Source organism: Chiloscyllium punctatum, chromosome 9, assembly GCF_047496795.1.
Source record: "Chiloscyllium punctatum isolate Juve2018m chromosome 9, sChiPun1.3, whole genome shotgun sequence".
In the NCBI taxonomy this organism is placed as follows: Eukaryota; Metazoa; Chordata; class Chondrichthyes; order Orectolobiformes; family Hemiscylliidae; genus Chiloscyllium; species Chiloscyllium punctatum.
This window is the reverse complement of record NC_092747.1, coordinates 117,022,404-117,166,582: the sequence shown is the minus strand read 5'-3', so window position 1 is coordinate 117,166,582 and position 144,179 is coordinate 117,022,404. Positions and strand designations below refer to the sequence as shown.

The 144,179-nt window shown below is 41.1% G+C and overlaps 3 protein-coding genes across 5 annotated transcripts; 2 read left to right on the top strand and 1 right to left on the bottom strand.

The window, feature by feature from the left end:
• Positions 1-35,314: 35,314 nt before the first annotated feature.
• lig4 (ligase IV, DNA, ATP-dependent) lies at positions 35,315-43,128 on the bottom strand. 3 transcript variants are annotated; one of them, XM_072578155.1, is made up of 2 exons: positions 43,007-43,128; positions 35,315-39,967 (listed from the first exon to the last, which is right to left on the bottom strand). In XM_072578155.1, the coding sequence occupies exon 2, from the start codon at positions 39,932-39,934 to the stop codon at positions 37,196-37,198; it is 2,739 nt and encodes a 912-aa protein (XP_072434256.1). In that variant the 5' UTR covers positions 39,935-39,967; positions 43,007-43,128; the 3' UTR covers positions 35,315-37,195. The 3 variants fall into 3 exon arrangements, with proteins under 3 accessions (XP_072434256.1, XP_072434258.1, XP_072434255.1); XM_072578157.1 differs by lacking the exon at positions 43,007-43,128 and adding an exon at positions 42,602-42,803; XM_072578154.1 differs by lacking the exon at positions 43,007-43,128 and adding an exon at positions 41,382-41,460.
• Positions 43,129-43,213: 85 nt separating this feature from the next.
• On the top strand, positions 43,214-82,606 carry abhd13 (abhydrolase domain containing 13). Its single transcript, XM_072578158.1, has 2 exons — positions 43,214-43,681; positions 79,247-82,606. The coding sequence occupies exon 2, from the start codon at positions 79,290-79,292 to the stop codon at positions 80,298-80,300; it is 1,011 nt and encodes a 336-aa protein (XP_072434259.1). The 5' UTR covers positions 43,214-43,681; positions 79,247-79,289; the 3' UTR covers positions 80,301-82,606.
• Positions 82,607-83,825: 1,219 nt separating this feature from the next.
• Positions 83,826-142,267, top strand: LOC140481701 (uncharacterized). Its single transcript, XM_072578274.1, has 8 exons — positions 83,826-83,885; positions 91,579-91,830; positions 91,941-92,034; positions 134,672-134,728; positions 134,876-134,962; positions 141,729-141,838; positions 141,912-142,059; positions 142,152-142,267. The coding sequence occupies exons 1-8, from the start codon at positions 83,826-83,828 to the stop codon at positions 142,265-142,267; spliced, it is 924 nt and encodes a 307-aa protein (XP_072434375.1).
• Positions 142,268-144,179: the final 1,912 nt, after the last annotated feature.

Sequence of the window (144,179 nt, the reverse complement as noted above, 5' to 3'; positions counted from 1 at the left end):
CAGATTTATTTTACGGATGTGCTAGTAATGTAGAATGTCACATTACTGATGATGATGACTCTGTATTTGATGTATTTCAGGAAGTCTCATCACATGACCTCCCAATTTCAACTGCCCCAACCTGCAATGGCACTGCTGATTACCTGACACACCCATTCTTCATGGGCATCACTGTCCTGTGTCAATTGAACAGACTTTAACCAAATGGATGATTTAGGTTTTGATTAGATTCCCTACAATGTGGAAACAGGCCCTTCAGCCCAACCAGTCCTCCAAAGAGCAACCCACCCAGACCCATTTGCCTCTGACTAATGCACCTAGCACGATGGACAATTTAGCATGGCCAATTCACCTGACCTGCACATCTCTGGACTGTGGGAGGAAACCAGAGCAAACCCACGCAGACGCGGGGAGAATGTGCAAACTCCATACAGACAGTCGCCTGAGGCTGGAATCGAACCTGGGACCCTGGTGCTGTGAGGCAGCAGTGCTAACTACTGAGCCACCGTGTCACCTATAAAAATGTTTAATTCCCCAGAACATTACTTGGTTCGCTGGATTAACAGTCCAGCAGTAATACCACTAAGCCATTTACTGACTGTCAGTCAAACAGTATTTGTCCCGTCATTGGGAAAAGGTAAGGACTGCAGATGCTGGAGATCAGAGTCAAAAGTGTGGCACAGGAAAAGCACAATAGCATCCAAGGAACAGGAGAGTCAATGTTTCAGGCATAAGCTGTTCATCAGGAATGTCCTATCTTTTGTAATTAATAAACAAAAGTTTCCAAAAGCTCTGTTGCTCTGATTATTCTTCTAAACTTTAGTTTTTGGAAAATGTCTGAATGAATCTGGCATGTTGGGAAGCCCTAATTGTTAGATTACCTGCAGTAATAGTCAATGTCGTTACAGGTGTGTAAATTAAGGTGTGCACTCCAGTTCCTTTATGTTTTCCGTTCCTCTCACCACATTTCATCCGGGGAAATTCCACCCCTATCAGTAAACCCAAGCCCAGGGTTCTGATGAAGAGGATATTAAGGGGATTCTAAGAAATTGAACCTCTAATCATATGCAATTGATGAGATAACAATCTTGACAGTTTCAGTGGGCACCCGGTCTTCAGCAGTTTCGACAGGCCCCCAGTCCTCAACAGTTTCAACAGGCCCTCAATCCTTGCCAGTTATAACAGGGCGCCAGTCCTCAGCAGTTTCAAAAGGCCCCAAAATCCTCAGCAGTTTCAACAAGCCCCCAGTCCTCAGCCATTTCAAAAGGCCCCAAAATCCTCAGCAGTTTCAACAGGCCCCCAGTCCTTGGCAGTTTCCCAAGCCCTGGTCATTGGCTGTTTCAAATGGCCCCCAGTCCTTAGAAGTTGGACAGGCCCCAGTCCTCAGGATTTCATGAAACCAAATGAACATGTTCATGGAATGAACAGAAATATGATATTTGTCTTAACTTTGTCTCATTTTTTAATATATAATTTTTTATTATACATTAAATAGTGTTGTTTTGTGGTGATTTATACATATTTTGCTGTATTTTCACAAATGCAAGAAACAATAAATGTCTACCTATCTATCCTTTCATCTCTGGAAATCTTATTTTTAAAAAATGTAGCAATTATGGAACAATATGTGAAAAGAATCATATTTTTAATAGCATTTTGCAAGGTTTGTGAAGGTTTGTAGCTCAGGTTGCGATTTAGGGTGTAGGATTGCTCGCTGAGCTGTAGGTTTGATATCCCAGACGTTTCATTACCTGGCCAGGTAACATCATCAGTGGCGACCTCCAAGTGAAGCGAAGTTCACTTCACTTGGAAGTCGCCACTGATGATGTTACCTAGCCAGGTAATGAAACGTCTGGGATATCAAACCTACAGCTCAGCGAGCAAACCTACACCCCTTTTAATAGCATGATGGAGGCAAATTCCACAAGACTAGAAGAAGCATCAATGATGCCCTTTTCGTTTTGGGACAAGTGATAAACACTGGAAGGCCAATGCAACACAAAGACCTTATTCATTAATCTTGAAAAACTTATCACTGGATGCTTACGAGAGAGGTCTGGAGATGTAGTACAATTTTGTGGAGTCCCTGGGAAGTGTGTACAACAATGGAAACAACAATAAAAACTGAGAAGAGACTAAAATATTGTTGTGGAAAGTGAAAGGACATGCAGTGAGATACATGGTGGAGATGGGACATCCATTAAAAAAGAGAAGAGGAATGTCAAATGTCAGGTGGAAGGATGCAATGGTGACAGACTTAAACGCAGGTGGATTCGAAGAGAAATAGGTGAAAGGAAGAAATGGTGAGCATTATGGTGAGCGAAAGTAAAAAGGGAGAAGCTGAGAGAAGAAGATAGAGATTCAAAGTTTGTGAGAAGATTTGTAGCCCGGGTGCTTGTTGTTGTGGTTCTGTTCGCCGAGCTGGGAATTTGTGTTGCAGACGTTTCGTCCCCTGTCTAGGTGACATCCTCAGTGCTTGGGAGCTTCCTGTGAAGCGCTTCTATGAACTTTCCCCTGGCATTTGTAGTGGTTTGAATCTGCCGCTTCCGGTTGTCAGTTCCAGCTGTCCATTGCAGTGGTCGGTATATTGGGTCCAGGTCGATGTTCTTATAGATTGAATCTGTGGATGAGTGCCATGCCTCTAGGAATTCCCTGGCTGTTCTCTGTTTGGCTTGTCCTATAATAGTAGGACTCATGACAGCACACAAACCAACAGCCTCTCTCAGACAACAACTCACCAGAACAAAGGACCCAATACCCAGCATGAGCAAAACTCATGTAGTGTACAAAATCCCATGCAAGGACTGCACAAAACACTACATAGGACAAACAGGAAGACAGCAAACGATCCGTATCTATGAACACCAACTAGCCACGAAACGACACGACCAGCTATCCTTAGCAGCCACACACTCAGATGACAAGCAACATGAGTTCGACTGGGACAACACTACTATTATAGGACGAGCCAAACAGAGAACAGCCAGGGAATTCCTAGAGGCATGGCATTCATCCACAGATTCAATCAATAAACACGTTGACCTGGACCCAATATACCGACCACTGCAACAGACAGCTGGAACTGACAACCGGAAGCGACAGATGCAAATCACTATAAATGCCAGAGGAAACATCACAGAAGTGCTTTACAGGAGGCTCCCAAGCACTGAGGATGTCACCTAGACAGGGGACGAAATGTCTGCAACACAAATTCCCAGCTCGGCGAACAGAACCACAACACGAAGATAGAGAAGGAGGAGAAGACAAAATTCACATGCTGTTTAAATACTGTTGCATTACTTCTTTTGAAACATGCTATCCCTGAATGATGATTTTTTTGTTCAACCCTGATATGACCATTCAAACTGAATATGAAATATGGTAACTACTCAAAAAGTATATTCATACTCTGAAAGCTTAGCACAATTCTGAAAGCATACCCTTTGCTCAGTGATTATTAATGTCCTCTAACTACAAATGATCTTTTATGAAGTTCAGATAAATAGTAGCATTAAGTGGAATATTATGGGGACTGAGCAAGGGTGCTCTGGTGGATTTTGAGGCAGTGTCACACTCTAAGTCAAGAGCAGCTCCGTTACCCATCCAGTGAGTTGGAAATAGTCAGACAGCTAGTCGTCGTGATCAGAGTTAGTGTGCTCTCTGCAAAATGCATGAGGAGCTGAATATTAGACTGCCCAGCACCCACCTTGAGTCTTTTTGCCCTACTAAGGGTTGATTACCTCCTGGAACGAGAGAGAGCAGTTGTTAAGGGAGATGAGGGAGCCACAAGGGCATTATTCACCTGTACAAGACACTGGTAAGGACACACGTGCAGTATTGCATGGAGTTCTGCACACTGCATTATAGGATATGGAAGCTTTGGAAAGAGTTCAGAGCTGATTTGTTAGGATATTGCCTGGAGAAGGAAGGTCGTACAAGGAAAGGCTGAGGGAACTGAGACTGTTTTCGTTGGAGAGAAAAAGGTCGAGAGGTGTCTTAATCAAGATGTATAAGATAATCAGAGGGTTAAGTAGTGTGGACAGTGAGAGCCTTTTTCCTTGGATGGTGAAGGCTAACATGAGGGGACATAGCTTTAAATTGAGGGGTGATAGATATAGGACAGATGTCAGAGGTAGTTTCTTCACTAAGGTAGGGGCGTGGAACGGCCTGCCTGCAACAGCAGTAGACTCTCTGAATTTAAGGGCATTTAAATGGGCATTGGACATACATATGGCTAACAATGGAACAGTGTAGGTTAGATGGGCATCAGATAAATTTTGCAGATCGGCGCAACATTGAGGGCCAAAGGACCTGTACTGTGCTGTAACGTTCTATGTTCTATGTTCTATGAAAGTGTGCGGTACAGCTGTTACGCATGAGGTGTCCCAAGTGAACAAAGAGATAGAACAGAAGACACGCCATGGTAGTGCTGTCAGGGATTGGAGTGGTGACAGTGCGGGAGGAAAGGTGTTGCATGTATTTGTGAGAATGGTAAGGCATAAGCCTTATTGGGATGTGGATACAGTAGCAAAGGTTGAATAAGTGTGAGATGTGGAGGGAAGAAGGTGAAACTTCCGCGGATACTGATGGAGGAAGTCATTGATCTTCTTCCCAGGGTGCTGGGCATTCCACTAGACACATGAGACTGCATTGACCTGGTCTGTTGTTGTAGGGTCCACTGCTGGTCCTTGAAGTGGGGATGGGGGTTGGGGGGGGTGGGGATGTCCTACTTATTGCCATCCCATCCAGCAGGCTTCCAGGTCTCTTCCCAGAGGACAGTGGATTTCCCTTGTCTGCGATTTTTGAGGCAAACGTCAGACAACATACAGGGCATTGCAACATATAGGACATATCCCAACATCCCTGGACTGATTTGTCCCAGATTCACAATGGCCTTTTAAAGATTCCACGTGTGCAAGAGATACCGATGAATTCCAGGATATCCGCTGTGTCGTGTTCTGGGAATGGGGAAGTGGAAAAAGTGGGCTAGAATTGTATGTGAAGGTGCCATAGAGGTGGGTTAGGGAGTTAATAAGGTAAAGTTGGTGAACTGACCAAGCCTCACAGAAGAGCTCCCTCCAAAAACTCTGACACAGTTAGGACTTAGCCAATAAGTAAGATTCATTCCATGAAAGGGATGACTTTAAGTGACATTCCAGATGTACAAGGAATAAGCCTTATTACTCTATGTGGAGAAATAGAAACCCTACACTTCAATTACCATTGAAGCTACCAATGGATAAATCAAGGAGAATTATCTGTCAAAAATTAATAATCTGATTTAATGGGTTTAAGGCTGAAAAAGGTCAACTACAAAGGGCTCTGGAGTTAGATTTTAAAATAGACCAAAAAGATCCAGTAAATCAAGCTACACTGTTTACAATAGTGTACAGGCTATAGAAATGACTCCATAAATAAGATGTTAATCACTCCACCTCAGCGAGCCTCAAACTAAATTCAGCAAATTTCACAAAAGATTCAGTGAAGCTGCAAGCTTATGGAAGCTCTGAGTTTACAATTAAAAGGTTCACTAAAATCCTTCACTAATGTGACTTGTAGTAATGCACTTACTTCACCTGACACCCAGCCCAAACCAGTTACAATCGGCTTACAATGCAATTTTAAGTGTTCTGTATACAAAAGCTTATTAACATCTCAGGAGATTAAGGACGCACCACAAATATACCCACACCATTGTCAGGCACAACTCAAGAAGCAAGATTTAAAAACAAGAACATCCTTCCATTGCTGCTGAAAGAAATTGCTTCCCAAAAATTGATTTATGTTTCAGTGGAATAATTCCATTCAAATGCAAGTCCATATTAGAATCAAAGTTTATCTGTTAAGACTAAGTATTCTTTTAGAAAACCTCAGTCATTTGCTATAGAGTATATTGGAGATGCCAAAGGGGGCTGAGGTAGTGAACAGGTCAGATCAGAATAAAAATGTTATGAATCCAGAATCCTTATTCTCCAGAATGTTGGAAAGAGTAGCTAACTGGGAGATGCTAACTTGTGCAAAATCCTGGTTAACAGAACTTTCTTTACTGATCCCATAATCGTTTGGAATGATTTTTAAACTAGAAAATGCTCAGACAGCACCTGCCAGCACTCAAAAAAAGTTTATTTCTCAAGTACATGTTTTAATAAACGTTTGGAGATTTTAACCCTGCATCTAACATTTTCTGAACTTCTGTATACAATGAGTAATTGTGGCTTTTCACACACTAGTAGTTGTGCCCAGACCTGGAACACATTGCCAAGACAGGTGCACATTTCAAAATGGCTTCCTTGAGGTGCTCCAGCCACTAGATGTACACATATATATGTCAAGAGCTGTTGCTTAAACTCTCCCTTTTTGTTGGCATGTAAAGCTATAAAATTATAATGCATACAGTCAGAGAGGAAAGGAGAGAGCTTTTGTGGGTTCTAAGTACCACTTAGTCCAGTATTTGTTCCACACCTGTCTCAAAAAGACTGACCTTGAAAAGGAAATTCCATGTTAAGGGTGATCTTTTGCTCTATGTCTATTGACCATAACCTTCAAAGTTCCATTAGGTTGAACCTATTAATTCTCCACCCAGTCCCCACAAAGTATTCTGTTACCATTAAGCAGCATGACACATCCAAGCAGATAAAATTTTCAACACAACTTCCCATGTTAGCTTGTAATTGCATGTTTGAGACAGCTGATAATGAGGTGATTGACATTCAAACTCTGTAAGAATGCAGGGGTCAGAACATCAACCGTCGTTCAAACGAAATACATCAATATATTTATTTCACTCCCAATGCTCCCTTTTTGTTACAGACCAAATGGTTTCACTTCAAGGTTACACTGACATATTTTTGTAAGTAATTTCTGTCAGCGTGGGCTTTTGGTCAGTTTATAGCTACAGTATCACTTGCGTGATATTGTTTATAAGTAGAAGATAGTCACTATTGAGGAAAAAGCAATTGCTTTGGAGGATAACAATATACGAACATTTTAAGTTCAAGCTTCACTTTGGATACAAGAGTCGATTTCCGCACATATTGCACTCAGTGTTACATTTGCTTTGAAAGGTGTTCGTAAATTTCCAGTTATATTTGTATATTATTCAAAGCAAAATTGCAATGACCCAGGATCATTGGATCAACACGGCTCTTTTTTAAAATTGCTTTGAAAAGTTTACTTCATTTTTTTTGGAAGAAGCTGACTGAAGGAAGATGGACTAAAGTAGGTCAAAACAGGATTATCACAAAAACAGATTTTAATCAATGCCAGCCAACTCTTTTCAAAATTAGATATGCACTACTTTAAAGTTATAAGTCACATGACACCCGGATGTAGTCCAACAGGTTTATTTGAAATCAGAGGTTTTCAGGTGAATGTCTGATGAAGGAGCAGCATTCTGAAAGTTCGTGATTTCAAATAAACCTGTTGGATATAACCTGATATTGTGCGACTCCTGACTTTGTTCACCCCAGTCCAATACTGGCACCTCCATATCACGTTTTAAAGTTGTATTAGAGTAAACTCCTCTTCAACAGATGTCGAAAGCGAAGTCTTTGACTCTTTTGAATGCAGGATAATTGATTCACAATAAGTAGATAGGTGCGAGTAGGTGGAAAGGTGCAGTAATCAGATCAACGATGATCCAATCGAAGCATCAAACAATCAGAAGGAACCGAGTGTTCCACTTTTGCTGCTAACTCGCATATTTATATGTAACTGGATAGAGTCACAGAAGTATGCAATGTTTATGATTAAAAAGCCCAAGCAAATTTTTGACTGTCACATCCAGACCCAAATATACAGGCATTACGAACAGAGAATGGTGTTCAGCACAAAGAACAAACATAACGATGACGAGTTGAATGGAATGGAAGAAGATAATGAGCTAAATAATAAGATAAAGATAATAATTAACTTCTTCCATTCCATTCAACTTGTCATCGCTTGGTTAAATTGAACCCTACTCTCGCGGAGAATTTACCTGCATTGCAGAACACAGTTGAGACCTTGTTCCAAGAGGGTTTTGTATGGCTGGCCACTTTTGTAACAAATTCATCCATTTAGCATGCAAAACAAAATTTGTTGGGAGTTGTCTCATAATCAACCATCAGCAGTGAAATCTGGTGACCCAACCTGCTGTACAGTAGTGCGAGGTTGTGATCCGAGTTGTTATGGAAAATGGTTTTGACAATATATCCTATGGATGCTGAAGTATTCCTGAAAAGAAGAGGGCCAATAAAAATTGTTTTAACTTTTGAGGACCAAGACTACACATGCTGAAAATGTGTTGCTGGAAAAGTTCAGCAGGTCAGGCAGCATCCAAGGAGCAGGAGAATCGACGTTTCAGGCATGAGCCCTTCTGCCCGATTCTCCTGCTCCTTGGAAGCTGCCTGACCTGCTGAACTTTTCCAGCAACACATTTTCAGTTCTGATCTCCAGCACCTGCAGTCCTCACTTTCTCCTCCAAGACTACACATGGACAACTCTGCCACGATGGTTGCATAATTCTTGTAGCAATTTTTATAAGGGAATATGTGTGGTGGTCAGTAATTTGTGTCCACATTGTTTGTTATAATATGATCTGCAAGGAGACTTGCAATGAACAAATACAACTGCTTCATGAACTGCTCAGAGCAGCCCATACAAGGTAGGTGCTGGAGGTGTGGAAGTGGCCAACAAGCATGGAGAGAGGTGTTCAGACTCTGAAATTGCTAAACTCAATGTTGAGCCCTGAGGACTGTAGGATACCATGGTGGAAGATGAGGTATTGCTCCTACAACCTGCATACCCCCAGGTCCTGTTCTGTTATGGGTAGGACCCAGCACAGCCAAACTATTCTCAACAATTCACCGATTCTGTTATTCAGCTTTCTCAGCTTTCTCTCACTCTCTCTCTCTCTCTCTCTCTCTCTCTGGGCACCATCTCCATCCATTCATCTCACTCCCTTTCCCATCTCCAATCCTCCTCTTCAGCATAAGTATCCCCATTTCCTAACTGCTGTCAGTTCAGATGAGAAGTCCTGGACTTGAAACATTAACTTTATTTTTCCTTCCACGGATTCTACCAGACTAGCTGAGTTTCTCCAGTTTTCGTTACACTTCTTTATTCACTTTCTTACAGAGATAATCATTTTAAAGATGGAATTTGTAACCCAACCATCATAATGATAGTTGCTCATCCCATAGAAGTATCTTTAGTAAGGCCAATGTTTGAGGACTTCCAAGGTTTTGATCCACAGACAGTAAAAGGGACACCAGCAACTGTGATTCTTTGTTTTATTTGAGTGTTCTCTTCATATATTGGTTACAGAAAGAGAGTTTATGGACCAGACCAAACTACCTTCAAATATATCAAGGAGATATCGATGTTTCGAACATTAAGCCCTTCACCAGGAACGAGGCGTGTGGGCCGGGGAGGCTGAGAGATAAATGGGAGGGGGTTGGGGGGAAGATAACTGAGAATACAATTGGTAGTTGAAGGTGAGGGAGAAGTGATAGGCTGGAGAGGAGGGTGGAGTGAATAGATGGGAAAGGTGATGGACAGGTCAGGAGGATGGTGTTGAGTTGGAGGCTTAGGACTCTGATAATATGGGGGGAGGGGAAATGAGGAAAGTTTTGAAATCCACATTTATCCCGTGTGGTTGCAGGGTCCCAAGGCAAAATATGAGGCGCTCTTCCTCCAGGCGTCGGGTGGTAACGGTTTGGCGATGGAGGAGGCCCAGGACCTGCATGTCCTTGACGGAGTGGGAGAGGGAGTTGAAGTGTTCAGTCACGGAGCGGTGGCGTTGGTTGATGTGGGTGTCCCAGAGATGTTCTTTGAAATGATCCGTGAGTAGGTTTCCTGCCTCCCCAATGTTGAGGAGACCACATTAGATGCAAAGGATACAGTAGATGATATTGGTGGAGGTACAGGTAAACAAGGACAGAACCACCTGGTCCTCACCTTCCACCCCACCAACCTCCACATATATCACATCATCCTCCGCCACTTCCACCACCTAATAACAGACCCTACTGCCAGAGATATATTTCCCTCCCCACCCCTGTCAGTGTTCCGGAGAGACTATTCCCTCCACAACTCCGTCGTCAGATCCACGCCCCCAACAGCTCACACCCCACTCATAGCACATTCCCCTGCCACCTGTGCCCATACCACCCCACAACTCCCACCTCCATTCAAGGCCCCAAAGGATCCCAAAGGATCTGACAGAAATTTACCTGTACCTCCACCAATGTCATCTACTGTATCTGTTGCACCTGATGCAGTCTCCTTTACATCAGGGAGACAGGACACCTTCTTGCGGATCGTTTCAGAGAACATCTCTGGGAGACCCTCACCCACCAATGCCACCGCCTCATGGCTAACCAATTCAACTCGCCCTCCTTCTCCGCCAAGGACATGCAGGTCCTGGGCCTCCTCCATTGTCAAATTGTTACCATCTGATGCCTGGAGGAAGAACACCACATATTTCGCCTTGGGACTTGTGCAACCACACGGCACTGCCCTCCTGACCTGTCCATCATCTTTCCCATCTATCCACTCTACCCACTCTCTGACCTATCACCTTTATCTACATATTGCATTCCCAGCTACCTTCCCCCCAACCCCACCCCCACCCTCCCCTGCACCCCCACCCCAGCCCACAGGTCTCATTCCTGAAATGTTGATTCCCCTGCTCCTTGGATGCTGCCTGACCTGCTGTGCTATTCCAGCACCACACACTCAACTGTGATTTCCAGCATCTGCAGTCTTCACTTTCTCCTATATCAAGAAGATAGCCTAAACCCTAACTTTTTCTCATTTAAAGGCAAGTGTCAGGTACTGTGTTCCAGATGTAATCCAATTGGTTAAAATACTTGGTTTTAAACAAAATACACTCTAGTCTTACTTGTCAGCTAAAATAAAACAAAAGAAAGAAGAATTGGTCTAACTTTAACTATATTGGAAAACTTAACAGAAGGATAGATTATTTAAATTCTAAACAGTAACTGCTGCAATATTAAAGAACTTAAAGAAAGCTAACTTTGATGGCATGAGGCATGCATTGGCTCGGATAAGCAGGCCAAGGATACTTGAGGAGTTGATGGTGGATATGCAATGGCGGACATTTAAAGAGCACGTGGATGACCTTCAATAATTGTACATCTCTGTCTGGCATAAGAGTAAAACAGGAAAGGTGGTTCAACCAATGGCTAACATGGGAAATCAGGGACCGTGTTAAAGCCAAAGAGGAGGCATATAAATTGGCCAGGAAAAAGCAGCAACCCTGAGGATTGGGAGAAATTTAAATTCAGCAGAGGATGACAAAGGGTTTAATTTAGGACGGGAATATGGAATAAGAAAGTAAGCTTATGGAAAATTTAAGAACTGACTGCAAAAGCTTCTACAGGTATGTTAAGAGAAAAAGACTGGTGAAGATAAATGGAAGTCCCTTGTAGTTAAAATCAGGTGAATTCACAACAGACAGCACAGAGATGGCAGGACAAATACTTTGGATCAGTTTTCACTGAGGAGGACACAAATAACCTTCAAGAAATGCTCCAGGACAGAGGGTTAAGCATGAAAGAGGAACTGAAGGAAATCCTTATTAGTCAGGAAATGGTATTGAGGAAATTAATGGGATTAAAAGCTGATAAGTCCCCAGGGCCTGATGCTCTGCATCCCAGTGTACTTAAGGAAGTGGTCCTAGAAATAGCAGATGCGTTGGTGATCATTTTCTAGCATTCTGTAGACTTTGGAAGAATTCCAATGGACTGGAGAGTAGCTAATGTAACATCCCACTTTAAAAACAGAGGGAGAGAGAAAATGGGACTTTATATGTCAGTTAACCTCACATCAGTGGTAGGGAAAATGCTAGGGTCAATCATTAAGGATATAGTAACTGAGCATTTGAAAAGTAGTGACAGAATCAGTCTTAGTCAGCGTGGGTTCACGAAGGGAAATCATGCTTGACAAGTCTTCTGGAATATTTTGAGGATGTGACCAGGAGAGTGGACAAGGGTGAATTAGTAAATGTTGTGTCTCTGTACTTTCAAAAGGCTTTTAACAAGGTTCCACACAAGAGACTAGTAAAGAAAATTAAAGCTTATGGTGTCAGAGGTAATGTATTGACACGGACAGAGAACGTTGGTAGACAGGAAGCAGGGATCTGGAATGTACGGGTCCTTTTCAGAGTGCAGTGATGAGTGGGGTACTGCAGAGTTCAGTACTGGGACCTCAGCTGTTCATAATATACATTCACGATTTACCATAAGAAATGTAATAACCTCCTGAGGGTGTTCCACACCAGCACATTCACATGGCATGTCCATGCCAGCAAGGCTTCAATCTCTCAAACTGCTCAATATGCTGCACATCACCACATACCCATAATCATGCCAAACACTCCAGCTCACCCAAATACACCTACCAACTCTGCCAGCCTCTACACACACACACACACACACACACCTTACCATCACCAAATGCCTGCAAGCTGTTTGCCTATGACCGGCACATTGCCTATGCAATTAATTACACTCTGCCCTCTATCTTCCAGGACAAGATTACACACAATACAGGGGACACAGTAAAGTTAGAAGGGGGAGAGAATGCCTGCATCTTCTGAACCCAGGAAGGAGATGGTCCTCAGCAATATAGAGAGGGACAACAGAGCCCATAGAATTTAATTTTATTCCTATCTGGATAGTTTACTGATTGTTTGACAATGCCACAAACTCACCCTCACATGTGCATAAATTTTACTCTGCTCCAGCTTCAATTCTGACAAAGGGTCACTGAACTCCCAAATATTAACTCTGTTTTCCCTGTACAGGTGCTGCCAGACGGGCTGTGTTTCTCCAGTATTCTCTGTTGTTTTCTTATTAATCACTGCTGCAAATGAAGCCACATGTTCATGATTTTACTGATCAAAGAATACAGTTCAAAAGATTTGGAAATCAAAAAAATCAGATTAAGAAGTACTTTGATAAAAACAGATTAGAACTCTTAAATATTGGCCTAGATCTTTCTATTTCAAGATATATCACCAAAGGTGTGTGTCAGGACCCTTCAGAATTCCTGATGTACTGACTGCATAGTTTATGGACAATTCCTCAGCTGCCCTGGAACTTGGGCAAAATATTTCCAACTGTGAGTTAGAATTGCAAACTTGGGAGAGACCTAACTAACCTAGTATAGAAACATAGAAAATAGGAGCAGGAAGAGGTCATTCAACCCATTGAGATTGCTCCATCAGTCAATATGACCATGGCTGATCATCTGAATTAGTCCCCTGTTCCTGCGTTCTCTTCATATCCTAAAATTCTAAGAACTATATTTATCTCCTTCTTGAAAATATTGAATGCTTTTGGCTTTAACAGCTTTCTGTGGCAGAGCATTCCACAGGATCACCACATTTCTCTCCATACCAGTCCTAAATGGCTGGCCCCATGTCTTTAGACTGTGGTTCATTGTTCTGGCTCACTGGTCATTGGGACTGTCCTTCTTGTATTTATACTGTCTAGTCCTGTTAGAATTTAATATGCTTCTATAAGTACCCCATTCATTCTACTATACCCCAGTGAACATAGTCCAAAGCAATCCAGTCTCTCTTCACCACACCTGCATACTTGCTTTCTGAAACATGTGTATAAGGACACACAGGTTTCATTGCATCTCCCCATTCTATTACCATTCAGATAATAATCTGCCTTCTTGTTTTTATTACCAAAGTGGATAAGCTCATGTTTACTCATATTTGCCCACTCACTCAACTTATCCAAGTCATGCTGAGGCATCTCTGCATCCTCCTCATAGCTCACCTTCCCACCCAGCTTTGTGTTATCTGCAAACTTGGAGATATTGCATGAAGTTCCCTCATCGAGATGATTAATCTATATTATGAATAGCTGGAGTCGAAGCACAATAAATGCAGTACCCAAAATGTCATTATCTGCCACTCAGGAAAGGCTACATTTATGACTCTTTGTTTCCTGTCTGCTAACTGGATCTCTCTCTTAGACAGCTCTGTTACCCAGAGAGTTACACATTAAAACTATGTCGAATGCATGAGAAATAATTCCCGATACAAACTGACTACTACTGACACACCCTCAAAGTCTCTGCACCAACACTCCCCACCTCTCTATTATCTGGACCAAATGAAATTGATTTCAGAATTATAGCATTGCCTGAGGGCTGTGCAATAACATTTGTATGGACTGGGCCTAATGCTTAGGATGAGGGTTCTCCAAACATACTGACAAAAGACATTGGGAGACAGAGAGAGAGAGAGAGAGAGTGCAAGGCACAGTCTGACCAAAGAAGTTTGCAGCAGGACAATCTGCTGCTGAGGCTTGTTAGAAGAGATGTGATATCGAAAACCAATGTTAAGATCATGACAAATTAGAAGGTTTCAAGTCTGGTAAGAACAATGAAAATATTATACTTGATGAACCATAAGTAATAAGTCACAGGTCTCTGCCCAAGGCCTATTATTATGTCAGCCTCACACCCAACCTCTCTGTTCAGCTACAGCCTTATCCAGAAGGCTTCCTGCCAAGCCTCATAGTACACTTTGGGCAATACAGACTTGATGGGCCGAAGGACCTCTTCCTTACTGTATGATCTTACGATTTTATGAATCAGACTGCCAGGGAAAAGGGGAGAAAAACAAATGTATCTTTTCAATTAAAAACTGCAGGATATTCAGAAAAAAACATTGTTCTGGGTATACAACTTCTAAACAGCATGTATAAATGTCTGGGCTCAAATTCAAGACATTGTACGTGTCTGGACTCGTTTAAACATAATAAAGAGATTTGCTGTTGCATATTTGGTGTCAGATTCAAACCATTTACATGGTGTGCAACCACAAAAAAAATGATTATTCTGTAAAGTTTCCATGGTGATGTTACGATGGTTTCATCCTACAGCAGTCCTAGCTCACTTGACGTCTTCAGATCTCCAGACAGATTTAAGTTGTAGCTACTAGGAGATTTACACTTCAAACTTAATAGATGGCATCCATCAGAAACCCAACTAATAAAGCACAACAGCACAACAGGAAATGTTCTGTAACCACCACATGCATGATTGAACAAGCTACCAGAATAGTGGAAGGAGCAGGAGGAAGATGAGGAAGACAAAATACTACCATTGCTCACAGTACAGTTCAAAAACACCCTGAATGGAATTGAAATGAATTTATTGTCATGTGTACCGAGGCACAGTGAAAAGCTTTGTCTTGCGAGCAATACATGCAGATCACAGAGTTAAATAGCATTGATAAGTAAATAATAGGTAAACAACAGCAAAAACCAAAACACAGGTACAGGCGAATGCTAAGGGTTTGTGAGTCACTTCAGTATTCTAACAACAGTAGGGTAGTAACTGTTTTGAAACTGGCTGGTTCGTGTGTTCAGGCTTCTGTACCTTCTCCCCGATGGTAGACATTTTAGAAAGGCAATGCCAGGGTTGGATGGATCTTTGAGAATGCTGTCGCCCTTTCCTCGACAGTGGGCCTGGTAGATGGTTTCTATAGGTGGGAGGTTGGCCTTTGTGATTGTCCGGGGCCGAGTTCGCCTCTCTCTGTAACCATCTCCGATCTTGAATGGTACAGTTGCCATACCAGGTAGTGATACTTCCAGACAGAATGCTCTCGATGGCGCAGCTATAAAAGTTGACAAGCGTATTCACCATCATGCCAAATTTTCTCAGTTGCTTGAGGAAGAAGGGATGTTGTTGGGCCTTTGTAACCAGTGCATCCGCATGAAGAGTCCAAGAAGGCTTCTTGCTGATGACCACTTCCAGGAGCTTGACACTCTCCACTTGTTCCACCTCCGTGCTGTTAATTTGCGGGGGGATTAAGTAACATTCTGCTGAAAGTCAATAATGAGTTCCTTGGTTTTGCTGGCATTGAGAGCTTGGTTGTTCTCAGTGCACCATTTTTCAAGGTCTTCCACCTCCCGTTGGTAGTCTGTTTCCTTGCCATCTGAGATTTGACCGACTATAGTGAACTTGTTAATGACATGAGTCTGGTATTTGGCGACGCAGTCATGGGTATACAGCGAGTACACAAGGGGGCTGAGTACGCACCCTGGGGTGCTTCAGTGCTGACTGTTAGTGAAATATTGTCCCCAATCTTCACTAATTGTGGCCTATGAGTCAGGAAACTGAGGATCCAGTTGCAGATAGTGGGGCTTAGTTTGAGATCACTAAGTTTAGTAATCAGTCTTGAGGGGATAATAGTGTTAAGGAAGAACTGTTTTAGGGAGGAGAGAAGGGCAAATGATATGGCATCTGATGAGGAACTGTTGGTCCGATAGGCAAATTGGAGTGGATCAAGAGAAGTGGGGAGGTTGGAGTTAATTAATTCCATGACCAACCTTTCAAAGCACTTCATGGCCACTGAAGTTAGGGTCACTGGGCGGTAGTCATTGAGACATGCTGCATGAGCCTTGTTAGGCACAGTGATGATGATGGCCCTCTTGAAACAGGCAGGGACAGTGGCCTGCTGCAAGAAGAGGTTGAAGATGTCCAAGAAGACCTTTGTCAGTTGATCTGCTCATGCTCTGAGTGCATGGCCTGGTATTCTGTCTGGTCCTATTGCTTTCCTTGGATTCATATAATGAAAAACTGATCTGACCTCTGATGCAGTGATTGTTGGGATAAATTCGTCAGGACTTGTCAAAATAGGTGGTATCTCTCCACCAAAATTCTGCTCAAAGCTAGCTTAGAAGGCGTTAAGACGATCTGGGAGAGACGTGTCATCGTCTGCTATCTTGCACTGTCTATTTTTAGAATCTGTGATATCCTTCAATCCTTGCTGTAGTTGCAGGGTGTCTGTGTGGGTCTCTAGTTTGGATCGGTATTGGTCCTTGGCTGTCTTAATGGCTCTGTGAAGGTCATACTTGGATTCCTTATATTTGAGTGGGTCTCCTGATCTGAAGGCCTCATGCCTGGTTTTTAGCAGGTTTTGCATGTCCTGATTCATCTAGAGTTTCCTGTTGGGGAACACCCGGATTGACTTCCTCAGTATGCAGTCCTCCACACACTTGCTGACAAAGTCTGTGACAGTGGTGGCGTAGTAGTCCAAGGTACCTGTGGACTGTTTGAACACGGCTCAATCAGCCAAGTCCAGACAGTACCGGAGTTGATCCTCTGCCTCCTCTGACCAGCACTGGGCCTATATCCATGAGGGGGTCTCCTGCTTGAGCTTTTGTCTGTAAACTGGGAGAAGAAACATGGCATTTCCCAAAATGACAGCGGGAGATAGAGCTGAATAGTGTAAGATTCTCTCATGCTGCTCAATTGGACCAATGTCAGAACAGAATTAGAAACAAAGCACTTTTGGTTTTTAATTCACTTCATCACACATGACCCCAGCATGATGACGATTGGCTCCTGAACATTGAGGTGTTTTCAATATTTCAGAAAAATAGGAAGCTCAGTAAAGGTGGAAGGATAACACTAGTAATCTAGAATGCCATTTGCACAATAATTAGAAAGATGATCTTGGGACAGGAAATCAGGGCATAGAATCAGGTACAGATGAAGAAGTGTAGGAGAAAGATCTAGTGGGAGTGCTCTTCTGTGCCCCTCACAGTAACGACAATGTGGGATTATTGTATAGAAAACTGACAGAACCATGAATGCTGGAAATCTGAAACAAAAACAGAAATAGCTGGAAAATGTCAGCAGGTTTGGCAGAGTCTGCAGAGAGAAATCAGAGTTAATGTTTTGGGTTCAGTGACCTTTCTTCAGAACGTTCTGAAGAAGGGTCATTGGGCCTGAAAAATTAACTCTGATTTCTCTCCCCGGATTCTGCCAAACCTGCTGAGATTTTCCAGCTATTTCTGTTTTTGTGCAGGATTAGGTATATTAGTGATGGGCAATATAAACTGGTCCAGCCAATGACATCCATGATCCATGAATGAATTAAAAAAAACCTGGAAGATATGTTGAGTGACTGTGATCAAGGCACGGTGATAATCATGGGTGACTTTAATATGCAAATAAACTGGAAAAAACATCACATTGACAGTTGTATTCTGCGTAAGAAGCTGACAGAACACTTCTGCAATAGCTACTAGAGTAGCATGTTTTGGAATTGACCAGAGAGCAAGCTATATTAGACTTGATGTTGTATAATGTTCTAGGATTAATCAATGACCTCAGAGACAGGTCATTTTTAGGTAGCAATGGCCACAAGATGACTGAATTTTACATCCAGTTGAAAGTGAGAAGATTGGGGTTATGACTTGTACTTAAAGCTTAAATAAGTCTGACTATGTGGACAAGAAAGCTGAGCTAGTTGAAGTGAATCAGTAGGCTACAGAATAGTTTAATAGAGACATAGTGGAAGACACTTAAGGGAATATTTCATAATAATCAAATTCAGTCCGTTTCTACCGAGCAAGGAAAATATTTAAAGAGAGAACTTGCTAGCCATGGTTAATGATCAAAGTTAAGGAAAGCATCAACTTTATGAAAAAGCATATAGCTCCTCAAATCTAAGTGTCAGATGACCAGTCAGAATATAAAGAATGACAGAGAAGGACTAAAAGATTCATCAGGATTGGAATACGGTATAATTTGGCTAGGAATGTACTAATACCAAAAGTTTTGGGGTATTTAAAAAGGAAAAATTAAGTAAAGTGAGTTAGAGAGTGAGAATATGGAGCTAGTAGACAATAAGGAAATGGCAAACAGAATGAATAAAATTTTGCTTCTGTTTTCACCATAGAGGATTTGAAAAACATTTACATAACATTTGTAAATCAGGAGGTGGAAGGGAGAGAGGAGCTTAGTGAAATTCAGACAACAAGGAAGTGTACTAAGCAAACAGATGGAGTTGTAGACTGATAAGTCTCTAGGTACAGATGGATTTCATTTTATGGTCTTAAAATAAGTTGTTAATGCAGTTATGTTGGTGTTAATTTTCTAAAATTCACTAGATTGCAGAAAAGCTCCATCAACTAGAAAGTCACAGGTATAATCCCAATATCCAAGAAGGAATGGGAGATGAAAACTAGGCCAGTCAGCTTGATGTCTGTCATGGACAAGATGTTAGAATTAATCATTCAGGATTTATATTGACAGACATCAAAAAATTAAGTGTAACTGAGAAGAGACTCTATGTTAAAGAAAAATAATGCTGAACCAATTTATTGGTGTACTTTGAAGCAATGGCGCATGTTGGGTATAGAGTGGAGTCTGCAAACATATTTGACTGGGATCTCCAGGAGGCATTTGATAAGATAGAGGTGGATAGATTCTTGTTCAGCAAGGTTATCAGGGTGGATGGGTATTCAAAACACAATGCTTATTGTTGAAAATAAACATTCATTGTATGGGGGTAACACATCACCATTGGCTACAAGGTTCGATTGGCTGGCAGGAAATGGAGACAATACATACGTGGGTTTTTGACTGATTGGCAGGATTTGATGAGTTGAGTCTTGCAGGGGTCTATGTTAGGCTTAAGTATTTTACAATTTACATCAATGACTTAGATAAGGGGAACCAAGGAATGGTAGCTAAAGTTTCAGACCTAGTTAGATCAGAAAGTGTGCTGTAAAGCTGGCAAAAGGATGTTACAGGTGGATATATGTAGGAGAAAGTGAGGACTGCAGATGTTGGAGATCAGAGTCGAGAGTGTAGTGCTGGAAAAGCTGCATTGGAGGAGCAGTAGAACTGACGTTTTGGACATAATACCTTCATCAGGAATGATGATCAGGATATAGATAGGTCGAGTGAGAGGAAAAGGTCTTGCAGCTGGTGTACAATTTGGGAAATTGGAAAGTTGTTCAGTTTGACAGGAAATAGAAATAAAAATAGTATTAAACAAACAGAGGACAATAACAGAAATATGAGATGCAGAAGAATGTTCTGGTACATGAGTTAGCATACAGGTACAGCATGTAAGAATAATAGGATGCTATCATTTGTTACAAGAGGAACTGAACATAACAGTAAGGATGTTATGCTCAGTCAGAGAGGGACTTGAATACTGCATGGTTTTCTGCTCTTCTGATTTAAGGAACGATGTAAGTGCACTGGATTCAGAGGAGATTCATTAGCTTGATGTCTTGAATAAGTGAGTTGTATTATGAAAATAGATTTGACAGGCTGGGCTTTTTCCCAATGGAGTTTCAAAGAGTAAGAGATGACTTGATTGAAGTTTATATGATCTTGATAAGGTAGATGTGGAAGGAATGTTTCTTTTTGTGCGTCAGCCCAGAATTAGGAGGCTCTGTTTTAAAACTAGGGGTCATCCTTCCAAGACAGAGGTAACTGTTTTTTTTTTCCTCAGAGGGTTGTGTGATATTGGAGCTCTGTCTCAAGAGAAGGTGGGAGTAGGTCATTGGATATTTTTAAGACAGAGGTGAATAGATTCTCATTCAACAAAGTAATTTAGAATTATCAGGGTAGATAGGAAAGTGGAACTGGAAACACAAGAGATCAACCATTATTGAATGATGGAATAGGCTCAAAGGGCTGAATGGCCTACTTCTATTCCTATTTTGTATGTCACTATGTTCACAGGTATATCAACACATGAGGATAAACATACAGTCTTCTTAAGTTACTCTCAGATCCAGAGGCGTTACATAGGAAATTTCACAAAATCTGAGTCAATATTTGTACCAAGGTTTTTAAATGAAGCTTAAATGAAACAACTTCATATGTGTAACTGGTTTAAATTTTCTCATATTGTCCAAGTCACACACAGTGGAAAGATGAGACACTTTTTGAACCCACTGAGTACCAACCACAGCTCAGATGGTTACTTTCTGGTCCTGAGTTACAGGTTTCTGCATTCATGTCCCTTATCCAGGCCTTAAAAGAAAAATGGACGTTGATAGTCCAGTATGGAGGGAGTGCTGTTGGAGATCCCATCCCTCAGATAAGACATTAACAAAGGTCTCATCAACCTGCTTATCCAACATGTGATTTCCAGAGGCTTTGAAAATTCAAGTGTTAAATAGAGGCAGAAATAGCTGGAATGAGTTTCCTGTAGTAGAAGGGAATTCAATGACTTCGATGACTTTATAGCAGAAGGTGCAATCTGCAGCAGAAACTTGATTCATGTTTGGAACTGACTTGGTGACTGGAGTCTCTGTAATGCCTGTGTGAGGCTAAGAGATACGTGGATAGCACGTACAAATAAGTTGTCACAGCACAGGTTAGGGGAATTGAGGCAGAAAGGAGATGGATGACCACCAGAATGTCCTATAGAAGCAACCAGGTAATGCAGGAGTTCCCCTGAAGTTCCATTTACATGGTTTTTCTTTTTTTGGATACTGGTGAGGGCATTGGTTCATTAGAAAAGTGTTGTGAAGTCAATTTTATGGCACCACAAACAGCTCAGCTATACAGGAGGAGATAGTGGATTAATCAGCTAGGAGAATAGACAGGTCGACATGATTCCAAGTTACCTCTCTGGAACCAGGATCAAGGATGTTACAGAATGGCTGAGTGACATTCTTCTGGGTAAGAGTAAATGGCCAGAGGTCCAATAGTACTACTGCCTTATGTAGGAAGTGTGTGTGTGTGTGTGTGAGTGTGTGTGTGTGATTGAGTGTGTGTGTGATTGAGTGTGTGTGTGTGTGTGTCTGTGTGTGTGTGTGTGTGTGAGATTTAGATGATTGGTTTAAATGGAACTAAGAAACAGCAAGTGGAAAAAATAGGTGGGGTTTACCCTTGGCAAAAGTGAGGACTGCAGATGCTGGAAACCAGTGTTTAGATTAGAGTGGTGCTGGAAAAGCACAGAGGGTCAGGCAGCATCCGAGGAGTAGGAAAATCGACATTTCGTCAAAAGCCCTTCCTGATGAAGGGCTTTTGCCCAAAACATTGATTTTCCTGCTCCTCGGATGCTGCCTGACCCGCTGGGGTTTATTCTTGGACCATTTAACCGTAGTGGGAATGCCATCACTATTATGTGTAAGACAAGATAAAAATTAATTTGCACACAGCAAATTCCTACAAAGACCATTGACAAGTTATTCTGTTATATTCTGTGATATTGTTTGCAAAAGAACACAGGCCATTGCACTGGAGAGCTGCCAATAATTTTTCAAACAGTGCCTTGGGTTTTTATGTTTCATCTTAAAACACCTGCAGTAAATCCTTAATGCTACACCGAAGAGTTAATCTCGGTTACATGATCAAGCCCTGAAGGAGGGTTTGAACACTTAACCTTTTGAATTTGAGGCAAGAATTTTAATCAACTGATCAAAGAAGAGAGTTACAACATGATTTTTTAAAACTTTATTCCAGCAGACAATTTCCCTAAATACTGACCTGTAAGCCACATTTCAAAAGGTAAGAAAATAAATTATGGTGACACAGTGGATAGCACTGCTGCCTCACAGCGCCAGAGACCTGGTTCAATTCCCGCCTCAGGCAACTGATTGTGTGAAGTTTGCACATTCTCCCCGTGTCTGTGTGGGTTTCCTCCGGGTGCTCCAGTTTCCTCCCACATTCCAAAAATGTGCAGGTTAGGTGAATTGGTCATGATAAATTGCCTGTAGTGTTAGGTGAAGGGGTAAATATAGGGGAATGGGTCTGTGTGGGTTGCTCTTCGGAGGGTTGGTGTGGACTTGTTGGGCCAAAGGAACTGTTTTCACACTGTAAGTAATCTAATCTAATCTTAATAGTGTCCCCAATACCAACTTATATTTGCAAAGTAACCTCTTTTTATCCACACTCCTACAATAGAGGACAGCACAAAACATTCTTCAATAACTTACAACATGTCTAGATTCTGAGATACAGAATATTACAGTTCAGTTTGAACTGTTTTTCCACTTTGAAGCTTCCTTAACATCTTCAGGTGTGACAATCCAGGGTTTCTCTCCACACAGCCACTGTTTATTGCAGTCATTATTAGGCTGTGTCTCCTCCCTTGAAAAAAAAATGTTGTGCTACAATTTAAAATTCAATATGTCCATAGGTGATCCAAGATGGTCAGGACCAGGATCAAATTCAAAAGTTAGTTGCGACATTACAAAGGTGGAAATACAAAGCCTGTATTAAGAAAAACATTGTGGGGTCACCTAACAGTGCTAGAAATCCGATTAATCCCCAAACAATTACTAGCCAGTGTGTTGAAGTCAGTGGTTTTAGAAAACAATGGTTTTAGTCTCCCTATGATTATTTGGAGAAAACTTCTTTTTATCCAATCTCAAATGTCAGATAAACACGCTGATAACTGAGTAACAATCAGAAAAGATGTGAGTTGAAGTGGACTTGAACGTCATCAAACCAATATATTAGATTTTGTCATTGAAGAATCATCATTTGATGAGAAATGGAAGGAATCTGGATAGTTCCTCAGGACAACATAGGAGTGGGAAGAAATGCAATTGCAAATAATACTTTGGCAATGACTAGATAGATATGAATGACACAAGGTGAAAGCAGTCTCATCCATCAAGAGGCTCGTGGAGAGACATCTGAAGTGGATGATGTGATTAGCTATATCAAAATCTGCTGACACGTTGAGATGGATGAGAAGGGAATGTTTACAGAATGTGACTTAGAAACAAGCAACTTTGAGACTGTGACAGGTGCAGACTTGATTGGAGGAAGGGACTGTACCCTGAAAGGGGGAACCATTAACAGTCAAATGGGGACCAAAAGTGAAGTTAGCCAGTCATCAATTTAGTGTGAACAGAGTCAAGAGAAGAAGAGGTGGGTGTCATGGATATAATGAGTTCAGAGGTGGCATTCAGCAAATCAGGAGAGAAATTACCACAAGATATTGCATAGCAAGGCCAATATTTTATTTTTAGCTTGATAAAGTGCATTTGTATCATGCACAGAATAATTATGTGAAATTCAAACAAATAGTTTTAAGTGAATTAAGAAACCACACAAAATCAACATTTCTGAGAGTGTGGTTATGTGCGGTTATAAATAAATGTATGTCCAATGCATGTCCAGTTGAACATCATAACTGATTAAAATCATTGAACTTTTCCAATCATCTTTGTATTTTCTTTGATTTCTCTCAATACAGTGTAAGATCAGCTCAGTGTCATCAGTAACTGAAATTATCACATGGGTGTACATTTTGTTTCATAGGTGTGGATATTGTTGGCTGGTACAGATCTGGACATTGTTGGCTAGTACAGATTTGGACATTTGTTGCCCACCCCTAATTACCCTTGAGAAGATAGTGGAGTGTTACTTTATTCAAATGGTGCGTTTCATATGGTGCGTGGATACCGACAGTGCTGTTCCCTAGCAACAGTGAAGGGATAACAATGTAGCTTCAAATTATAATGGCTGTGGAATGGAGGGAAATTTGCAAGTGGTGGAATGCCCACTGCGTCTGCTGCCCTTGTTTCTCTCGGTGATTGACATTGAAGGACCCTTGCTGAGTTGCTTGGTGAAATCTCCCAGTTTATATCTCCCTGCTTAAAATGCATTTCCAGAAGGGCGTATTCCAAGGACCAGCATGGCACTTTGCAAGGACCAGGACTACAGGCTGAGGGATGCACTAAAGTTGGGGCAGCTGCTGCCAAGACACACTGGGAAAAACCTAATGTCTTTCTACAGAAATTAAATGGTGGTCTATACAGTTATCAGACCCTCCCTCGTGCCTCAACTGCATGTAAGTATAGTCTTGTATGAGTGATGTGTTTGGATTGTTTGTTGGATCGAGTCAAACTTCAATGTTGCAATTGTATAGAGTCATAGAGATGTCTGCATGGAAACAGACCCTTCGGTCCAACCCGTCCATGCCGACCAGATAGCCCAACCCAATCTAATCTCACCTGCCAGCATATTTGTTAGGAGAAAGTGAGGACTGCAGATGCTGGTGATCAGAGTCGAAAAGTGTGGTGCTGGTAAAGCACAGCAGGTCAGGCAGCATCTGAGGAGCAGGAGAATCAACGTTTTGAGCGTTAGCCTTTCGTCAGGAATGAGGACTTATGCCCGTAATATTGACTGTCCTGCTCCTCAGACGCTGCCTGACCTGCCTTGCTTTTCCAGCACCACACTTTTCGACTCCAATGCTTGTTTCCTCATATGCTACTGTACAGAACCTAACTGCTTTTGTAACCAAGTATGTATATAAAGATATTTATTATGAATAAAGTACATTTGTGAAGCAAGAAAAACACCAGCATGAGTATGGTAAGACTCTTTCAAAGTTTATTGCACCAGGTTTCTGTAACAGAAGTGCCGATGTAAATGATAAAAGTAGAATCTTCTGACATTGTCACTGCATAATCATGAGATAGGAGGTAGAACCCCATGTATACAACTTCAAGGGAATTTTCGCTTGTGAGACTTTGCAGTCAGGTTATCTCCATTTGAATGGCTTTAGAATGTAAGAGGTACAGTGATACGCTGGCATACCATCTGAGATGGCAGTGGGGTAACAGGGCTCTGTGTGGGCTCTTGCCTGGGGCTTATCCACTCCTATCTGCTTTCTTTCTTTCTCCTTTTTTACTTCTGCTCTTTTCCTTTCTTTTCGTTCCATCATTTTTCTTGACTTTGAAGGGTTAGTCGACAGGAACAACGTGACAGGGAGAGCCTGCCCTGTGCAGAGTGGGGGCAATCCTCCAAGTGATTGGAGGGAACAGCAGCTGCAAGGGCATACTCCCAGCATTTGGGGCCGGCGACATTGGTGGCAAAGCTCCTCCAGCAATTGGAGGCGGCAGGCTCTTCAAGATGGTGGCACCGGCAAGGTGCCATTTTAGAGGAGGGCATCTGAAACAGGACTTGTGATGAGGTGGTGAGTCTGGCCTGGCAGCGGAGTCAGGTACTCCTGGTCATAGCAGGCCTGGAGCGGGGGCTCCCAGTTAGCGACAAGGTGGAGGTGGTGGGGTCGCAAAGCTGGGGATTTCTGGTCGCTGGGCAAGAGTGCGTTCAGCATGGGACTCGGTGACGTCAGTGAGGTGGACCCAGCGGTGAAGCAATGGCATCTAAAGGGTGGCCACTCTTATGATGGTGGGTCCAGTGCAGACAGTGGTGAGGCAGTGGAAGAGGGGTAATAACACAAGAGTTGTATCAATGGATGTAGGTTTCCTCGCTGAGTTGAAAGGTTCATTTCCAGATGCTTCGTTATCTTACTAGGTAACATCTTCAGTGGACCTCAAGCGAAGCAATGCTGAAAGTTCCTGCTTTCTATGGGTTGGTGATGTCATTTCCTGTGGTGATGTTACTTCCTGTAGTGAAGTCACTTCCTGTTCCTTTTCTCAGGGGGTGGTAGATGGGGCCTAACTCGATGTGTTTGTTGATAGAGTTTGGGTTGGAATGCCATACTTCTAGGAATTCTCATGCATGTCTTTATTTGGCTTGTCCTAGGATGGATGTATTGTCCCAGTCGAAGTGGTGTCCTTCCTCACCGTATGTGAGGGTACTAGTGAGAGAGGGTCATGTCTTTTTGTGGCTCGTTGGTGTTCATGTATCCTGGTGGCAAGTTTTCTGCCTGTTTGTTCAATGCAATGTTTGTTACAATTCTTGCACGGTATTTTGTAAATGACGTTAGTTTTGCTCATTGTCTGTATAGGGTCTTTCAAGTTCATTAGCTTGAAAGTTCATTAGTTCAAGTTCACTGTTTTAGTGTGTTGGTAGGTTTGTGGGCTACCATGATACCAAGGGGTCTGAGTAGTCTGGCAGTCATTTCCAAGATGTCTTTGATGTAGGGGAGAGTGGCTAGGGTTTCTGGACGTGTTTTGTCTGCTTGTTTGGGTTTGTTGCTGAGAAATCGGTGGATGGTTACCCATTCTTTTTGAATACTGCCAGTCTACTCAGACCCCTTGGCATCATGGTAGTGACAACTTGTTTAGGTCTTAGGATTTGAAAAATGGGAAAGATTGATGACTATGTTTAGATTTTATAACGATTCCACAGAGACACGTAAGGGTAAATAAAATAAGGTTAGTATTTTTATGCTATATTCATCTGAGCTGATACATGTTCCAGAGCTCATGTTATCAGGGCTCAAAAAAAACAATTATTACACACTGATTATCACACACTGCATGATATGTTATCAAATGCCTTTGACTTTGAGTTCAGTTTATCTTCTTATCCTATCTTAAGCACTTGTCTTTGTTAAATGCAAATAAAGACACAACAGAAACCCGTTGATATCATAAAAAGAATCTGAACAGGTGTTAACAGTAAAGGTTTCCATTGTGGTGCTGTCAGATGTTGACATACTTCTTGTTTGTTTCTTTCTTCTCCTTTTTGCTGTTTGCATTTTTCTCTCATTTATCTGATTCCTGTGATATTCCTCAAAGATGTTCTGTTCGATGTGAACAACTGAGTGATCAAGATCAAATATGTCGCTGTAAAGCAAGAGCTTTTGCTTTGTGTTGGTTCATGTAGGAGCAGCTGCAAACAATAGATACTGTTGAAAAGTAGAATCTTGACTGGTATTTGCTCCATTTACTCGACTGAAAAAAAAACCTTTCGGGTGAGAAAAGTATGAGACATGAAATGTGACATTTTCTATTCGCAGGTAATGACCATGTCAACAGACAAGAGTCAACGCCATTTCTTTTTCAATAAAGACTCCAAAATTTACTTCCTAGGAATGTTCCTTCAGCACTGACAGTTTTCAACAAAATAAAATTCAGTGGACACGATTTTGCCTCTGGGATCAGAAAACACGGCATTGGGCCTTGGTCCCACCCCTGCTGAGAGCCTGAGAATTTTTTTAATGCATTTGTGGGGTATGGACATTGCTGGCTGGGCCAGCATTTATTGCCCAGCCCTAGTTACCCCTTGAGAAGGGGGTGGTGAGCTGCCTTCTTGAACTACGGCAGTCCACGTGCTGTGGGTTAACCCACAATGCTGTTAGGGAGGGAATTCCAAGATTTTGACCAAGTGACAGTGAAGGAACTGCGATATATTTCCAAGTCAGGATAGTGAGTGGCTTGGAGGGGAGCTTGCAAGTGGTGATGTTCCCATGTATCTGATGGAAGTGGTGGTGGATTTGGAAGGTGCTGTCTGAGGATCTTTGGCAAATTTCTTCAGTGCATCATGTAGTTAGCACACTTTGCTCCTACTGAGCTTTGATGGTGGAGGGAGTGGATGTTTGTAGATGTAGTGCCAATCAAGTGACTGCATCTATATTTCCATGTGCTGTCTGTGTAAAGGCTGGTTGGCAAATAATGGCCAATTGTTGGGAGGTGTAGGGTGGAGGTAGGAATTCTAAAACATAGGTCCAATTTAAAAGCTCCATAGCCATGACTAAGGCAGCCATTTGAAAGGAGAAATGCAAGACAGGCAGAGCCAGATGCTCAAATGTTGACCTCAAAGCCTCAGTGGGAGGCTTTGTGAATGAGGAGTAAAGTCCTTTATCCAGGTGTTAGAAGGAAGCCACCTTCCCAAACAAAGCAGGGGTGGTTGGAACAGCTAGCAACAGGAGAGCAGTGTAGAGGCTCAAGGGCAGTGCAGTAATGCACTCTGTGACCACTTTTCTTTGGGCAAGCAGAGAGCATGGTCAGACTTGGGTGACAGGCACACCATCTGAGGAGCCTGTGGGTACACACTGCTCCTGAATGTCAGTGTGGTGAGTACCCAGGATACTTACTGACCTCTCAGTGATGTTCAGAGCACTCAGCCTGTTGAGACTTAGTCAGCACAGATGCATGTAACTTATTTTATCAACTGCTCCCTGATAAGGCTAAGATAGACAAGCAGGGCATCATCTATCTCTATTTCTCTCCCATTGTTGCAGGACAAAGGACAAATAATGTAAAGGAGAAGGATATTCCTGCTGGGTCACCCAGCATAACTGTAATGGAGGAGGTGAATTGCAATTACTAACCATACCTCATGGTGGCGCACAGTTTGATATAAAAACAGCTCTGAAGAAAATAGGATCTCTTCTGGCAAATGTTCACTGTTTTAGTGTTTAGGATAGGGCAAGGTTTGTGCTTCAATATCACTCAATCCCCTCATAAACCTATTTTTCAGCATCGTTTGACTCAGCAAGCAATGGCTGCCATTCAGAAAGCTAATACAACAAAATCTTTCAAAGGTAAATTGATTTGATTTATTACTGAGATGCAGTAAGAAGTATTGTTTTGCGCGCTGACAAGACAAATTATACCCTACATGAGTACATCAGTGTGATAGAACAGAATGCAGAACATTGTGTCACAGCTACAGAGAAGATGCAGAAAAAGATCGACTCCAGCATATGAGACGTCTGTTCCATAAGTCTGATAACAGTGGGGATGAAGCTGTTCTTGAATCAATTGGTACATGTTTTCAAACTTTTGTATCTTGTGTCTGATGGAAGTAGGTGGAAGAGAGTATAACCTGGGTGAGAGGGGTCAATGGAAGGAAGGCTGGTTTGTGTGATGGATGGGCTGTGTTCATAATTCTCTGTACTTTCTTGTGGTCTTGGGCAGAGCAGTTGCCATACCAAGCTCGGATGCAGTTGGATGGGATGCTTTCTATGGTGCATCTATAAAAATTGATGAATTATTATGGACATGCCAAATTTTCTTATCCTTCTGAGGAACTAGAAGCAGTGATGTGATTACTTGGCTGTAGTGTTGACGTGGGTGGACCAGGACAGATTGTTGGTGAGATTTACTACTAGGAGCTTGAAGCTCTTGACTACCTTCACCTCAGCACCATCAGTATAGACAGGTCTGTCCTCCAGTCTGCTTCTTGAAGTCAATGATCAGCTCCTTCATTTTGCTGACATTGAGGGAGAGATTGTTGTCTTTACACAATACTACTAAGCTTCCTATTTCTTTCCCATACTCTGTCATGAGGTACGTCAGATGATGGTTCAGAGAGAGAGAGACAGAAAAAATATTGATGCAGGTCCTTGCTCTTAATTATACATGCTTGCCTGACCATTATGCAGGCTGTCAAAACAAAGAAGTCTTATTGGACCTCCTATTTAAAACAAACACTGTAAGAGCATACCCTTGAATAGGTGGCAATTTCTTCAAGCCCTTTGGAAATCAGCCCCATGGCGACGGAGGCAGGTTTATGATTCCTGGGATCTTTGAGTCACAACTTGACAGAAGGCAGCAGTTACTAATTTACCACTCTACTTCTAACTGAGGCAGAAAGACTAACCACTCTATTGAGTAAAAAGATGGTTTGGTGCTTTTGCTGTGCCTCAGTTGCCCTGTTCAGGATTAGTTCTGCTTCCATCACCATACTACCTGCAAGCTCCCTTCCCATCATCCTGACCTGGAAATTTGACGCTGTTCCTTCAGTGTCAAAATCCTGGAATTCCCTCACTTATAGCACTGTGGATCTTACCTAAAACACATGGATTGCAGCTGTTCAAGAAGGAAGTTCACACCATTTTCTCAAAGGCAACCAGGGACAAGCATTAAATGTTAGCCCAGCTGGTGAGATCGATGTTCCATGAGTGAAAAAAAAATAAAAGAACTAGGACAAAAAGTTTAGAAAACGTGCTCCAAAAATTGACACTAGAGTGTGGTGCAGTACAATTGAATGCAGTGTCATCAAGTGTACAATGGCCTGCTTTACTCTGGCAAAAGATAGAGCCACACAAGACTGATGCCAGGTCTCTGAATATTTAACGTTCACCAAACACATCAACTGATGACCACCGTGTGGAAGTGGCTGACACTGGAGACCACTGCATCAGGCAAGAACTGAGTGGTCCATAGCATGAAAGACAAAAAACCAACATAATTCCTACCTGGAGTCATAGAGATGTACAGCACGGAAACAGACCCATCAGTCCAATCTGTCCATGCCAACAAGATATCCCAAACCAATCTAGTCCCACCTGCCAGCACCCAGCCCATATCCCTCCAAACCCTTCCTATTCATATACCCATCCAAATGCCTTTTAAATGTTGCAATTGTACCAGCCTCCACCACTTCCTCTGGCAGCTCATTGCATATATGTACTACCCTCTGTGTGAAAAAGTTGCCCCTTAGGTCTCTCTTATATCTTTCCCCTCTCACTGTAAGCCTATGGCCTCTAGGTCTGGACTCCCCCCACCCCAGGGAAAAGACCTGGTCTACTTATCCTATCTATGCCCCTCATAATTTTGAAAACCTCTATAAGGTCACCCCTCCGCCTCCAACGCTCCACGGAAAACAGACCCAGCCTGTTCAGCCTCTCCCTAGAGCTCAAATCCTCCAACCCTGGCAACATCCTTGTAAACCCTTTCTGAACCCTTTCAAGTTTCAAGACATCTTTCCGATAGGAAGAAGCCCAGAACTGCACACAACAGTGGCCTAACCAATGTCTTGTACAGCCGCAACATGACCTCCCAACTCCTGTACTCAATACTCTGACCAATAAAGGAAAGCATACCAAACGCCTTCTTCACTATCCTATCTACCTGCGACTCCACTTTCAAGGAGCTATGAACTCCAAGGTCTCTTTATTCAGTAACACTTCCCAGGACCTTACCATTAAGTGTATAAGTCCTCCCTACCAATATATCATGAAGGACTGATATTTATGTGTTACAGAGACTTCATCTTCACTCTGGTTTTCTGTTTTCTTGCCTTCATAATGTAAATCAGGCAGACACATTGTTCAATACCATGTCTGGCTAAAATAATTTGCAATGTTGTAATATTCATCACTGCTAGCAAGCTTCTTTTCTTTGTGACTTGGTTCAATACTGATTTCATTCTCTCATCCATCTTCAAAATTTTTACATCTATTTCTATGTCTTCATCAGCACTGCTTGAGCACAGATTTCACTAAATTAGGAATGTGAGCATTGTACCAATAAATGGCAAGTCAAATGTAATCCGGCACTCTCAATATTCAGTACAGTACACTAAATCAGTTTCTGCTTCAGATTTTTCCTACTATCCTTGCCAAAGCCAAACTAGTTACTGGTCAGATGTGACAACTGATGTTTCATGGAGTGCCATATGTTGACCGGGAATGTTGATGGATGCAAGATTCAATCATCTGTCACTTGAAAGGCAACTATTTGACGCAACCATGGTTGACTGCAACAGAAACTGCACCACAGTCTTTCGCCCTTTCACATTGCGGAGGCTTTACAAATGTTAATATTGTACTGAAAACAAAATAAAGGTAGAGCAGATGTTGCAACTTTTCAGACCCCACTTTGGGGAGGTGGGCTAGTGCCAGTGTCCTGATTTTAAATCATTATTGTATATTACTGTTATTGAGAGTTGGTGGGGAATAGCTTTGGTGATGGATCAGAATTTGGTGGGATTGTTAGCGGGGTAACCAGAGATAGATTGTCAGGGGTGAGAGAGATAGAGGTGGTTGAATCTTAAGTACTTGGGCCAGCGGAATTGGAATTTGGAGACACTGATTAATTGGAGTGGATTGGTATTTAGGCTGGTGTTAGGTAGTTACGGAGTGGAGAATTGGGTGGGAAATGGAGACTAGTTATTAAGGTGCTAGATAGCTAGCGGGGTTGAGGGCACAGTTGGGGTGGTAGGGGTGTTAGAGTGCTTAGGATGAAGGCTTCCCCGTTGGCATTTGTTGCTGAAGACATGGAGCATACAAGTAGGGAAGTGTTGCTACAACTGTGGTCAGTATTTATAAGACAACAGGGGAAATACGACATAGAACCTTGGCGTCCTTACTCAAGGATGGATGTAATTGCATTGGAAGCAGTTCAGAGGAAGTTCACTGAATTGATTCCAAAGTTGAGGGAGTTTGTCTTGTGAAGAAAGATTAAAAGGTTTCGGCTTATACTCACTGGAATGTAGAAGAATGAGAGGACATGTAATTCAGGTATAAAAGATCATAAAGAGGGTTGACAAAGTATATGTAGAAAGGATGTTTACACATTTGAGACCATCTAGAACAAGAGGTCATAGTTTTAGGATAAGGAATAGCAGATTTGAAACAGACAAAGAGAAATTACATTTCCCAAAGTATTTTGAATCTCTGCAATTCACTACTCCAGAGTGCGGTGGACGCTGTGACATTGAGTAAACTGAAGGAGAAGATAGGCAAATTTTTAATTTGTAAAGGGTTGAAGGGTTATGAAAGGCAGGCAGGAAAGTTGAGGCTGAGATGGGGTGGATCATGATTAAAACAAATGGCAAAGCAGGCTCAAAGGGCTGAATTGCCTACTCCCGCTCTGGGTTCTTTGATAGTAACGCATAGTAATGTGACTGGACTAATAACCCTGTCTCTACAGAATTTGAATTCACTTAATAAGTTTGGAAAATTAAGGTTATATCAGGGAATGTAGCAGCTCAAAGCATTTTGAGTTCAAAGTTGTAGTTTATGGTGACACAGAGCTACCATTGATTGTTCCAGACTCTTCACGAGTGTTCGAAGTTAACAACTTCTGCTGGATTAGTCTAGGCATAACATTTAAGAGCAGGGCATTTATGCTAGAACTGTATATAATGTTGATGCGGACACCGCTGGAGTATCATATGCAGTCTGGAATCCACATTATAGGGGGCATATAGTCACACTGGAGAGCGTGCAGTGGAGACTTACCAGGATGTTGCTTGGGCTGGACAGTTTCAATTATGAAGAAAGATTAAACAGACTGGAGTTGCTTTCCTTAGAGCAGAGGAAATTGACGGAGGACATGATTGAGATGTATAAAATTATAAGGGACATAGGTATGGTAGACAGTAAGAAATGTTCCCTTGATGGATGGAACAATGACGAGAGTGTAAAGTTAAAGGGTAAAAGGTTTACAGGAAAAGTGAGGAAAAACATTTTCAGTCAGAGGGTAGTAGGTATCTGCAACTCACTGCCTCTAAGGGTGGTAGATGCAGAAATCCTCTTAATATTTAAGAATTATTTAGATGTGAACTTGCAATGTCAAGGCATACGAAAAAATGGGTCAAGTGCTGGAAAATAGGATGAGAATAGATAGATAATTGTTTCTGAGTGGCATGGACACGATGCATCAAAGGCCTTTTCTGTGCCGTACATCGAATGACTCTAAGTTTCTCCCAAAATCTGGCTCCACTTTAAGCCTCAATACAAACTACCAAACAGCCCCATCATCACAAATCTTACTGCTTTCAATTCCACATGCATTGTAGATATTATGGAAGAAGACTTATGTATTTGACAGACTTGGAATTAATTAATGCAGCCAAGTACTGCTTTCCTAAATGCAATCAAAGGCACTCATTTACTGTTGGATAGGTAGCACAGTGAGCTTCAGATGTTTTCTGCATTTTGTGCATATTTTTGCAAAGTCCAGTTACGTTGTGGTGAAACACCATTTCAACACCCAGGTTGAAAGCCAGAGCAGATGCCCACACAGAGCAGAGACAGCTTCATGCTTTAGAAATTAAACCTTCCCTGGGACAGGCTTGAGGTCAAAATAACAACATTCTGTACTTCTGGAAGAGTAGCAGCTCAAAGAGTTTTGAGGTCATACTTGTAGTTAAGGACACATTATAATTTGCACAAGATTCACCTCCTGTCTGCCTTTGGCTAACCCATTATTTGTGTCAAAAAGTGTGTTGCTGGAAAAGCACAGCTGATCAGGCAGCACCCAAACAGCAGGAGAGTTGACGTTTCGAGCTCTTCATCAGGTTGAAGAGCTTCTCCTCGAAACACTGACTCTCCTACTCCTCGGATGCTGACTGACCGGCTGTGCTTTTCCAGCGCCACACTTTTAGATTCTGATCTCCAGTATCTGCAGTCTTCGCTTTCTCCTAAGCCATTATTTGTAACAAATTAAGCTTGTAGCAAATGGTAAAACCAAATTTCTAACAGATAACGAAAAGTGACAATTTTAGTTAAAAATCATTGAAATTACCCAATCAGTTGCCTTTTCAAAATAATTTTCCAAAATACACCTGTCCTTTTTGTGAAGATATGGAGGCACCCAGGCAATGGATAACAAATTCCAGACTACATCAGTATTACTAGGAAGCAGTGAATAAAGCCACAGGCTTCAGTTCAAAACGAACTTACTCTGCATATGGAAACTGTAATGCAGTTGCAAGTACCAGAAAGATTTTCAGAGTTATATGATCGTAATACCGCATACCACATAAACCCACAAAGTTAAAGAAGAGCGACATGTAGAGTCTCATATTTCTAGGCGTGGATGATTTGAAAATATGGTTATGAGAGTTTGCATTGCTGTGGAATTATCTGTGACTTTCACACTGGTTGCAAGCTTCATCTAGTGCCCAGCTCTAGAACATCGGTCACCTGCCTCGAGGAGAGGAAACCGCCACTTGTTCATGATCTGGTTGTCTTCATTTTTAAAGAGTGGGTAATGTCTATTATTATGTAATCGTGGATATCAATGTAATGCACAAATAGCCAAAATGTTCCACATTTAAAGAGTTTATTTTTATTAAATAATTTTCCAAAGCACAACTTAATGATATTAAGATGGAGAAAAATATCAGCACATATAAACACCAGACTGAGTAAAAATGTAAAATTCTTTCAGAATAATATCATTTTATCATTGCTAAAGATACTCAAAATATACATTTTAATGTTGAATTACAATTTAGTTTTGGAGCAAAAACAGGGATGGAATGCTCCTTTCTTTAAAAAAAGTCTATTTTTTTCATTGACTTGTTTGTATCATCACTGATGAAAATCAGCAACTCATTGTTAGAAATTAATCTTTCACATTTAAAAGATAAAGTTACTTTAACATCCAAAAAGTTAACTTATAACATAGAAACAGCATGTGCAAGTCAGACAATTTTTATTCAGAGACATTTCCTTACTTCAACCCATTATTAACCGACTCCACTACTTGCCACATCATGTGGTCTACCATGGATTATTCTCAACTTATGCATCTTCCAACACAATAAGGAATATAATGTACTTCAAAAATGGAAATCAATATATAGACATTAATGAAGCATCTGGTGCAAAAAGCTGATGACCTGACATGTATGCATTTTACAGATAATGAAGCAAAACTAAGCAGCTCTCAGACAATGTACCAGTCCCCTGCAGTTTCAATAAGTCAAAGATTCTAATGGTATTTAACTGGGTAAACAAATAACTTTATGGTCTATGAAGATTAACGCATTCAGAGAATTCTGTATGTGTTGAAAGTACATATATAATCATTGTTAAAATCTCAGAAGCTCCCTTAAAGAGATGAATGAACATGCTTGAGAACACCCTCTAAAACATTAGCAAGTATTTGCAAAACCACATATCCTCCTCCACTGTCTCACAATTTATGTCACCACCTTCACCCTGATTAGTCATGGAATGTCTTAATTTCAGTTTGTTCCTTTTTCCTTTCAGTAAGGAAAGTTTACAACATTCAGTTTGTACTTTTGTCCATAATGTTGTTTAAAGCTTGTTCTTTGGTTTGCTTGGAATAGTGCAACGATTGGTTAGGAACTTGAGGTATACATCACGAACTTAAACCAATATTCTAGCTTCATTAAGTGTCACTTTCAATTCTTGAAACAGTTCCAGTTTGTAAGGTGACACAAAATGCCACTTGAAACAAACAGTCGTATTAGAGAAAATGGTAAATACAGAGGAACCTCGATTTTCTGACCAACACGGGTGGGCAGTATTTTGTTTGGATAATCAAAAATTCAGACAATAAATGCTGGATAACACAGTTTAGCCAAGCATCAGGACCTTACAATCTTGTACGGATAATCCGAAATTCGGATAATCGAATCCTGGATAATCACGGTTCTTCTATATTATTTTAATGGCAGACAAGGTAAATAATGACTGACTACACTATTCACTGTTAACTATGAAAGTTAGTAGCTGGTAAGATTCCTGTGTCTGATTTTTGACTGATGTTAAAAAGTTATCTGTAAAGGATGTACATTTTAATATGAGAATATTAGCTTCATGATGATTAGGTTCAACATTTTGATGTTACTTTCACCTCTAGTACTGACTTTTTTTTGCTGCTTTAACATTATTTCTGAAGCCTTCGTACCAATATTGAAATTTAAATATTGATGATTGCTTTTCCATTTCTGGAGTGATGCCAAACATTTTAGTTACCCAACTGAAATTTATGATAATCAGATACTAATATTATTGATGTATTTTTGCTTGTATTAAGAAACTCATCCTTTTTGGAGGACAAACTGAAAAGCGAAAATTAAAAAGTTCCATCTGGGTCATCTATTGCAATGTGTTCATGAGAAAAAAAAGTGCAACAAAAGAAGAAAACTGTAAGTTTTGAGTCGAGTTGTACAGCTTCAGATACACTGATCTTCAAGCAATTTTGCAGACAAAATCTACACTGCCCACATCTTGCTCATATTTCAGTGATTATTTCTTCTACAGTAGGTAATTCTTTTCATCTTGCACACTTCCTGCTTTTACTGAATCAGTTACCCATGATTCCAGTACAATTTTGAACTTCCTTTCAAATGTCATCCTGAGCAATTTTAGTTCGGAAAGACGTCGTGCATCACAACCAACGACGACATGAGAGACACCTTCGGTCAAATTAGTAACGCATTGTGCACCGTGAAATCGCAACTCCAAAACTCTCAAATCTAAGCTTGTGCCATGTACCTTTGCACTAGCATCACCAATTATAGTGTAAAGATCTACATAAACAATGCAGTGTCTGAACATACATAGAGGTGATGCATCCCAAAGGTAACGCTGTTCCAAGTCAGCAATAGCTTTAAAGGGTAAATGGTGTTCTGGTTTACTCATTCTTTTGAATATCTCCCGCAGATGGCTTTTATCAACATCAGCGTAATAACTGTCTCCATAGCAATCATATTCCTGGGCAAAATGTTTTTCTGTGCAAGGTGACATATGAATCATAAACTGGGGTTGCCATGGTATAAAACACTTCTTTTGCAAACAGTCCACCAACCAGTCAGCTTTGACCACATCAAGCTCATTAGCAGCAATAAGGTTTTTGACGCGGATATTAACTGTGCCAACAATAACGCAATAAGTGTCTGGCCCAGGGTTCTGCACGACCAACCCTCCACATTCAGCTATTCCCTTTTCTAGTTCTGCTTTAGGATGGTCTTCAAGACCGTTCAAGACACAAAATTCAACATCTTCAAAAATATTAGAAACTTTGTCAACACTGGACAGATCTTGGGCTTTAAACTGTTCCGCAATGCCAATCAACTTTTTGGACTTTGAAGGAATTTTACGCTTTTTTTTGTCCAGTTCCTCATCATCTAGGTCAACATGTCTTGATGCAAGTTTCCCGGATGCCTTATCATGCAATTGATCCAAATCATGTAACGTCATACAATCATGCCAATCCTTATCATCTCTGATCTTTTCAATTCGCGGAAAACGCAAGGTGCAACCAGTTTTATACATATCACTGCTCACAATCTCAGCTGCTTTAACTTGAAGAATAACGGAATTGCATGGCTCAATGTAGACCTCTGGTTTTTCTGTGCCACAGAGAATATTTGATGGAGGATCTCTTTTGCGGTAAGGTTTCCAGTGTACAGCCAGTTTCTGCCCAAGATCATACAATTCCTTCATGGTGTACCCAGATCCGACACGGCAAAGCGAGTGGAAGACTGATGGTTTCTCACCAGGTGAAGCAGGCTCTGCGACAGCACATAGGAAGTGAGATACCATTCCACCGCGATGTCCTTTACCAAAGTAACCACCAACAATTAAGATATCAAGCTCATCCATCAAGCCATCAACATACTCCGGCTTAATTTTTGACCAGCCTTCACCACGCTTGTCTGGTTTATACACAGACAAAGGATCTTTCACCATGATTCCTTCTTCCCTTTTATCTATTGCTTCATTTAGGGCATCAGCTACATCCTTTCTTGATTTTATCTCAGTTTTCTCCACAACCTGAATGCGCCCTGGCACTGATGTGAGGAGAGTTTGAAGAATTTCATGCCTTTTCCTGAGGGTTTCATTTGCCAGCTTCTGGTTATTTACCATTAACACATCAAAGACACAGAAACAAGTTTGCAATTCTGAGTCTTCCACCATTCTTTTGATGTCAAACTTGTTGCCCTTCTGCGTAAAGGTTTGGGTGATGGGGTTGTAGGCCATCATTTCTCCATCAAGTATGCAGTTCTGCAAATTGCTCTTGAAGGTATTATGAATAAATGGTGTGAGGGACCCTTGCAATGGAGAATCACCGAACTGCTGGGTGTAATCATATCCATTGCGCGAGAAATATTTGTAAACATCTCCGTCCTTGTGAAGCTGCATACGCTCTCCATCCAGCTTAGTTTCCAAATAGAAGCTCTGATTGTGCATTAACTTTTCAATGTGTTTTATGTTAGCAATGGCGGCAAGCATTGGCCGAAAAGGAGAGAACATCATGATAGAGACATCACTGAGGGACACTGTAGGATCATGAAGCTGTTTACAAACTTTCTCCAGATCTGTCGTTACACTGTGAAGCTCTGCTGCATCTGGGTGGAATAACTGGAATATAGTCTGCTGACTGATACCCAGTTTCATATCTTTCAAGATCATACGAATAAGCCACTTTTGTTCCAAAGCTGAACTCTGACAGATTAGCTGCAGCAGACTCTTTTTGATCAAATCTTTTTTCTTGGCAGCATTATTGAGTGCAATAGAATCCAAATGTTCATTTACATCCTGCACAAACAGCGTGCCTTTATTTGGACACCTCTGCTTCAAAACAAAATATGCAATCACAGCAAAATCACCAGCCTCTCCATGTGAACTGGTTGGAGCTCGATAGTTCAGAAGCTTAAGTGCATCTTTTCCATCTTTTGGTAGACCAAGAACATCAATGTAAAGTTTGGCAAGCATTGTCTCTTTTATTCCATATGCCATCCTCTCCCTTTCGAGCTGAGGAAGAATTAGACGCAGTGCTGGGTAGAAGGAATCAGTAGTGTTTAAATCATTCTTATGGAGTGTGTTATGAAAATTTCTCCATGAATCCAGAAAGTCCTTGAAATACTTATTTTTATCAGGTCTGGACCTACTCTTCTGGATTTTTTCCAGTGTTGAACACAAGTCAGAAAAAGGCACTTTACTGGCCACAGTCTTTATTAGCGAATTATTTGATGGAGATGCTGCAGACATGTTGAACTCGGGGTAATAATGCACAGATGTAACCTACCAATTCAAAAGACAGGGAGGAAACATTAGGACAGATCATCAAAAACTTGGTTAAAGAGAAGGGAAGCAATTGTCATTTTTGAAAAACCATTCATAGGATGAAGATGAATTAAATTGAAACAATTCAAGAAAATAGTTGACAAAGCACATGGTGCATACTCAATATTGTGGACACTACATAGAAATGCCATTGTTTTATAGTATGCACAACATTTAATGCTGAAATTAAGAGACTTCAGTGCCCAAGTGGGAGTTAACTGGTCTTTCCAGGATGAAGCTATAGGAAAGCTTGAGATTCAGGAAGAAAATGAAAAGTGGAATGGATATTTTTCTTTCGTATAAGTAACAATCTCATTGAAGAAAGTCCATAAAAGTAGACTTAGCTGTCACCTGATGAACAGACAAAAAAAAATGTGATTGATGTTGCAACTCTAAATGGAAAATGGAAATCAAGTGTGCAGACATGCAGTTCCTCAACTGCAGTATGAACTGTGACATTAAGTCAGTTCTGGAAGTGTAAAGCTGAAATGAGAAATAATGCTATAAAGCCTTTAGGGATTTGCACAAATAACAAGAATCTTACTTCAGAGGCAAGTTCAAATGTGTTGGAGAGGCTTTAGAGATACTACTTCACATCAGTAATGGTGTAAGGCAAGCCACCATGCCATTTGTGGTTGGTATCATCTGCACCACACTCCAGGTGAAGGTGAATACTGTAAATTTTGGAGATCAGAATCAAGATTAGATTGCTGCTGGAAAAGCACAGCAGGTCAGGCAGCATCCGAGGAGCAGAAAAATCAACATTTCTGGCAAAAGCCCTTCATCAGGAATGCTGACAACACCCTGATGAAGGAGCAGCAATCCGAAAGCTAGTGCTTCCAAATAAACCTGTTGGAATATAACCTGTTGTTGTTTGATTTTTAACTATGTACACCCCAGTCCAACACCAGCATCTCCAAATCATGGCTTTGCCTGAAACGTTGATTCTCCTGCTCCTTGGATGCTGCCTGACCTGCTGTGCTTTTCCAGCACCACTCTAATCTTGACTCTGCACCACACTCCAGTCAATCAGCAATCTGAGATAACCGAACACCTGTACAAAGCAAACAAATGCAAAGCTGGAAAAGCAAAGCAGGCCAAACAGCATCTGAGAAGCAGGAAAGTCAACATTTCAGGCTGAAACCCTTCGTCAGGACTGGGTGATGGGGAGAGAGACAGGGTGGAAAATAGTAGAGTTTAAATGATAAAAGGGATCATTGTAAAAGGCATAATGGGATGATAATGGGACAAAGAAAGACACAAAAGATAAAGCAAGAGGCATAAACGAGAAAAGAATCACCAATTGTAGCTGAAGGGTAGAAGGTTTAGAGGATTTAAGGAAAAATGTTTTCACCCCGAGGGTGATGGGTACCTGGAAATCAACGACTGAAAGGGTAGCAGAAGCAGGAGTCTTGTAACGCTTAAGAAGCATTTAGATGATCATTTGAAGCATCATTGGATGCAAGACCGCAGGCAAAGTGCTGCAAAATAAAACTAGAGTAGATAAGCATTTGATGACTGGCCTTCACACAATGGGCTGAAGTGCTTCTTTCAACACTGTAAAACTTTATGACTCTGTCCAGGAAGCATCATTTGAATGGGTATCAAATCTCAATCCTGTTATTGCCAGTAAATGGAACAATGAAGGAGATGTCAAACTTGGATTTGCTTCTGTTGCTTTTGGAAGATCAAGCAGCGTGCAGTAAGTTCAACAAAAACAGAAAGCACTGACAGCCACCAAAAAATGGCAGATGAACTTCAGTTTAGATAAACGTGAGATGTTGCATTTTGGCAAGGCAATCAAATACACTTAATGGCAATTAACAAAGAACCTTGCAGTGCAGGTTCATAGTTCCTTGAAAGTGGAGTTATATGTAGATAGGGTAATGAAGGTACGTTTGCCTTTATTTGCAGGGCATTGAGTATAGGAGTTGGGAGGTCATTTTGCAGCTGTACAGGACATTGGTTAGACCACTTTTGGAATAGTGCATTCAATTCTGGTCACCCTGCGGTAGGGAAGATGCTGATAAACTTGAAAGGATGCATAAAAGATTTACAAGGATGTTGCTGGGACGGGAGGGTTTGAGCTATAGGGAGAGGCTGAATATGCTGCAGTAATTTTCCCTGGAGCAGAGATTGAGCGATGACGTTATAGAAGTTTATAAAATTGCGGGGGGGTAGGGGGGAGTCCAAAACTAGAGGGCATAGATTTAAGGTGTGAGGAGAAAGGGGTCCTAAAAAGGTCCAAAGAGGCAGCTTTTTCATACAGAGGATGTTGCATGTATGGAATGAACTGCCAGAGGAAGCATCAACTCAGCACCACCCTCTTGAATTGTTCTCTGTCTGTTTACCTTCCCACCTACACCCTCCCCACTAACCTATCACTATCACACTCCCACCTCCATCTACCTATCACCATCCCCAGGCCCCTGTCCCCCACCATCTATTTAATCTCTCAGCCCCACTTCCCTGTCACATTCTTGATGAAGGACTTATGCTGGAAACCTCGACTCTCGGATGCTGCCTGACCGTCTGTGCTTTTCCAGCACCACGCTCTTTAACTCTTGACTGTCCAGCATCTGCAGTCCTCACCTCCTCCAGAGCACTGAAGATCTGATGGTTCAGGAATGGAAAAGGGCTGGGCTAACTCCCAACAGCCCTGTCCAGACAAACATGAAACAGGATGAGGAAGCACCAACTGTCAATAGTGGCTTGTCACAGGAACGGGAAGGGGGATGGAAGAGAGATAGAGATACAGCAGACAGAATAGTCGAGCCTGGTTCAGTTTGAAAAACACAGAAGGTGAAGGTGAATGGAGGTGCAGCTGCTGGGGCTGAATGGCCACAGTCTTCATGGGGGGGAGGGGCAACCGCCAATCCGGTAAACCCTCACTATCATCAGTATTACACAGCAGCCACTACCAACATCCAACAACCGTCGCCATTAACGATAATAAAGTATTGAGGAACGTTTCGCTCTGACTGAGGCTCAACTCACTGTTTCAGGTAAAAATCACCACAGCTCCCCGACCCCGGGGGTCAGCCGGGCTCCGCGCAGGCGCATTCACCAGTTGCCAGGACTGCACAGGCGCAGTGACGCACAAGCTGCCGGTACTGCACAGGCGCATTGACACACAGAAGCTGCCGGTACTGCACAGGCGCATTCTCAGACACCAGCAGCGTCGGAACTGCACAAGCGCAGACTGACCCACAGGAGCTGGCTGGTCCTGCATAGGCGCAGTGAAAACAATAAAAATGTTGGAAATCATAGCGGGTTAGGTAGAATGTGTGGTAAGAGAGCAAGCTAACGTTTCGAGTCTAGCTGACTCTTCATCAGAATTGTATAAGCACCGAAAGGAGCTGCCAGCGCTGCACAGGCGCACCCCGGGCCACAGGAGCTGCCGGCGCTGCACAGGCGCACCCTGGGTCCCAGGAGCTGCCGGCGCTGCACAGGCGCACCCTGGGTCCCAGGAGCTGCCGGCGCTGCACAGGCGCACCCTGGGTCCCAGGAGCTGCGAGGCCCTTGGCGCCATATTGTGAGAGCGGAAGCTGATGGAGGTGCCTGTCGTCATTTCCGGCCTGTTGTTTCCCCACCCCCCCATCCCAGTGTAAAGATGGAGTCTGTGTGTGAGGGAAGCAGTTGAATGCGGATTGTTCCCGAACAGTCATGAAGGTTTGTGTTTATGTTCAGGATTTTAAAGCGAGGCGCGGTTCGAGCATCGTGCTCCTTTACCTGGGGGACTCGCCCCATCCCCAACCCTCACTTCCCCACACCCCCACCCCCACCCCTTCACCCCCGCCATCCTCACCCCCTCATTCCCCCCCGCCCTCAACCCCCCCCCGTTGCCCGCGGCCCCCCCCCGCCTCCCACCCCCTCGGAGGGAGATTCCCCACCCCACCCCAGGTTGATTGCAGTGTCAGGTAAAATATTTTGAAGATAATCTAAAAGTGAGAGTGTTAGAATTAATATATTATCTTTTACATTATAGTATCGGAATTGTTATTGAGGCATTTTCTTTTATATGATCCCAGAAGAATCTTGCCTACTTGTACAAATCTGTGTTTCTGTCCCTTAAGTATAAGCTATTTCATCTCCTGTTTTAATGTTTCATGCATGGTGTCAATGGAGGTAGCTGTCATCATACCTTTAAGATATGTGTGACTCTTTATGTATAAATGTGTAAGATTGTGGTCTCTATTAAATAACAACTCATTGTTTTGGGGGGGGGGGGATATATAACAAGTTGTTTGAACTAGTTATATTGATGAATTTGACCCGATCGTGAAATTTTAAATGCAGGTTACATGCAAAATAACTTTTTGCATTTACCTGATCTTTGCTAGTTCACTTGAATTAAGTTCATAGTTATAATGACGAAATTCTGTTCATTGTGTTTGGTTGGAACATTCTTTGAATTAAGCTCATATTCTTAAAACAAGGGGTGCAAGTGGGCAGATTTTAAATGTTTCCCATGTTAAGTTCTAAATAACAAATCCACACGCATGAAGCTACTACATATTCATTATTATTTTATAATTCTTAGTCATTTGAAAGTAAGCAATTCATAGTTGACAGATCGGCTATCCTTCTTAAAAATGCTTTTATTCAATCATAAACATTTTTCACTGCAATAATTAAACTGTCAATTATTATTGATCACATCAAGGATTTTTCTATAATGGTAAGGAAAAAATTATGCCCAATTGCACTGTTGCCTTGCACATGCAAGATTTTCCATTTGTGATTATGCAGCAGACAGTTGCAACCTACTGTCCTGGATGTGATTACCTGGCTCTGCCCAAACTGGTCACTTGAATGCAAGGAGTCTGGTTAGAGTAATGTCTCTCTCTCAAATTTTAGTTCTGTATGTATAGCCCTAAAGTCTGGATTAGTGGTGCTGGAAGAGCACAGCAGTTCAGGCAGCATCCAAGGAGCTTCCTGAACTGCTGTGCTCTCCACCACCAATAATGCAGAATCTGGTTTCCAGCATCTGCAGTCATTATTTTTACCTAGCCCTAAAGTCTGTTGCAAACTCCTTCAGTTGAATGGCTTCAGAATTGAGAGGGTTTTAAAACTGATTGCCTTCTTTAAACTCCACTTACTATACCTACAATAAAATCAAATGAAAAACACTATTGGATTATTAATCATTGCCATTAGATTTGTGTATTTGCACAAACTGAAACTGTTGGAAATTCTGTATTAGTGGCTGTTGGTCAGAAAAAACATCAAAGACAAAATACTGCAGATGCAGTAATTTTAACAGTTTTGTTTCAGGATAAAGATACTTGTGGTGAACAAAAGCAAAGATTTATCATAGAGTGGAGAGGAGCAGACACTAAATAACAAACAGAATGATGCTGCAAAGTAAAAGATGTCAATGAGACAAGAAGGAAGCTAAATCTATCAAAGATATAATTGGGAAAAGCAGAATCATGGTCAGTAATTACTATCAAAGAATCAGAGGCAAAGTTTATGGTCTCTAATTGTTGAACCCAGTTCAGTCCCAGGAGATTAATAAAGTGTAAACTGGAATGATGCGGTACCATTCTTTGAGTTTATATTCAGCATTATTGGATCCGTTGGTGAATGAGGTTTGTGATGTTAGAATGAGAGAGGGATGAAAAATTTGGATGATGCATGACCAAGAGCTCAGTGTTACACCTACAAAACACTCGTGCACATACCCGTACTGTCTCTCAGACAATCATAACCACCCCCAAACATACACACACACCCACCCACCTGCACACATACACACATAGATTTGTGGAGTGAATTTGTACTTGCAGAATTACATTTTACTTTGCTGAAAACCTGCATGAATTCATGTAAGATTCTGAAAATCCACTTTTTTAGATTAGACTCAGTCTGACCATTGTGGCTCATGCAGGGCAGCTCACACCTTCAGTACATTATCTGGGCCAACAATGACACCAATTTTTAAAGTACACCTGGGAATGTAACTTTTAAAAAAAAGTTTTGCGATTTACGTATGAAAGAACTGAAACCAATATGTTCATTCTAAAAAATGAGAGACTTAAACAATCCAGGTCTTTTTCAATATATAATTTCAGTTACATCACACTGTAAACTTTTGCTATAAATTCTGTGTCTTATGATCTTCTACTCCACAACCAGCTGATGAAGGAGCTGTGCTCCGAAAGCTAGTGCTTCCAAATAAACCTGTTGGGCTATAACCTGGTGCTGTGTGATTTTTAACTTTGAGCAATCTACAACAAGAACTTGCAAATGTCCAGCCGCTGTACACCTACATTTTCCAGCATCCTGAGAGCTCTCCATTTCTTCCTTGACCAGAAGCCTAACCAATCATTATGCTTCACCGCCAACGGTCCCTTTAACTTTACTTGCTGCTGCATAGACCACCTGAGATCTGTGCATAGCAGCAGCTTTTGAAGTGGAAACCGTGCATGGTATGCCAAACAGCATGAACAGACTTTCCTGTAGCCACACAGCTTAGAGGGAACGTCGCCCACCATACTGCTCACAAGGCTGAATCACATTGATCAACTTCTCCTTTGACTCCAACTCACTTATACAGGAACTTACACTAGGGTGTTTAAATTGGGAACAGATGTTCTCAGGGAAATGTTTGACAGAAATGTGCAAGTTGTTTAGGGAGCAGTTGCTGATAACGCTGGATAGGTTTGTCCAGCAAGGAAGGAATGGTAGGATGAAGGAGCCTTGGATACCAAGGGATGTGGAACATCTAGTCAAGAGAAAGAAGGAAGCTCACTTAAGGTTGAGGAGACAAGGATCAGATAGCGCTCTAGAAAGTTACAAGGTAGCCAGGAAGCAACTGAAACATGGACTTAGGAGAGCAAGAGGCATGAAAAGGCTTTAGTGGGTAGGAATAAAGAAAATCCTAAGACATTTTATGAGGAACAAGAGGATGGCCAGAGTGAAGGTTGGACCGATTAGGGATAGTAGAGGGAACTTGCGTCTGGAGGCAGAGGAGGTCCTTAATGAGTACTTTGCCTCAGTATTCACTACTGAGAGGGACCGTGACATTTGTGAGGACACGTGAAACAGGCTGATATGTTCAAACAGGTTGATGTTAAGAAGGAGGATCTACTGAAAAGTTTGAAAAACGTAGGGATAGATAAGTCCCTGGGCCAGGTGGGATATACCCAAAGTTCATATGGGAAGCATGGGAAGAGATTGTAGCACCTTTGGCGATGATCTTTGCGTCCTCGTTGTCCACTAAAGTAGTGCTAGATAATTGGAGGGTGGCAAATGTTATTCCCTTGCTCAAGAACGGGAATAAGGATAATCCTGGGAATTACAGACCAGTCAGTTTTACATCAGTCATGGGCAAATTATTGAGAGGATTCTGAGAGACAGGATTTATGATTACTTGGAAAACCATAGTTTGATTAGAGATGGCTTTATGAGTGGCAGACCATGCCTCTCGAGCCTTTTTGAATTCTTTGCGGATGTGACAAAACTCATTAAAGTTAGAGCAGTGGATGTGGTGTACATGGATTTTAGCAAGGCATTTGATAAGGTACCCCATGGTAGGCTCATTGAGAAAGTAAGGAGGCATGGGATACAGGGAGATTTGGCTGTCTGGATTCGGAATTGGCTGGCCTATGCAAGACAGAGGGTGGTGGTACATGGAAAGTATTCAGCCTTGAGCTTGACCAGTGGTGTTCTGCAGGGATCTGTTCTGGGACCTCTGCATTTTGTGACTTTATAAGTGACTTGGATGAGGAAACAGATGAGTGGGTTAGTAAGTTTGTCGATGACACAAAGGTTGGTGGAGTGGTAGATAGTGTGGAGGCCTGTTGTAATTTGCAACAGGCCATTGACAGGATGCAGAACTGGGTTGATAAATGGCAGATGGAATTCCATCTAGAAAAATGTGAAGTGATTCATTTTGGAAGGTGAAATTTGAATGCAGAATACAGGGTTAAAGACAAGATTCTTGGCAGTGTGGAGGAACAAAAGGATCTTGGTGTCCATGTCCATAGATCCCTCAAAGTTGCCACCCAAGTCAATAGGGTTGTTGGTATATGGTGTATTGGCTTTCATTAGCAGGGGGATTGAGTTTAAGAGCTGCAAGGTAAGGCTGCAGAGCCCTGTGTTCAGCTTTGGTCGCCTCATTACAGGAAGGATGTAGAATCTTTACAGAGGATGCAGAAGAGATTTACCAGGATGCTGCCTGGACTGTAGGGCATGTCTTATGATGAAAGGTTGAGGGAGTCAAGGCTTTTCTGATTGGAATGAAGAAGAATGAGAGGTGATTTGATAGAGGTGTACAAGATGATGAGAGGCATAAATAGAGTGAATTGTCAGAGCCTTTTTTCCCTGGGCAGAAATGGCTGTCACAAGGGGGCATAATATGGTGATTAGAAGAAGGTTTAGGGGAGATGTCAGAGTTTGGTTCTTTACAGACAGAGTGGTGGGTGCATGGCATGCACTGCTAGAGGTGGTAGTAGAGTCAAATACATTAAGGACATTTAAATGATTCTTGGATATACACATGGATGATACTACAATGAAGGGTATATAGGTTAGTTTGATCTTAGAGGTTGGCACAACGTCGCGGGCCAAAGAGCCTGTATTGTGCTGTACTGTTCTACGTTTTATGACTTCACATAGGTCCTAATTATGTATAGCCCTTGCCTGTACAGTTCGCAAACAAAACTTTTCACTGTGCTTTGATACACGTGACAAATAAAATCAATCAATCAATCAATTTAATTAAATATGTAGTTGGTCTTTGTTCTGATCATACACAGGTCCATTCCTTCCACATTTGCTGTTACATTGATGACTAACAGCAGCAATTCCTGTCCTCTTCCCCAACTGGAAAATTTAATTACTTTTTAATCTGGTTTGCGTACTCCTTCACTTCTTAATTCCTGAGGACAGACTGATGTCCTCTGATTCCTAGATAGCCTGCATTGCACACAATTCCACTTTGTGGTTGACTGGACAGAACTTTAACTTATTAGGGGGTAATGTGTTTCCTGCTTGTCTTAATAGCCAGAACAGGAGGTGGCATTTAAACTTCATTCTGACCAAGGCACAATATAGTTCAATCATAATTTGTCAGTGTTGTAGGATATTTTATGCAGTTTTGTTTGCTACTTCTGCCAGATCCAGTGTGATGCCATGATCAAATATTCATACCAAAGGGACCATTCTTTCTGCAACACCCTGTCCCATTCTTCAGACGCTATATTCCCATTCCTGTAGCAGTATCTTGTGCATCAATAGGAGATGCCACACCCGTACTGTTATTTGCACCCTTCCAAAGTTTTAGAACCTCATTCCACAAAAATTAGTAATTTCCTTATACTAGTATAAATTATTATAATGTGATGACACTGATGGCAGCCTATTTTTGTTATATAAGGAGACCAGCGGCAAACTGGATAATTGCTCTTTGTGGCATTTCTAATTGGCCTACAAACGTCACCCAGGCCTTCTGGTCATCTATCACTTTATTTTCCCTGATAACTCCTGTAGCCTATCTATGCATGGCTTCGCAGAGTAACCTTGAAACACAGCATGTCACCTTTTGATTAGGTTCTTTAAAACCTTCTGCACTGAATAGTGAGCTCCAACATTTTCAAGTCAGAACCTCTGCCTTCATTTTGTTTTGCTTTTAGAAACCTGGAAAAGAGAAGCAAGAGTGGGCACTTTGGCCCTTCAAAATGCTCAACCATTGTGATCATGGTTGATCATCCAACTCAGTACCCTGTTCCCTCTTTTGCCCCTTACCTTTTGACCCCTTTTGCCTAAGTATGTTGGCCACAACTGCTTCCTGTGTCAGAGAATTTCACAGGCTCACCATTTAGTCAATGAAGAAATTTCTCTTGCCCTCGGTCCTAAATGGTCTACCCCATCTCCTGAAACTGTGACCCCTGGTTCTGTACTCACTGGTCATCAGGAACATCTTTTCTGCATTTATTCTGTCAAGTTCTCTTTGATTTTTACAGGTTTCTGAGAGCCTGCGCCCCTGCCCACCTCCAGCAGCTTATCCTTCTAAGCTACATTGAATGTAGTACTAAGTGATGCAGTGTCTGTTCATATGGCAGTTCTACCATCCCAGGAATCATTCTGATGGCAGTTCGTTGCACTCCCTCCATTGCCAGAAGTATCTTTCCTTAGATAAGGAGATCAAAACTGCACACAATATTCCAGGCGTGGTCTCACCAAGGCCCTGTCCACCTGTCGCATCCCATCCCTGCTCCTATGCTCTAATCCTCTCACTCTGAAAGCCAACATACTGTTTGCTTTCTTCTTCTGAAAGCCAACATATTGTTTGCTTTCTTCATTGCCTGCGGCACCTAAACGATCACATTTAGCAACTGCACAAGGATACCTGGGTCTTGTTGCACTACCTCCATTTCCAGTTTACTGCCATTCATATAATCAGAAAATAAACTAGCGCAGAGTCAAGTGTTTTCATGGAAGGTCCAAGGGTACAGGGGAATAGTTCCTCCATAGTTTTAAGGCATATCTCTGTTCCTATTTGGATGTGGTATTTAAACTTCTCCTCCCAGATTGTCAGAGTGGATGTCAAGGTGAGGGTGTTGACCTCCTTCCACCTATCGCATTTCCAACGTCCCTCCCCCAAGTCCCTCCTCCCTACCTTTTATCTTAGCCTGCTGGACACTTTCCTCATTCCTGAAGGGCTCATGCCCGAAACGTTGATTCTCCTGCTCCTTGGATGCTGCCTGACCTGCTGCGCTTTTCCAGCAACACATTATCAGCTCTGATCTACAGCATCTGCACCCAATTTCTTAACTATCCCTAAAGTTTATGCTGAATTCTTAGAGGGTATTAAACTAGCATTTTGGATTGCACAGTATTTCTTCAGATGTCTTTTGAAAGTGTAAGTGCAACATACATTTGTGGTTTTTTTTTAGTTCTCTTGGGTGGTTACTTGCTCACCTGATAACATATGTGATGACTTGACTTAATTATTTTCTTGTGCACTTCTATTTCATTCCTTCTCACATTCTGATCTTAGTTGTGCCTTGACTTGTTTCGACTGTTTAAATTAGTGCAGTCATCCCTTAAATAAGTGTTGTTCAATCAGACTGTTTGCTGCAATACAAACCCTGCCTTACACCTGTGGCACTATTTCAGATGTAATCATTGTGCATGTTAGGGCATCCTGAAGACATGAAAAATAGAAAATAAATGCAAGTTTGTCCTTTCTTTACATTGTACATCAATATTACTTTTAAGTAAATACATTTCTACTTATACTTTGTACCATTTTCCATTTAACATTTTATCTAATAGCTTTTATTTGATGCTGTCATCCGTTTAACTGCAATTTTGCAATTCCTTTCAAAAGTAAGAAAGCATTCAGGGGGGCAAAGTGAAAATGTATTCAGAAATTGTTGTACGATTCTGTTTCTAAATGTGTCGACCTTGCTTACTAATTTGGAGTACAAAATTAAAAATCACACAACACCAGGTTATAGTCCAACAGGTTTAATTGGAAGCACAGTAGCTTTCGGAGCGACGCTCCTTCATCAGGTGGTAGTGGAGGGCTCAATCCTAACACACAGAATTTATAGCAAAAATTTACAGTGTGATGTAACTGAAATTATACATTGAAAAATTGATTGTCTGTTAAGCCTTTCATCTGTTAGAATACAGTGATAGTTTCACTTCTTTCATGTGTAAATCACAAAACCTTTTTTTTAAAAGTTGCATTCTCGGGTTAGCTGTTAACAATGGTGATAGCTAGACAATATGTTGAAGGTGTTGGCCCCCTGTGTTCTCTGTCTATGCCATGATGTTTAAATTGATTCTAATCTAAAAAGTGAGATAATGGGAGTTTTACATAAATTCATGCAGTTTTTGAGCTCAGAGTTCTACATGAATGCATGTAGTTTTTGAGCAAAGTACAATGTAACTCTGCAAGTACAAATTCACCCCACAAAATGTGTGTGCATGTGGGTCTTTGTCTGTCTGTGTGTCTGGCTGTCTGGGTTGGGAGTTGAGAGTATGAGAAATGCAGGAAGTGTGTGTCTGTGTGGGTGTGTGTCTGTGTGTGTGTGTGTCTGTGTGGGGTAGTGCAATGGTGATCACCTGTAATGTGACATGAACCCAAGGTCCTGGTTGAGGCCCTCCCTTTGGGGACCGAACTTAGCTATCAGCCTCTGCTCGGCCACTTTCCTCTGCTACCTGTTCCGAAGTCCACCTTGGAGGATGGTCACCTGAAGGTCCGAGGCTGAATGTCCTGGGCCACTGAAGTGTTCCCCAACTGGGAGGGAACCCTCCTATCTGTTAATTGTTGTGCGGTGCCCATTCATCCGTTGTCATAGCCTTTGCTTTGTTTCCCCAATGTACCATGCCTCCGGGCTTCCTTGCCTGCAACGTATAAGATAGACAACGTTGGCTGAGTCACATGAGTACCTGCCATGTACAAGGTGGGAGGTGTCCCCACACATAAAGGTGGTATCTATGTCCACACTCTGACACGTCTTGCAGCGTCTACCATGACAGGGTTGTATGGAGTTGTCCTGAGAGCCGGGCAGCTTGCTACAAACAACAATCTGTTTAAGGTTTGGTGGTTGTTTAAAGGCAAGTAGTGGAAGTGTGGGGAAGCTTCCAAACTACAACTTTGTTTTAAAACGATGCTGTGATAGTTTCCAAGAGTCAGGTGACTTGTTCATTGATCATTGAGACTATCGGAAGCTTCCAGAAAGACTAGTCTGATCACCCTTTGAAATTGACATACCAAGCCGAATGTTCTGCTCAGAAGCTATGCTTGTCATTGTTTGAAGTCCACCTCAAACACTATATCAATAGCTCTTTGCTTCTATGTCTCCAAGATTGATGCTTCACAAGAGACATGGAAAGAGACCAGTTTTCTGTTGAGTGAAAGACCATTTTCTATCACCTTTTTGTGTATTGATATTTTAAAACTTAAATCATTGCAGATTACCTGGAGTCTTCCTGCATCACGACAAATGATCTCTGAAAGATCTCCCCTTTGTGCTCCTTTGGCTATGAACCCTCTCTCCGTTATCTATTTTTCCTGAGATTTCCTGCACTAAATGGCTGGTTGCAACCTTTCTCATACAGATCACTACTTAAGATGGCTTCTATCCCATTTGAGATATTGAGCTGCCTGGGCATATTCGTTGCCTGTTAGTTGAAATAGTCAACTTTTGATTCTTTTTTAATTGTTTTATTCTTTCATGTGGGAGTCCCTGGCTAGACCAGAATTTCTTGCCCCTCCCTTATTGTTTTTAAGAAGTTAGGGATAAGCTGTCTTCTTAAACCATTGCAGTTCTTTTGGGGGTTGTGGGGAGGGGGGGTAGGGCCTTAACATATTTACAGTGCAGTAGCGAAGGAGTTCCAAGATTATGACCCAGCCACAGTGAAGGAAATGATGAAGTCATTCCAAATCAGCATGAGATGTAGTTTGGACATACTTGAAGGAGTTGATGTTCCCATGAATCTACTACCCTTGTCCTTTTAGGTGGTAGAGATCTTGGGTTTGGAAGGTGATGTCATTGGAGTCTTGGTTAGTTAATGCACTGTATCTTATAGGTGGTGTACATTGCTAATATGCTGTGTGATGGTGACTTTAGTAAATGTTGAAGTTGGTTGATAGTGCCAGTTGAAGAGGTTGCTTTGTTCTGGATATTGGAACATCTTGTGTTGTTGAAGTTCAGGTTAGTGCAGAGTACTGTATTCGTCTCAACCCTGGCATGGAAATTGTATAGATTTGGCTTAAAAAAAAGATGAGTTATGCTCTGCAGAATTCGATACCCTGACCTACTCTTGTAGCCACAGTAACTAAAATGGATGGCCTGGTTCAGTTTCTGGTCAGTGGTAACCCCCGGGATGTTGATTCTCTCATGTTTGAGATGATCATTGTCTGGCACTTGTGTGGTTTTAATTTACTTGCCACTTCCAGGCTCAACCATGGATATTTTCTATGTTTTACTGAACATAACCATGTTGGTTCAGTATCTGATGAGGCTGAAATAATGCTGAAACTAATGAAGTTATTAGTGACCATCCAAATTGCTGACCTCATGATAGAAGGATGTCATTGATAAAACAACTGAAGATGGTTAGACCTAGGACACTATCCTGAGGAATTGTCGCAGTATGGTATAAGGTAAGGAACTAATGTCTGATTCCTTTTGATCCAGTTTTACTCAAATTCCTTGATGTCATATTGGCTTCCTTGCTGTTCCACCTCTCTTGACCCTATTTGAACTAAGGCTGTAATGTGGTCAGGAGGTGTGACCCTGGCAGACTCCAAACTGACTGTCAAATGAGCAAGATGTCAATGAACATATGCTGGTGTGCCAACATTGACCCATTCCACCATTTTCTTGATGATCTAGAATAAATGAAAGGGTGACAATTGGTGGCCAGGTTGGACTTTTTATCTGTTTTTTTTGCGGATAGAACACACCAAAGGCAATTTTTGGTGTTGCCATGTAGATACCAGTGTTATGTTTGTACTGGAAGAGCCTTGACTCCTGGTGTAGCTAGTTTTTGAAATGGGAGTCTTCAGTACTATTTCAAGGCCCATGTTCATTGCAGCGTGCAACCCCTTGAATTAATCCACTTGAGTGAAGACTGACAACAATCATTGAGGGTGTAGATATTTGTGCAGGTGCTTCCTATTCATTGTTGACCATTCAGAACTGGCTGTTTGGGTCTGTTCTGTTCATTGTGGGATCACGTAGCCCTGTCTACTGCATGCTGTGTCACTATTTGGCTTGTAATTAGTTCTGTGTCTTAGCTTCACCAGATTGACATTGCTCATTTTTTTAGGATTGAGTTATACTTGATGCCCTGGCTTGATGATAACAGATTATTCTTAGTCTGTCTCAGATCTGTTTACCAAAGATGAGCGACCATACTGTCGCACATGATGTACTCTGGCTTGCTAGAGTATAGTACCAGGGGTTCTCTGACCATTCAGTTTAATTTCTTGTCCTTAGCTGTTGGGAATTTAAAAGAAAAATACAGACTTAATAGTTCATAGGGATCAGTTTATGGGAGTCTCTGACGCTGAGTCCAAGGCAATTTCCCGTCTAAATGAATTTTTAAAGAAAATCTTACGACAATTAAAATTATGCCATTTGAAATAGATTACAGTGGTGTAATTGGAGACCAGTAAACTATTATGCACACCCACGTGCTTAATGTAAATGCACTTAGAAAGAAACAAGGCACTATGTTCAGTAACAATAATCTGCACAGTTGCAGTCCTTCATTTAACCAGTTGAGGGTGCTGAACACCCATGCTGTTTGATTAAAACTAAAAATAGTCATACAGCATGGAAATGCAGTAGACCCTTTGGTTTAACTAGTGTATGGCAATCATGTTCACAAGCTAAACTGATAGTGTAATATTACACTTGGGCATTGAGAACTTGATTATTACAGTATTTCATATTCACACGTTCCTTACAAGGTGACTGATGATCTCACTGTTTCTTTTAAGCTTGGATTCACTTTACATCTGGATGACAAAGTGAAAAATATGGGCCTCAGGATCTCCCAAAGCACTTTATAGGCAATTAATTACTTCACTCCATTTAACAGGCTGAGATGCTGCCCAGCAAAAATAGAGAATACGTGGGAGTAAAGACCTAGTCATTTGGTATGAAGAGGAACCTCTGAATGACATGGGCGGGGAGTATTTTATTTGGATAATCGAATGCTGGATAACAGTTTAGCCAAGTATCGAGACCTTGCGATCTAGTCTGGATAATCGGAAATTCAGATAGTCAACAGCCAGCTAATCGAGGTTCCTCTGTAATAGTTCAGGATTGTACATGGTAAATCTACCTGGGTCTTGATCACAATTGGTATGTTGGAGAAATGTGTATATGATTCCTGCTACCCACAGGAGATTTGGATCCCTTCAGTGTTAGCACTCTAAGCTCTTTCTTGGAAGGTTATGAGCTTGAGCCATATTCCAAGATTTGAAAACTTCCATCTCAACTGCCAGTCAGTGCAAAATATATGAAGTACTCAGCAATATGTAAAATGCTGGGTGAAATATTTTAGTATTACAGTTGTAACATTAACATTTATTCCAGTATCATACACTGGTGCATTGCATATTGTCCATTAAACAAGTCTAGTAATCTCAAACAAGAAATGCACTGACTCCCCGCCCCCGCTGCCTCCTTGGTCAAAGGCATGCACGTGTCAGTTTTGAAATATTTTATAGACAAGTCTAGAAGGAAGTTTTGGTTTTTTTATAGAAGACGGGGAAAAATTTTAAATGGACAGAAGAGGCAACTTTTCATGCAGAGGGTGGTGCGTGTATGGAATGAGCAGCCAGAGGAAGTGGTGGAGGCTGGTACAATTAGAAATTTAAAAGGCATCTGAATGGGTACATGAATAGGAAGTGTTTGGAGGGATATGCGCCAAATCCTGGCTAAATATGTGCAGGTCATGTGAATTGGTCATGTTAAATTGCCCATAGTGCTAGCTGCATTAGTCAGAAGGAAATGGGTCTGGGTGGGTTACTGTTCGGAGGGTCGGTGTAGACTGGTTGGATTGAAGGACTTGTTTCCATACTGTAGGAAATCTAATCGAATCAAATGGAACTAGATTAGGTGAGGATATCTGGTCAGCATGGATGAGGGTGGGAGGGGTCATTGACATGGCTGCCTTTTCGGGAAGTGTAGATGGAATCAGTTGGCTTGTGTGATGGCCTAGGCTGTGTTGACGACTTTCCATAGTTTCTTATAGCCCTGGGAAGAGCAGTTGCCATACCAAGCCGTGATGCTTTTGATTTATCATTTCAAACGGCACAGCAACTTCTGCAAATAAACAATTTCTGTTGAAAATAACTACTCATTATGTCTCCTTTCCTGTGTTTGTGTCTCTAACTTTTTAGTTCCAACTTGCTCAATTAACTCCACTTGTTTAGTATACCAGTTGTACCATTGCAGGAATACATAGTCACAGAAAAGTTCACAGTAGTTGTTTAATCCTTGCTGTGAAATTATGCAACCCTCTTTGTAAATCTGTTCTTTGCAGAGCACAATTTTTAAACACAAAAATAAAAATATATCATAGTTATATGGTGGGAGCTGCCGTCTTGAAGATCCATTCTAGCAATTGTTACAACTGAACAGTGTGATAGTACTGTGCCTTTAAGAAAGATGTCTTCGGTGTCAGAATATCTCTTTCAGACAGGCTGTTCGTAAACAGCTGAAAGTTATCCATAGGTGGTGGTTTTAATTCGATAAAAGACGCATGAGTGGGCAGAGTCAGAATTCACACTGAACCAAGAAACTTTGGGTTTTGCTTTCTGTTTGATCTTGAGTTAGTTGAAGATTGCATCAGGTTGCTGAAGTTTAAAAAAAAGTTTGAGTTCTCTGCCAATAGAGTCTTAGACAAGCGGCTTCCTCTTAGAAATAAGAAGAGGGAAACTGTTTCTTTTGGTATTTCATTTTTCTGGACTAAAGGGAGACAACATGAAAAAAATCATAGCTGTTCTGCTGAATTGCATTTTGCCAAAGGGTGTGCTGCCTACACTGGAGCAGTTGATGATTAGTGGTTAAATAATATATTATCTTGTTAAGTATTTTCAACAGAGTTAAACGTATGCCAGTTTTTTTTTGTATTTTAACTGTTGTACGAGTAAAGTCTGTTTTGATTAAAGCCTAGTGGTGGACCAATCGAATCACATTTGGAACACAACACTTTAACACTTGCCTTTAAATAAATATTAAAGTTAGGGTCTAAGCTATCTCTTTACTATATTTGGGGGATGATGGACTTGGTATCATCCATAACAATGGCTTACTAGGCTATTTCAGTGGAGAAGGGCTTATGCCTGAAACGTCAATTCTCCTGCTCCTTGGATGCTACCTGACCTGCTGCGCTTTTCCAGCAACACATTTTTCAATTCTGATCTCCAGCATCTGCAATCCTCACTTTCTCCTATTTCAGAGGACGGTCAACCACACTACTATGGGTCAGGAGTCACATGTAGGCCAGGTCAGGTAAGGGCAATAGTTTTACTTTCCATAAAAGAGAAGTGTCTCAGTTAGGTTTTTATGACAATCAATAGCGATTTCTTTCCCAGGGTGGAAATGTCAAATACTGGGGACATAGGTTTATAGTGAGAGGTAGAAAGTTTAAAGGAGATGTGCGAGGCAGGTATTTCATTTGTACAAAGGGGTGGTACAAAGGGCCTCGAATATGCTGCCAGGGGAGGAGGTAGCAATGGATGATAGAAACATTTAAAAGGTATTTAGACAGATACGTGAAAGGCAGGAAATAGATTTTGCCCCAATACCAATGACAGGATGTTGTGTGGCTTGGAGAAGAACTTTTGGGTGGTGGTATACCCATGCATCTACTGTCCGTATCCTTCGCGGTGGCAGAGGTCACAGGTTTAGAAGGTGCTGTTGAAGGAGGCTTGGTGAATTGCATCTTGTGGATGATACACTTTGCTGCCATTGCCTCAGTAGTAAAGGAATCAAATGTTGAAGGTAATAGGTGATATCTAGCTGCTTGAATGTTGTTGGATCTTCACCCATTCAGACAATTTGAACCTATTCCATCACATTTCTGACTTGTGCCTTGTACAGAGGAACCTCGATTATCTGAACGAGATGGGCAGGCACTATTTTGTTCGGATATTTGATTATTCGGTTAATTGATTTCCTCTGGGCTCGGAGTTTTCTGTGAAGTCTGCTCCCAGTGCAGGAGTCTAGGCAGCAGCACATTGTGCGCAAGACCCCAACCCCCAAACCGTCTGCTCCCACCCCCAAATCTGAAAAGTTGTAAATGTTGCAGAAAATTGTGTAATTGGAAATAAGCATCAGCACAGTGGCTCACTGGTTTGATTCCAGCCTTGGCCGACTGTCTGTGTGGAGTTTGCATATTCTCCCCATGTCTGCGTCGGTTTCCTCCGGGTGTACTGGTTTCCTCCCACCATTTAAAGATGTGCAGGTTCAATGAGTTGACCATGTTAAGTTGCCCATAGTGTTCAGGAATGTGTCGGTTAGGTGCATTATTCAGGGGAAATGTAAAAAATAGGGTTGGGGAATGGGTCTGGGTGGGATACTCTTAGGAGAGTCGATGTGGACTTGTTGGGCTAATGGCCTGTTTCCACACTGTAAGGATTCTGTTCTGTTGAGCATTAGATGGTGACCATGTGTACAGGGTATAAGCAGGGAAAGAGTTAAGTTTTGAGTTTATGAAACAAGAGCTGAGCATGACTTAGATCAAATAAGAACTTGCAGTTAACAATGGGGTGCTGAAGGCAAAGGTAATGGGTTAACAAAGTGGAAAAACATTCATGACGTAGAGACATTTAACAATATCAGAAGCATTCAGTATGTAAGGTCACTTTAACAAGGTGAAAAGTATTCATCATGTGAAGCTAGTTAAGGTTAAGCTGATTCATTGTGTAACAGCAAATGGCTTAATCTTAAATATTGACACTCACTGATTGTAAAGGTCACCCGATCAATATGCATGTTGCCTTATCTGTATGCTCGTCTCTGCAAAATGACTTTTTAATTCGTTAAGAAACTGATGTTCCAGAGAAGACCAAAAAACTCATGTCCCTGTGCACATGGACAATCGTTCTCTCTCCCTCCCTCCAGGGCCTGGAATAAAGATGGAGGTAAAACTATTCTGTGTCTGTGCTTTTTGCTTTGAGGGGGGAATGAAAATGATTGGGTCAGGGAAATCAATTTGATGAACTCTTGCCATGATATCCTGGCATAATTGACCTCCAACAACCACAGCTATCGTTATTTGTGCTAGATATATCTCTAACCATCAAAAAAAACTCTCCCAGCTCCCACTGACTTCAGCTTTACCAATACTCGTGGTATCTTATGCTGTCAAATGCTGCCTTGATGTCAAGGGCAACCATCCCATTACTCACCTCTGTCTTTATAATATGCAATGCCTTCAGCCGTTTATCCTTATCAAGGAGAAAATCAAGTTGATTAATGCTACGGATCACAGAAGAAAGTCAAGATTGATTATTCACTCAGTACTTCTGGCTGCAAATGCCTCAACCTTGTCTTTTATACTGATGTGCTGGAACCATTCAAATTGGGGAAGTTTGTGGAGCCATCTCTTCCTGTTGTTTAACTGTCTACCTCTAAATCACAACTGGATGTGACAGACCTGCAGCGCTTGGGTCAGTCCCCTATGGTTTTGCTTTAGCCTGTCAACTCACATGGTAAATAGAAACAGTATGCAGTTTGTACTTTCACCAGCTTTCTACCTTATTTCTGGGTGTGCCCAGTGCTGCTTCTGGCATGCTGTCCTGTGCATTTCATTGAATTGGAGTTGGCCCCTGATTGATGGTAATGGGAAGTGGGGACTATGCTCGGCCATGATTTGTAGGGTGTGGTTAAATGCAATTCTGCTTCTCCAATGGACCACAAAGCCCAATGGATATCAAGTTTTAATTAGCCAGATGTTGAAGTGTATCCCATTTAGCAAAGTGGTAGTTTCACAGAACTCTTAGGGTATTTTCAGTAGGTTAATAAGACTTGGTCTCCACAAAAACTGTGAAATTGTTAGTGCTACTAATATTGCCATGCACAGCTACTTCTGCAACAAATAGAATTGTTAATAATAAGATGAAGTAGGTTCCTTATCCACCTGTCACAGACTGGTCTAGCATTTAGGTCTTGGTTGGCTTGGTCAATAGTGACGCTACCAAGTTGTTCTTGATGAACTTTGAAGTACCCTGAGCACATTCTGTGCCCTCTGCACATGTTTCTCCTTTATCACCAGTAACCGTGATGGAGGAGTTCTGATTCATTGTTTACATGGAGAGCAGAAAATGGTTATTAGCAAAAGATTTCTAGGCCATATTTAGCCTGTGCCATGCCAATTCCACCCCCTCCAAGTTGAATGGAAACGAGCCAATTATCCAAAATCATCTTCAGTAAACTCCAACCTGAAAACAAAATCCAGTCTGTTCTTGCACACCACTCCATGGAGAAATCTGAATTCTTGGATGAGCGCAGTTAAATATGTAACAAAACTGACAAGACTTCCATCCTTGTGGAAAATCTGGGATTCAGAGTCATCATTAAGCACTCCCAGGGCAAGCCCTTACTGACTTTGTACCACTATGCCACTACCTTTTGTAGATCTATCTTGCTGATATGACAGGACATACGCCAAAATGGTGATGGTGGTGTCTGGGACAGTTTCGCTCTCAGAATCATATCTTGCAGATAGTAAAGCAACAGCCTGACTGTAGTCTGTAGGACAGTTCTCACAAGGCCCAAATGTTAGTCGGGAGGACTTTGAGTGTCAACCCAGCTAGATTTGCTATGTCATTTCCATTGCCTCAGTCAGTAGTGAAGGATCATCCCGATGTGTTCCTTTGCTTGGATGTTGCGGGGGTCTGATGTGACTGAGCAGTTTTTTGGCCATTTCAGAAAGCATTTTAAGAGTTATCTTCATTTCTGTGAGTCTGAAGTCGTATACAGGTCAAAATTGGTGGGGCTGGCAGATTTTCTTCCCTCGGGGACATCAGTGATCAAGTAAGTCTTCACAGTAATCAACAGTCTGATCCACTATCACCATTAGAATAGCTTTTTTTCTCATTTCAGATGAGTTAGTTGAATTCATGCTCATGTCCCCAGAGCATAAATCTGGGTAACTGGATTACTGGTCCAGCGATATTTGTCATGACAAACAAAGATAATGAATTGTAGGGCACTACGTTTTGTTACAATGATGTGATCAGTAAACTGTATAAGATAATACTGCAGAAGAAACTGCCAGAGAGCTTTTTAAAAAATATATTCACTCATGGGATGTGAGCAACACTTGCTTTTATTGTGTGTCCCTAGTTGCCCTTGAGAAGGTACTAGTGAGCTATTGAACAATGTACGCTATTTCTTGAATTTTGACAAAAGTCAAGTAGACTGTAATTATCTGTTGTGTTTTCTTGAGATTTTTACACACTTGATGCAACTGCAATATGCCGACTTCTGTGAACAACCAAAACTTTAGTAAGCAAGTGCAAGCTTTGGATGATCACTTAACATTCTTCACAATGCCTGTGAAGTGTGTCAAGAGAAGCTCTCTGAACAAAGGGACAGTCCTTCCTTTATACAAAATTACTTACAGATTACGTACAGTGTGGAAACAGGCCCTTCCGCCCAACAAGTCCCCACACCAACCCTCCAAAGAGTAACCCACCCAGACCCATTCCTTTACATTTACCCCTTCACCTAACACTATGGGCAACTTAGCATAGCCAATTCACCTAACCTGCACATTTTTGGACTGTGGGAGGAAACCGGAGCACCCAGAGGAAACCCAAGCAGATACAGGGAGAACGTGTAAACTCCACACAGGCAGTTGCCTGAGGTGGGAATTGAATCTGAGTCTCTGACGCTGTGAGGCAGCAGTGCTAACCACTATGCCACCGTGCTGCCCACAAAATCTTGACGTCACAGTCAGTAATGGCCAAAAGACAATCCCCAGCCATGCCCTCGCAGTCACACGCCACTCAAGACACCACAGTGACCTGATCTTCTCCAGAAACAATGTAATGTAAATCATTCCTTATTTGCTAGATCTGTTGTAAATTTTTTTTAAACTATGGGGTGCGGTCAGAATTCCAACTGCAATGTTCTTATTGATTCTGAATGGGGAAGATGACAATGTAAATTTATAGAACATAGAACAATACAGCACAGGCCCTTCGACCCTTGATGTTGCGCCAATCTGTAAACTAATCTAAGACCATCCCCCTACACTATCCCTTCATCATCCATGTGCTTATCCAAGGATTGTTTAAATCTCGCTAATGTTGCTGAGTTAACCACATTGACAGGCGGGGCATTCCATGCCCTTGGCATTCTAAATATAGAACCTGACTCTGACATCTGTCTTAAATCTATCACCCCTCAATTTGTAGCTATGACCCCTCGTACAAGCTGATGTCATCATCCTCAGAAAAAGACTAACTGTCTACCCATCTTGTATGTCTCTATTAAATACCCGCTTAGAGCTGAAAATGTGTTGCTGGAAGAGCACAGCAGGTCAGGCAGCATCCAAGGAGCAGGAGAATCGACGTTTCGGGCATGAGCCCTTCTTCAGGAAGGAGCCCTTCTTCCTGAAGAAGGGCTCATGCCTGAAACGTCGATTCTTCTGCTCCTTGAATGCTGTCTGACCTGCTGCACCTTTACAGCAACACATTTTCAGCTCTTATCTCCAGCATCTGCAGTCCTCACTTTCTCCTAAATACCCGCTTAGTCTCCTTCTCTCCAAGGAGAACAGACCCAAGTATCTCAGTCTTTCCTCATAAGACCATCCCTCCATAGCAGGCAACATCCTGGTAAATCTCTTCTGCACCTTTTCCAATGCTTTTACACCTTCCTGTAATGGGGCAACCAGAACTGTACACAATATTCAAAGTATGGCTGCAGTAGCATTTTGTGTAGTTGCAGCATGACATTATGGCTCTGCAACTCTATCCCTCTGCCAATAAAACCGAACACACCATATGCTTTCTTAACAGCGCTATCAACCTGGGTGGCAACTTTCAGGGATCTATGTACATGGACTCCAAGATCCCTCTGGACACCCACACTACCAAGAATCTTTCCATTGACCCAGTATTCTGCCTTCCCGTTGTTCTTCCCAAAGTGAATCACCTCACATTTATTTGCATTGAACTCCATTTGCCATCTCAGTTCAATTCTGCAGTTTATCCAAGACCCCCTGCAACCTGCAATATTCTTCCACACTGTCAACTTTTCCACTGACACTGTGTCCTCTGCAAACTTACTAATCCATCCACCTATGCCTGCATCCAAGTCATTTATAAAAATGACAAACAGCAGTGGTCCTAGAATAGATCCTCATGGCACACCACTAGTAATCGGACTCCAGGCTGAATATTTTCCATCAACCACCACTCGCTGCCTTCTTAGAGAAAACCAGAAATCCAAACTGCTAAATCACCCTCAATTTTGCCTCTGCATTTTCTCCAACAGCCAACCATGTGGAACCTGATCAAAGGCTTTACTGAAGTCCATGTACACCAAGTCAACTGCCCTACCCTCATCCACATGCTTGGTCACCTTCTCAAAAAAAAGAGGTTTGAGAGATATGATCTGCCCTTTACGAAACCATGTTGACTATCTGAAATCAAATTGTTGCTTGCTAGATGGTTTTAAATCCTATCTCACAATCCTTTCCAAAACTCTTCCTACAACAGGTGTAAGGCTTACTGGTCTATAATTACCTAGGTCATCTCTACTGCCCTTCTTGAACAAGAGCCCAACATTTGCATTCCTCCAGTCCTCTGGTACTAAACCTGTAGATAATGATGATTCAAAGATCAAGACCAAAAGCTCCAACATCATCTCCCTTCCCAGAGAATCCTCTGATAAATCTCATCTGGCCCAGGAGACTTGTCTCCTTTCACTCCTTCTAGAATTGATGACACCTCCTCCTTACTAACCTCAATCCTTTCTAGTCTAATATATCCCGTATCCCATTATTCTCCTCAACAATATTCTCCTTTGCTTAAGTGAAAACAGACGAGAAATATTTGTTTAGCATGTCTCTGATCTCCATGGGGTCCACACACAACTTCCCACTTCTGTCTTTGACTGGCCCTATTCCTACCCATGTATCCTTTTATTCCTCACATACCTACAGAAAGCTTTAGGGTTCTCCTTTATTCTACCTGCTAAAGACTGCTCTTCCTAACTCTGTCTTTAATTGCCATCTGTGACCATTCTGAAGTCAATGTAAATCTTTTACATTGTACCTGAAAGACAAAGACATACCATCCTACCTTGGGGCATCCAATTTCTTACAGGTCAGCAGAGCAAATTAAACCCTTAACATCTCATTCCCTCCTTTTATCATTCCATGATAACCATCTAATAGGCATTACTAACTTATTCATCAGAATTTGACAGCCAGTATTTAAGCAAGTTATTGACACACAATGTACAATTATTATAACAACAGAAATTACTAGTCCATGCAGTAGAGAGAATCCCCAGGAACCCCTCACATGGAAAAAAAAACAATTTTTCACCAGTCGAGTCCTTAAATCCAGGACTTAGTGTCAACTCCACCCCCTTTCAAGTTCAGTGAAACAAGCCAGTTATCCAAAATCATCATCAGTAAACTCCAACCTGAAAACAAAATCCAGTCTGTCCTTGCACACTACTCCATGGAGAAGTCTGAAGTCTTGGATAAGGGTAGTTAAGTACTTAACAAAACTGACAAGACTTCTATCCTTGTGGAGATGCTTCAGATGGAAGATACCAGCTCATTTGAGGGTGCAGTGTTCTTTCTGTTGACATTCTTAAACACTTGATGCAACTGCAATATGCCAACTTCTATGAACAACCAAAATTTTAGTAAGCAAGTGCAAGCTTTGGAGGATCACTTAACACTCTTCACAATGTCTGCGAAGCATGTCAAGAGAAGCTCTCTGAAAAAGGGAACAGTCCTTCCTTTATACAAAATCTTTACATCATAAAAATACCCACTAGACAACACCCCCCCCCCCCCCCCAGCCACGTCCTCTCATGCCACTCAAGACACAGTGCGGTGACCTTTCATCTCCAGAAACAATGTAATGTAAGTCATCCCTTAATGAGCAGATCTGTTATAGTCATTTTTTTTAACTATGGGGTGCGGTCAGAATTCCAACTGCAATGCTCTTATTGATTCTGAATGGGGGAGATGACAAATGCAAATTTACTTTTGACTAGTCAGAGATGGCAATGTAAATGTTTTACATTGTACCTGCAAGACAAAGACATACCCCGGGGCATCCAATTCCTTACAGGCCAGCAGAACAAGTTAACCCCTTAACATCTCATGTCCTTCCCAGTTCAGTGTCTTCCAGTGCAGGAATGCAATGCTGTTTAAGGAGTCGCAGATAACAATGACAGCATCTTTAGGGGGTATCTTTATATCAGTAATTTGTTTTGGAGTGCATAGTGCCAGATTGTGTAAGGCCTTTAGTGTTGGTATCAGTTTTGGCTATCATGCTTCTTAGCTTTCTAATGAAATTGGAGCTTTATTTATCACTTGAATCTGGCTGCCAGGATGCATCTTTAAGGTAGCTTGAAATTGAATTTGAATTAATTTGAAGTCCTTATGTGAAATGGTCAGAATTTATATTGTGTAATCCACAGCAGAGACTTTTAATTTTTCAAAAATTAAATTCTAACCTTCAGGGATTAATATAAACAAATTGTATTGCAAAATGTTACAATTTTAAACACAAACTAACTTGCATCTCTAGCTCAAGTGCTACTAATTTACCAATTTTCTTTTTAATTCCTACTACCCACCTCCCCAAGAGTGATGAAATGTTGAGGGGTCATTCACTTTTGCTGGGATGAACAAAAAGGCATGTTAGAATTTTCAAATTCTAGGTATTCTGAGATATAGACCTGGATGTAGGTTTGCTTGCTGAGCTGAAAGGTTCATTTCCAGATGTTTCATTACCTTACCAGGTAACATCTTCAGTGGACCTCACGCGAAACAATGCAGAAACTTCCTGCTTTATATTTATATGTTTTGGGTTGGCGATGTCATTTCCTGTGATGAAGTCACTTCCTGTTCCTTTTCTCAGGGGATGGTAGATGGGGTCTAACTCGATGTGTTTATTGATAGAGTTTCGGTTGGAATGCCATGCTCCTAGGAATTTTCGTGCATGTCTTTGTTTGGCTTGTCCTAGGAAAGAATGTATTGTCCCAGTCGAAGTGGTGTCCTTCCTCATGCGTATGTGAGAATATTAGTGAGAGAGGGTCATGTCGTTTTGTGGCTAGTTGGTGTTCATATATCCTGGTGGCTAGTTTTCTGCCTGTTTGTCCAATGTATTGTTTGTTACAGTTCTTGCACGGTATTTTGTAAATGATGTTAGTTTTGCTCGTTGTATAGGGTCTTTCAAGTTCATTAGCTGCTGTTTTAGTGTGATGGTGGGTTGTGGGCTACCATGATGCCAAAGGGTCTGAGTAATCTGGCAGTCATTTCCAAGATGTCTTTGATGTAGGGGAGAGTGGCTAGAGTTTCTGGACGTGTTTTGTCTGCTTGTTTGGGTTTGTTGCTGAGAAATCGGCGGACTGTGTTCATTGTGTACCCATTCTTTTTGAACACACGATATAGGTGATTTTCCTCTGCTCTGCATAATTCCTCTGTGCTGCAGTGTGTATTGGCTCGTTGAAATAATATTCTGATGCACATTCATTTGTGGGTGTTGGGGTAATTGTTTCTGTAGTTCAATATTTGGTCTGTATGTGTTGTTTTCCTATAGACGCTGAAGTTTCAAGTAATGAGGATCTTTCCATTTGGTTTTGACTAAATAATCTTCCAAATTTCCAATAAGGATCAGTTGAAGCACTGGTTTCACTGCTACCTTGCTCAGTGATTTAACCATCTATCTTGTACTCTGTCTCTCAAAATCCAATAATTGAATTGTTGTGAGTGTTGGTATTGCTGTCTCCTTTTTCCTGTTCCTCAGTGGTAAGTTTGCAGCTTTAGTTCCTGCCAAGCATGGTGTAAGTGCTATGGTGTTCAAAGGTTGCAGTTAATGAAAATTACAAGATTTTTTACTAATTTTGGAAAGATGGTTTCTCATTTTGGAATGCTACTTCAATTTTCTACCCAACACAAAGGAAAATTGCATGTCTGACACAGGTTCATTTTTTGATTTGAAGAACTCATTTTAAAAAAATCTAGAGTTATACCACCTTCTGTGTTTATAGAATGCTCACACTCTTATTGCAGATACTACCATAACTGGCACATTTCTGGGGGAAAAACTACAAGTAAGCAAATGCTTACAGCCTTCATTGCTGGAATTTCCATATTATGGTTTATAGACCATGCACAATTGACTTTCTTGAACCCTTTGCTGCTTTTGCCTGTTGGAATGTTTTAATGTTGGAGTTTTGGAAAGGATTTGGCAGAGTGAGCAGAGGGCGTGGGATTGCCTTATTGGTAAGAAATGAAATTAAATCAATAATAGGAAATGAAGTGGGGTCAGATCGTGTAGAATCCATGTGGGTAGAATTGAGGAACCGCAAAGATAAAAGAAACCATAGTTGGAATTAGCTCCAAACCGTAGTCAGGAGCGGGAACACGACATACACAAGGATATAGCAAAGATGTGTAGGAAATGCAAGATTACAGTGATCATGGAGATTTCAGTATGCAGGTGGACTGGGAAAATCGGGATTGCAAGAAAAGGAATTTGTGGAATGTCTATGAGATGGCTTTTTGGGGCAGCTTGTGGTGGAGCCCACTAGGGAACAGGCAATACTGGATTTAGTGTTGTGCAATGAAGCAGACTTGGTAAGGGAGCTTAAGCTGCAGGAACCCTTAGGAGGCAGTGATCATAATATGATTGAATTTACTCTGCAATTTGAGAGGGAGAAGGTAGAATCAGAGGTAACAAAATTACAACTGAATAAAGGCAACGACACAGGCATGAGCGAGGAGCTGGATACAGTTGACTGGCAGAGAAACCTAACAGGAAAAACAGTGGAACATTGGCAGAACATTGGTGGGTGGCACGGTGGCACATTGGTTAGCACTGCTGCCTCACAGCGCCAGAGACCTGGGTTCAATTCCCACCTCAGGCGACTGACTGTGTGGAGTTTGCACGTTCTCCCCGTGTCTGCGTGGGTTTCCTCCAGGTGCTCCGGTTTCCTCCCACAGTCCAAAGATGTGCAGATCAGGTGAATTGGCCATGCTAAATTGCCTGTAGTGTTCGGTAAGGTATAAATGTAGGGGTATGGGTGGGTTGCGCTTTGGCGGGTCGGTGTGGACTTGTTGGGCCGAAGGGCCTGTTTCCACACTGTAAGTAATCTAATAAAATAAAAGGGTTTCTAGGAATAATTCAGGAGACACAGCAGAGATTCATCCCTAGGAAAAAGAAGCATATCAAAGGCAAGATGAGGCACCATGGCTGACTAGGGAAGTCAGGGATAGCAAAAAAGCAAAAAAGAAAGCATATAATGTGGGGAAGGGCAATGGGAAGTCAGAGGATTAAGAAACTTACCAACTGAGAGCAACAAAAAAAAGAGGGAGAAGATTAAATATAACAATGACATAAAGGAAAACTGTAAGAGTTTCTTTAGATACATAAAGGAGATACATAAAAGAGAGGCAAAAGTGGACATTGGGCTACTGGAAAATGACACAGTGAGGAACAAAGAAATGGCTAAGGAACTGTATGATTATCTCGCACCAGTCTTCACGGTGGACAATGCAAGTAATATCCCAAAAATTCAAGAATGAGGGGGCAGAGTTGAGTATGGTGGCTGTCACCACAGAGAAGGTGCTAGAAAAACTGGTTGGCCTGAAGGTGGATAAATCACCTGGACCAGATGGACTACACCCCAGATTTCTAAGGGAGATAGCTTAAGAGATAGTGGAGGCATTAGTGGTGATCTTTCAGGAATCACTAGAGTCCGGGAGGGTTCCAGAGGACTGGAAAATCGTGAACGTGGCACCCCTGTTCACAAAGGGAGTAAGGCAAAAAATGGAAAATTACAGACCAATTAGCCTAACCTTGGTCGTGGGTAAGATTTCTAAATTCTTGGAAGCATATGGTAAAATAGGGCAAAGTCAGCATGATTTCATTCGGGGGAGGTCATGCCTGACAAATCTAGAATTTTTCGAGGAAGTAACGAGTAAGTTAAACCAAGGAGAGCCAATGGATGTTACCGTTCTGGACTTCTAGAACACCTTTGACAAGGTGCCAAACAGGAGATTGCTGAGTAGGATAAAGGCCCATGGTGTCATAACCAAGTTACTAGTATGGAGAGAAGGTTGGCTGTCTGGAAGAAAGCAGAGAATGGGGATAAAAGGCATTCTCAGAATGGCAGCCGGTGACAAGTGGTGTTCTGTAAAGTTCAGTGTTGGGATCACAACTTTTCGCTTCATACATTGATTTAGATGAAGGAACTGAGGGCATTCTGGCTAGTTTTGCCGATGATATAAAGAGAGATAGAGGGACAGGTAGCATTGAAGCAATGGGGACGCTGCAGAAGGATCTTTTGGGCAGGTTGTGGGGGTGGGGTGGGGCAAATAGGTGGCAGATGGATTAAATCATGGGGAAATGTGAAGTCACGCACTTAGGTAGAATAGAGGCATGGAGTATTTTCTAAATGGGGAGAGAATGCAGAAATCTGAGTGCAAAGAGACTTGGGAATTCTAGTCCACGATTCTTTTCAAGGTAAACTTCCAGGTTGAGTCAGTAGCTGGGAAGGCAAATGCAATTGTTACAACACGGGGCAAACCCTGCTGCTTAATTTAAAACCAGCAACACAGGAAAGATTTATCCCGTGCAGTAATCTGTAAAGATTTGAGTGGCCAAAAGCTATTTAAAGTAAAAATTAACAACTTTATTTTTTAAAGTATAACAGAGAATAATTAACCAACAACTATTTGCAATTCCTTATTCTCACCTATCTTTCACCTTCCCTTCTATAATACTAGTCTGATAAAAGACTCAATTAAGATTTAAGAAACAAGACTTCTTATCTCAAAACCAGGCAGCTTTTGGTTCTTCTATTTGAATTTTCCTGTGTTGTCATAAAGATTCTCCTTCACAGGTTACTGATCGAGAAAGGTACTTTTAAGAGAGCTATTTTTCAGGCAGTCTTTTACATGCTGGGGCTTGGCAGTTCTCCTCCAACTATTCAATATTTCCCCGGTCTTATACCCCAGAGCATCGGATTGTGTCGTTGGCTTTTAAGATTGTCAATATACTCAATTCAAACTTGATGGAATTTGGTATTTTTCAGGGTATAATTTAAACTGATTAGCTGATTTTGATTCTGTTCTTTGTTGTTTCCAGGCAACCAGCTCCTCCAGTAGCTGGAGCACATGTTATATTGTGTCTTATTGAGAACATTTGGTGCTGTCACTGCTAGGTATTAACACTCTTAAAAGGTATAGTTAACCCACAACTTCATAACACCTCTCCCTGAGGAAAAAAGTAACTATCATAATGAAAAGATAGCTTCATTTATTTCTCTACTTTTTAAAACACATTACCTTAACATACAGCACCAATCCTTGTGGTCACAGGCCTCCAGTCTGAAAAAGCAACCCTCTACCACTACTATCTATCTACTACCTTTGAGCCAGTTCTGTATCCAAATGGCTAGTTCTCCCTGTATTCCATGAGGTCTAACCTTGCTAATCAGTCTCCCATAGGGAACCTTGTCGAATGCCTTACTGAAGTCCACATAGATCACGTCTACCGCATTGACCTCTTCAATCCTCTTTGTTACTTCTTCAAAAAACTCAATCAAGTTTGAGACATGATTTCCCATGCACAAAGCCTTGTTGACTATTCCTAACCAGTCCTGTCTTTCCAAATACATGTACATCCTGTCCGTCAGGATTCCCTCCAAAAACTTGCCCACCACCGAGGTCAGGCTCACTGGTCTGTAGTTCCCTGGCTTGTCCTTGCCAATCTTCTTAAACAGTGGCACCATATTAGGCAATCTCTAGTCTTCTGGCACCTCACCTGTGACTATCTATGACACACATATCTCAACAAGGGGCTCAGCAATCACTTCCCCAGCTTCCCACAGGGTTCTAGGCTACACCTGTTCAGGTCCTGGGAATTTATCTACTTTTATGTGTTTTTAAGGCATCCAGCACTTCCTCCTCTGCGATATAGACATTTTTCAAGATGTCACCATCTATTTCCCTACATTCTATATCTCCCACGTCCTTTTCCACAGTAAACACTGATGCAAAACACTTGTTTAGTATCTTCCCCCATCTCCTGTGGTTCCACACAAAGGCCGCCTTGCTGATCTTTGAGGGGCCTTATTCTCTCCCGAGTTACTTTTTTGTCCTTAACGTATTTGGAAAAATCCTTTGGATTCCCTTTGACTCTATTTGCCAAAGCTATCTTATGTCCCCTTTTTGTCCTCCTGATTTCCCTCTTAATACTCTTCTAAGGATTCATTCGATTAACTTGTCTATGCCTCACATTTGCTTCTTTCTTTTTCTTAACCAAACCCTCAATTTCTTTAGTCATCCAGCATTCCTTACACCTATTAGCCTTTCCTTTCACCCTAACAGGAACATACTGTCTCTGGGCTCTAGTTATCTCATTTCTGAAAGCTTTCCATTTTCTAGCTGTCCCTTTTACCTGGGCACAACTGTTCCCAATCAGCTTTTGAAAGTTCTTGCCTAATACTGTCAAAATTGGCTTTTCTCCAATTTAGAACTTCAACTTTTAGAATTGGTCTATCCTTTTTCCATTACTATTTTAAAACTGATAGAATTATGGTCGCTGGCCCCAAAGTGCTCCCCCACTGACACCTCAGTCACCTGCCCAGCCTTATTTCCCAAGAGTAGGTCAAGTTTTGCACCTTCTCCCGTAGGAACATCCACATATTGAATCAGAAAACATACATGTACATGCTCAACAAATTCCCCTCCATCTAAAACTTAAGACCACGGCAGTTCCAGTTTATGTTTGGAAAGTTAAAATCCCCTACCATCGTTCAAAGAGCTCTGCCAACTGTACCATGTGATCTTTCCAGGACTTACTAAAAATCACTACATCATCGTGGCCGAGCGGTCTAAGGCGCTGGATTAAGGCTCCAGTCTTGACAGAGGCTTGGGTTCGAATCCCACCGCTGCCATTTCTGCTGAACAGCTCCAACGGCGCAGCTGGTTTAAATGCTGTTTCAATCCCTGCTGCATTTCTGTTTAAAACAGAAGAAAAATGGGTTTGTTTCCCAGGGAATTGACTGCGGTGTGGGAAAGTGCCGAATTTTCCAAAGTGTCTGTGCTGTCATGATTGTGTTCGCCTCCCGCGCGGAAAATCGCAAGCAGCTCTACTGTTATGGGCGGCACGGTGGCACAGTGGTTAGCACTGCTGCCTCACAGCGCCAGAGACCTGGGTTCAATTCCCGCCTCAGGCGACTGACTGTGTGGAGTTTGCACGTTCTCCCCGTGTCTGCGTGGGTTTCCTCCGGGTGCTCTGGTTTCCTCCCACAGTCCAAAGACGTGCAGGTCAGGTGAATTGGCCATGCTAAATTGCCCGTAGTGTTAGGTAAGGGGTAGATGTAGATGTAGGGGTATGGGTGGGTTACGCTTTGGCGGGGCGGTGTGGACTTGTTGGGCCGAAGGGCCTGTTTCCACACTGTAAGTAATCTAATCTAATCTAATCTAATCTAATCATCCATCCAAATAGACTGCACAGTTGATTCACTCAGCCACAACTCTCTTCATGAGTCTTTAGAATGAGGCAGGCGTGTTCTTCTTTCCAAAGGGCACCACTTTAACCTGATCTAGCCCATTTGGGGTTACGAATGCAGAAATTTCTTTCGCTGTCTCTGATAAAGCTACCTGCCGGCAACTATGCAGTAAGTCTAACCTGGTGATGTAACCGGCTTGTATGACTTTCTCAATACAGTCCTACAATCTAGGAATTGGCTATGAGTCTGATTTTGTAATGGCGTTAACCTTCTGGTAATCCACGCAGAATCGTTGAGTCCCGAACTAAGACGATCGGCGAACTCCACTCACTCTGGCTTGGTTTGATGATGTCCTCGTCGAGTATGGCTTCCAACTCCATCTGGACCTGTTCTGGCTTTGAAAGGATTAAGCCAGTAGGGGTGGTGTTTTATTGGAGCAGTATTTCCTTTGTCTATTTCATGTACAATAGCATTAGTCCTCCCTATCTGATTCTTACATATGTCCTGGTACTGCTGTAACAAATCTTTCAACTGTGTTCCATGCTCCTGAGACTTACCACCCTATCTCACTCCTCAAGGACGACTTCGATTTTTATTCTATTTTGAAGCACATCAAAATCCACGTCATCTGGATTTGATTCCTCACTCTGCTCGGCAGTAACTAACACCTGTTTCTCCAGTTCTTTCTCTCTAGTATAATATGGTTTCACCATGTTCACGTGACATACTTGTTCCTTTTTCTTCTATCTGGCATCTTTACGAAATAGTTCACCTGACTCAACTTTTTCTCAATTTGATAGGGACCACTAAACCTGGCTTTGAAGGGATCTCCAATCACTGGTAACAATACTAACACGTTATCTCCTTGGGAAAACCTCAGAGTCTCAGAGCTTTTATCTGCCACCTGCTTCATTCTATACTATGCCCTCCTTAGGTGCTGTTTAGTTAACTCACCTACTTGGTTTAATCTCTCCTTCACCTCCAATACATAATCAATGTATGAAATCTCCAACTTTCAAAGGGCCTCTCATTTCATGACTAAATATTAACTCAAAAGGAGTGAACTGAGTAGATTCATTTGGGGAATCTCTAATGGCGAACAGTATGAATGGGAAACCTTTATCCCAATCATTCGGGTAATCCTGACAGTATGCTCTCAACGTGATCTTCAAGGTCTGATGCCACCCTTCTCAAGCTCCCTGGGATTCAGGATGATACGCACTGGATATAAAGTGCTGTATACCTAAGCTATCCATAACCTCCTCAAACAGCCGAGCAGTAAAATTTGACCCTTGGTCCAACTGAATCTCTCTGGGTAACTCATACTCTGAGAAGAAAGCTCCTCGACCACCTTTTTGCCTTGATACTCTGTAATGGAATTGCCTCTGGAAATCTGGTAGACGCATCCATTATGGTTAACAAGTATTGGCTCCTACGTTTAGTCCTCAGGAGGGCACCTGCACAACGAAGTATAACCTGTGTGAAAGGTTCTTCAAATGTGGGAACTGGCAACAAAGGGGCTGGTTTTATTACCTTCTGTGGCTTACCTACCATTTGGCATGTATGACGCGTATGGCAAAAGTTGTGCATCCTTGTGCATTTCAGGCCAATAAAAATGTTTTTATACCTTAGCCTGAGTCTTTCCTACCCCTAGGTGACCACCTACAGGTAGTTCATGTGCTACACGTGACATCTCCTGTCTGTATGCTACCAGCAACACAATCTGGTGTACTTCGGCCCATTTCTCCTCTGCACTAACCTGCCATGGTCTCCATTTCCGTCTGAGGATAACCTCCGGAATATTCCCATCTCCTTTTTCGAGTATGCGTCCACGTATATATATTTTATTGTCTTGCTGTTGCAAGTCTCTTAGCCTTTACAGGACTAAACACTTCTGTCTGACCCTCTGCTTGTTCGCATCTTTCCTGCACCATTACTTCAAACAGAGTTTCCGCTAACTGAACCTCGACGCCTTCATTTTTCTTTACTTTTCACTTCGTGCTGTGACTTATGATAGTGGGATCTGATTGCCACACAGTCTGGGAAAATACCAGGATATTTCTGTTTTAACTCAGTTTCTTGGTCTTCCTTGGGCTTCTCCACAACAAGGGGTATCACTCCTACCTTGGATCCTGCTAAATCATTCCCAAAAATAAACGGAATTCCTGGAACTGACAGTCTGTTAACCACTCCCACTCTTAACTTCTCTGAATTAACTTGGAACTCAGACCTGATCTTACATAGGGGAATGCTAAATTTCTGTCCATCTGTCCCACAACTTACCACACTCTCGGCTAACAGATCAGAAAGAGTGCATATTCGCTCATCCCTTACTATCAGCGACTGGTTAGATCCTGTATCTCTCAAAATTATAACTTCTTGTCCTTGTCCCCCTTGCTCTTTGAGTAAACTTTACCCACAGAGGCAAATTCTTTGTAGAGATCAGGTACTAACTCCATACCCAGCCCCTGCTTACGTTGTGCACTCTCCTGCAGCTGCTCAGCTCTTGGGATCTTCCTTTACTACCTTGACTAATGTCACTGCCTCAGTTTCTTTTACCACATCTTTTCCCACTGCACCTTTCTTTAGCAACCAGCACTGTGTCTTTACATGTCCCACTTTACCACAGTGGAAACACCTGAGACCTTTCCCCACCTTTCCACCCTCTTGGGCTTCTGTTTTTTATCCTGAGTATTTTCTTACCAGTGCTCTCTATTCTTGATTTCATAGTGTAAGATCTCCCCTCCTCCCAACTTCTGTCCCTCACTGGAAGCAATTCTGACCAGAAGTTTATCTTATGCACCAGCATGTACTCATCTGCTAATTCTACTGCCCTTCTCACTTGCTGAACTTTCTGTTCCTCCACATGAATTCTTACCATCTCTGGAAGTGTGTTTTAAACTCCTCCAGCAGAATAATCTCTCTTCGAAGCTCAAAGGTCCAATCTATTTTCAAAGCACGCACCCATTATCAAAATGACTATGTTTCATTATTTCGAACTCAATATAAGTCTGACCTGGCTCCTCCTCTGTGTTTCTGAACCGCTGTCTATATGATTCTGGTACCAATTCATAAGCACTTAAAATAGCCTGTTTAACCTCTTCATAATCTCTTGACACCTCATCTGACAGCGCGGCAAATGCCTCGCTCGCTCTGCCTACCAGTTTAGTCTGAACTAGCATTACCCATAAATCCTTGGACCACTCCATCTGTCTAGCTGATTTTTCAAATGAAATAAAGAAGACTTCAACATTTTTCTCATCAAAATGCGGCAGTTTTCTCACCTATGCTTTGTTTAAAGATCTAGGGCTCTATTGCAAGTGTTTAAATCTACTGAGATTTTTCATATTTATACATATCACTACCTTCTGTTCTTATCTCCAACCTGTTAACTTGACTTTGCTGACTAAGTCACAACTTCTCAAATTCAAATTCTCTCTTTTTGTCTCTCCCTTTCTTTTCTCTCTCTCTCTCTCTCTCTCTGCTCAGCTAAGAATGTTCTTTCTCTTTTTACTCTTCCCCCTCCCCCTCACACTCTCTCTTCCCCACCCCCTCCATTTTCCTCTCTGTTTATCTTCTAAATCCATTTTCGTCTATTGTAATTTAAGTTTTTCCAGCTCTACTGCACTTATCTGGTTCTCTGATACACCTAAGTGTTTGAGTAACTTTTGTCCTTGGTTAAGCTCAAATCTAACTTATTTGCTAAATAGAAAATTATGGCCTTTTTCTTTCCTTCTAAACTTTCTTGGCAAATTTGAGAATCATCTTCAAATCCCAGAACCTCTTCAGCCATTTCAAGAGCCATTTCTCTCACTTATAATTATTCAACCCCAAGTCACCGAAACTAAACAAATTGTCTCATCTGCGCTTTGTTTAAAGATCTAGGGCTCTAACGTTCAAGTGTTTAAATCTGCTGGAATTTTTTGTACCCCCAAAACTGTCTGAACCAGTTCAAATCATGGACCCGAACCCCCAAACTGCTATGACACTGGGCAAACCCTCCTGCTTAATTTAAACCAGCAACACAGAAAAGATTTATCCCATGCAGTAATCTTTAAAAATTCGAGTGGCCAAGAACTATTTAAAGTAAAAATTAACAACTTTAATTTTGCTCTGCTACACTTTAAGAAATCGCTAACAACTATTTACAATTCCTTCTTCTAACCTATCTGTTACCTTCCTTTCTGTAATACTAGTCCGATAAAACTCTCAATTAAGATTTACAAGACAAGACTTCTTACTTCAAAACCAGGCAGCTTTCGGTTCTTCTATTTGGATCTTCCTGTGTCGTCTTTTCTTCTTAGAGATTCTCCTTCACAGGTTACTGATCGAGAAAGGTACTTTTAAGAGAGCTATTTTTCAGGCAGTCTTTTACATGCTGGGGCTTGGCAGTTCTCCTCCAACTATTCAATGTTTCCCTGGTCTCATACCCCAGACCATCGGATTGTGTCATTGGCTTTTAAAAATGTTAATATAATCAATTCAAGCTTGATTGGAATTTGGTATGTTTTGGGATATAATTTAAACTGATTGACCTAATTTGAATCTGTTCTTCGTCGTTTCCGGGCAACCAGCTACTCCAGTAGCTGGAGCACATGTTATATTGTGTCTTATTGAGAACATTTGGTGCTGTCACTGCTAGGTATTAACACTCTTAAAAGGTATAATTAACCCACAACTTCGTAACACAATGATGGCATTTATTTTGAGGGGGCTTGAATATAAAAGCAGGGACTTATTTGAGGCTCTATAAGGCTCTGGTCAGACCATATTTAGACTATTGTCTGCAGTTTTGGGGCCCTATATCTCAGGAAGGATGTACTGTCCTTGGAGCGTGTTCAGGGGAGGTTTTTGTGAATAGCCCCAGGAATGAAAAGCATTTGAAGACTGTAGGTCTATACTTGATGTAGTTGAAATGGATGAGGGTGCATCTAATTGAAACATACAGAATATCGAATGGCCTGGACAGAGTAGATGTTGGGAAGATGTTTCCATTGATAGGAGAGACTAGGACCCAAAGGCACAGCCTCAGTACAAAGGAAAGACCTTTTAGAATGGAGATAAGGAGAAACTTCAGTCAGAGAGTGGTGAATCTATGGAATTCATTGCTACAGAAAGCTGTGGAGCCCAGGCCATTGAAAATATTTAAGACTGAAGGTCAAGGGTTACAGGGAGAAAATGAGAGAAGGGAGTTGAGAAACATACCAGCTGTGATTGAATGGCACAGCAGACTCAATGGGCTGGATTTCTTATAGTTATATGGACTAAGTGGCATTGCCTCATTTGTGCAAAAATCCTGCAAAATATCGTGTTTTGTTAAATCCAGCCAATTAATACTTTGAAATTAAAGGCAATACCTGTGCTATGTATTTAAAAAAAACAAAAGTTTAAGCATGAGTAGAAATGGGAAGAAGTTGTTACATGGAACATATCGCACATGCTTTCTTCCTACTCTGTTCTTCATTGGGTCTAATTTAAACTTTCTCATGACATAAAGTTGTCAATATAGTGCATTTGCTGTTGAAACATTGGAGCACTGATGTAGCAATATGGAGTTGCCTTTGTTTTCAAGTCGATTTGCTAAATTTAGCCCTCGGAAGGTGTAACATTCTGGGTGGTGATACTTCGTGATTTACTAGCTAGATTTACTAGATTACTTTCAGTGTGGAAACAGGCCCTGATGTTATATCATTTATCTGATGCGTACTTACTTGAGTTTTCCTTTATTTTTCAGATTTGAAAATGTGTTTGTTCTTCATTTCAAGCTGGTAATCTATACAAGTTGATGTAACAGCAACATTTTTTTAAATAAACTCAAAGATTAATGATGTATGCTTGTTAATGAGCTTGGTGCTTTGGTTATTATTGAACAAAAAAATGTTTAGGCTTCATTTTGCAACATCCTCTGCTTTTTGAGTAGTATTGTCAAATTTTACCAGCTATCATTTCATTGTATCACGTTCTGATTCATTGGAAGGATAATTGTGTGAATTGTCTGATTCATCTTTTTTTTTATTTACAGAACCAATGTACATAAAAGGCGAGTGCCTCTGAAAGAAATCATAATGGAAAAAACGTGGAAGTCATGGACATATGTCAGGAGGTGGCTGCTTGCTTTGATCTCGTGGTCTTGGAGTTTATGCCGGATTTCTCTGCTAGCTTTGATTTTAACCTTCCACCTATATGGAGGGATCCTTTTGCTTGTCTTGATATTTGCATCAGTGGCAGGCATTTTGTACAAGTTCCAAGATGTACTCCTCTACTTCCCAGAGCAACCACCCTCCTCACGTTTGTACGTTCCCATACCTACTGGGATCCCACATGAGAACCTCTTTGTTAAAACCAAGGATGGAGTTCGACTCAATTTGATTCTGTTGAGGTACACTGGAGATAATGCATCACATTCACCAACCATAATTTATTTCCATGGAAATGCAGGTAATATTGGTCATAGGATCCAAAATGCTCTGTTGATGATGGTGAATCTGAAAGTTAATGTATTACTTGTAGATTATAGAGGATATGGCAGGAGTGATGGGGAACCGAGTGAAAATGGCCTTTACTTGGATTCAGAGGCTGTATTGGACTATGTCATGACACGACCGGATCTTGATAAAACAAAAATAATCTTATTTGGTCGCTCGTTGGGTGGAGCAGTGGCTATTCATCTAGCCTCAGAGAACCCACATCGTATTTTTGCCATAGTTGTTGAGAACACATTCCTCAGTATCCCACATATGGCCAGCACTTTGTTCTCCTTCTTTCCCATGAGATATCTACCACTCTGGTGCTACAAGAACAAATTTCTGTCCTATAACAAGATTGCACAGTGCAGAATGCCTTCTCTTTTAATTTCTGGATTGTCAGACCAGTTAATTCCACCAGTTATGATGAAGCAACTTTGTGAACTGTCTACATCACGGACTAAAAGATTAGTAATATTTCCAGATGGAACTCACAATGACACTTGGCAGTGCCAGGGCTACTTTGCTGCTCTTGAACAATTCATCAAAGAGTTATTAAAAAGCAGTTCACATGAGGAAATAAAAACCACATCTAATGTAACAATAATATAACTTCTGTATTCTTATGTAACTTTTAAATCTGTAAGCAAGTGAAAGACGAGCATTAACTTGCAAAGTCCTTATTTGCTATCTTATCACCAATTATTGAACATTTTTACCTGTTTTATTGCATGGGAAAAAAGTATACTATATTTCATAAAGAGCTTTGGTGATCTGATCAGCTGAGTTCAATATTGTAAAGCAAAATTTATTTCTTTTGTGTGTGCAGTGTATGTGATTAATTTAACAATATCTCCTCCTGAATCCACATTTTATTTAAATTTTCTATGTACGAGTTGAATGTTGCAATTAAGTCCCATTACATGCGACAGAATTGTCAGGATAGCACACACATTGTAGTTTTCAGTTTTCGAAAATAATTGCATGTAGACTACAAGCTGTAAACTTCAGGCCAGTTTATCTTGATCATTCATAGAATAACTTCATTTCAGGGCATTACTTTGATAAAATAAATTATGAATTATTATAAAATATTGAAAAATTATCAAATTCATTATGCGTTTTGAAATGTTATTTTTCATGAACTGTGTTGCTGATTTTGTTTTTCTTTATGATTGGCCTATGTTCCAGATCCTATGCTTTAGACCTCATTTAAAATCTGGCATTTGGAACTGTTGTTAAATTTAACAACCTAATGTGAATAGTTTGAAAAGTTAATTTCTCTAACTTTTGAGTAGGCTAAATTGGTATGGATTCTTCTGGAACTAAATTGACAGACAACTGATACAGTTTAAAAAAACATGATAGTGAGATACACAATGATGCATAAATTATAAGTTGATAGCAAAAAGCCATTTTCTGTGTACTTGTTATTATAAGATTTGTTCACTGTGTTAGACTTAGATGCAGACTCAGTTGATATGCTTTTAAGCCATGTGTTTGTTTTAGCTTTGGATTAGTTCTGACATTCACAATATTAAGTGTTATTTTTCCCCTTGTTTCTGATTCCACACATTTGCTGTTTTTTTTTATCAGCTACTCATTACCTTCACCAAGATCCTACAATGGCCACAAAGGGCTTCATTACACAGAACCAAAGTACTAAGTACTGTACTATTTTTATACACTTAAAGCTTCATTGAAACACTCAACCTTCTAAGAGATTAAATCCAGGAATTCTTGTTCAAAACTGCTATTCCACACAGCATCTGTGGAAAAAATAGTATTATACAGCCAAATTGTGTGTTTTTAAATATCTGGAAATTTACAAAAACAGGATGAAATCTATCTTCTATTTTGTGTACCAATTCCAGTGAAATGGCGTTCACTTGTGCAAAAATCTTGTAACGTGTAGAGTTTCTTGTCTTTAAAACAAAATGCAAGTGAGAATTTCAGTCACAGCTTTGATAACACATGAACATTTAATTGTCAAGTTTCTCTGTTTTAAAGGGTGAGCTTTTTGATGCTGCTGTTATCAAATAAAGACTTTGACCCTTACTTGTGTCCTACTCTGGGTAAAGTATGTCTAAGTCAAATGCATAATAAGCAAGCGTAAGTTGCGAAAAACTTTCCTGCTGACGAAAGACTTTTGGAATGTGCTTTTGGTGCTGTCTAGTGAGAAACAAGGCATGTCTTTGCATTCATTTCTATTGTGATAACTGTTTAAAATGTACATTGTCTGTTTTTACATCTATATCTGTGTAACTGATGGCCATCAACCTCTGAATTGATGTGAATTAGGAAACCTTATGAGATACATTTTTACTGTCGATCAGAAGTTTAACCTGCATCGTGCAATAATGTCCTTCAACTTCTGATCAGTTTAAAAAGTGTTATGATCAGTGAAGAAAAGTGATTTGAAGCCATTTCTCTGACTTGTAATGGCTATTTTCATTAAACACAATTCAAAAGATTTCAACGAATTTTTAGTCAGTTACTACTGTATTGCTAAACTTAAATAATTTATGATTAGTACATGCAATGCAGGATACAAAATACGACTTACTTTGAAAATTTCAGAATGGTTCTTCTAGTTCTGCAGAAGTATTTTTGTCCCAATAATAAATGTTTCTCAGCTGATGCTCATAACTGTTCTCAAGCTTTCAGCTGGCCTGGTTTTTTTCATTCATATTTCTTTATCTCAGTTCTGCCGAGACACATTTCTCTATAAAAGTGCACAAAAAGTTGTTGATCATGGCAATAACATATTTAGTGTAGTGTAGAACCAAAAGAAATTGATTATTTGTGAAGTTTAGCAAAGCTTGAAACCCATGCTTTTACCTGCCTAATTCTTGGCACAGTCTGTATTACAAAATTTTCTGATCCTGTACATTCATTAATAAACCTTTTTGTCTTTGCATTTTAGTCTTATATTATTGTGTTGCTTACAGCAGTTTTATGAGAACTGTTTTTGTTATTTCCCATCCTTAATTCCTCTTGAGGATAGTGATGTGCTGCCTTCATGAACTTATTGTGGCCATTGGATTGTAGGGGCACTCAGTGCTTTTTAGGAAGGGAATTCCTGGATTTTTGACCTCGTGCCAGCAAAAGAATATCAATATAATTCCAAGTCAGAATGGGGTGTGACTTGCTGGTGCTGCAGTTCCCGTACGTCAGCTGGCTCTGTGGTAAAGATTGTTGGTTTGGAAGATTCTGTCAAAGGAGCAGTGATGAATACAACTTTGCATCTTGTGGATGGCTATGGACTGATGCCAGCATCAATAGTGAGGGCAGTGCATGTTAAAGGCAATGGAGTTGAGTGGGCTGCCTGAGTAATTAGATTACCTAGTGTGGAAGCAGGCCCTTCAGCCCAACAAGTCATACCGACCCTCTGAAGAGTAACCCACCCAGACTCCTTTCCCTCTGACTACTGTACCTAATGCTATGAGCAGTTTAGCATGGCCAATTCACCTGACCTGCACATCTTTGGACTGTGGGAGGAAACCAGAGCACCCGGAGGAAACCCATGCAGGCATGGGGAGAATGTGCAAACTCCGCACAGACAGTTGCCTGAGGCTGGAATCAAACCAGAGTCCCTGGCGATGTGAGGCAGCAGTACTAACCACTGAGCCACCATCTCGCCCCGTGTTGTTGAGTGGGAATGTTCCACCATATGCTTTACTTGTCCCTTGCAGATATTGCACAGATACTGGGGAAAACAGGGCATCAATACTTGTCCCAGAATTCCTCATCTGAGATCAACTCTGTAGCTACAGCATTATCTTCATGTTGAGCTTTGCCATTGTGTGCTAATTAGGGCTGAAAGGTTTACTTTTGTATGAGAAGTGTGCTCGTGTATACTTAGACAAAGAGGATTTTAGAACTCAACAAACTTGCATTCATCCTTTTTCATAATGCTGTTAAAAGTACTTGCCTGAATATGTATGTTGTGGCTGTTTAAAAATCTTTCTTATGGTATGTTACCAGGATCAAAAAGTGTCCAAATCTTGTCTATGAAATCGTTGACCTAGCCTAATAACTAACTAACTTCACTGTGAAACAACCTCAAAACAATATTTCCTGTTAAATGTAAGAACTTTAATTGCAATTGAGTTCTGAAAGAGATAGCTGACGAGAATGGAGTGTCAGCAATCACTGGAGACAGGGCGCATGCCAAAGGATTGGAAAATGCCTAATGTAATTCCCCTGTTTTTAAGGAGGGGGGAGCAAAAGACAGGAAACTGTAGTTTGGTTAGCCTGTCGTTATTATGGTTTTACAGTCTGTTATTAAGAGTGAAATTACAGAGTACTTGGAAATGTGTGATAAAATAGGGCTGAGTCAAGGGGAGGTCATGCCTGATATCTGTTAGAGTTCTTTGAGAAGCCAACTAGCAGGTTAGGCAATTTATTTGAATTTCCAGAAAACTACTGACAAGGTGCAGCACAGGAAGCTGCTAAATAAGACAAGAGCCCATGTTGTAGGACAAGGTACTGGCATGGATAGAGGATTGGCAGAAAGCAGACTTTTTCAGGATGGCACCTAGTGTTTAGTAGTTCTGCAGAGTCCATGTTAAAACCACAACTACTCACGTTTTACCTTAATAATCTAGACAAAGGAACTGATGGCATTGATGCCAAGTTTGCAGACGATATAAGATAGGTGAGGGGGCAGGTAGTGTTGAGGAAGTAGGGAGGCTGCAGAAAGACTTGGGAAGGCTAAGAGAGTGGGACAATTTTCTAAATAGGGTAAGGTTTCAGAAATCTTTTGGGTGTAGGTTTGCTCGCTGCGCTGTTGGTTTGATATCCAGACGTTTCATTACCTGGCTAGGTAACATCGTCAGTGGCGACCTCCAAGTGAAGCGAAGCTGTTGGCTCCTGCTTTCTATTTATATGTTTGACCTGGATGGGGTTCCTGGGGTTTGTGGTGATGTCCATCAACCTGAGCTACAAACCTTTCAGAAATCTGAAGTACAAATGGAGTTGGGAGTCCTCGTTCAGGATTCTCAAGATTCTGCTGGCAGTTGGGAAGGCAAATGCAAGGTTAGCATTCATCTCAAGGGCTAGAAAACGAGAGCAGAGACATACTGGTGAAGCTGTGTAAGGTCCTGGTCAGACTGCATTTGGAATATAGAGTGGTTTTAGGCCCACCGTCAAAGGAAGGATGTGCTGTCCTTGGAAGAGGTCCAGAGGAGGGTTACAAGAATTATCCCAGGAAGAGCTTGTCATAGAAGGAGGGATTTAGGACTCTGGGACTGTACTCAATGGAATTTAGAAGGATGGGTTGAGGTGGGGGGAATCTAATTGAAACTTACAGAATATTAAGAGACCTGAATGGAGTGGACACTGAGAAAGTATTTCCACTGGAAGAGAGACTAGGATTCAAAGGCACAGTCTGAGTGAAGGGGTGACCCTTTAGAATTGAGATGAGGAGTAATGTCTTCAGTCAGAAGGTGGTGAATCTGTGGAACTCATTGCCACAGCAGTCTGTGGAGGCCAAGTCATTGAGTGTCTTTAAGACAGAGATAGCTTCTTGATTGGTAAAGGGGTCAAGGCTTATGCAAAAAAGGCAGGAGAATGGCATTGAGAAACGTATCAGTTGTAATTGAATGGTAGAGCAGACTCGATGGGCCAAATGGCCTAATTCTCCTATGGTCTAATAATTTTGATAAGTTTGTGCACAGCTGCAAGAAGCATCAATAAAAATAGTTATCCAATCAAGGAAGCAAAAGCTCCAAAATTAGGTGGTGTTTTTGTTATTGCAGTAGCTTACTGACTTTGACCTTGGAATTGGAATTAAGTTCGCGTGACCATGAAATTCACAGTGAAGAATCTGCTGTTTCTGAGCAGGATCTTCCCTTGCAAAACCAAAGCTGGTAAACAAAATTCTCACAGGGCATTGCAATAAAAGTTGTCTCACCCCTTTTTGGCATTAAGACAAGTATTAAAACAAAGCAGCTCAATAATAATTTTCAATTCCTTTACTTGCGAGTTAATTCCAAGTAATAGAATAGTTAAGACTTTGACATATTTCTATATTAATACTAATACTAACTCCTCATCTATTAATCAAGATTTATGATACAATAATGCCCAATCATCCATTGTTTTCAAGCGTTACAAATAATGACAATAATAGACATTTTTAAATAGGCTCCATTAGTATCTCAATCTTTCTTCCTGCTCTTACTGGATTTATTTTTTTGTTCCAAGCAAAGACCTCGGGGCTAAGTTTCTTTTGTCTCTGGGCTGATGCAACTTCTGCCCATCCAACATCACTAATTCCCACGTAATTTCCCTGGATCATGTTGTCAGATCCCACGCATTCTTACCTCACTGGCTTACCTTGCTCACCTTCATGTTATTTAGTAGAACCAAGGAGAGCTTTTTCTGTATGTTTCGGCCCTTTTAAAGTTCCATCCTGCCATGCCAGGAACACTGATGTTAGAAATGTCATTGAGCAAGTGGCAGGAAATGTGTTACATACAAATGTTTCCATAATTTGGATACATGTATGAATGGCATCCATACCATTTTCTTTTCCCATTCTATAATTCCATTGGAGAGCTGGTGTGCTCTAATTTAAACCACTTTCCGTAAACAATTGCGTGATCATCTTCAATCAGAGCACAAATGTATTTTTAGTATGAGTACGGGCAAGTTCCAAAATTGTCAGATTCTCAAAATTCGTGGGTGAGGTGAGAAGTCATAATTATGTACCAACATTACACACAAGGAGCACAAAGTAGGACTTATAAACCCCTCAAGCCTGCTGCGTGATGTCATAAGAATGTGGTTTATCTGACTGCCTGCAAAACCCTGTGCTGTCTCTTATCGCGATGGTAGTATTCCTACTTATGATCCAGGAGGCTTGAGTTCAAGACCCACGTGCTCTCGCGCTGTGTAATAACAGGCTACTTAGAAAATACCTCTGCCTTAAAAAATACTTAACTGTCTTTCCACTGCTTTTTCAGGAAGAGTTCCAAATCACGACTGCTTGAGGGAGGAAAAAAAATTATTTTGTTTTTCTTTAAATAGGTGTACCTGAGTTTTTAAACTGTGCCCCTAGTTCTAGATTCTCGACAAATATCCTGTCAAGCCCCCTCACAATCATATAGTTCAATCAAGATGTCTCTTACTCTGCTAAATTCCACTGGATACAAACCTAGCCTAATCAATCTTTGCTTTAAAAAGCTTGTTGCTTCAGAGTATTATCCTGATAAGCCTTCTCTTGGAACTGCCTCCAATGTATTTACATCTTACTTTAAAAGAGATAATAAGTATTCTGCACTCTTTAGACCTAGTCTCCCCAAGTGCCCTCTACAAACAAAATATAACTTTTATATTTGTGTCGATGTGAGTGGATCTAGGACCAGAGGGCATAATCCCAGTTTTGGGATGCTAATTAAGGCAGAAATGAGGAATTTCTTTTTCATTTATTCACTGCATGAGTGCGTTGCTAGCTAGGCTAACATCTAATTGCCTGCATGACAATTACGAGTCAACAGCTTGCTATAATTCTGAAATCACTGGTAGGCCTGACCAGATAAGGATGGCAATTTCCTTCCTCTGATTGAGTCCATACTGATCCTCTGAAGAGCATCTCACCCCAGCCTACCCTATCCTTATAACCCTGCATTTTCCATGGCTAATCCACCAAGCCTGCATATTCCTGGACACTATGCATAATTTAGCATGGCCAATCTATCCAACCTGCACTGTGGGTGGAAACTGAAGCACCTGGCAGAAATCCAGGCAGGCGCAGGAAGAACATGCAAACTTCACACAATCACCCGAGGGCAGTATTAAACCGGAGTCCCTGATGCTGCAATGATGGGCATGAGAAAACCAGATTCCACAGGTGCACACTTTTTTTTTACCCTGACAATTAGCAATGGATTCCTGGTCATCATTAGACTCTTAATTCCAGCCTTTTGTAAAAATAAGTCATCACATCATCAGCTTTGGTGGGATTCAAACCCAAGTCCCCAGAACATTACGTGGGTCTCTGGATTAAAACCCCAGTGATAATACCACTAGGCTGTTGCCTCCCCTTCTGTCATCCAGCAGTGAAGCTGTGGAGTTCTTTACCACACAGCCCCATGGAGGTGGGTTGTTAAATAGATTTAAAAGTTGAGATTGACAAATTTTTAATCAATAATCAAGGATTTTCAGAAAAAGGCAGGAAAGTGAAGATGAGGATTATCAGACCAGCCATGATCTTGTTGAATGGCAGAGCAGAGTTACTGGGCCAAATGACTTACTTCTGCTCCTACATGTTGAGATCATAATGGTATTTTGATTCCCTTGCAATAAATGATAACATTGCATTTCCTTTCCTAGTTACTTATGTGAGGGTGCAGAAATTCCTCTGTATCTCGGAGCTCTGCAATATCTCACCATTTCAATCATGTTTTTATTCTTCCCACTGAAATGGACTGTTTCACATTTTCCCACTGTAATGCATTTTCCAAGCTTTGTCCATTCACTTAATCTGCCTTGTAGTCTCATGTGTACTTCACAACTTATCTTCCTACCAATCTTTGTGTCATCAGTAAATTTGGCACCCATCTTTAATTACTTCATTCACATCATTGACATAAATTGAAAACAGTTGCGGCACCATATTACTTGTGACATGTTGACAACTTGTAAAAGGCCTGTTTCTGCCTACTCTCTGGCTGACTTAACAAGAAACACTTTTCTGTTCATGGGAATATGGTAACCCCTGCACCATATTTGTTTTTTCGCAATAATTTTCATATGACACTTAATAAATCCATTCTGGAAAATCAAGTGCTATACATCATCTAGTTTTGCTTTATCCAAAGCACACATCACTTGCTCATAGAGCTTCAACAGATTGGTTCAACATTATTTCCCTTTCACTAAATCATGCTGTTTCTGTATAAATGCTTATGTATATATCTTGAACCTGTATAAATGTTATAATTAATTTAATAATATCTTCTAATATTTTTCTGACATTTGAAGCTAGTTGACCAGTAGGGGTGACATGTTGCCTCACAGCATCAGGGACTCCGGTTTAATACCACCCTTGGGTGACTGTGTGAAGTTTGCATGTTCTTCCTGCGTCTGTCTGGGTTTCTGCCAGGTGCTTCAGTTTCCACCCACAGTCCAAAGATGTGCATGTTAGATGGATTGGCCATGCTAAATTGTGTATAGTGTCCAGCGATATGCAGGCCTGGTGGGTTAGCCATGGAAAATGCAGTGTTATAAGGATAGGGTAGGCTTGGGTGAGATGCTCTTCAGAGCATCAGTGTGGACTCAATGGCCTTTTTCCACACTGTAGGGATTCTGAGTTTTCTGCTCTCTATCTCCCTTTTTGAATGAAAAAGTTACATTTGCTATCTTCCAATGTAGTGGGACCATTGCTGAATCAAGGGAGTTTTTTTGAAAAATTGAAACAATACATCTCAGTTGTCACTTCTTTTAAGTCTCTAGGTGTAGTTCATCAGGAACTGGGTGTGTGTCAGTACATATCTCTCAAAATTCACTCCATACCACTTCTCTGGTGATTGTATATATTTTCTGAGTTCCTTCATTACTGCTATTTATAGCTGCTTCTGGAATGTCGTTTATATCCTTTTAAAGTGAATACTTATCCAAAATACCTGTTCAATTGATCTGGCCATCTCTTTTTAATTTCCATTATCAATTCTCCAGATTGATTTTCTGTTGGACCAATGCTTCAACTCTTTTTATAAATAAACAAACTTTTATTACCTGATTTTTATTTTTTGTGGCTGGCTTTCTCATACTTCAATTTTTCCTTCATTAAATTTTTAGTCATTCTTTGTTTATTAAGTGCTGTTCAGTCTTCTGACCTACCACCAGTCTTTGTACAATGTTATGCTTTTATTTAAGTTTCACACAATCTTTAATCTATTTAGTTAATTGTCAATATCTGGTAAAGCTGCAACCTTTCCAAATAACCTGAAGTACAAACTAAAACATCTCTGAAATTAAGTGATCCAGAATAACCTCCACAAACTTACTAGGATCAACTATCTACTAAGGCAAATTAGTAGAGTGAAAATGAGCCTATCACTTATCTGCTTCTAAACCCTGCTTTCCAAAAGCAAAATCGAGTTTTGCAAAGCACAAAATTGACCCAAAGAATGTTAATCCTTCTAGATCAAATTAGTGCTTGCTAACTATTGTATTGTTGTCCCCAACACCTTACTGTTATGGGCTTCACGGCTAGAAACAAGCAATTACCTTGCTGACCTCCCATAATTTCATTTCTCTGTGCAGATTGTTCAAGCAGCCATGCATTTAGAGTTAACTTTAAGGTACAGCAGTTTGATAAAACTGCAAGGTATGCTAGATGTCCACAATTGTAAAAGCTGTTCTTCCATAAACAAAACTTTGCACTGACAACTGTTTATTCATCACCTGGAATAAATGTAAAAACCTCTTCCCCATTTCAAGCCAGCCACTTGCAATGTCTCAAACAAAAAGCAAGAGCAAGGCATGCCCATATAATAACACATTGACACTTGTCATTTTCACCTCTAGAAATAGCATGAACTAATACTTTTCTCTGAAAACCCGCAGACTGGAAATGTTAATTCTCTTACTCCATAGAGACTGTCAGAGCTGCTGAGAATGTCCAGTTTTTAAAAAAAAATTATGCCAACACTTCTGGTGGGGAAACAGATTGGTTTTGGTGATAGGTTCAGGGAACATCAACATCATTTACTCCTATTGGTCATTTTTGAGGGGCAATAACTACTTTGACTGAATTCTCCATGAAAATAATGAGGCAGTGATGTCCATTTTGTTCGTCTTGATAACTGAATATGTTATAACAAATATAAGACTAAACCCATTATGTATAAGTGAAGCAGAGGAGAATGGAGTATCACTTTAGAGTCATAGAGGTGTACAACACTGAAAAAGATCCTTTGATCCAACTCATCCATGCCAACCAGATATTCTAAATTAATTTAGTCCTATTTGCAAGCATTGGGCCTATATCCACCTTAAACCCCTTCTTATTAATGTACCCATTCAGATGCATTTTAACTATTGTTATTGTACCAGCCTCCATCACCACCTCTGGTCGCTTCTTCCATGTACCCTCTGTGTGAAAAACTTGCCCCTTAGGGCCTTTTAAATCTTTCTCTCTCACTTTTTAAACCTATTGCCTCCACTTGAGGAAAATACCTTGACTATTCACTTTTGACATGCACTTAATAATTTTGCAAACCTCTATAAGGTCATCCCTCAGCCTCTGACGCTCCAGCAAAAATAGCCCCAGTCTATTCAGCCTCCGTGAAAAGCTCAAATCCTCCAACCCTGGCAACATCTTTATAAATCTTTTCTGAATCCTTTCAAGTTTCATACCATCTTTCCTCTAGCAAGGAGACCAGAATTGAATGCAGTTTTCCCAAATTGGCCTAACCAATGTCTTGATAAACAATTTGTCAATAAACCACCTCCGATATTTTCCTCTCAGGCTGAAGATTATCGAAAAGCAAGTTAAAAGCTCTCTGCTAGAGCATACTGAAATAATGAAAGAAAATGAGCTATCACTTGCTCAAGAAAGGTTAGTTTAAAAAAAGGGTTTAGAACATGTATGAGAAGGACTTATGGCAACCAGGGAATTTTCTTCTGGTGATATATATCTTAGTCGTGTTTGACGGGGAGGAGTACTTATTTTTTTCTCCACAGTGACCAATTATGCTTGCACAATATTCATTTTTAGTTTGAGTGTGATGTGCCATTTGCTCATCATGTGTGCCTCCATAGTTGGAAAAAGTCAGAAGTTGCAGCTCATGCAAACAGGAAAAGTAATATAAGTTCATGTTTTGTTGCGTTTGGGATATTGCACAATTTTAGCTGAAAAGTGAAATTTGGGGTAAAGATGGGAATGTTACAACGTGAGGATTTCGATGCACGAATCAGATGTTTAGTTTACTCTGCCTTCATCCTCATGTTGGCAGCTGTTCTGTCAGCTTACATTGCAGCAGTTAGTCTACACCATGTTATTGTGCTGAAAAAAGAAATCTCATCCATCAGACAGGAATTGGCAACACACAAGTTTCAACTAGATCACTTGGAAGCGTTAACAGTGACCAAGGATCTGTCAACCGACTGGAGCACTTCAATAAATCAGGTACTCTTCTTGCAATTAAATCCATTATAATGGTTGTTGGTTACACTAGATTACAGCAATTGCAGAGTACTGAACTTGTTTTTATCTAAATAACTTGTTTTAATAATCAGATTAATGAGTTTCTTGGGAAAAGATTGCATCAAAGGGAAAAATGGCAAGAATTAAAAACGAAACTTAGAGGAAGAAGGTCACTTCCTGATCAAGGTTTGTTTGTGAAACAGAACTTTCAATTTCTTTCAATTACATATAGTTTTCCCAAGTATAATTTGTGTTAGTTCTTTAAAAATGAGGGCATTGGATATGTTGCCATATGTTATTTGTTTGCATATGTCTAATCACGATATTGATTTGCAATCTTAGCATCACATTATAATATTATTTAGAACTTGTCCCAACTCAGACTCCAGCAATATGAGACCACCTGAGGGAATTTCTTACTCTTGCATTTGCGTGTACACTGTCATTTTAAAAAGTTCTAAAGATTGTGCTGAGAATTTTTGAAAGTTAATTGAGGTTAGTTATTTTTTGAGAATGTGTGAAATGCTCTTGTTAGTGTTGTTAAAAAAAGTTGAATTGTAATTATGGAGCAAAGCATGGACTTAGACAATACAAGTAAGTGTTGTTCAGCTAGTGGGAAGCTGTGCCTGGAGTCTGAGGAGATAGAGGAAATGCAAAATGAATTTTTTTTGGTCAGTATTCACACTGGAAAAAGACAATATTGTCGAGGAGAATACTGAGGTACTGGCTACTAGACTAGATGGGATTGACTTTAGCAAGGAAGAGGTGTTAGTAATTCTAAGTGTTCAAAATCGATACATCTTCTGGGCCTGATGGATTTATCCAGTGGTTCTCTGGGAAGGCAGAGTGAGCCTTTGGCTTAGATCTTTATGTCGTCGTTGTTTACAGGAATAGTGCCAGAAGACTGGAGGATAGCAAATGTTGTCACCTTGTTCAAGAAGGGGAGTAGAAACAACCGTGGTAATTACAGACCAGTGAGTCTGTCTTCGGTTGTGGGTAAAGTGTTGGAAACGACTGGAAGAGATGGAGTTTATAATCATTTAGAGAGGAATAAGTTGATTAGGGGTAATCAATACCCCTTTAATACCGTGTTGAGTTCATTGAGATGGTGACCAAACAGGTGGTTGAGGTTAAGTTGGTTGATGTGGTGTAAATGGATTACAGTAAAGCGTTTGATAAAATTCCCTACATCAGACTATTACACAAAATACAGAGGCATGGGATTGAAGGTGATTTAGCAATTTGGATCAGAAATTGGTTAGCTGAAAGAAGACAGAGGGTTGTGGTTGATGGGAAATATTCACCCTGGAGTTCAGTTACTAGTGGTGTACCGCGAGGTTCTGTTTTGGGTCCCCTGCTGTTTGTCATTTTTATAAATGACCTAGATGAGGGTATAGAAGGCTGGGTTAGTAAATTTGTGGGTGACACTAAGGTCGGTGGAGTTGTGGATAGTGCTGAAGGATGTTGCAGGTTACAGAGGGACATAGATAAGCTGCAGAGTTGGGCTGAGAGGTGGCAAATGGAGGTTAATGTGGAAATGTGTGAGGGATTCACTTTGCAAGGTGCAACAGGAATGAAGTATACTGAGCGAATGGTATGATTCTTGGTAGTGTAGAGAGATCTTTGTCCATGTACATAGATCCCTGAAAGTTGCCACCCAGGTTGATGGGGTTGTTAAGAAGGCCTATAGTGTGTAAGCTTTTATTGGTTCAGCGATTGAGGTTCAGAGTCATGAGGTCACGCTGCAGCTACACAAAACTCTGGTGTGGCCAAATAGTTCTGGTCACCGCTTTCTCGGAAGGATATGGAAGCTTGGGAAAGGGTTCAGAGGAGATTTGCTCGGATGTTGCCTGGTATGGAGGGAAGGGCTTACGAGGAAAGGCTGAGGGACTTGAGGCTGTTTTACTTAGCGAGAAGAAGGTTGAGAGGCGACTTAGTTGGGACATACAAGTTAATCAGAAGGTTCGATAGGGTGGGCAGTGAGAGCCTTTATGCTCTGGTGGTGATTGCTAGCACGACAGGACATAGCTTCAAATTGAGGGGTGATAGATATAGGACAGATGTCAGGGTAGTTTCTTTACTCAGTAGTAGAAGCGTGGAACACATTGCCTGCAACAGTAGTAGACTTACCAGTTGTAAGAGCATTTAAATGGACATGGAATGAAAATGGAATAGTATAGGATAGATGGGCTTCAAATTGGTTCCACAGGTCAGCACAACATCAAGGATTGAAGGGCCTGTATAGTGCTGTAATGTTCTATGTTCTATCTGGATACTTCTGCCACTGATGTCAGTTTAGCACCTGCTTACAGTGGAGGAAAAAACATTGATCTGAAAATGTAGACATAATTTTAAAATATGTGAAATAGTCTGTGCAGCATAATCAAACAAATTATCTTTAAGTCTAAAATTGTTCTTTATTTACCTTTTTAGAACTGCACAGTGGATATATTTCTCACTTGTTTCACAAATGAACAACTTTTGATGACAATATTAACAACATGAAAGCTTCTATTCAAGGAGATTTTTTAACATTTTGGAATTCTTTTGCCAGCCAGTGACGTTTAATCTTCCTGTTGTGGGATTTCAGTCATTTTCGACTCTGACTCAACAAAATCTTAAAACTTCCCTTGTTGAGCCAGGTACTTTTGTTTGAAATACTTAACTTGGGAGTCTTAGAATTCCACTTACTGTAGTACAGCAAGTCAAAGAAAATGTTTAAACCCCTTTTTTTAAATTTTCTACATTAGGGAAAGGAAATATAGAAGTAACCACAGAACTGAAAACAAAGCCCTATGACTATTGTTACCAAACTTAATTAGTCAGAAGAGAATCACTTTGAAAAGATTTATTGGCGTTATTCTTGGTGTGATTGTTTTCCATCACGAGAGGCAGGGAAGGAGTGAGGAAGGTGCTATCCTCAGTAGAGAGGGAATGGATGATGAAGGAGAGGAGGTGAGCTAGAGACGTGGGTGGGATTGTGTGGTATAGGGAGAGGGAGGGAAGGTGGTGATGGGATGAGGGAAGAAAGAAAGGAGGGAGGGGCTGAGGGAGAAGGAAGATGAGCACAGGAGCATTGGAAGGAGTGTGAATGGGGAGAAGTGGAAAGATGTTTGAGGATGAGTAAGGGGGTTAAGTGAGGTTATGAAGGATTAGTAGATGAGGAAGGGAGGATGTTAAGAGTGGAGGAATGAATGTGATGAGGCAAGTGGATAAAGGGATAAGGAAAAAGGAAGGCATAGAAAGTGGGTGGGGAGGTAGGGAGAGGGCATGTGGCTGAGAAGGTAGAAGAGATTGGGTGAGTAGAGAGGGGGAGGGTAAAGGGAGTGGGTGACAAGGTGAAAGGGGAAAAGAGTGTGGAGATAGAATGAAAGGGAGAGGGGACAGAATTGGAGAGGGGTAGGGAAGGGAAAGGCAAATGATGAGGGAAGGGAAAGATGGGTGAGGGGAGAGAAGTGAAGGAATGAGTGAAGATTGGGGATGGGGAGTGATGAGGGAGAGAAGGACTGAGGGGGCTAGTGAAGCAGGGGCAAGGATAAGGGATGAAGTAGGGAAGGAGTGATGGTGGGAGGGGTAGGAGAGAGAAGATAGTAACTGAGGGGAGGAAGAAATGGAGTGAGGAGAGCAGAAAATGGATGGGGGTGAGAGAAAGAACAGGGGTGACAAGGGAAGGGAGCGCTGAATGATAGAGGGAACATGGGTGAGGGAGTGGGTTAGTAAGGTGGAGGAAAGGAAAAAGAGAAGGGGAGGGAATGATTGGGAGGTCGTAGATGAGGGAATGTCCTCTTTTCCTCCTTTGAATGTCTGTCCACAAAGCAAGCGCAAAGAGGAGGAAAACCCAGGCTGAAAGTCAATCCAGTTGATTGCCTTGTAGGAACCAATCCTTCATAATTAACTAAGAAATGGTAAAAATATCATCAGATATAAAGCAAAAGCACAAAATTACACAAAGATAGATTGCAGGTCAGAAAATTGGGCAGAATATTAAAAGAACGTAGACTGTCTAAAACATTAATGAAGAAGAGTACAAAAGAAAGAGTCGTGAGATCTATAAAACTTTGGTTAGACTGCACTTGGAATACTGTGTCCAGTTCTGGTCGCCCTATTATAGGAAAAATGTGGATGTTTTGGAGAGAGTTCAGAGGAGGTTTACCAGGATGCTGCCTGGACTGGAGGGCTTATCTTATGAAGAGAGGTTGACTGAGCTCGGACTTTTTTCATTAGAGAAAAGGAGGAGGAGAGGTGACCTAGTTGAGGTATACAAGATAATGCGAGGCATAGATAGAGTCAATAGCCAGAGACTATTTCCCAGGGCAGAAATGGCTAACACGAGGGGTCATAGTTTTAAGCTGGTTGGAGGAAAGTATAGAGGGGACGTCAGAGGCGGGTTCTTTACACAGAGAGTTGTGAGACCATGGAATGTGTTGCCAGCAGCAGTTGTGGAAGCAAGGTCATTGGGGACATTTAAGAGACTACTGGACATGCATATGGTCACAGAAATTTGAGGGTGCATACATGAGGATCAGTGGTCGGCACAACATCGTGGGCTGAAGGACCTGTTCTGTGCTGTACTGTTCTATGTTCTAAATCTGAATAGAAGTATAAAGAGATAGCAAGAATTTTGAAAGTCATTTTTAAAAGAAGGTGAGCATTGGTCTGATAGAAAGTGAGTCTGCCAAACTATTAAGGAAAAATAGCAAGGCAATTGCACTGATGTTTTGCTTTGTTCTTCACGACAGGATAAATGGAACATCCCCAGAAGTAGCCACAAAGCAAGAAAGGATATTTGAATGTGTATACGGTATAAGCAGGCAGGGAAAGAGTTAAGTTCTGAGTTTTGTGATGTAAGAGCATGACTCAGATCAGATGAGAACTTAGTTAACAATGGGGTGGTGCAGGCAAGGGTAATGAGTTAACAAGGTGGAAAAAACATTCATTATGTAGAGCCATTTAACAAGATGAGGTAGCATTCAGTATGTAACATCAGTTAACAAGGTGAAAAGTATTCATTATATGAAGCCAGTTATTCATTGTGTAACAGCAGATGGCTTAATATTTATTATTCATACTTGTTGATTGAAATGGTCACTCAATCAATATGTATGTTGCCTTATCTGGATATTCCTCCCTATAAAATGACTATATAGTTCATTGAGAAACTGCTGTTCCAGAGAAGACCATGAACTCGTGTCTCTGTGCACATGGGCGATTGTTCTCTCTCTCCCTCCAGGGCCCGGAATAAAGATGGAGGTAAACCTACACTGTGTTTCTGAGTGTTTTGCTTTGACTGACAGGTGCAATGGGGCCACAGTATTGGCAGAGTCGGCAGGATCCAAACAGATAGTTATGATCGGACGGTGTCAGCGGCCGCCCGGAACATTGGTGTCTTGAGATGGATGAGCCCACAAGGTAATATTTTATACCTTGGTCCCTTCTCGATATTCCTGTGTGCCAGAGACGGTCCCCTCATTCAATCACACTCTATTCTATGGATTCCTTGAACGGTAATTAGTTCAGTCGAGAGACACAGTTTCATAAGCACGCTGGCAGGCAGAGGTTCAAGTCCTCTGCACTGCATGGCAGAGGTGGGGGGGAGGGGGGAAGATGGCGGGGGTGTAATTGAGGTTACAATCCTCTACATGGTATTGGGGTGCAAGTCTCCTGGGATGGATTTGATTGAGGTTAGAGTCCTCTGTGTGGTACTGGGATTAGAGTCCTTGGGGGGATAGGGGGAAGAATGCAATTAAAGTTTGAGTTCTCTGCACTGCATTGTGGGGGAGGGGTTGTAATTGAGGTTAGAGTCCTCTGCACGGTACTGGGGTGCAAGTCCCCTGGGGTGGGTTTGATTGAGGTTGAGAGGGGTGGTGTGGGGGTTGGTTGAGGTTTGAGTCCTCCGCACTGTGCTGAGGTTTGAGCTGTCTGCGTTTAAGCAGGGTTTGAGTATTCTGCATTTAATAGAGGTTGAGTTTTCTGTGTTTATGCGAGGTTTGAGTTTTGTGTTTCAGCAGGGTTTGAGTTTTCAGCTTTTCAGCAGGGTTTGAGTTTTGTGTTTAAGTAGGGTTTGAGCCCCCATGAAGAGTAAAGTGAGAACGGGTTTGAAGTCCCCTAGTGATGAAATTTGAGGCTGTGTGAGTCTTAGTTGTGGGGGAAGAGTGTGGCTTGCACTGTGGTGCCATGTGGTCTGCTGCGAGGGCTTTCTCTTTTTATAATTTCAGTGAGAGGACTAAAAAAATACAAGAAACCGGTAAACTTAAGGTTGTATTAATACTTGGGTTGAAAGAGGAAAGTTTCAATGTAAATTGCACCATGCTGTGAGTGTTTAATGTTTAAAAACTTTGGTTTGTTAAAATATTGGTTCGGAAAATCCTTTAAAGTAGCTATTTTGCCTTGTTTGAATCAGGATCTCAGTTTTATGTTTGTGTGCTACATAATAGGGCAGATTTTGTTTTTACATTGAAATTGTACAACATTATGTCCTTTTTAAAATTATCAAACCTGTAGCCTTAAAAGAAATTGGTTTGAGTGCCTTGAGCCCCTGATTTGTTTGAGATTCTACAATGCCTGTTTAAAAATAACAGTTTAGATTATTTTTTATTAGATTAGATTACTTACAGTGTGGAAACAGGCCCTTCGGCCCAACAAGTCCACACCGACCCTCCAAAAAGCAACCCACCCAGACCCATTCCCCTACGTTTACCCCTTCACCTAACACTACAGGCAATTTAGCATGGCCAATTCACCTAACCTGCACATTTTTGGACTGTGGGAGGAAACTGGAGCACCCGGAGGAAACCCACACAGACTCAGGGAGAACGTGCAAACTCCACAGACAGTTGCCACCGTGCCGCCCACAAAGTTGGGTCAGTGGTCATGCTTTAGCCAGATGAGAGTATTGTATTAAAATATCTTTGCTGTTCTCTTAATGCAGAATGTTCACAAACGAAGAGTGCATTTTGAGTATGATGTTTTGTTAAGATTTTCTAGAAAATATTAGAACTTGAGGCTGAGCTACTTGAATTCTGTTAATTATCATTAAGATAAAAGCAAATTACTGTGAATGCTGGAATCTGAAACCACTGTTCTGAATCTCTTATTTTTTGATTGCCTCTCTTTCTCTCGCTCCTCACTCTCTCATCACCTTTTTCCTCTCCTCTTCCCCCTTTGCTACTCTTGTTCCCTGTTTTCCATTTTGCCTCTGTTTCACCCATCCCCCACATATTTTGTCACATAGCACCGGCTTCAGCCTTAGTCATTCACAGCTCCTAACCTCCCTATAATCTCTCTATACATTGTCATTATCACCTCTTTATTGCTACCTTTACTTCTAGAACCTTTACTACTAAGCCTTCTCACAGCTTAGTATGAATACCTCCCTACTTCTCCTTTTTTCAGCTTTGACAATGGGTCAGTTAGACTCAACGTCAGCTCTTTTCTCTCCTTACAAATGCTGTCAGACTTGCTGAGATTTTCCAGCACTTTCTCCTTTTTAATTATCATGAAGACTTCATTGGCCTCCTTCATATTGCAAATTCAAAGAATGTTGATCTCTACCAAAGTTGCTACAGTAATTCCAACTGTTTTGTTTGCTAATTTCATTTGGAGAACATGTTTCAGAATATTCAGCATTTGTTTCCCACAAATGTTTAAGATTTAAATCTGAACTGAAACTGTCTCTTCAATTGCTAAAGCACAGGAAACATATTGTAGTTTTCTTGCTGTTCCAGACTTTTGAAATACTTTTCCTGACAGTTTTCATAGTAGCCAAGTATCAATTTGTTAAAAGAAAATAATTTTTGGATAACCCAAATGAGGTACCCAAGGGTTTGATTTTAGGATCATTGATTGTTGTTTATAATTGACTGAATTGCTTAGGCAGTGCAATATAGAAGTTTATGGATTGTATAAAACTTTGATGATGCCATAAATAGTGAACAGAGTAACAGACTTCAAGAATTCAATGAGGATTGAAATAGGCAGACACAATTTAGTGTTGTTAAATGTTTGACTGTCTTCATACTGGTAACCACCTTGGCAAGGAAGGAATGAGAGAGGAAATGCAAAGAAACTTTCAGCATCTCACATCGTCTCTAGAGTTTCTCCATTTACAGGTAAAACACACCTTTGGACCATTGCCCGCCCCTCCACAACCTGATCCAATGGATTCAATCAGCTCCTCAGTCATGAGCATGAAAAGTGAAGACGCTAACAACAGTAAAGAGAAGGTCGGTTCGCTTTTTGTCAGTGGCCTTCCTGTGGACATTAAACCACGTGAGCTTTATCCTGTCTTTTGATCATTTAAGTGATATGAAGGTTTACTGATCAAGCTAACATTTGGGGCAGCACGGTGGCCAATGTGTGGAGTTTGCACATTCTCCCTGTGTCTGCGTGGGTTTCCTCCGGGTGCTCCGGTTTCCTCCCACAGTCCAAAAATGTGCGGGTCATGGGAATTGGCCATGCTAAATTGCCCATAGTAATAGGTAAAGGGGTGAATGGATGGGTGGCAGGTCGGTGTGGACTTGTTGGGCCAAAGGGCCTATTTCCACACTGTAAGTAATCTAATCTAATCACAGCAGTCAGTTGACTTTGTTACATTTAACAGAAGAGCGTGAGCAGAAACAGCAAAGAATGCTGCGTTCACCTAGCCCGCAGCTGCAGCTGCTGCACTGCACACTCAGCTGTGCTGGTATCCTCCATCTGAAGCATCTCTGCAACGACTGGATTCTTGTCAGTTTTGTTAAGCATTTAACTGCCCTTATCCAAGAATCATGTTTCTCAGAGGAGTGAAGCATGAACAGACTAAATTTTGTTTTCAGGTTGGGCTTTACTGAAGGAGATTTTGGAGAACTGGCTTGTTTCCACTTGACTTACAGGGGATGAAGTGATCACTAAGGATTGTGAATTTAAGAACATTTCTGGTGGACTTTGTTTCCCGCATGAGGGGATTCTTCAAATTCAATTTATTGTAATTGACTAATAATTTTTGTTATAATCATTGTAGGCTGTGTGTCAATAATGTGCTTAAATACTGGCTGTCAGAGTCTTATGAAAGCTGGTAGTAGTAACATCTCGGTGGTTATCATGAAATGATATATGGAGAGAATTGGAATGTATATAGGGTATAAGCAGGCAGGAAAAGAGTTTTGTGAAACAAGAGGTTCAGTTGAGCATGACTCAGATCAGACAAGAACTTAGTGAACAATGGGTTGATGTAGGCAAGTGGTATGTGTTAACAAGGTGGAAATGCATTCATTATGTAAAGCCATTTAACAAGAGGTGGCATTCAGTATGTAGATGAAAAGTATTCATTTTGTGAAGCTGATTATTCATTTTGTAATAGCAGATGGCTTAATCTTTATAATTGATACTTGTTGATTGTAATGGTCACTCAATCAAAATGTATGTTGCCTTATCTGGATGTTCCTTCCTGTAAATATCTGTATAGTTCATTACAAACTGCTGTTCCAGAGAAGACTGTGAACTCATGTCTCTGTGCACAAGTGCGATCGTTCTTTCTCCCTCCAGGGCCTCGAATAAAGATGGAGGAGGTAAAACTATACTGTGTATCCAAGTGTTTTGCTTCGGCTGAGGGGGTAAATGGGACGTCAGATAGGGAGGAAGGAATTCAAGAAAGTTACAATTGGAGATGTGGACTGACAAATCCCTCAGTCCTAACAGCCTTAACTGTAGAATCTTAACATAAATAAATGCATTGGTTTTGATTTCCCAAAATTTCTTAATTTGGGGAAAGTTCCTTTAGATTGCAAAATTAGATTCCCTATGACTCCTTTATTGAAAATAGAAAGGGAGGGAAACAGAAAACGATAAATTACAAGCCAGCTGGTGTACATTTGTTACTACAGTGAAAATCTTAGAAGCTATTATTACGGACATAGGAGCACTTTGAAAAATCAAGGTAATCAGGGAGAGTCAACATGGTGAAAGAGAAATCATGTTTAAACAATTTTTTGGAGTTCTTTGAACATGCTGTGGATTAAGGGGAGCTCATGAATGTACTGTACTTAAATTGCCCGAAGACTTAAAATGCCACATCAAAGGTTATTAAGGAAAATATGGTGGAGGAGGAAACCTAAAAATAGCTCTTAATAATTTTTTCGGCTAATAGAATAGACATTGTCAAAACCATATCTTTTTCTTTTGCATTATTTTGAATGTGGACTGCAAGAGCAAAAGGACTGTTTTTTTTTAAATCAATGATTGTTGTAGGATTGCTGCACCTTTTAAAAGCATGTAACCCCAACACTTGGTGCACTTGCAGTTTACATGACTGCATGTTCAACCAGTGTGGGGAGGTTTGTATATGAGCTGGAGCCTAAAGTTTTTATGGAGCTTCAGTTAGCAACAAGTAACCGATTGGACTGTAGACAAGAGATCAGTTATTGATGCCAAAGGCCTTCTGCCTTTTAATAATTAAGTGGTTCCCTCCCAGATAGCTGAACATGTTTTGAATGTTTGTGGCAAAAACCATTGGATCTCCGTTATGGCAAGAACAGTCCCTTTCCTCTGTAGTTTTAAAAAAAAATGAAGGAAGCCAGTTTACTTTACCCCCATCACTTGCTGTAAGCTGTGGCTCTTAACCAGTAAGTCAGAGACTTTACAAGTATGAACCAGTCACCCTGCACCTTCAACAAGCAAGTGAAAGTATCTGGTGAAGGAGAATCAAGGAGCAGCACAACCTAACAAATCAGAAGAACTATCTCAGTGTACCCCGTGAACAGGGGCTATTGAACTGTCTTTCCAGTCTTTTCCCTTACCCACCACATTCATTTTTCTCCTGTCTATGTGTATCGTTTAGAAGGGAGTTAGAGTTTTAAGTCACACAGATATACATAAATAGTTCGTAATCATTCTTCTGCAGCTGGAATTTTTATTTGTAATAAAGTCATTCTTATAAAGTGCAAAAACCCACTCCATGCTTCATGTCAACCTGGGCCTCTGTGATAGGTATATTGGATAATTTTACATACTTTTTATATAGCCTTTAGGTTTTGACACCACTCCAAGAATAGCAGGGCTTGATTTCCAGTGCGCTGCCACAGTAAGGTGTAACAGCATAAATGGGTCTTATTCTGATTGGCATGTTGCAGTGAGTGATGTGCCACAGCGATCACTGCTGAGACTCGAAAGTTTTATAATTTGTATAAATGGCTCAGATGAAGTGGTGGAAGGTATGTTGCTAAATATGCTGATGACACAAGTAAAGGCAGAAATGTATAATTGTGAAGAAGACATGAAGAGGCTGCAAAGTGACATAAGTATGTTGGTTAAATGGGCAAAGGTCAGGAAAAAATCGTGTAATGTTTAAAAAATTGTGTAATTCTCAGTTTTGGCAGAAAGAATAAAAACAAGCCCAAATAAATTAGATGCTGAGGATTCTGTCATATTGCATGAAGTGAGTGTTCAAGAACAGCAAGTCATTAGGAAAGTTAATAGAATGTTTCGATTTATTGCAAGGAGAATTGAAAACAAAAGTAGAGAGGTTAAGTTTCAGTATGTCAGGGCATGGGCACGCATCTGGGCCATTGTGCACAGCACTGGTCTCACTATTTAAGGCAGAAAGCAAATACAGTGGAAGCAGTTAAGAAATATACTAGATTAGTACCTGGTATGGGTGGGTTGTTGTATGAGGAAGGGTTGGACAGATTGGGCTTGTATCCATCAAAGTTCAGAAGAGTAAGAGATGTCTTGATCGAAACACAAGATCCTGAGGGTTCGAGATGGCAAAGATGTGGAAAGGATGTTTCCTTTTGTAGGATAATCTGGAACTCAGGTTCACTGGTTCAACATTAAGGTTGTCCATTTCTAACAGTGATGAGTAAAGAAAATCTTTATTGTAAATGATCTTTTGAACACTTGCTCATAATGTGGTGGAATCAGTCTTTGAATACTTTAAGGCAGAACTAAATAGATTCTGGATGATAATGGTGTTGAAAGGTTATCAGAATAGGTAGTCATGTGGAATAATCAGATCAGCCATCATCTGACACAAACGGTGGATCAGGCTTGCTCCTCAGACATTCCTACTCCCAATTCCTAGGTTTACATGTTCCAACAACCACTTTTATATGCATTTATGTTGAGGCTAGCTCCAAGGATGCATCACCAGAAGTGAAAGCAAGGCCAGTATTGGTTAAACTCAAAGCCCAAGCATGGTCATGTCCCCACCAAATTCTCAGGCCTTTGGTCTACTTTGGCTCTCTGTAGCATTGCTTCTTCGACAAAAACAAAACAAAACAAAGTTATAGTAAGTTCTGCTGTTTAGTGCTTTTTAATGGTCTTTGTCAAGTTATCAGATTCTGTTTGTTTCTGGGTTTTTAAAAAAATCTATATGTAGTGTTATGCCAAACTTATCTTTCCAAAATTTGCTTCCCTTGAATGAGAAAAATAACTGAAATGTGTTCCCTCACGCAAAATGGTTGGACGACCTTGTAGAATTTCTGGTCTTGTCTGTTTCAGTTTCTTAACATTTTCATTATCCAGCTTATTCCGGATATTTTAAGATTGAAATTGAAGTAACAAAATATTTAAATTAAACAATGTAAAGAACACAGTACTTAAATATTCAAACTGTTCTTAGAGGTGGGCAGTAAATTCCAACCCATTTCGTGATGCTTACATACTATGAATATAAATAGAGAAAGACCCCTCTGAAATATCTTCAGTTCTAATTCAGGCTTCTTCTTCCATGATTATCAGGCCATATCTTTACCTGTCATACTTAGTTCTAGGAATCCAACTCTGAATACCTCGGGCTCTTTACCAGTCTTTCCTCACCAAAACAAATTTTTTTCAACAAGGATTTGGCTATCTGGTTTAAAACTTCACATGGCTTCATGTGCAACCATGCTTTGTCACATGATTTGGGATGTTTTGTTTTGTTAAATGTGCTGTTAGTATGAAGAGAAATCAATAGCAGTCACATTTGATTAGGCCTTTGCTACCAACACACGAACTTTACATGTACAATACTTTTTAAATGTGACATTGCGTAGGCTCAAGAAGAATCTATTACTATAACTGTTTCAGTGAACTGACACAAAAGTTCTTACACATACTTTTAGTCACTAGATTTCGATCCATACAACTGGGATTGTAAACTGTTACTAGTTTTATTAGATTTTTAATTAGACAGAACAGTAAATACCAAGAGTATAGAGTTCACTTTCATTCCAAAACATTGCAGAAGAGGAATGAGGAAATTAGGGTCCAGAGAAGGTGTCATACGAAATGAGCATTTTGTGTCTGTTTACGAAGAACAAAGATACTTTCAAAGACATAATGAGAGAGGAGGTCATTGAGATTACTGGGTGGTCCAAAAATTGATTAGAAAGATTGGCTGCATTTAAAAGTTGCTACGCATCGATGGATGCCAAGGTAAGTGAGGGAGCAACAAAAACAGAAATTGCTGGAAAAGCTCAGAAGGTAAAGCAGCATCACTGAAGAGAAATTAGAGTTAATGTTTCAGATCTCAGAACTCCCTCAGATTGCTAGGGAGCAAGCTTGGAGATGTGGCTGGTGGCAGAGAATCAAGAATATTGCAATTGATAAACCTTTGTTCAAAAAGGGTGTAAAGATAAGCTTCATTCCAAATCAATCAGCTTAACTTTGCTGGTGGAAGAACATGTAGGAAAGATAATCCAGAACAGCGTTGATATCACTTGGATAAATATGGATTCATTAAGAAAAGCCAGCACAAACATGTCAAATGATTGGGGTTTTTTGTTTCGATGAGGAAGTAAAGATGGCTGATTAAGGTATGTAGTTTATGGGCTCCAAAAGACAGTTCATGAAGTGTCACATAATATCAGCATGGATCTGATGTTGGCTGAGAGATGAGTTAAAGTATTGTAAAGTGATCAGTTTTGGTAGAAACAGCAACGAAAAGCAACAATATAAAGGTCTTCGTTGAAAGGGGAAGCAAGAAAGAGAAAAAAGTCTGTACTTCTGTTAAAGGTGGCATGGCAGGTTGGGAAAGTTATTAAAAAGCGGATGGGAGCTTAGGCTTTCTGAACAGGGGTGTGGAATGCAAAAGCAAATACGTTATGAATGACTTCTGTACAATCTGGTTAAACCTCAACTGAAATTTTGTCCAGTGTATGTGTTTAATTCTTGGCACCAGACCTTAGAAATGATGTCAAGATTTTAGACAGGATTCAGAAAAGCTTTGAAAATGAAGTTCCATGTGTCTGGATCATGTTACTGGATGAATTGGAGAAACTGGGTAGTCTTTTGGAGAAAAGAATGTTGAGAAGAATTTTTGCTCAAAATCATAAAGAGCCAACATGCAGTGGAGATAAAGAAAAACAGTTCGCATTGCTTGAAGGATCAAAAACAGACGTAAGATGAATGTCAAATGAACCAATAGCAACAGGATGAAAGTGTGTAGCGAATGGCTTGGACCTGGGATGCAGGGAATTTCCAATGGCTAGACAATTATTATGCCACAAGGTGACGAGGACCCTGTGGAATTCCCATTTTAGCACACGCCAAAGACTTTTCCAAGAAAACCAAATTTTCTGCTGGGCAATTCCCATATGCCTTAAACCCTCCAAAAGTCTCCTTTTAACTTGGAGACTTTGTAGGATTCCAGAAAAATTAAGTACAGTAGTAACTCAGGAAAAGTTAAACTATTAAGTACATAAGTTTCAATTTTCACATTTCATTTGTCCATGTTTTAAAAAGCAAAGAAGTTCTTGAATTATTGGAAAGGTCATGTGCTAAATATACGCCCTCTGGTATTAGTGCAATTTTGTGTTCTGTGGAATAAAGGTTCCTCTTTTTACTTGATTTATTTGCAAAGAGCACTAAAGAATTAGTGGCCTTTGCACTGTCCACAACCCCACGGCCCTGACCTGTTGTGTATGGCTCACTATTTCCTTCTTGTGGTCCGAAGTCTTGTCATTTTGCACTGGTACTGACAGATATTTCTTCATTTTCCTTTCAAAAATAACTATGGGTTCAGCTTAGATTTTTGCTAGTTCTTATTCAGATCACAAACGGACCTCAAGACACCATACATATTCTCTTCAACAATGAAATTCTGCTGATGCAAATATTAAGAGATTGAACATGCCACAGAACCAGTAAATGAGGGGAATTCTGTTGTTCTTTTTGTTGGCTTCATTGGAAAAATAGGGACATTCCAGATTGTTTGGTGTGAAAACAGTTGACAAGACTGACTATGTGGAGTTTGCATGTTCTCCCCGTGTCTGCGTGGGTTTCCTCCGGGTGCTCCAGTTTCCTCCCACAGTCCAAAGATGTGCAGGTCAGGTGAATTGGCCATGCTAAATTGCCCGTCGTGTTAGGTAAGGGGTAAATGTAGGGGTATGGGTGGGTTGCGCTTCGCCGGGTCGGTGTGGATTTGTTGGGCCGAAAGGCCTGTTTCCACGCTGTAATGTAAACTAATCTAATCTAAAAACATTTCTCTGAATTTCAGCACGTCATATCATTTCGGCTAAAAGCAGAGGAACTGGCTGTGTGCCACAGACCACAAGATGTGTATTTTCATGTTGCTAAGCATCTACATCATCAAAACTATTTGAATCCATTCAAAGGCAAAGAATAAATCAACAGATTTATTCCCCCCAATCAAATGTACATTAGAACACACATTGACTGGTCCTGGCCTGCAGTTTCCTTAAAACAATAGCATATCATAGATGCTTTCCAAGAAACTGCAAGTCCAGTGAATGCTTGCAGTATCTAGAAAGCTGACTTCAAATGTATCTAGTTTGAAAGATTATCTCAAATTGTACTAATCTCACTTCTGATTGAGAAGCTGCCGGGTTTTTAATTCTACTTTGATTTAAACATCATTAGGAAAATAACACGGTGCAGTATTAAAAGTGTTCTATAGTTTTAGAAATGCCAAACTTGAGGTTTGACATGAAATTGTGGCCTTGTTCCAATGGTTTGGACCAATTCCAAAAAGCACAAGGGTTTCTTGGGCATCCTGGACCACAGTACCATTTGATTACATTGATCTATGAATGATTCCTGCTATTTTTCCTTATGTAATAACAGTAACCATACCTTAGATATGAAGCAGTCTGGGACATCGCTGAGAAATATAACAGGATGCCAGAAATATTTAGAAAAGTTTAGATTAGATTAGATTAGATTACTTACAGTATGGAAACAGGCCCTTCGGCCCAACAAGTCCACACCGCCCCGCCGAAGCGTAACCCACCCATACCCCTACCCCTACCCCTACCCCTACATCTACATCTACCCCTTACCTAACACTATGGGCAATTTAGCATGGCCAATTCACCTGACCTGCACATCTTTTGGACTGTGGGAGGAAACCGGAGCGCCCGGAGGAAACCCACGCAGACACGGGGAGAACATGCAAACTCCACACAGTCAGTCGCCTGAGGCGGGAATTGAACCCGGGTCTCAGGCGCTGTGAGGCAGCAGTGCTAACCACTGTGCCACCGTGCCGCCCATACCACTGTGCCTGTGGTATGTTCTTTCCTCCTTTCTGGTTACATCTGTGACAACCCAATGACCCAAACCATAAACTGTTCTTAGATAAAATTAATTAGGCAAGGATGCTCCAGTAATGTAAAAATCACAGCCAGCTTCTATTCTCCAATACCAACCATCTTCTTAAAATCTAAACTGTATCTGTCACTGTCAATTCCAACCCATACAAAGAGCTTGTAGAAAGGTTCCTTAATCAAGTTAAGGTTACCCATTTAATAATCTCCATTGACTTTCCCTTTTCAGTAAAAGATAACTTCTCAATAAACGTGTCCCCAAGATGAAAATATGAAGCATATGGTAACTTGAAAGAGAAGTTGCCAAATGAGATTTACTTATTCTCCGGAAATATGGTGTATTCCCTCTTCTCTCCTCTCATTCATTGATGTCAAACATTGTAGCAGCAGAACCTAGCATGAAAAGGTTTTTTGCTCTGTCTTATAATAAGAATTCAGTTTGATGGATAAAACTTGTCAGTCATCATCTAATTGCCCTCACTTTCTATCATCAGTCCGCAGTTTACTGAAAGGTGGAAACAGAGAGTAGTGTTATTGGATAGTGTTGAGAAATTGCAACAGACAGATTAGGTGAATACGCAAAGCTCTAGCAGTTGGAACTATTATTCATTTATGGGATCTGAGCATCACTGACAAGACAAACATTTACTGCCAATGCCTACTTACTGTTGAGAAGGTAATGATGAACTTTCACTTTCTTATAGTTATAGAGAGGGGTACAGCATGGAAACAGACCCTTCAATCCAACCCGTCCATGCCAACCAGATATCCCAACCCAATCTAGTCTCACCTGCCAGCACCCAGCCCACTTCCTCCAATTTAAAATTCTCACCCTTGATTTAATTCCTAGCTTGCTGCATCACACACCCTTTGAGACCTCGACAACCCATTCTGTTCGAGACTCCCAACGATTTGTTAAATCATTATTTCACCTGTGTGGCTGTTTCTACAGTTGCTAAAGCAACAAGGTCTGAAATTTGCAGTCAAAACCTCACAGATCTGTTTTCCTCCTTTCAGACTTTCCTCAAAACCTGCTTATTTGGCAATGCTTTTGGTCACCTGACCTAATATCATCCTTCTCTGGCCTCATGTCTAAAGTTCCCAATAATATTTTTGTGAAATTATAAGCATGTTCTTGATTTGGGCATTATCTTCAAATCATCACTGTTGCTGAATGAATAATCTGTAATGTCTCTTACCCAACCACATTGTGGGAGCACCTTCACCACACAAACTGCAGCTGTACAAGAAAGTCAAACATCACCCTCTCCACAGGCCACAGGGCTTTGGCATTAATCACTGGTATCTGTGGAAGGAGGAACACAGTTGATGTTTCAGGGAGTGCAAAATGGATTACAGGGAATGAAAATGGTGCAGAATTTGATAGTCAGAAACGGAAGGAAAATACACTTGCTTATTGGAAAAAAGAATTCTTGACTGTCAAAGATTTTCTAGAAAAAAAATCTGATAATAGAGCAGCACATGGTCAGGGGTTGGGCAGCAGTGAAAAGTTAACTTACAAGAATCTTTGTTAAAGTAATAGTAAAATACTAAACAGACCAAAAATACACCTACTGTTCAAGACTGAGGAAGCTAGATTTTGACAAAGTAGCCATGAGGGAGCCCAGAGGTGAATCAGAGCAATATTAGCTGTTATGAACCCACAGTCATAGAGATTTATAGCACCGACACAGATCCTTCAGTCTAACTCATCCATGCCAACCAGATATCCGAACCTAATCTACTCCCATTTGCAACTACTTGGCCCATATCCCTGTAAACGCTTCCTAATCATATCATGTATCTATATAGAGGCCTTTATCATGTTTTAATTGTACCAGCCTCCACCACTTCCTCTGGCAGCTCATTCCACCCACTGCATTAAAGAGTTGGCCTTTAGGCTCCTTTGAAATTTTTCCTCATTCACCCTAAAGCAATGCCCTCTACTTCTGGACACCACTACCCCAGGAAAAACACCTTGTTCATTTACCCTATCCATGCCCCTCATGATTGTATAAGCCTCCATAACATCACCGCTCAGCCTATGGTAGTCCAGGAAAAACAGCCCCAGCCTTTTATGCCTCACCCTGCAGCTCAAATCCTCCAAACCTCGCAACATGCTTGTAAATCTTTATTGAAACCTTTCAACTTTAACAGCACCCTTCTGATAGGAGGCAGGCCAGAATTGCACACAATATTCCAAAAGTGGCCGAACCAATGTCCTGCTTTGGAACCAAGCTTCCACTTTCTTATAGTTATAGAGAGGGGTACAGCATGGAAAGAGGCCCTACAGCCCAACTCGTCCATGCAGACCCGGTTTCCTAAACTAAACTAGTCCCATTTGCCTGTGGTTGGTCCATGTCCCTCTAAAACGTTTCTGTCATGTTCTTGTTCAAATGTCTTCTAAATGTTGTAATTGTGTCTGGGTAGTCGAGTGAAGTAATGATCAAATGGGCTATTTTGGTTGGGCTAAATGGTGTTGAGCCTTTAGAGTGTTGTCGAAGGAACATTCCTAAGGCAAGTGGAGTGATATTTAACACACACTCCTGATTCATAAATTATAGATACTAGATAGACTTTGCGTAGTCAGGAGCCCAGTTACGTACTGCAGAATCATCGACCTCTGAGCTAGTTTCTCTCCATGATATTTATAGTTCAATTTCAGGTCACCATTGAACTCCAAGATGCTGCTGGTGGTTATCAGCAATGAGAATGTTGTTGACGATAAAAGAGAGATGCTTAGATTCTCTCTTGACGGAGACAGAGTTTGGAACTTATGTGGCATTGCCGCTTATCAATTGAAGCTTGAATGTTGTCCAGGTCTCGCTGCATGGGAACATGGCACACTTCATTATCTGAGAAGTTAAAAATAAAACTGAATATTGTGCAACACGCCGCCTCATGACTGTACAAAGATTATTGATGGAGCAATTGAAAATGCTTACTCGAGGCTATCATCTCACAAAACACATCCAAGCGTGACCTGAGGCTGAGATGATTGAATTCTATCCATCTTCCTTTGTACTCAATATGTGTGGAGAGTTATTTTCCTATTTCCCAGTGATCTCAATTTTACTCTGACTACTCTGACCACAATGGAAAATGTTACTGTGATGACATCTCCCCTCTGGAATTCGGCTAATTTATCTTGACCACATTTGGCTTGGAGAAGAGTGGTCCAGCCAAATTTAAACGAAGATTCAATAGGGATAATAAAAAAGCTAAAGGCACCTTATAATTGCAAATCTTTATAACCACTGGGCATCTCATGACGTTTCTTCTCTTCTGTAGTTCCTTGGGATCGAGGGCAACTTGTTTCCATCTTAGTTCAATGGATTTTGGCGGATAAGTCCAATCTGTAATCTTCACATTCTTCCACATGCAGGTCAGGTGGTGCTCAGGGTTGGTGAGATGTGTTAGTTGAAGGTTCGTGCACTCTTTCCTCACTTTGATTTCTCCACCTCCTGAGGAAGTCTCTCAATGTGTTCAGTACCTTCCTGGATGAACATGGCCCATTTTGGTTGGTCACACACCAGAAACACTCATGAGTTGGTCAGGATGTTTGACTTCTTCAGGACTGCTTGGAGAACGTCACTACAACATTTCTGCTGTACTACTGGTAGTCTCCTGCCAGGGCTGGAGTTCCAAACCGAGCAATTGCTTTGGAAGTCTGGTGTCTGGCCTATAAATTACATCATCTACCCAAAAGAGCAGATTGTGAATGATTAGCATTTCAATTCTGAACACATTGGGTTGAGAGAGGATACTACTGTTAGAGGATCTGCTAAGACATCTCTGGGTGATATTGTTCCATTGTTTTATGTTTCAGCTTTGTTGAATACTCCTTCTGAAGCACTCCAATATTATTGTAGCCCCCATAACTTTTACTTTATCCAGTGTGCTCAGCTATTGCGATCACAGAGAGAGCTGAATTGGCTGAACACTGATTTGTGATGCTCAGGAACATTGAATCATTAGAATTTCTACAGTACAGAAGCAGGCCATTCGGCCATCAAGTCCACAATGACTCTCGGAAGAGCATCCCACCCAGATCCACTCCCTATCCTGTCCCTGCTTTTTCCATGTCTCATCCACCCAGCCTGCATATCCCAGGACACTGGACAATTTACCCTCACCAGTCCATTTAACCTGCACATCTTTGGACAGTGGGAGGAAACTGAAACACATGGGGAGAATGTACAAACTCACACAGGCAGTCACCCGAGGGTAGAATTGAACCTGAGTCCCTGCCACTGTGAGGCAGCAGTGCTAACCACTAAACCAGTGTGCCACCCAAATATTAAGGGACATTAGGAAGAAGCTAAGATCGGGATCCTTCATTCAGCACTTTTGGCTGAAGATGATACAAATCCTTCAGCCTTGTCTTTCTGACTATTGTACTGTGTCCTACCATCATCGACAATCAGGATGTTGACAGAGTCCATTGTTTATTCATTCACGGGATGTGGATGTTGATGACTCGGCCAATAATTTTGGCCATCCTCAATAGGCTAGAAGGCAGGATTTAAGAGCCAACCACATTGCAATGAGTCTGGAGTCACATTTTGGCAAGAGCAGGTCAGGATGGCAGATTTCTTTCTCAAAAGGATTTTAGGCAACCAGATTTTAACAACAATGAATGGTGATTTCATGCCTAGGTTTGTTTGAGAGCTTACTCTAAATACCAAAATCACTATCAGTACGTGTGTGCGTATGAGCTGTGATACGGTCTTATTCACCAGAATGTATTTATGCTTGTGCAGATACTGGGACAGTCTGTTAAAATGTATTTTCTGGGGCAAGTTTTATTTCTGTTAAAGAGAGGGTGGCTTTGCATCCTGTGACACAGACAGGCCATTACTGTCTCTCAGGTTTTTTAAGTGGTCTGTGTTGTAAAACTGGCTGCTTACCAATCAGGATTCACAGCAACTTGGACATGAGAAAGAGTTGCGGTAAAGCAGAGGGTGATTTTGCACCAACCAACATACAAAGAAATATTTCAAAGTGCGAAATTTTTAGCAATTAACATAGCAGGAGGGGAGATCTATTGATTTCAATGAGGCAATGCTCAGGAATTTTAAGCTGTCCTCTCCTGTGAATATATAGGCCACACCATCTCTGCTCAAGGGAGCTGTCATTTTACTGCTAAACTATGTATGTGTGTTGTCACCTTGCAGTGGCAGAGCAGTCAAACTTTTATTGAATTCAAATGTAATGAACTACCATGGTGGAATCTGAACCCATACTTTGGAACAGTAATCCAGTGGCATTCTCACTCTTCCACCTTGCCCGCATTCATTATCAACCACTGATGGATGAGGCAAGACTGCAAAGCTTTGATCTTTTACATCACTTACGGGGTTGTCTACCTCTGATTTCCATTTTTAAGAATGCGTGCAGCCCCGTGTTGTATCAGGGAGGCATCAATTTTTTTCCTTTTGGTTGATTGTTTCTCCTGGTATACTTTCCCTTACCCTTCTCTCTGTACTAGTACTTGTCCTCTGGTTAGTTGGTGTTAAGAGTGAGGTCATTCACATTGAACGAAAGAAAGATTGAACAGCGTATTATCTAACAGTTGAGAGCTTAGCGGTTACTGTGAAACAGGTTGTAGGTCTGTTGATAACTGTGTCCCGGGCTGACATTCTAACAAACATTTACCCATCTTTCTCCATTTTAGGCTTGAAATTGGAGCCTACCACCATTGGTTTAGAGCACGATAACACCTCACAACACTGTTCCACTCACACCCACACTTGCAAGCACCAGTGTACCTATACAACAACCAGAGGATGGAGGTAGTGTGCATGCTGAAGTTGTAACAGATGAGCAGCAGTGTGCATGTGGAGCAGCCAGAGCCTATGCGTGAGTCACCAACAGCGCATAACTAGTATAAATTGTGTGTGCTTCAAGTACTTTTAGGAATTATTCATTAGAATGAAGATTTTTGTAGAAAATATATTATCAGATCTAAGAAGATTGTGATGATGTTTTACCTTCAGAACAGTTAAGGTCAGTTGTAGTTCAGTTCCTCGCACAGTTATCTCTGAATAACAAAGTTCTTAGTTCAAGTCACACTTCAGGACTTAAGTACAAACACACTCCAGTTGACTAAGGAAGGAACATAAGAACTAGGAGCAGTGTAGGCTATCCGGCCCTTCGAGCCTGCTCCACCATTCAATAAGATCATGGCTAATCTTTTTGTGGACTCAGCTCCACTTACCCACGCTCTCTTACTTCCTTTATTTTTCAAAAGAAAGCCACCTCAGCTTTAAAAACATTTACTGAAGTAGCATCAGCTACTTACCTGGGCAAGGAATTCCATAGATTAACAACCCTCTGGGTGAAGAAGTTCCTTCTCAATTCAGTCTTAAATCTGCTCCCTCTCATCTTGAAGTCATGTCCTCTTGTCCTAGCATCACCTGCCAGTGGAAACATCCTAACTTCTATTTTATCGATTCCCTTCATAATTTTATTTGTTTCCATGAGATCCCCCCCCCCGCCCCCCGCCTCATTCTTCTGAATTCCAATGAATATAATCCAAGTCTACTCAGCCTGTCTTCATAAGCCAACTGCACATACCACCTCCCCCCCACCCAACCCCCACCCCCGCAACCTTTCAAACTCTGGAATCAACCCTAGTGAACCTTCTCTGCACCCCGTCCAGTGCCAGTCCATCCTTTCTCAAGTAAGGAGACCAACACTGCACACAGTACTCTAGGTGTGGCCTCACCAGCACCATGTATACCTGCAACATAACCTCTCTGCTTTTAAACTCCATTCCTTTCGCAATGAAGGGCAAAATTCCATTTGCCTTCCTAATTACTTGTTGTACATGCAGAGCAACCCTCTGTGATTCATGCAGCAGGTCCCTGGGAATCAAAAAGGTTCAGATCGTGATAGAAGTGATCAAAACATAGCAATCAGGAACAAGACAAAGTTGAGAAGAGATGGCAGAAAGGGCAGTGAAGGTGGGTGAATGCTGCTTTGCCTGATGATCACAATCTACAGAAGATTTGCTCGAGGCATTAGAAGAATTGTTTTTTCCCCACTGGAATGTAAGCAATGCTCTAAAATCACTTGCCTACTTCTATCTGGCTGGTTCCATCTCGATTTGGCGCTCGTTTCTTGAAACCTAAGACACACGACAAGCGTGACTTTTAAATCAGTCTCCCAGCTGCAATGTAGGAATCCAGTTTAAAGATTGTAATGGAGTGCCCATCTCACACAGAGACACAGCAGTAAAATAGTGGCCGATTGGGGGTTGCATTTTACAGTTCTATATCTTTTACTCCCAATCAACTCTACTGGGGAGCAAATCTGAGACATAACATGACAAAAGTGCATGCTTATCAATAAACTTTGGACTTACAATTCCCAATGTTCTCCACTGTTGAGAATAACCTTGTGAGAAACAAAGCTCATTCACTTTAATAATTTCAGTCCGAGAAGATCTGAATCAGTAGTGTCATTTATTGTACACTTGCAAGTGGGTGTGATGTCCAGCCTCTATAAGGCAGAGGACATACACACACCAAATTCAATTCATACACAATATTTATATAATTTGGTTTCTTTGGTTTTACATTGCTACTCCCCTGTTTACATCTTCCACTTCCCTAAGACCGGCACCCATTACTCCTGTTTATCTCTTGCCTTATCCGGCCTTGTCTGTGACAAAATGCTTACTTCTGGCCTCACAAGGCCGTTTGACCTCATCCTGCTGTAGGTCATTGTTAGGCATATTCTTTCTTCATCATTATCTACCCCCTTCATCTGTGCCTTTCCTGAGGCCGTTCTGATCCCTATGACCCTTTTAATTGGGGTTTGTTCCTCTGTCTCTGTAAAAGTGGGAAACAGATGTTTATACCTACTGTTTGTACAGGCGTATCTAATTTAACTGCCTCTCTTCACAGCATTTTATCTATTCGCCCGTAATATCTACCATTGTCTTGCAGTCCTGTTTCTTTCTTGCATACATTTTTAGCTAATACAAAAACCAATTATATATTTCCTCCACATAGTTTCCATTCTTGTTGACTCAACTCTTGGCCAAAACAATAACACACTGGTGTGAGTTCATTCACCTTGTATCAGAAATTATAATTGCAGAATTGCAGAAGTAACATTAATTTACCTATATCCCACAATTTCCCCTTTTTCTTTAATTGCCATTTGTTATCTTCTGCATTTTTCTTTTAAGCATCGCCCCCAAAATTCACAAGCATCATTCCGGAGATTTCATCCATCTTGGTCTCACTCATCCCCTCATTATTTAATCGATAATGTTCTTCTGCCTGATTCCCTTTTAGGGGCATCTGTTTCATCGAGGCTGTTTCAATCAGTCTTTGGGTGAGCCCTCATATACAGGGCATGATATAACAGCCAATGGCCACCAATACCCCAACTACTACTATCAGGGAAGTAAGGATGGAAACCACCACCCCCTTCTACCTTCCAAACCATTATTCAAGCCATCCTGTGAGAGATGTGTCTACTCCTGAATTCTCAGTCAGTTCCTCTGCTAAGGTAGTTAATCCCCTTAAGGCCCGAGTAATTGAACCATCAGTTGCAGTGCAATTAGGAATAAAGGTACGACAGCTTCCTCCTAACCACACACACGCCTCCTTTTTCCGCTAAAATCATGTCAAGGGCCATTCTGTTTTCCCATGCCATCCTGCTTGTCGCATCAAGCTGTTCTGATATTCCTTTAACCGCATCTCTTGTATAATTTATAAATCACTGTTGATTTTAGAAAATGTAATTTATCCAATCTACATTCTTATTAATTGTTATCCACCAAAAGCGAGCTGACTCAAAGCCTGCTGCAATCTGGTTACGAGCCTTGAATTCATCAGGTACCCCCGTAGGGACTCCTACCGAATCGAGATAAATCCTGTCATCGAAAGAAGTGTCTAACAGTAATCTCTTACCCCTTCCCTTTTTCCCTCCTATCTTTTCCTTCTCAAATGCCAGGGTAAATGGAATTGCCAATTGTACAATTGCGCATATCCCTCTCCAATCCGGAGGGAGGGTGGGTCTCAATATTTTGCCTCTACAGTACCACCACAGATCCGCTCAGGAAACCTTCAGTGCTGAGTAGTTCCCTCCTTTCTCCGTTACGGTAACATTCTTAATCTCTGTACATAGTTTCAGCTCCCCCAAATCTCTCGACCGACTTGTACCTCGTCTATGCACGCACGATGTGTGATTTCCAACTGCGGCAGAAAATGTGGGGGGGGGGGGGACTTTTGCAACTTTCTTCTTCAAGGGAGGGAACATCAGAGATGGGGAGGTACAATTCCTATCATTCCATGCAGTCTTATCCTGATACAGGGCTATCATACATTTCATGCCCTTCCTGTCCCCCTTCCACCCGAGTGGAAAGGGAACCACCTGGGCCACTGGCCTACCGGAGGCACATGCATAGCAATTGCTCTTATTCAGACTTTTTACAGTTCACTTTACCCATTCAACCCGGGCATTTGCATTCCTGTACCCAGTTTCTATTTCAATAGTCTGTTTCAAGTCCTTTACCTCTATAATCTTTAGTACTTTAGGATCATCGGGAGGGGTGAAAGGTTGTATCTTATTATCCAGTAGTTCTACCCGTTTTCCCTGTCCTACACTAATTTGAAAACAACAGCCCAAGAAAACCTTCCCATTTGCTTTCATTTCATTGTATCTCATAGGTGTCCCCCGCACACCCCCCCCCCCCCCCCCCCCCCCCCCCCCCCCCCCCCAGAATTGCTTCATGCCATGTTGTTTTCTTATTGTTAGGTATATTGGGTTACACTTTTTATCGGGACACTTGCGTGCTGGTCGGAAGGGGGTCCGGTGTACTGTGACGAGACCATTATATCAAGTACCATCCCCAAGGCCATCCCCATAGGACTTAAGATGTATCTCAGAGCTGCGTTACTGTCTCTGATTATCTACATCCCCACAATTCACTAAGCTGCATGCATCAGCGTCTATTACTTGTGGATTATCAGACTCAGGAACAGTTAATAATACATATGAAAATGATATTTGACAAAATCCCAATACTAAGAGGGCTAGCATCATAACTCTAAGCATTCCCAGTACTTTAAACATCATGCTGAAGCACAAAAAGACTTAATATACAATCCTACAGACATAATCCTGCGCTCGCGTCGCCACTGTATAATCAGTTACTCAAAGTCTCTTTAGTCTGAGTTTCAGCGGTTCTTGCGTTGATTCGGCTGTCCAGACTTCTTCCTCACCTGGAGAGTCCACTGGCCCTTTGATCTGAGTGTAGTGAGTCCAGCCTTTCTCCGCCGTCCTTATTGCCGTTTCAGTAGTCAAAGGAGCCTGGTACGGCCCTTCCCAGTCTGGCTGCAATTTAGTCTCTGACTATGATTTTACTAAGACCCAGTCTCCCAGCCGGATGGAATGAACGGTGAATTCAAGGGGCGGAGTCTGTGCCAATAAACCCTGTTCCCTGAGGAAAGACAAAGAGGAGGACAAGCCCAGTATATACTTCTTTAAGGTGAAAATGATGGTAGCTACGGTTGATGAGGTAGTTAAGAAAATAATGAAACCAATAGTGAGCAACCGGAGTGGTGAGAGGCAGCATATAGGACAGAGAGGAAGAGGGAGAGGGAGAGGACAAGGGGGAGCATTTGATAGAGGGTTTGAGCGACAGGGGCAGAGATGGGGGTCTCCACAGGAAGGTTGCTACTATTGTAGAAAGATAGGGCATTTTAGGCGGAAGTGTCCTGATCTACAAAGGGAAGAAAGGGCAATTCCGCTTATGAATCTTGATGAAGAATAGGGGTGTCAGGGGTTCCTGCCTTCGGGGGCCCACCAGGAACCCTTGATAAACCTGAAGGTGGGACCCTATAGGGAAGAGGTAGTCTTCCTAGTAGATACGGGGGCAGCACGGTCATCGCTGAATTTTTAACCAAAGAAAGTAGAAATGTCGACACGGTCAATTACTGTTTCCAGAGTAAAAGGGGAAAGCTTTACTGTTCCAGTATTTGTCTTTAGTTTCGGGAATTGGCAATTCTCCATTCATTCCCAGATAAGGTAATCCAAATAAGATTTCATAGGCGATAGTCCTAAATCTTTCCTCCGCCAAGAGACAAGCCCAAAAGGCATCCTTTAAATCTATCACACTAAACCATTTGTGGTCATGGGGGATCTTACTTAATCTCTAATCAGTCCCTCAATTACTGGCTCAATTACTGCAGTCCTCGTGTACCTTCTATGGAAATGGGATATTGTTGCTCACAGACAATGTCCCCTTTCCTTTTTAAATTTACTGAAAGGGGAGGGATCTGTAGTCCTCCATGATTCCCTTCCCTAGCCCATACAATAGGGTCTATCTCTCTCTCCACATTCTCTGTCAACATTGCCATTTGTACAACTATTTCTTTTTCCTGAATTCCAATCTCCAGTCCTAAGAGGATAATTAAGTCTCTCCCTAGTAAGTTACTTCCTATATCAGGGATATACAACAATTCCCCTGTGACTCTATCCTTAGGACCTTCTATCATCATAGGTTCAAATACTGGAACAGTAAAGCTTTCCCCTTTTACTCTGGAAACAGTAATTGACCGTGTCGACATTTCTACTTTCTTTGGTTAAAAATTCAGCGATGACCGTGCCGCCCCCGTATCTACTAGGAAGACTACCTCTTCCCTATAGGGTCCCACCTTCAGGTTTATCAAGGGTTCCTGGTGGGCCCCCGAAGGCAGGAACCCCTGACACCCCTATTCTTCATCAAGATTCATTAGCGGAATTGCCCTTTCTTCCCTTTGTAGATCAGGACACTTCCGCCTAAAATGCCCTATCTTTCTACAATAATAGCAACCTTCCTGTGGAGACCTCCATCTCTGCCCCTGTCGCTCAAACCCTCTATCAAATGCTCCCCCTTGTCCTCTCCCTCTCCCTCTTCCTCTCTGTCCTATATGCTGCCTCTCACCATTCCGGTTGCTCACTATTGGTTTCATTATTTTCTTAACTACCTCATCAACCGTAGCTACCATCATTTTCACCTTCTGTTTTTGTCTCTCATCCTCTCTCTTTACAAACACTTTCTATGCCTCTCTTAACAATTCATCTAATAGTTTTTCGCTCCACCCTTCTATCTTCTGTATCTTTCTCTGTATGTCTGGCCATGCCATTGTCACAAAATGTACTTTCAAAAGACCCTGTGCCACTGGGTCCTCAGGGTTCATTCCAGAATATCTCCGCATTGAGTCTCTTAATCTCTGCAAGAAAGCTGAAGGAGTCTCATCTTTCTCCTGTCTAACTTCAAAGACTTTGGTCAAATTCTGTGACTTCGGAACTGCCTCTCTTATTCTTTTTAGAACCAGGTCTTTCAATTCCTTCATTCCTTCTTAATGCTCTGGGTTTTGATTTTCCCACTGGGGGTGTCTGAGGGGAAACTTCGTCTCTCCCTGTCCAGTATCCCCATCTCCAATGGGGTGTTCCCTGTCCCATATTTTATTGGCTGCTCCCCGTATAAGTCCCCTTTCCTCCCCAGTAAATAGTATATTCAAAATAGACATTAACTCAGCCCACGTACACAGACTGGGCCCCAAAATTGATCAGTTTGTTCAGACAACCCTACCGGATCCTCAACCAGGACATTCATTTCTTTTTTAAATGTTCTGACCTCCCCACTGGTGAGGGGGGCACTCACAAACCCAATCTCTTTGTCCCCTATTAGTACCTCCCGAAGGGGATAAGTCATTATGTTCTTCCCCTTTTTCTTTTTTAAAGAAATATTGCAATATTTCTAGCTCCCCATAACTTCAAACACCAATTCATGCTTGACTAACTTTTAAAGCCTGTTCCAAGCTTGTAAATATATTTATATATTTACGTTCATTTATTCAGTATTTAATATTTAAAATGTAAAATGCATACAGTTCCCAATTTTGAAATCCACTGTAATCACCCAGCTTTAGTCCCTTAATTTAAATCCAAAATTAGTTTACTTAAGTAGTCCTGACCAATCATTGCTCAATTACAATACTATAGGTCTTGAAATAATCAGAGCTGCCTTAAAAAAATTTGTCTATTCAAGTTTTTAAAAAAAACTTCTAATGCATGAACAATGGCCGAATCCAAGGTCACAGATATTAACCATAGAATTTTGTTTTTACTACAATCTAATGTTGAACTGAAACTTCAACTGTCCTCCATAAATTGCTTTTATGTAAAGATAAAAGAGATTAGTTAGAAACTGATAGTAAGGCAGTCATGACCTGTAAAAAGAACAGGAGTTATCGTTCTTTTTTTCATAATCTCTATAGAATCCTGAACCTTTAAAGAAATCATGTTAAGTTTCCATAATAAAAATCAGATTCAAAACAGTCCCGGAACTCAAGCTCCAGGGAATAAAACGCAAACATTCAATCACCAACAAACAAATGTGCATTCAAACCAAATCACAAAGGGTTAAACTTTCTACCAGCTGTACAGCTCTTTTTATTCTCTCTCTCTCACTCATTGACAAATAAATTCAGATATTTACAAACCCAGTCTTCGTCTGACCTGTACTTTGGCCAGAAGACGGCGGGACGAAGAATGGATTCCTTAATCCATACAATGCAACAATATTTAATCATCTTTTTCCCTTGTACTAGTTATTTCTCCAATTCCACAACATCCTGCCCAAAGAACTTTCTAGAGGTATGTTGTAAGAGACCCCACCTCCATTTCCATTGCCTTTGTCTTCTTTTGTTTTCCCGGAGGCTTTTTCCTTAACCACGGCACAATCCATGTTGAGTTCCTTCGTTAGTCCCTTATTAACTACTAAAACTCAATCCCGGCCACCAAGGCAAAACCTAAAAGTCAATTTTCTTACCCTGGTCTGTGCACAGAGTTGCCTGGCCCCTTTTTGCCATATTTTCTATCGACCTCCTGTCACTGTCTGATTCAGATGTCTCTCCTGTGGGATTCGTACCAGTCGGCCAAGGGAGCGGACCAAACAGGGACAGGAAACCGCTCCTCAATGGGGAACGGGACACGTCTTCCCAGTGTCCAGGGCCAGCCACTCCCCCCGGCGATGGAAGAACATCCCGGACAGCCCCCAATTGTGAGAAACAAAGTTCACTCGCTTCAATAATTTCAGTCCGAGACAAGATCTGAATCAGTAGTGTCATTTATTGTACACTTGCAAGTGGGTGTGATGTCCAGTGTCTATAAGACAGAGGACATACACACACCAAATTCAATTCATACACAATATTTATATAATTTGGTTTCTTTTGTTTTACATTGCTCCTCCCCTGTTTACATTTTCCACTTCCCTAAGACCGGCACCCATTACCCCTGTTTATCTCTTGCCTTATCCGGCCTTGTCTGTGACAAACTGCTTATTTCTGGCCTCACAAGGCCGTTTGACCTCATCCCTCTGTAGGTCATTGTTGGGCATATTCTTTCTTCATTATCATCTACCCCCTCCATCTGTGCCTTTCCCGAGGCTGTTCTGATCCCTATGACCCTTTTAATTGGGGTTTGTTCCTCTGTCTCTGTAAAAGTGGGAAACAGATGTTTATACCTACTGTTTGTACAGGCGTATCTAATTTAACTGCCTCTCTTCACAGCATTTTATCTATTCGCCCGTAATATCTACCATTGTCTTGCAGTCCCATTTCTTTCTTGCATACATTTTTAGCTAATACAAAAACCAATTATATATTTCCTCCACATAGTTTCCATTCTTGTTGACTCAGCTCTTGGCCAAAACAATAACACACTGGTGTGAGTTCATTCACCTTGTATCAGAAATTATAATTGCAGAATTGCAGAAGTAACATTAATTTACCTATATCCCACAACCTGTTATCATCTTGGGTCTATCGTGGACTGATATGAATGATCAATTCTGACATCACCGCATCATGCAACTCTCAGGATGGTAGAAATGATTTGGAGATGCCGGTGTTGGACTGGGGTGTACAAAGTTAAAAATCACGCAACACCAAGTTATAGTCCAACAGGTTTATTTGGAGGCAGTAGCTTTTGGAGCACCGCTCCTTCAATGAAGGAACAACGCTCCAAAAGCTAGTGCTTCCAAATAAATCTGTTGGTCTATAACCTGGTGTTGTGTGATTTTTAAGGATGGTAGAAGGTGAACTAGATTAACTTTTGCGTATTATTCTTAAGCCATTCCTATGCTTATAGTCCATTGCATGGGTTTAATATCTGTCATACAACTCAAACATGAAAATATGTATTCTACACAGTGACAGACCACTCTTTCTTTACTTGTTGCAACAGAATATCAGAGCGTTTTATGACAAAGAGTTGATAATGGTTCTGCTGTAATCATTTTGACTTCAGGAACCATATTTTATTTCTATACCTGTTTATTGTCACATCCTTTTGCCTTATGCCATCATCTTTGTTTCCTGTCCGCCATCTTGTTGCAGACCTTCTGTCTTATTACCTTCTCCTCTCTCCCTTTCCCTGCTATGATGTTTGATTGTGTGTGCTTGCTGGTTGGCTGCCCTCTGTGTATAATTAGTTAAGCGCGGGCGTGCTTACTTAAAAATAAATTAATGCAGGAAGCATGGCAGTAAAGATGTTAGATTATTGAATAAAACTCCTGTGGTGTCATCCACTCATAACTCCATGTAATAAAACACAACATTAACATTTGCCTAAAAGCTATTACGTTTCTAAAATCTTTCATTTCTGATGAAAGGTCATTTTTCGGGGACATTAACATTTTTTCTCCCAACTATTTCATTAAATATAACTTTACCATTAGTTATATTGCTTTATGGCTGGTTGTATCTGGAAAAAGATTTTGGAGTGCAAACAAAACTGTGTCGTATTTAAGAAATGGTGTTCCTTTACAACACTAAACATGCAGGTTGTGCTGTGTATTTAGACTGAGTTTTTAAATTGATTTTCTAAGGCCATCACCGCACTTGTGTTCTGATAAATTCGCACTCAAAAACTCAAACTGAAACTAGTTTTGAAAAATGTTTTCATCTATTACTTCTTTTTGAATAGTTAATTTAAAAAAGGAACATCAGAGTTTGCAGGTAACGTATCTTAACCTGCCCAGTGAAGAATCTTGACGTTAATCAAAAGAATCATTCCAGGAGCTGTAGGTACAAATGCATATTGTAAGGCATAGTCACACTGTAAAGCAGGTGCTTTATCTATATTGTAATATAATTTATTTTAGAAAACAGTGACAGAATCACAGAGTTATGAAAGGGAAATCGTACTTGACAAATCTCCTGAAATTTTCTGAGGACGTAGCTGCTGTAGTTGACTCAAGGGAGCCAGTGAATGTGGTTTACTTGGATTTTCAGAAGGCATTCGATAAGACTCCACCTAAAAATCAGCCTGTAAAATTAAAGTGCATAACGTAATAGATAATGTACTGACAGGAATAGAGATCTAGCTGGCAAGCAGGGAGGAGTAGGACATTTGGGTCATTTCTGAGTGGAAGGTCATGACTAATGGGCCACTGTGGGGATCAGTGCTTGGTCACCAGCCATTCACATTATAAAATATTGATTTAGATGAGGGAGCAAAGTGTAATATCTCCAAGTTAGTGAACAATACAAGGCTGGGTGGGCCAGTGAGCTGTGAAGAAGATGCAGAGATGCTTCACTGTGATTTGGACAAGTTGAGTGAGTGATTAAATGCATGACAGATTGAGCTTAATGTGGTTAAATGTGAGGTTATCCATTTTGGTAGCAAAAACAAAGACATTATTATCTGAATGGTCATAGATTGAGAAAGAAGGAGGTGCTTTAGTATTTTTGTGCAATAGGAGCTGAAAGTAAACATGTTGGTGCAGCAAGGAGTGAAAAAGGCAAATGGTGTGTTGGTCTTCATAGCAAGAAGATTCAAATACAGGGTCTTGGTGAGACAAGGACTATTATGTTATGGGCAGTTTTGGTCTCCTGATCTGAGAAAGAATACTCTGGCTATGGATGTAGTGTGACAATGTTTTACCAGACTGATTCCTGGCATGGCAAGACTGACACATGAACAGTGATTGGATTTCTAAATGCTATATACATTTTTATTTTTATTAATTCACTGGACGAGGACGTTGCTGGCTAGGCAGCATTTATAGCCCAATCCTAATTGCTCAGAGGGCAGTTAAGAGTCAACCGCATTGCAGTGGGTCTGTAGTCACATGTAGGCCTGACCAGATAAGGATGGCAGTTTTCCTTCCCTAAAGGATATTAGTGAACCAGATGAGTTTTTATATCAATTGGCAATGGATTCATGGTCATCATTAGACTCTTCATTCCAGTTTTTCTCATTGAATTCCAATTCTACCATCTGCCATGGTGGAATTCGAAACTGGTCCCCAAAAGATTACCTGGGTTACTGGATTAACATTCCAAAGATAATACCACTACGTCCTCGCCTCCCCCAATATTCAATGGAATTTAAAAGTATGAGTAAGGATCTAAGAGAAACCGATTAGAATTCTAATGGGACTGTCATCTTGTTCCCCCGCCCCAGTCAAAGCAAAACACTCAGAGACACAGTATAGATTTGCCTCCTTCATCTTTATTCCAGGCCCTGGAGGGAGAGAGAACAATCACCCATGTGCACAGAGACATGTGCACGGTCTTCTCTGGAATAGCAGCATGTAATGAACTATATATCATGTTACAGGGAGCATCCAGATAAGGCAACATATTGATTCGGTGACCATTACACTCAGCGGTCATCAACTGTAAAGATTAAGCCATCTGCTGTTACACAATGAATATTCTTAACATTGTTAACTGGCTTTACATAACGAATACTTTTCACCTTGTTAACTGGCGTTACATACCGAATGCTACTTTGTCTTCTTAAATGGCTCTACATAATGAATGCTTTTCCACCTTGTTAACCCATTACCCTTGCCTGCAGCACTCCATTGTTGATTGTAAGTTCTTATCTGAGTCATGCTCAGCTGAACTTGCTTCACAAAACTCTGAACGGAACTCTTTCCCTGCCTGCTTATACCTGATACACTTTCTCATTCCCTCTGGTATCATTTCATGATAACCAATGGCATTACCAGCTTTCATAAGATTCTGACAACCAGTATTTAAACAAGTTATTGATACACAACATGCAATGATTATAATAACAAAAAAAACCCTAATTCCTTACAGTAAATAGAATTAAGCATCCTCCCATGTGGAAAAAAAATTCATCAGTGAAGTTCTTAAATCCACAGTCCTCAGTGACCACTCCATCTCCTCCAAGTCAACTGGAAACGAGCTAGTTCTCCAAAATTTCCTTCATTAAAGCCCAACCTGAAAACAAAATTCAAGTCTGTCCTTGCACACCACTCCACACACAAGACTCAATTCTTGGATAAGGGCAGTCAAGTATTTAACAAAGCTGACAAGACTTCTGTCCTTGCAGAGATGCTTCAGATGGAGGATACCAGCGCATCTGAGTATGCAGTGCAGCAGCTGCAGCTGCAGGCTAGGTGAACGCAGCATTCTTTGCTGCTTCTGCTCACTCTCTTCTGTCAAATGTAACAAAGCAAACTGGCTGTTGTAATGTTAGCTTGATCAGTAAACCTTCATATCACTTAAATGATCAAAAGACAGGATAAAGCTCACGTGGTTTAATGTCCACAAGAAGGCCACTGACAAAAAGCGAACTGACCTCCTCTTTACTGTTGTTAGCTTCTTCACTTTTCATGCTCATGACTGAGGAGCTGATTGAATCCATTGGATCAGGTTGTGGAAGGGCGGGCGATGGTCCAAAGGTGTGTTTTACCTGTAAATGGAGAAACTCTAGAGAAGATGTTAGGTGCTGAAAGTATCTTTGTATTTCCTCTCTCATTCCTTCCATGCCAAGGTGGTTGTCAGTATGAAGACAATCACACATTTAACTACACTAAATTGTGCCTGCTTATTTCAGTATTCTTTGAATTCATGAAGTCTGTTACTCTGTTCACTATTTATGACATTATCAAAGCTTTATACAATCCTTAAACTTCCTAATTGCCTAAGCAATTCAGTCAATTATAAAGAATCAATGATCCTAAAATCAAACCCTCGGGTACCTCATTTGGGTTATCCAAAAATTATTTGCTTTTAACAAATTGATACTTGGCTAATGTGAAAGCTGACAGGAAAAGTATTTCAAAAGTCTGAAACAGCAAAAAAACTACAATATGTTTCCTGTGCTTTAGCAATTGAAGAGACAGTTTCAGTTCAGATTAAAATTTAAACATTTGTGGGAAACAAATGCTCAATATTTTAAATCATGTTCTCCAAATGAAACATCCCAAATAAGACAGTTGGAATTACTGTGGCAACTTTGGTAGAGATCAGCATTCTTTGAATTTGCAATATAAAGGGAGCCAATGAAGTCTTCATGATAAATAACAGAATTTCAGCAGCTCAGTCTCCAGTTCTCATATTCTTGAGAAAATCTTAACAAAAATTCAAACTCAAAATGCAGTTGTCTTTTTTTGTGAACACTCCACATTAAAACACAGTAGCAGCAAAGATATTTTCATACAATACTCTCATCTAGCTAAAGCATGACCGCTGACCCAACTGTTCCTTTTTAAACAGGCATTGTAGAATCTCAAATATATCAGGGGCTCAAGGCACTCAATCAATTTGTTTTAAGGTTACAAGTTTGATCATTTTAAAAAGGACATAATGTTGTCCAATTTCAATGTAAAAACAAAATCTGCCCCATTACATAGCCCACAAACACAAAATTGAGATCCTGATTCAAACAAGACAAAACAGTTACTTAAAAGGATTTTCTGAACCAGTATTCTCACAAACCAAAATGTTTAAACATCAAGCACACTCAGCATGGCACAATCTACATTGAAACTTTCCTTTTTCAATCCAAGTATTAGTACAACCTTAATTTCAGTGTTTTCTCGCCTTTTTCTTGCATCCTCTCATTGGAATTACACTTATAAAAAGAGAAAGCCCTCGCAGCGGCACTGCAGTCCAAGCCACACTCTTCCCCCAGAACAAAGACGTGCAGAGCCTCAAATTTCACCACTAGGGGACTCCAACCCCTTTCTCACTTTACTTCTCACAGGGACTTGAACCCCACTTAAACACAGAGAGCTCGAAGCTCACTTAAATACAGAGCAGAGGACTTGTACCTCAAATCAGCTCACCCAGTAGACTCGAAACCCAGTATCGTGCAGAGGACTCAAATCTTAATCGCACCCCTCTTCCCCCCCCCCCCCACCCAGTGCAGTGCAGAGGACCCGAACCTCTGCCTGCCAGTGTGCTTGCAAAACTATGTCTCTCGACTGAACAATTACCATTCAAGGAATCTGTAGAATAGAGCGCGATTGAGAAAGGGGACCATTTCTGGCACACAGGAATATCGAGAGGGAACAATGTTTAAAGTCTTACCTTGTGGGTCTGTCCGTCTGAAGACACCGATGTTCCGGGTGGCCACTGACATCCTCCGATTATATCAATCCATTTGGATCCTGCTGACTACGCCAATACTGTCATCCCAATACTGCCGTTGAGATGACTGACCTTCAAAAACCACAACCATTTCCCTTTGTGCCAGGTATGACTCCTAGCAGCAGAGTGTTCTACCTGGGGTTTCCTGGTTCTTTGGCCAAATGCTGCCTTGATATCAAAAGTAGTTGTGTTCACCTCTTTTCTGGAGTTTAACTCTATTCACCATTTATGGACCAAGGCTGTAATAGGATCAGGAGCTCAGTGGCCCTGGTGGGGAACCTGAATTGAAGGTCGGTAAGCAAGTTGTTTCTTCGCAAGTGAAGTGAACGATTGACAACACCTTCCACATTTTGCCTCATGGTAGAGAGTAGACTGTTCAAGCAATAATTGGCTGGATTGGATTTGTCCTGTTCTTTGTGCACAGGACATAGTAGGGCAATTTTTCATGTTGTCAGGTAGATCCCATGTTGTGGTTAGATTGGAACAGTTTGGCTAGTAACTCAGCAAATTTTGCAGCACAAGTCTTCAGTCCAATTGTTGTTGGTTCCCAGAGACTTTGCAGTATTCAGATCCTTCAGCTCTTTGTTGATGTCACAAGGAGCGAATAAAATTGAAGACTGACATCTGTCATGCTGGGTAAAAACAATGACTGCAGATGCTGGAAACCAGAGTCTAGATTAGAGTGGTGCTGGAAAAGCACAGCAGGTCAGGCAGCATCTGAGGAGCAGGAAAATCGGCGTTTCGGGCAAAAGCCCTTCATCTATTCCTGATGAAGGGCTTTTGCCCGAAACATCGATTTTCCTGCTGCTCAGATGCTGCCTGACCTGCTGTACTTTTCCAGCATCACTCTAATCTGTCATGCTGGGGACCTCTGGAGGAAGCTGAGATGGATCAATCACTTGGCACTTTGGACTGAAGATGGATGCAAATCCTTCAGCTTTATCAATTGTACCGAGAATAGGGATATTTGCAAAGCCTCCATCTCCTGTTTGTTTGTAATTTAATTATTCATCACCATTCACAAGCGGATGGTAGACAAGAAGCTTTTAAGACAAAGTAAATATGATACTCCCAATTCTATTATTATACCTCTAACAGCAAGTTTGGAAGCATCGTGGCTAACATTTTCTGAAAGGACATTGACCCTTGCTGAAATGTAGAGCGCACGCAGAGTCATAGAGCTGTATAACACAGAAATAGACACTTTGGGTCAAACTCACCCATGCCATCCAGATATCGTAAATTAATCTAGTCGCATTTGCCAGCATTTAGACCATATCCCTCTAAACACTTCCTGTTGATATACCCAACCAGATGTCTTTTCAACGTTGTAATTTTACCAGCCTCCACCACTTCCTCTGGCAGCTCGTTCCACACACACACCACCCTCTGTGTCTATTGTACTTCAGGACGATGTGGAAATCCCAAGGCAGCTAACTACATGGGAAATGCCCTGAAAATTGAGACTTCTATTGGGTAATTAGCTGATATTTGGAATCCTCTGAATACATTCCCAATTCTGAGTTAGATTCTAAGATTTTGGATAGGTCTGACGTATTTAACTGAGCAGTTACCCAACAAAAGATTGAGGGAATGCAACTTGCTCCAACAGTGTAATTATGAAACTAATCTCACCCACAGGCCCTGAATCACCTCTCAACTCCCTGCCTATCCACCATGGAGAGCTAAGTCCCTTTCAAACCCAATCTATGCCCACCATCCCTGGACTTCTGCCCTAACCTGACCCATCTAACCCCTAACCTTTATCTACTGCTAATCCTGCCCTACTCAGCACCCACCCTCCCGGTCTGACCTGACAACCCCTGACCGAATCCAACTCCCCATCCAACGTACTCTACAGCCTCACTCAATTAACCGCCACCCTACCCATCCGCCACCCTTCGTTCCAGCTGCCTCACGCTACTTTCCCAGACTTACAGCTAGAAATCTTTAAATAGCATGGAACATTAGACTAAAGAAGCAAAGCAATGTTCAGTGGCACTGAATCTTAAAAAGAAATCTTGAAAATCATTGCACTCACATTAATCAATAATAGCGCTAAATGTTTGAAAGGTGAAGAAGAAACAAGGAAAAGCTTGGTGATATCTAAACAATGCAACAGAAGTTTCAGTGCATTTACTTTTTAATTTACATCCTGGTGCTGTCTTCTGCTGTCAGTACGGACCATTCTCAGAGCCTCTAGCATCATGAGGTATATGGTTCGATCTCCCTTGCACTGTATAAAGACCAACTCAGCAGGCTGCAATCAGGGTATCTGAGACAGGGCAGGTTTACAAGTCTAGATGTAAGAGGACATGTTTTTGTATGATTACCATTGGGCAGATCTATTCTGACAATAATCAGAAACTTATACTCATGGGAGCATTATTAGCTGTAGCAGAGTATACTGTTAAGGTGCTAAAATGAACGTCTCTGCCTTCAGGTAAGTGTGTGTTCAGTTTAACAAGTTATCTACTTTCACCAAAACCTGTCAGATGAAAGGAGGGAAGAGAGGCTGGATCAATCAGGAAGGATATTTACTGGTTTGCCAGGAGAAGCAGACATGTAAACCTCATCATGTCACCTCTACAATCCCAGCTTGCAATCCCCATGGTCACCAGCCTCCACAATCATCAACCCCAGTAATACCCCAGTGCTTCCCCTCATCTCCAGCCTCTTTCTCACTTTTTGTAGTAATTCATTTTCCTGCGAACACATCCCCACCCCACCCACCACGATGCTGTACTTACTCACGCAATCTTGACCCAACAACCACTAAAATCTAAATGCTCCTTGGCTGTGGTCTTGTATACAGTGTATACATTGCACAAGCCAACCTTCCATCTATTGACTCCATCTACACTTCTCACTACCTTGGGAAGGCAGTTAACATCATCAGAGACCCCTTCCACCCCGATTATCACTTTTTCCAACCTCTTCTGTTGGGCAGAAGTTACAACACTTAAACACTCGTAACAGCAAATTCAAGAACAGCTTCTCCCCCATTGTTATCGGACTTCTGAATGGACCTCCAATTTTAAATCTGAATGTTCATCTTCGTGTTTGTGTATTTTCTCTGCGATCGTAACATTATATTCTTTGCTCTGTTCTATTATCCCAATGTAATTTGTGTGATATGATCTGCCTGTACTGCACGCAAAACAAAATTCTTCACTGTAACTAGGTACATGTGACGATAATAAATCAAATCAATGGGATTTCTCTAACAGGAGTAAAGCCTGCCAATTAGATTGGCTTAGAATCAAAGGGTAGAACCCCTAAAGTCTGCTTTCAAAGCCTTCCAAAGAACATTCCATCTAAACCCAGGTGCCCACCCTCTCCTCACATTTCCCATGGCTAATCCAACTAGTGTGCACATCTCTGGACACAATGGGGAAATTTAGCATGGCTAATCCACCTAAGCTGTGTATATTTGAACTGCTGGTGGGAAACCCTTGCAGACCCAGGAGAATGTGAAAACGCGACACAGTCACGCAAGGCTAGAATTGAACCCAAGTCCCTGGTGCCCACCGGCTTCCAGGTAAATACTTTGTTACAGAGCAATTTGTAAGTTACAGAGTAAAACAAAAAGCTGGAGAAACTTACCAGGTCTGGCAGCATCTGTGGAGAGAAAACAGAGTTAGTCTTCCAAGTTCAGTAACCTTTCTTAGTTGAGATTTAAACCTGCACTTAATGCTCAATATGTTGATCAAATGCGTCTGACTTGAGCTCCTGAATTTGATACTTGACAGGAAATTGTTTGTTGACCATAATCAATGTATGAGTTTAATTTGTGTAGTTAAAAATCACTGCTCATTATTGTCTGTTAAAAGCATCAGATTTCAAAATTAATTTTGTATAAGGGATGCAGGAGGATTTACTTGGATCATCCCTCTACAGCATGGAGTTGATAAAGGCTGTATTAACTGTCAAGTAACACTTTCTTGACATCTTTGAACCTGTTGTGATGATGATTCATGGCTTGATATTGACTGTGTTCAGTGTAAACTAGTGTGGTTCAGGAACACCACGTTCGCATGGCAGTCTCTGTAGCGATAGTTGTAGATGAAGACTGTCGCCTGGGAACACATGGGATTCCCCAGCTCCTATTTTCTCTGAAGCTTATTCTTGGCCAGCTGAGGTTTCCATTTCTCCTTGAGGTGGGGTAACCATTGATGCTAGCTTGTCTGTGTCAATATCAATATCTGCCAACTTCACTAGTGAAAGATGGGAATTTTTATAGCAGAGGAATAACTGACCAGGACGTCATGACCTAGTTGTCAATTTACCATTGAGAAGAGCATGATCAAAGAAGATGATCAAAGGTGAGAGGACAAAGATTTTAAAAAGGCATATGGGGCAAATTCTTTATAGCGAGAGTGGTTTGTGTGTGGAAGGAACTTCCAGAGGAAGTTATGGATATGGATACAGTTGCAATGTTTAAACTGCATTTGGATAAGTGCATGTGTAAGAAATGTTTGGAGGGATATGGGCCATGGGCAGGCATGTGAAACTTGTTTGGTTTGGGATTATGGTCAGCATGGACTGATTGGACCGAAGGGTTTGTTTCTGTTGTGGTTCTGTTCGCCGAGCTGGGAATTTGTGTTACAGACGTTTCGTCCCCTGTCTAGGTGACATCCTCAGTGCTTGACAGCCTCCTGTGAAGCGCTTCTGTGATCTTTCCTCCGGCATTTATAGTAAATTGTATCTGCCGCTTCTGGTTGTCAGTTCCAGCTGTCCGCTGCAGTGGTCGGTATATTGGGTCCAGGTTGATGTGCTTGTTGATTGAACCAGTGGATGAGTGCCATGCCTCTAGGAATTCCCTGGCTGTTCATGCATCCATGAGCACCAACTAGCCACGAAATGACATGACCAGCTATCCTTAGTAGCCACACACTCAGATGACAAGCAACATAAGTTCGACTGGGACAACACTACTATTATCGGACAAGCCAAACAGAGAACAGCCAGGGACTTCCTAGAGGCATGGCACTCATCCACTGATTCAAACAATAAGCACATCGACCTGGACCCAATATATGGCCAATGCAGTGGACAGCTGGAACTGACAACCGGAAGCGGCAGATACAAATCACTATAAATGCCAGAGGAAACATCACAGAAGCGCTTCACAGGAAGCTCCCAAGCACTGAGGATGTCACCTAGACAGGGGATGAAACATCTGCAACACAAATTCCCAGCTCGGCGAACAGAACCACAACAACAAGCACCCGAGCTACAAATCTTCTCCCAAAGGTTTGTTTCTGTGCTGTATGCCTATAACTATGAGTTGGTGGCCTAGCCCTGTCAAGGGATGCCAGGCATGAGGAAGTAAAATAGAAACTGTTCATCCTTTTCTTTCCTTCCACTTCTGTGTTGTCCAGGTCTTACTGCTTTGGAGGAGCGTACTGAGGAATAGATTTAATACACTTGCAATTTAAAATTCTCAATCAGGTTGCTGATCTTCCATATGGAGTGATTACACTAACACCTGTTTTCATTAAAAATTAATGTTGAATTTCAAACCACCTCTTGAAGCATGTGGATGGATTAGTAGGCACTCTCACTTCTCATAGGCAGCATAAATAAGGAAGGTGTTCTCTGCTTCACAATCATTGTAAATTAATTCACAGACCAGCAAACCCTGCATTCTTACAATGTAATCTTCTGTCAGTTTTTGTATTTTTACTTCTAAGTAGAATTACATCCAATCAATGCTGATATTGTTTCTAAACAGAATTCAAATTAAAAGCCAATCTACAGAAACCATTAAACAGATTTGTTTTGATTTCTATTGCTCAGACTGCAGTCTGCCTACTTCATGGAATCATGAATGTTAGTGTATTGGTTTGACTTTTATTCCTTCTGCTTTAGAGAAGCAGTCCTTTATGCAGTTGATTGCTGTGCATGATCAAAGACCACTTCTAAAAGGTAATACCATTTAATTACAATTAGTAATTATTAACATTAATATTCGATATATAATAGCATTAATAATAAGTGGAAATGATGTAACTGTGTCCCATTATTGTCTGTGGAACTCACCACTCTGACACTGTCATATTTATGGATTGTTAGTGAATGATTGTCTGAAGTATATGCATGGAAGACCACAGTCAACTTGTCGAGTTGAGCAAAGATCTGTTTCTAATGAAAACAGTAAACGTAAGTACAAATATTGAATTATATCTCATAGATGTTTGGTTTGGAGTTTGAGTTAAAAAGCATCTGCCTTGTTTTTGCCTCTGGCAATGCAGTGTGGGCTAGCCTAGGCAGAATTCCTATGAAAATGGGATATAGAAATGGTTTGCCTTTCAGCTTGGGATTTCCTTGTCTCCTGGCCCAATCTACCGATAGGAATTTAGAAAGAGAGGGTATGTCAGAGAGTAATTTCTGTGTTTATAAATGCACACACGCATATACACCCACCGTCACCCTACCTTTCTCTCTTCATACTTCAACTTTGTCCTCTTCCCATTGGAAGGTGTAGCAATTCTTGATCACATAGGATGCCAGGAAATTACCACCCCAAGTACATAGGCTTTTCACTGGAACATAAGTAATATAAACTATTATAGCCATCTTTCTATTTATCTCTCATACTGACAAGGCCATAAGCACACCAAGATATCAAGCAATCCCTACGGTGTGGAAGCAGGTCAGCCAGTCCATCAAGCCTACAGTAACCCTTCAAAAAATCCCACACAGATCTACCATATCCCTGTCACCCTGCATTCCCCATGGATAATCCATCTAACCTGCACATCTTTGAACTGCCATGATGTACAGCTGCCACTGTTGAACTGGGATGGACAAAGTTAAAAAATTATGCAACACCAGGTTATTACAGAAATATTTCTTATAAGTTCTTTGGTAAAATAGATGATTTATTTATAAAATACAATACAGATACAAAGATTAAACATAGACACAGATAAAAGATGCTTATAAATATGAAAATAATTTCAGTCAAATTTTATTGCTGGCTTGTTACTTGGTCAATGATTCTTTTTCAAAAGGGGAGGTGGTTGAAAATTTGAAGTCAAAGTCAGCAGCAGCGATGGCTTCTGTAATTGAGTGGTTGAAAGTTTCTCCCAAGAACCGGTTCTGAGTGGAAGCGCAGGCTCCTATAATTCAGTTTTATCACCCTGCTGGGATTGGCACTTAGTAGCCTGTTTCAGTACAGCAGCTCTTCACTGTTTTGACTTTATCATCTCTCCTTATTGAGAAGCCTCTCTCCACTGCTGACTCTTGAACCTTTTCTCTTAGGCTATGAGACACTATTTGAAACGTAGCACTATTTAATACACATTAATCTTAAGATGTCTACTATTTTAACATTTGGTGAATTGCTATCCCATAAAGTCAGTAATGCTGCAATTCCCCTGAGGCGTCCTTCCAATATTCTGTTTGTCTTTGAAACTTTGAATTTTGCCACCTTTAAGAATTAATTGTCTTTTCCAAAGATTGATCAAATTATAAGTGGCTTCCTTTTCTGGTTGAATTTTTTTTCATTTCAAACATTTTCAATTTTATTCACAGAAAAAATATATATGGTCACAACCGCAGTTCGGTTCTGTACATTGATATGTGAAGAAAACAAGCAAACGTTGGAGTTTAACTCTATCCCACAAGCAAACTAGAGACAGTTCTGACTTGAACCAGATTTTACAGACATTCATTTGAGGCACTGGGAGGGTCGAATAACTGAACAGTTCCTAATTTAACTTCTGCTGGAAGACCTCAGCACCTCTCTCCCCAGTCCACCTTATTGGCAGCTGCCCCAAGGTTGAGTGTGTCATCAGTTGATCTGTCTTTCTTGCCAGTGAGAATCAGTAGGGACAGTTTCAAGGTTCCTGGGAACCATCTTTTAAGTTGTTGTGTCCACTTTTATAAAGTCAGATTAGCTTTCTTGACAAAATATATATTATTACATGGTCATGTCATCAAGTTACACCATCTGTGATACCACTGAATAAAAATGAATATATACATCGCTGCCCACACTCACGAGAAATCCTCAAAGCCCTCCATTCAGCAATGATTCACAAATATAAAGCACGACGATACAATATTCTTTGAGTAAGAGCATCCTAAAAATCATGAACCCATACATCAAGTAAGCAAACTCTTAATGAGAAATTACAAGGGACACAGGAGTATTGTGGTCACGTCACTGGGTTAGTTATCCAGGCTTATTCTGGAATATGGGTTAAAATCCAACCATGGTAATGGTGAGATTTCAATTCAATAAAAATCTGCAATTAAATAAATGGCGATCAGGTAACCGGTGTTGATTGTTGTAAAAACCTGTCTAGTTCATTAATGTTCTTTAAAGGAAGGCAAGCTACCATGTGATGAGGTTGATGCCCATTCCATGGGATGAAATTAGAAGATGTCCCTGCCCACCCTGGTGTGCTTGAGACCTTGAAGAGCCCAGGCCTACTGAGATCTCCTCCAGAAGAGTAGATACTCTGGGCTCAGAGACAGATGGGACGAGGAGTGCCCGCATGACAATTGACTCACATGGTACATGGTAATACCACACTGTATCCCTGAGGAAAAGGACTGCCTTGTGGGAGATTCAAGTGCCTTGCTCAGCTCTTAACTATCCACCAATGTTCAGGCATCAGAGCAAAGATATGCAGATCCTCATGCATTTGGATCATATGATAAACCTGGCTCTCCATTGGCAGTAGCCAACATCTCCATGGAGGAGACCATGCATTGTTATCAGAGGCCTCTTATCAGCCTTGGACTCAGCATTGATATGGGTATGTGAATGTAATTGAATTGGTGGAAGATTTGGGAGACTGATGATGGTGTGTTCAAAGCTGATTCTGCTGGCCTTCCCTCCTATGATAGTCACCTGAGACTGACAAGAGACACAATAAGGAAAATCTCAGTGTATCACATGCTGGGCTCCATGACTGAACTCCCCTCTGAAGTGAACAGTTCTCTTGTACTTAATTTAAACCCTTCTTTAGAGCCCTAGTGATGATAATCAACAATACGTTAATCCCTGTCCAGTTCTGGTGAAGGTCATCCCAATGGTACAGCCCCATTTTCCTCCCATATTAATCTTTTGAGTCATGCATTCAACTCCATGATCTTTTTTACTCAATGCCAATTTACAGCTCCTCAGTTGCATTCCAGAGATTATTACCTTTGAGATTTGTTTTTAAACTTGGCTGTTCCTATCCCCTCAGCAGAAACATTCTTAATCCTGCTTAGGTTGTTGCTACCCAAAGAGACCGGGACAGCAAGACTTTTCCCCTCCTACTCCTCTCCAGTGCTGAGATGATGCCCATAACCTTGGCACCATGCACGCAACATGACCTTTAGGAGTCTTTCTGTCAACTGCAAAGTACAGTTTGCAGAACCCAGCCCAACCTCCAACCAACCCACACATTTAAAGCCCCTGCACCATGGTTCTGTGGTCAGTTTGTGTTGTGCTTCCTCATAACCCTGCTCATCCACAGAAGCTGCAAGGACAATATGGATGACAGCAAGACCTCCTTTGGATCCTCTATTTGCCTAAGTTGTCCTTGCCCTGTCCTTAACCATGGGCCAATCTGAACGACATAACTTAAGGGCATGGTAGGGATGGCAACTGCCTCCTGGAATAAGGAATCCACATAACAACCCTCCTTAATGTATCACTAAAACTTGGATTCCAGCTCTGTGCTGAAGTTGCTGATGTGGCTGCCTAAGATCACACTACCATCCATGTACTTTCACTGTAGCACATCTGCCTTTTACCCAATTGGGTTTCAAGTTTAGAAACGCCACAACTATATTCCTAAATTTATGGAGTTTAAGTAATTATCCTGCCTACCTTCCACCTTCAGAATCTGATTTTTGTTATCTTCAACTCCTGCTCTCGTACTCCACTTGTTTTGTAAAAAGAACAGAGTGGCATCTCCTCCCTTATTGTACTGAATTCCCTCACTTCCCAAATTCTACAGACAAACACTCTAGGAACTGTACAAGCATTTTGCACAGAGAGAAAAAAAAAAGACCTATCATATTTGTTGCAGTTGTTTACTGAACCATGCAAAACAAATCCTGTCGACTTGCATCTTTGGTTTCCAAATGTTTATGTAATTCTCTTTGAAAGATTCGGTTACCTCTGCCTTAATGACATGCTGTTGTAAAGCAATCACGCTCCAATAACTCTCTGCATGAAGGAAATTCTTCTCACCTCTTTCTTCGCTGTTAGTAGCAATTTTAAATGGATGACCTCTTGTCATTGACGCTACTGCAGAAGCCGATGTTGTCCTGACTAACTTTTTTTTGTGCTTTACTGTAACAGTAATAGCAGAGTCCAATAGATGTGATCTTTGATCCAAAAGATTATTAAAAATGAAACATCTGATACTAATGATTATGAAGTTTCCTTTTCTTTAAATCTGGTAGCAGTAATGTATTTCCATTTTTATACCACATGGTCACCAACTATATTCAACCTTCATCACTGAAAAATAATATAAATGTACAAGCGATTGAGATCCAGCTATGACCAAGAGGAAATGTGAAATAGAGTATACTTATCTGCAATTTCACTATCACACCAAAATATTGAGATGACACAAATTTATTTATTCAGTCACGGGCATCATTGGCTGGCCAGCCTTTATTGCTCATCTCTAGTTGCGCTTGAGAAGGTGGTGGTTAGCTGCTTTCTTGAACAGCTGCAGTCCATATGCTGTAGGTTGACCCACGATTGTCTGCGTGGATTTCCTCCAGGTGCTCCAGTTTCCTCCCACAATCCAAAGATGTGCAGGTTAGGTGAATTGGCCATGCTAAATTGCCCATAGTGTTAAGTGCGTGAGTCAGGGGTAAATATAGGGTAGGGGAATTGGTCTAGGTGGGTTACTGTTCGGAGGGTCGGTGTGGACTTGTTAAGCCGAAGGGCCTGTTTCCATACTGTAGGGAGCCTAATGTAATCTAATTCCCTTAGGGGGGGATTTCCAGGATTTTGACCGAGTGACAGTGATATATTTCCAAGTCAGGACGGTGAGTGGCTTGGAAGGGAACCTGAAGGTGGTGGTGTTCCCATGTATCTGCTGTCCTTGTCCTTCTAGATGGAAGTGGTCGTGGGCTTGGAAGGTGTTGTCTGAGGTGAATTTCTGCAGTGAAGAATTGGTTCTCTTTCAGCTTGAAAATTGACATTGCGAATATCTTGTCGATATCAACCTCTTTCCAGCTTTAGCTTAACGTATACTGTGCTTATCATTATTAAAATATCTGGGGGCACACATAGATAAATGAGAAAGATTTGACTCAAAACAACCACTATTTAAAGGCCAAATAAATACTTTGCACTTATCCAGGCAGAAACATAATTTCCTTCTTTCTTCTCTGACACATTCTCCTCATTGTTTCCCTCTCTCTGTAATTGCTTAAAAACTATTTTATCTCCAAGTTTGTTCATTACTGACAGCAGGTAATTGGCCTGAAGCATCAGGTGAAATTTTGAAATCTTTAATCTTCGGGAGTTTGGCGAGGTCTCAGCAGACAGAGGTTGGTGTGGGCTAGGGCAGATATTCTAGGGAGAGCTGGGAAGTATGTGCAATGCTTTTATAGATGGCTTTTAATCCAGGCACCATATTTGCATCTAACCTGTTGGTTTTCTGAGTGGGTGCAATGATGATGACTTATGAGTCTATATTAGTTGAACTGTTTATAAAGGAACCATAAAAATGACAGTTGAGCGATTGTGCAGATAGTAGAACAAAGGAAGCCACTGTGGTAATGGATTCTTAAATATAGCAAGGCTGCACTTTCAAAGGAGCTTCCCTTCCGATGGGGAGGTAAAGAAAATATCACCTCTTCAGACAGCAAGAAGGCCAAACTGGAGATCACAGCAGATATTATACTGATAGGTGGAAAGCTGACGGTAGTTTAACAAACTTTTGTGGACTGCAGTGTTTAAGAAGGCAATACATCATCATTTTCCTCAAGGGGAACTAGAGTCGAGCAATAAATGCTAACCCAACCAACAAAGCCCAATTGCATGAGAGAATTGAGCAAATAAAAGGGAAGCGATGGCCTAGTAGTATTATTGCTGGACTGCTAATTCAGAGACCCAGGTAATGTTCTGGGGACATGGGTTCAAATCCTGTCATGGCAGAAAGAGGAATTTGAATTCAAGAAAAAATCTGGAATTAAGAGTCTGATATTGTCCATGAATCCATTGCCAATTGTTGGAAAAATCCATCTAGTTCACTAATGTCCTTGAGGGAAGGGAACTGCCATCCTTACCTGGTCTGACCTACATGAGAGTCCAGACCCACAGTAATGTAGTTGACTCTTAATCACCCTCTGGGTAATTAGAGATGGCAATAAATACTGCCTCGCCTAAAACACCCACATCCCACGAACAAATAAAGAAACAAACTTAAAAGAAAATCAGCTGGACTCAATTGCATCCAGATGTGTATATCACCCAACATTGTACTCCCAAACCTCTTCCAGCATATCACTCCTTACACCAACTTACAGGTGTACCCATCACTGATGCTTCCTGTCATCTCATTGAAATATCAGTCCCTGGTAACATCACAAGATACATGCAAACAATGTATCAGCTCAGACACAATTACCTCGGTGGGACTACCAAGACACGCATTTGTCTTAGAGTCAGATCAGATGTTGTGCTCTTATGGTACTTACACATGTATTTTTCAGTTGGAATAATAGTAATCCTGATTCATTTCCCCTCTTGCAGCTCAAGGAGTGCTCAGACCAATCACAATCTGTCTCCAATTACTCTGGCTGAGTTGAGTTAATTCACCACAGACCAGAATACAAACCTGGAATCGTCTTCAGTTTCCTTAGTTACTTTCAATGTTAAAAAAAATACAATATGCAACTTGTCGGCATCTTCTATCATTCACTGATGAGCTCGTCTGAAATTATATTATAGAGGAAACAACTGTCCCATGGATTCTAAGTTTGAAAAATGGAAATGCTCTTGTCAAAAAGGATAACAACAGCTTGATCAAAGAGGCTGGCTACTTTCTGGTATACAGTCAGGCAAGTTGGTTTGTCATTCAGGGATTTAATCAATTGGTAGAGTTCTTGACTTACTATGTTCTTGAATTTCTAGGTGTGGTATAAGGATAATTCATTTACAATGGGACATTTTATCCAGAGGAGAAAGGCCAATAGTGTTGGCAGTGAGCCACGAACTGTGATCCTATTCCGGTGTATTCAAAGCATGTCTGCCTGTTGCCCAAATGATTCTTGCTTTACAGCTGGTAAGGATTTATTTTAGAGCTTGCGTTGGCTTGTTCAAAATGTTGATTTTGTTTTTAACACCGTTTCTGACCAACTATTTATTTGCAATCGGGTATTGCAAAACTTGAAGTGGGCGATGAACTGGAACTTATAATACCACGAATTCAAGCACAAATTGCATTAAAGGGAGATGGGACATTTTGGGGGGCAATAAAACTGCTCTAACTGTTGGTTAAGATAATGGAGACAAAATGGTGTATGTCATTTGAAAAACTGAATCGTGTCCTCTCCATAACAGCTTCCTTCCTGACTTATGATCAACATACGGATGAAAAATATTTCTGTTTCACAGTATCAAAGTGGCTCTGCACAAAAAAGTAAACAAAAGGAACACCTCCAATTAGAATCAGTAAAATTATTTCCATAATTTCTTTTATTGTTTGATGCTTTTTAATGTTAATTGTGTGTGTTCCTCTATTACTGCTTCACTATGAAAATAGTTGTACATACTAAAGAAAAGGATGATGAGAACTAGAGAAAAATAAATGGCTTGGCCAAAAGAGTGCAGCATTGCTTTTAATTATGGTGATCATCACTGATAGTCAGTGTTAGTCTATGGCTCTTGCTCAGTGAAATATTAAAAAAAGGACAGCTAATCTTAGTATCCCAAATTGAACAATGATGCATAAATTCTTTCATGCAAATGTTTGAAAATGTAAATAAAAACCTAAAGAACTGTGGATGCTGTAAATCAGAAACAGAAACAGAAATTGCTGCAAAAGCTCAGCAGGTCTCAGCATCTATGGAGACAGATCAAAGTTAGCATTTCCAGTTGAGTGACCCTTCCTCAGGACTCTTGTTTTATTTTTATTTGGAAATGTAATTGAGTTGTGACACAGCTGTGGCATTTCTGAATGAACAAGTATTGACTGGGACAAAAATTAAATTCAGCCTATATAGTGATTGGTACAAGGATCACTGAGTCTTATTGATGATGAGATCTTTGGCTTAGCTTAACAATCCCAATCAATCAGGGAGCCCTGGCCGACAGATAAGCAAGAGATTCAAAAAAATCTCTTCAATCTAGGGACAGGTTCTGAGCTGGCTGATCAGAGCTCATGTAGTGTAAATGAAGGGTGACTTGGTGATGGGATACTGTAGGGGTGATTGCATTCCTAATAAAAACAGAAGATATTAGAGAAACTCAGCAGGTCTGACAGCATCTCTGGAGAGAGCAACAGTTAACTTTTGAAGTCCAGTCTGACTCTTATTTGGAACTGAAGACAAACCATGCTGGACTCAAACCATTAACTCTGTTTCTCTCTCCAGGGATCCTGCCAGATCTGCTGAATTTAACTGTCATTTTCTGTTTTTCTTTCAGATTTCCAGCATCTGTATTCTCATGGTGTCTGGCAATGACAAAGTCCTGGAAGTAGGCAGCATGCTTTCCCTCCCTCAGCAAAAACATAAACAACAAATAGACAAGCCTACAAAGCTTCAAATAATAAATCACTTTTTAAAAAGTCAAAATTTTCTAAAATTAGCAAGTATTTTTGGTCTTGAAAATGTTTGTCACAATGATAAATGATTTCTTTGGTTTGGAAAGTAAATAAGGGGCTAATACTGTTCAATGTATACACCCTGTCTTGCAATATTTGTGCATGTTTTGCATATCTTGGCTTTCATTAAGTATTTCAGGTTTTGAATCTCTGAAAATTAATTCCTCAAAATAGTAAAGTTTATGTACAGAATTCTGAACTGGGATAAATCATGTAGTTGTTCTAATTGGATTTTGTAATGTAACAAAAATAATTTTAAAAATGTCTTAGAGCTGAATGCCTATATGTTTTGTAACCAAAATAAACGCATTATAAGGTAGCTCAGTTGATCTATTTTTTAATATTGTCTTTAAGGCATATTAAGAGAAGTATGATTATTGTCTAACTCTAACTGTTCTTGAGCTTGGGCTATTTGTCCTACACTTACTGTTTTTTTATATATGGATTTACTTAAAAGATTTTAAAGTTGGTCTAAAAACCGCTGAGCAGCATCACTCTGACTTAATCAACTGGAGTGCTTCGACCCTCCTTCGACTGGAGGGTCGAAGCACTCCAGTGCCTTTGACAATAATTAGCTT

Excerpts from the sequence above, each read along its gene's own strand:
- lig4 (XM_072578154.1), bottom strand. The coding sequence starts at position 41,441 with ATGCTTCTTAAGCGTTACAAGACTCCTGCTTCTGCTACCCTTTCAGTC. Across the intron at positions 39,968-41,381 it reads TTTCAGTCGTTGATTTCCAG|GTTACATCTGTGCATTATTA; the intron begins GTACCCATCACC and ends TTGAATTGGTAG.
- abhd13 (XM_072578158.1), top strand. The coding sequence starts at position 79,290 with ATGGAAAAAACGTGGAAGTCATGGACATATGTCAGGAGGTGGCTGCTT.
- LOC140481701 (XM_072578274.1), top strand. The coding sequence starts at position 83,826 with ATGGAGTGTCAGCAATCACTGGAGACAGGGCGCATGCCAAAGGATTGG. Across the intron at positions 92,035-134,671 it reads AAGGTCACTTCCTGATCAAG|AGAAGCAGTCCTTTATGCAG; the intron begins GTTTGTTTGTGA and ends CTTCTGCTTTAG. Across the intron at positions 134,729-134,875 it reads TCAAAGACCACTTCTAAAAG|TGAATGATTGTCTGAAGTAT; the intron begins GTAATACCATTT and ends ATGGATTGTTAG.